Source organism: Vitis riparia, chromosome 15 (assembly GCF_004353265.1).
Source record: "Vitis riparia cultivar Riparia Gloire de Montpellier isolate 1030 chromosome 15, EGFV_Vit.rip_1.0, whole genome shotgun sequence".
Classification (NCBI taxonomy): Eukaryota; Viridiplantae; Streptophyta; class Magnoliopsida; order Vitales; family Vitaceae; genus Vitis; species Vitis riparia.
This window is the reverse complement of record NC_048445.1, coordinates 1,638,848-1,770,225: the sequence shown is the minus strand read 5'-3', so window position 1 is coordinate 1,770,225 and position 131,378 is coordinate 1,638,848. Positions and strand designations below refer to the sequence as shown.

At 33.2% G+C, this 131,378-nt stretch overlaps 10 protein-coding genes and 1 non-coding gene across 16 annotated transcripts; 5 read left to right on the top strand and 6 right to left on the bottom strand.

The window, feature by feature from the left end:
* Positions 1-4,824: 4,824 nt before the first annotated feature.
* On the top strand, positions 4,825-7,720 carry LOC117931832 (1-aminocyclopropane-1-carboxylate synthase). Its single transcript, XM_034852904.1, has 4 exons — positions 4,825-5,129; positions 5,224-5,355; positions 5,452-5,612; positions 6,301-7,720. Exons 1-4 carry the CDS (start codon positions 4,986-4,988, stop codon positions 7,301-7,303), a joined length of 1,440 nt encoding a protein of 479 aa, XP_034708795.1. The 5' UTR covers positions 4,825-4,985; the 3' UTR covers positions 7,304-7,720.
* A 2,517-nt stretch (positions 7,721-10,237) lies between these two features.
* Positions 10,238-11,797, bottom strand: LOC117932786 (heavy metal-associated isoprenylated plant protein 39). 2 transcript variants are annotated; one of them, XM_034854114.1, is made up of 3 exons: positions 11,442-11,797; positions 11,033-11,108; positions 10,238-10,871 (listed from the first exon to the last, which is right to left on the bottom strand). In XM_034854114.1, the coding sequence occupies exons 1-3, from the start codon at positions 11,445-11,447 to the stop codon at positions 10,459-10,461; spliced, it is 495 nt and encodes a 164-aa protein (XP_034710005.1). In that variant the 5' UTR covers positions 11,448-11,797; the 3' UTR covers positions 10,238-10,458. The 2 variants fall into 2 exon arrangements, with proteins under 2 accessions (XP_034710005.1, XP_034710006.1); XM_034854115.1 differs by having other exon boundaries at positions 11,360-11,796.
* Positions 11,798-18,735: 6,938 nt separating this feature from the next.
* LOC117932088 (C-terminal binding protein AN) lies at positions 18,736-37,451 on the top strand. Its single transcript, XM_034853126.1, has 9 exons — positions 18,736-19,795; positions 22,102-22,319; positions 23,903-24,485; positions 31,027-31,192; positions 31,286-31,416; positions 33,948-34,748; positions 34,884-34,931; positions 35,895-36,008; positions 37,140-37,451. Exons 1-9 carry the CDS (start codon positions 19,076-19,078, stop codon positions 37,209-37,211), a joined length of 2,853 nt encoding a protein of 950 aa, XP_034709017.1. The 5' UTR covers positions 18,736-19,075; the 3' UTR covers positions 37,212-37,451.
* A 4,531-nt stretch (positions 37,452-41,982) lies between these two features.
* Positions 41,983-46,506, top strand: LOC117932285 (protein REVEILLE 6-like). Its single transcript, XM_034853463.1, has 9 exons — positions 41,983-42,317; positions 42,992-43,049; positions 44,123-44,246; positions 44,354-44,530; positions 44,640-44,768; positions 45,224-45,333; positions 45,809-45,868; positions 45,959-46,077; positions 46,151-46,506. Exons 1-8 carry the CDS (start codon positions 42,097-42,099, stop codon positions 46,064-46,066), a joined length of 987 nt encoding a protein of 328 aa, XP_034709354.1. The 5' UTR covers positions 41,983-42,096; the 3' UTR covers positions 46,067-46,077; positions 46,151-46,506.
* A 535-nt stretch (positions 46,507-47,041) lies between these two features.
* Positions 47,042-60,585, bottom strand: LOC117932283. Of its 5 annotated transcripts, none has more exons than XM_034853462.1 (11): positions 59,634-60,585; positions 59,442-59,540; positions 59,084-59,295; positions 55,167-55,360; positions 54,825-54,933; positions 54,380-54,699; positions 52,156-52,563; positions 49,964-50,045; positions 49,050-49,859; positions 48,270-48,803; positions 47,042-47,394 (listed from the first exon to the last, which is right to left on the bottom strand). In XM_034853462.1, the coding sequence occupies exons 1-11, from the start codon at positions 59,699-59,701 to the stop codon at positions 47,222-47,224; spliced, it is 3,009 nt and encodes a 1,002-aa protein (XP_034709353.1). In that variant the 5' UTR covers positions 59,702-60,585; the 3' UTR covers positions 47,042-47,221. The 5 variants fall into 5 exon arrangements, with proteins under 5 accessions (XP_034709353.1, XP_034709350.1, XP_034709351.1 ...); XM_034853459.1 differs by having other exon boundaries at positions 48,270-49,859; positions 59,634-60,324; positions 60,476-60,585; XM_034853460.1 differs by having other exon boundaries at positions 48,270-49,859; positions 59,634-60,324; positions 60,551-60,566.
* A 13,515-nt stretch (positions 60,586-74,100) lies between these two features.
* On the top strand, positions 74,101-80,342 carry LOC117932097 (ubiquitin-conjugating enzyme E2-23 kDa). Its single transcript, XM_034853138.1, has 6 exons — positions 74,101-74,323; positions 74,438-74,517; positions 75,070-75,184; positions 75,300-75,352; positions 75,494-75,622; positions 79,963-80,342. Exons 1-6 carry the CDS (start codon positions 74,280-74,282, stop codon positions 80,094-80,096), a joined length of 555 nt encoding a protein of 184 aa, XP_034709029.1. The 5' UTR covers positions 74,101-74,279; the 3' UTR covers positions 80,097-80,342.
* Positions 80,343-80,892: 550 nt separating this feature from the next.
* LOC117932096 (ATP-dependent helicase BRM) lies at positions 80,893-94,327 on the bottom strand. Its single transcript, XM_034853137.1, has 14 exons — positions 93,769-94,327; positions 91,110-92,459; positions 89,645-90,976; positions 89,347-89,459; positions 88,923-89,010; positions 88,731-88,817; positions 88,535-88,627; positions 88,352-88,435; positions 88,062-88,265; positions 86,475-86,717; positions 84,830-86,401; positions 84,212-84,742; positions 83,033-83,284; positions 80,893-81,829 (listed from the first exon to the last, which is right to left on the bottom strand). Exons 1-14 carry the CDS (start codon positions 93,940-93,942, stop codon positions 81,164-81,166), a joined length of 6,789 nt encoding a protein of 2,262 aa, XP_034709028.1. The 5' UTR covers positions 93,943-94,327; the 3' UTR covers positions 80,893-81,163.
* A 6,037-nt stretch (positions 94,328-100,364) lies between these two features.
* On the bottom strand, positions 100,365-100,447 carry TRNAY-GUA. Its single transcript is given in 2 exon segments — positions 100,365-100,400; positions 100,411-100,447. It is a non-coding gene; the product is annotated as a tRNA-Tyr (tRNA).
* A 672-nt stretch (positions 100,448-101,119) lies between these two features.
* On the bottom strand, positions 101,120-104,072 carry LOC117931555 (bifunctional L-3-cyanoalanine synthase/cysteine synthase 1, mitochondrial). The gene is made up of 10 exons (XM_034852531.1): positions 103,836-104,072; positions 103,411-103,520; positions 103,270-103,327; positions 102,924-103,187; positions 102,586-102,723; positions 102,413-102,464; positions 102,032-102,111; positions 101,856-101,915; positions 101,544-101,624; positions 101,120-101,453 (listed from the first exon to the last, which is right to left on the bottom strand). Exons 1-10 carry the CDS (start codon positions 104,007-104,009, stop codon positions 101,355-101,357), a joined length of 1,116 nt encoding a protein of 371 aa, XP_034708422.1. The 5' UTR covers positions 104,010-104,072; the 3' UTR covers positions 101,120-101,354.
* Positions 104,073-114,584: 10,512 nt separating this feature from the next.
* On the top strand, positions 114,585-115,995 carry LOC117932723 (LRP chaperone MESD). The gene is made up of 3 exons (XM_034854017.1): positions 114,585-115,019; positions 115,203-115,331; positions 115,537-115,995. Exons 1-3 carry the CDS (start codon positions 114,702-114,704, stop codon positions 115,714-115,716), a joined length of 627 nt encoding a protein of 208 aa, XP_034709908.1. The 5' UTR covers positions 114,585-114,701; the 3' UTR covers positions 115,717-115,995.
* A 345-nt stretch (positions 115,996-116,340) lies between these two features.
* LOC117932722 lies at positions 116,341-120,050 on the bottom strand. Its single transcript, XM_034854016.1, has 9 exons — positions 119,909-120,050; positions 119,648-119,728; positions 119,146-119,235; positions 118,184-118,350; positions 117,441-117,510; positions 117,174-117,253; positions 116,996-117,058; positions 116,760-116,836; positions 116,341-116,654 (listed from the first exon to the last, which is right to left on the bottom strand). Exons 1-9 carry the CDS (start codon positions 119,984-119,986, stop codon positions 116,554-116,556), a joined length of 807 nt encoding a protein of 268 aa, XP_034709907.1. The 5' UTR covers positions 119,987-120,050; the 3' UTR covers positions 116,341-116,553.
* Between the last annotated feature and the right edge of the window lie 11,328 nt (positions 120,051-131,378).

Genomic DNA, 131,378 nt, shown 5'->3' with positions numbered 1-131,378 from the left:
GAAAAGAAAAAAAATTATTTCAAATAATTTTGTTGGTATTAAAGTAAAAAAAAAATATATTGATTTTATTTTTATATTTATATAAAAAATTATTTCATATGTAATCAAACTTTTACTTTTACCGGATCGATATTATACTTTAAAATTCATTACCTACTTTCAACTTTACGGACCAAAGTTAAAAATAAAAAATTTATTCAAAAGAAAAGTCTATTCAAACTTTTGATTTGAATAATTGATAAATATTTTTCATTTCCTTGAGGAACAATTAAACATTTTGATCAGTACATGTTGAATAATATTTTAAAAAATAATTTTTTGATCGGTACACGTTGAATAATATTAAGTGAGAGAGATTAGGTAGGGCTTAGGAGAGTTGGAAGATAAGGGTAGAAATTTCAATTCCAATTCTACACGTGTCAAAAGTCCCATAATTTGACTTTTGAAAAAGTGAAAATCTAATAAAAAAGTATGAAAATGGATGACACCCAATAACACCCAATAACACTCCAAAGACCACTTTTTAGATGGCCCCATCCCCACATAAAAAAAAAAAAAATTAAAAAAAAAATTAAAAATTAAAATTATTAAAAAAAAAAAAAAAAAAAAAAAAAAAAAAGATCTACACAAGAGAACATGGATTGATGGTTGACCCACACCTCATAAGCCACCATGTGAACCACAACCTCAATTTTTTTTAGGATCTACACTCATTTTTGGTAGAAACCCATACTTTGATTTTAATTAATTAATTAATTAAGCTTTCTCCTTTTATTTGACTTCAAAATTTTGTACTCATTATGGTAATGATATTATTATCATCAAATCTTTTTGTAATGATGGCCACCTTGCTGTGATCCTTATGAGTTGGTCCGTCATATGCTTTTGTAGTACTCCCCATTCCCATATTCAATGGCTTCATTTAGTATTCTGTCGGCAAAACATTTGCTTTTGACTAATAATTGCACTTTTATTTAATTCGGCGGTTCTTATTTTAGGTTATGCTTTCAAAGGTATTAAGAAAAAGGTAATAATTTTTTTTTCTTACCGACCGTCCAACCAATGCCAAGGGCCAGTCTAACTTTTTACGAAGACAATAAAAAAGTATAGTCCAAATATACTAAGAAAATGCTTTAAATAGAGTCAGAATAGAGAGTCGATGAAGACGGCTTTTTAATTCTTATTAACCAAGTGATAAGAGGGGATTAATGTGATACTTATGCTTACGAAATGCACAAATACTTAATAGTTCATTGATTAAAAAACAACGAGAAGAGTTATAATGGTGAAACTCTTAAAATACATATTTTCATTACAGTCATGCTCTTTAAAAAAACCCGTAAATATAAAATGATAAAATATATAATAGGGGCAAATTTATCAAGAAAGTCCTGCTCCCTTCAATTCCTACGAGCTAATCGAGCAATTAAGTCACAGACATCTTGAACGAAGTACAACAAAATTGATTCAAGTTTAACAATCCAATAATTCCTATATTATGTAATTTTAAAATATTTATTTTTTAAAAAAAAGTTTAATGAGTTTAACAAAACATGTAAAAATAATTTATCTTTTATTTTATTTTATCTTATTATTTTTTTTCCATATATTTTTCTTTAATTTTTCAAGAATAAAACATTAGGTTAATTATATTGATTAAAAGACTTTTTATTTATTATATTTCTAATTACAAAAAGTGTCATGTAGAATAAAAACCCACCCTACTAAAATATTATGAACAAAATAAAAATATAAAAAATGTTTTGAAAATTTTTATATTCCATGTAAATAGACACGAATAAATTGAAAACATTTTTTTGGAATTTGAGTTTCAAATAAAATTATGTTCCAAAAAATAATCGAGGGTGATTTTTAAAAACTATTTTTCAAAAACATTTTCCACAACATGCCCTAAAATTGCAAATTCAACTACTTCTAGAGCATTACAAATATAACATAAGGTACAAGAACTTTATAGAGTGATGCGATACATGGTAACAAGGATCACATTACTTGTTGCAAGAAATTAAAAACAAAATTAAATTATCATTAATTGATGTGTCTGCAAAATAATTGAGCCCCTAATTAACGTTCACAATCTGTGGTTGGCCCGCGGAATGAACGCTGAAGCAGACCATTCTGGATGGTCTGGATTTTTTTAAGATTATTTTCATTAAAATAAATAAATAAATAATATATTTTGTGGTGGAGACTGGAGACCATATCGATCAAAGGTCATTGACTTTTTGGAACTTAATTAGATTGAGAGCATATCACGTGTGATTGACTAGACCCAAAACGTTGTCGTATCAGCATCGTATATTAATTTTTTTTTTTTAAAAAAAAGAAAGACTTTTTCATTTGTATCGTACTACTTTGGACTTTAAATTTGAACATGGATCATGTAAAGTTCGAAGTTTATCACCAAACCACCACCTACAATACCTTGGATCGCAAGTAACTTAAAAGTAAAGCTACTTTTCATCCATTTTGCATTTGTCTTTTGGAATTTGTTGAATTTGAGATGGAATATTTGGATTTGATGTTGTTGGATGGAGATTTTGGTGGACTCCTTTTTACCAAACACGTGTAGTTATTTTAATTAATTTTGATGGAATTTTTTACCCAAGTCGAGTTGTTTTAGTTAAGGCTAAACTCTTGATTTTACGTGATCGATTCATTTTATATTTAGTAATCGGTTGCTTTAATTGTTACGTTGTTCGATAATTTGACTATGACGGTAAACTTTGATATCAATTTGTGAGTCTTTATTTATTTGGTACTCTTTTGAAAAGAATATAATGAAATAGCTATCGTGACGGTTGGCTCATCAAATAAGTCAATCCTTTGACAAGTTTAAAATCCTAGAATTGTCTTAATCATTTATTGAATTATTTCCTATTTTATACACGAAATAATTACAAAAAAAAAAAAAAAAAACCAACAAAAATGGTGCATACTAAGTTTCCATTTAAAATACGTACATGTAGTCCCGCTTGCTAAAAGAAAAACAAAACAAAGGTGTTATTGATGTAGATATCATTGATGTTTATTGAATCTTTTTGTTGAGGTTGAAATGTCAATTTTGCACGGTTTTTGTATCAAAAATTGACTACATTGATAAACATGTTGTCGAGTGTTTTGACTCTTAAATTTGATACCAATTTGTAAGTCTTTATTTCTTTCATATTCTTAAAAATTATTTGATAAAACAACAATCATGATAATCAGTCCATCAAATAAGTCAATCCTTCTACAAGTTTATAGTCGTAGAGTTGTCATAATCCTTTATCAACAATATTTGCAATTTTATATGCAAAAAGAATTGCACAAAAGAGAGAAAGAAAAAAGTGAGAGAACGGTCTGGACTAATTTTTCTTTCCATGTATAGAAATCTCTCACATCTTCATATGGTCTTGTTATTGAATCTTTTATTAACATTGAAGTGTTGGTTTTATATTCAAGAATCAAATTGAATGATTGGTTCTATACTTATAAATCGATCACCCTCATAGTCCTGTGGTTGGACATTTGACCCATAAGCATGACTGTGATACTAATTTGTAACTATTTTCATTCCTTTCATATTCTTTAAAATCATTTGATGGAATAACAATTGCGATAATCAGTTCTTTAAATCAAGTCAATCCTTTTACAAGTTTACACCCTTGGAATTGTACCCTCCATATAGTCTTGTTATCAAATCTTTTATTAACATTGAAGTGTTGGTTTTATATATATTCAAGAATTGAATGATTCATTCTATACACGAAGATCGATCACCCTTATAATCACATTGTTGGACAATTTGACTCATAAACATGACTTATACCAATTTGTAATTGTCTTCATTTATTTCATATTCTTTAAAATTATTTGGTGGAATAATGATCGTGATAATCAGTCCACCAAAATAAGTCAATCCTACTACAAGTCTACGACCTAGAATTGTCTCAATCCTCTACTAACATTTTGAACGGTCTCGATCCTCTACTAACATTTTTTCCAATTTACACTACCATAATTCCCAAAAAAATGGAAGGAAAAAAAAAAAAAAAAGAGAATTGGGTCCATATTAATTTTAGATTTAACAGATGGAAACCTCTAATACCCACTGCGTAGTCTACTTGAGAACTTATTATTGGCTTAAAGATGGCCATCATTATATATTGAAAATCAAATGTAGGTTGCGACATCTCACATCCGCCAACTAAAAGTGAAGTCGGTACCACGCACACTTATTTTTTTGATGATATAACCCACCCCACCATACTACCCCATTTGCTTTTGCCCCACCACAACCCTAACATTTTCCATAACCTGTCGGCCGATCTCCGTGTGCTGGCCTTGGCTAACCCTCCTCCGACGGGGGTCCTCCCGACAATGAATATTTGCCGTGAACATTATGTTATACTTTATCTTATTTCTTCGTATTTTGGTCTGATATTTGAACTTTGATGGATACGAGTTTATATTGTTGTCTCCGATTAAATTTGTGTCTAGTGTTTTGTGTGACTCTTACCCGGACCAAAAGACAAAGGCAAAAAAGTCAAAAGAGCCGCCCAATTTCAAACCTTGTGAATCTCCTGATTCTTCGTGGGAACTTCTTCCTCGTATTTTCCCACATTTTCTTTTCCACTAAAAAATTTTCCCTCTGCAAGAGCCTAACAAATTAGATTCAACCTGGAAAAAAAAAATAGAATTCAGTAGTCTTTTGGTTCTTACCCTCTCATGTCCTTGTGAACCTAACGTAAGGCATTACGATTTGTATCCCCACGTCATATGGTCACTTCCCATTTTTCTCATTTTCTGGGGGATTTGGCTTACCTTCTACTTTGAAAATTTTCCATTTTCCCATTTTTGGTCCGTGTTCAACTGTACAGAGGTCTATAAAATTGTCTCTTGATTCTCACATATTCCCCCACAGCTATCGGCATTTCCCACTCTCATTGCTTTGCTAGCTACATACAATACACTTAGAAACCATGAGCTTGTCTGAGATTGCCACCAATGATATGCATGGTGAGAACTCGCCATACTTTGATGGATGGAAAGCCTACGACGAAAATCCATTCCACCCTACGAAGAATCCCAACGGAGTAATCCAGATGGGATTGGCAGAAAATCAGGTTTCCATCTTCATATTATACATGTTCCTTTCAGTTACTCAGCATATTGCTTATAAACAAAATTCATTGTAGCTAACTAAATATTTTTGGGCAGCTTTCATTTAATTTGATGGAGGAATGGATCCTCAAGAACCCGAAAGCGTCTATATGCACGCCTGAAGGGATTAGCCAGTTCAAAGATGTCGCCATATTTCAAGACTACCATGGCTTGACCCAGTTCAGAAATGTATGAACACCGACATACACTTAGTAGTTATTGTGGTTGTAATGATGATGGGTTGAGCTGTAGGTGTAACATAAACTACATTACTTTCTTCTGCAGGCTGTGGCGAAGTTCATGGGGAAGGCGAGAGGCGGGCGGGTGAAGTTCGATCCAGACCGGATAGTCATGAGCGGAGGAGCGACCGGAGCTAATGAGATGATCATGTTCTGTTTGGCTGATCCGGGAGAGGCCTTCCTCGTCCCTTCTCCCTATTATCCAGCGTGAGTCTACTCTCAAAAAGTCTTTTTACATCGCAGTCTTTATTTATTTTGTTGGGGTTTGCTACCCCACATATTCAAATCCATATGCTGCCAGTTGGGGAAAAGGGTGAAAGGATGGGGATGATTGTGGGGGGCTACCATGAGCACGTGGATTTGAATATGAACTGTTTCTTTACCAACCTTGAGAGGGAGGGGTGGGGTGGGATCTACGGCTTGGAATTCAAATGGGGTTAGGTCAATAACATTTATACTTAAGGGTCAAAAAATGGAGGTGTAATTGCTGGCAATCTTATTAGGGAGAGAGTCCAAATTTTGGGTGGACTTGACAATTGAATATAAACACTAGACCATTCAAAAATGTAGACCTCTTGCTTGGGAGAAAATTCCAAGTTTCTAATCTTCAACACTGAACAGCTGTATATGCTTGGACCATCCACTTTTTCTTCTACTTCTGGTCTTTCCCAGTTTTGTTTTTCTTTTTATTCCAATTTGTCAAAAATTTTATCCTAACTTAGAAGCTTAAGAAAAGTCTCATTACTCAATAGTTTGATTAGTGGATCAGCCCCTCTAGCTTCTTAGTAAGATACACATTAGGACTGGAAAATTTTCGCAATTAGGTAAAGATTAGACCAAAAATCTCCCCTGTTTTTGCGGTTTTTCTAACTGGGTTTTGTCATTCTGGCCGCAGATTCGACCGGGACTTGAGATGGAGAACACGGGTGAAGATTCACCCAGTTGAGTGCACGAGCACGAACAATTTCCAGATTACCAGAGAGGCCTTGGAGGCAGCATACCAAAAGGCCCAAGAAGAAAACATCAAGGTCAAAGGGTTGATTATAACCAACCCTTCAAACCCTCTTGGCACCACCCTGAGTAGAGAGACTTTAACAAGCTTGGTGAGCTTCATCAATGAGAAGAACATACACTTGGTGGCAGATGAGATATATGCAGCGACTGTCTTCAGCTCCCCTCGGTTTGTAAGTGTATCAGAAATTATGGATGAAGTGGAATGTAACCCCAACCTCATTCACATCGTTTACAGTCTGTCAAAGGACTTGGGGCTTCCAGGCTTCAGGGTTGGCATAGTTTACTCATACAATGACGATGTCGTGAGCTGTGGGCGAAAGATGTCTAGTTTCGGCCTTGTTTCGTCTCAAACTCAGCATTTGCTTGCTTCAATGCTGTCTGATGATGAGTTTGTGGACAACTTCCTCATGGAGAGCTCAAGGAGGCTGGCCAAGAGGCATAAGACCTTCACAGAAGGGCTTGTTAACGTCAACATCAACTGCTTGAAAAGCAATGCAGGTCTATTTGTCTGGATGGACCTGCGCCACCTCCTGAAAGAGCCAACACTAGAGGGGGAAATCGCGCTGTGGCGCGTCATAATCAAGGATGTTAAGCTCAATGTCTCGCCTGGCTCTTCCTTCCAGTGCTCTGAGCCTGGATGGTTTCGGGTCTGCTTCGCTAATATGGATGAGGATACTGTTGAAGTCGCACTCAAAAGGATCAGAACATTTGTTGGCAAAGGCCAGGAGGAGGCAGAGGCACCAACCAAAGCCAAGCGCTGGAAAAACAGCACTCTTCGCCTGAGCTTCTCATCTCGGATATGCGATGAAGCTGTGATGACACCTCTGATGATGTCCCCTCATTCCCCTATGCCTCATTCCCCACTCGTCCGCGCCAGGACTTGATTGGTTGGCAGTTGCGGTGCGTTGGCAGTGATTTTGAGAGGTTTTTTTAGAATTTCTAATACTTAAAAAATAAAAAATAAAAAATTTTAAATATTAAAAAAATTAAAAACGCTTCTCAAAATCACTGCCAAAATGAACTCATAATCTGTCCTGCCAAAACTCATTGGTAGGCAGTTAGATATAGTTTGCATTCTATAACCCTTTGTATCTATAATTCGATAATCTGATAATTCTTTTCCATGTAACCTATATGCTAGATCTGCTGCATTAGAACCAAAACCATCTTAGAATAAGGGGCAATCATGTTTTTTTTTGCAGCATCAAGCACCTTGTATGTTTCTCTCCTTTATGTATCATTAAATCCTATTTTAGGTGGTGTTTGTTTTTTTACTTAATTCTAAATAGATTACTGCTTAATAGTGTTAAATATTTAGTTGTTTGTTTTTATAGTATTTTATTTATATTAAGTATTAAAAAGTAAAGAAAAACCAATATGTTATTTTTTTCTATTTAGAAAAAGTTACATATTTTGGCTTTTTCTATTTAGTAAAAAGTTTATAATAAGTCATGAAAAAGTAAAAAAACAAACAACTTAAATACTGAAAAGAATTTGCATTTAGTAAAAAGCCAAAAAAATAAACACCACCTTAGAGTTCTTGTTGGATCATTTCTGGACCCAAAGCCAAGCTATGGGCCGAACCGAGAAATGAGTTGAAAATGACATATCAACTGAGAATAAACCATCGGCAGCTTGCAAATTACTTTGATGTGGATATGATACAAGTCCTTTTTTAATGGTATTTTCAAAAATTAACATTCCAACGATGGACATGGGCACATAGAATATTGGTATTAGAGTTGATGGGCAGGCGTGGTTCGCACCTCACGACAACTGAAGCCGATAACATTCCATGCATAATGTCATCAATAGGCCAAACATTCTATGACGTTGAATCGACTCATCCGAAAAACCGACTCTTGATTTGAAATTATTAATCAGAATAATCTGCAAGGGTTGGTGTGAAGCTTGCTGCCATTTTGTTGAATGTGGTATATGACTAGTACAGCACTGCATGCTGTTTTTATTGTCAATTTGGGCCATGCAGATGACGATGTGATCATACATTTTCCTTATATGCTTGGTTTTGTTGCTTAGCAGAATTTTCTTTCCTTTTCCTCTGTCTTTCTCAGCAACCAAACTAACCGACCATCTATGCTTTAGACATATCCAGTATTATTATTAGCATGCAGGGGAGAATAGGCCAAAGCTTACTCATTCCCTCGCCAGGAAAGCATCAGACTCCATAGGTAGTTTTTCCACATTGAGGAGGCGAATCAGAGCATTGTAGTGTGTGGAAAGTGTGACCGAAACAGGGGATTTTTACTTAAAGCAGAGATCACATCAAAAGTTTGTGTGATGTGTTTTCTAAATTACAAAAAAAATTAATTAAGTGGTCATATTTGGCTTATACATCCAACTTTTTTTAATAAGTGGCTTAAGTGATTAAGCTTTTTCTTATTAATTGCAACTTGTTCTTGATTTTATTGAAAAAAAATCACATTAGTGGTCATGAAAAAAAGTGAAACCCAGATTTGGATTTTAAATTTTTTTATCCTTTTGCCTCATCCAATCTTTGTTTGCAAGGAATTAACTGGTGGGTTGGATATACATCCATCATTGGAGATAAGCATTTGCTCTCACAAAAATGACATCTTGGTAGTGCAGTTTCACTATCCATGATGCATATGGATTATGGTAGGGATTAACCTTTCTGTCCATTTCTAATTCCCTTCATCTAAATCACTTCTTTTTGAAGATGTCTTGATAAGATAATATAAGAAATTAGAAAGAAAAAAACTTTAAAAAAAAAAAAAATCATTATAATAATCCAAATGGTATTTAAAAAATGTTTGTTTTGCAAACAAAAAAAACTACACCAAAAAGGTATGATATTTATATATTCCGAAACATAAAGATCCGATTCTAATTGTATATGTATAATGTAGATAACGTATTTTAAAACTACGAAGATCTATTAAATAAAAAATAGACAACATTTATAGGAACGACTTATTACAAAATGGTATTAAAATATAGAATTTAAAAAGTACTTGTGACCAATTTCAAAACTATAAAAACCTTTAAACTTATAACTTTTTTCAGTATTTTATTATATGCTTTCCATTGTCATCACATTCTTCCTAATATAATCATGATTTTTTATTTTATAAATAAAAGAACATTTCATTATTCACCTCAATAACACTCAAATATTGAAGAAGCATACAAAAGTCACTCAAAGGCCAGAAATAGAAAAGAGAGGGAGGAGGAGAATGGAGGGAATTGTCAGGGCTTTTCACATGGAATAATCTCTGGTTGAAAGGGTAGAAAACTTTTTATTTATGCAGCAAGTTAATGATAGCCACATGCTCTGTATGGAGTATACAAACTAATTGAGAAGTAGGGGTCTCATGTGAATCCTGAACCAAAAGTTTGGTACACTCCTGTCCCATCACTGGATTGATTCAGACCTTCCACTCACCCACTTTATTTGAAAATAATATTTTAAAATTTTAAAAAGTATTAAAATAATTGAAAACTTCTTTAGGAGGTTTTGACATTTTGCAGATGAATAAATAAATAAATAGTTTTATTTTTGACAACTTTACCAATATTTTCCAACCACAAAACCTTTCTGCAGCCCTGCAGGAATGGCCCAAAAAAATAAAGCTTTTACCAGACCCACCAAACAGTGACTCCTCCCTATCGTTCAACACAAACCCACAAAATAGAACCAAAAAAAGAAAAAGAGTGAGAGATCCAAAAAGCAAAATTTCAGAGACCCACCAAAACCCCTTCATCACATGACTTATTCCTTTCTTTCCAGCTGCAATTCCCCCACACCTCAAGCTGCTTTTTTACAGACAGCAATATATAAAATCTATGGAATTATGAAAATTTAGAATCACCCAAAATATGATTTATAAGGAAGCATTAGAAACAAGTTCCAAAACTTATTTGTTATGTATCTCTACATATAACACTTACTCTTCAAGAGATGAATGAAACATGGGCGGGTATACACAAGAGCTGATGATGATGATGATCCTCCGTAGCCTTTGGACTCCTTTGCCAATTTCTTCTAACATTAGTTTCAGCAGATGACACAAGCATTTGGATTCTCTTCCATGCTTTGAACATAGTAGTGTGTGGTCATGTGTGGATTATATGCCCTGTATGCCTTGACAAGCTCCATCACTGGGTCTATTTTCTTCTCTTCTTCCTTCTTGGGTTCTTCCTTCTTGGGCTCTTCCTCCTTCTTGGCTGGTGGTGCTTCCTCTTTCTTTGGCTCCTCCTCCTTCTTGGGTTCCTCCTTTTTGGCCTCCTCCTTTTTGGGTTCTTCCTTCTTTGGTTCTTCTTTCTTCTCTGGCTCCTTTGCTGGCCCTACTGCCACCAAGTCTGCTGTTGGCCAATATTTCCTCAGTTTGCTCACTACATTCACTGGATCCACTGTTCCTATTATTGTTAATTTCTTCTCTTTCATGTCCATGGAAATGGAATCAATCCCTGCATCAGTCATTCATTTTGGACCACCAAGAAAAACAAAACTGATTAAACCTATGGCTTCAAGAATTTTGTTGGATGATTCAAGAAAAAAAATCTCAGAAGAAACTAGTTCCCATGGAGACAAACAGATTTGGAAAAGTTGGAATGGAATTTTGGAGTACCTGGAAGAGTAGAAACTGTCTTCAAAGCCTTCTGTTTGGCTTTGTCATCATGTAAATCCAGTTTCAGCACAAGCTTCTGCATCAACAAACACTTCAATTTAGAACCAATTAACAGATAAACAAATCAAGGAAAACCAAAAGATCCAATTCAGAATTCAGTCTCATGAATCAAAGAACATAAAAAAAAAAAAGGCCAAAAAGTTGAGAGAAAAGAAAAGGGCCCATGTAAATTGACACTCCTAGGAATCAACAAAAAGGAGAGGATGGTAAATCCAAGGACCCAAAAAGAACTCTCCCCCTTCAGATTCCTAGAAACCAAACACCCACCAAGACCCAGTCAAGAAAATCGAATCAGAATCCAGAAAATGATACACAGAGCGAATCAACAACAGCCCACCAACCAACCAACCTTCATATCTTTAGGAAACAAAGCAGAGGTGGAGGAAAGGAGAATACTGGGTAGAGAGAGACAGTACTAAGAAAAATGAGATGAATAGAGGGTGGTGTCTCAGGAAAAAAGTAGAGGAAGAGGAGAAAGGGAAATGGAATAATGGGTTTGTTGAAAGATGGAGAAGCGTTGCACGGAATCAGAAAAATGAAGAAGAAAACAACAAATGCAGAATAGGAAAGAGAAAGTTGGGGAGAGAAAGAGAATCAAATCACGTTGAGAAAGAAAGGGAAATATACGAAAATGTAGTACGTGAACTACAAGTGGAGAGAGATAAATAGAAGAGAGAATTAAAGGTATCATGCCATGGTGAAGCAGTGAAAGAAACATCCCTTTCTAGAGGAGGTGGTGGAGGAGGAGGTGGAGGTGGCGGAGATTTGAGAATAGTGATATAATATTTTTCGAAAATCCAAGCAATGGATGAATGTGGCCATGTGGGCGTGATAACCACGCTATCCCACTTGCATTATTTTATTTTATTTTTTTCTTTTTAGATTAACTTGCATTCCTCAAGCTCAACCACTCAAAGGACTCGTATTTTTGAGAATCACATCCAAGTTTCCATCATCACTAAATTTTAAAAATATTTGTATTTCCACTTCTATTATTTTATTTGTTTTTGGTTTTTTTTTTCCTATTAATCTTTCAGTTTTCAACCACAACCAACCAAGAACTCCTATTTTGACGATCATATTCAAGTTTCTCATCATGACTAAAAAATTTTAAAAAAATTTGGCTTCAACAATCAAGAATATGATTGGTGGGTTTTCATTACATTCTTCCAAATCATTGTGGAAGGATCTAGAGCATGGACCATAACAAATGTAAAAAAAAAAAAAAAAATATATATATATATATATATATATATATATATATATATATATATATATGAGAAAAATCATCAAATTCCAACAATATAAAGATAGAAAAATTTAGTAATTGTTTGGATATTTGTTGTTTTCCATTTTAAAATTAGAAAAATAAAATCTAGATAAATAAACATTTATAAATTAATAATTTTATTTAAATAATAAAATCTTTTAATGTCAACTCCCATTAATGTATTAAATTAATAACTTTTTTTAGAAAAAAATAACTAAACAACTTTTTATAATTTATACTTTCTAGAAAACCTCTTTATCTTTTATGGTATAAAGTTTGAAATCGCATTTATTTTAGGTGTTTTTCTATCTTTTATAATTAATAATCATCTTTTCCTTTTTAAAGTGTCTTATACTTCTAATTATATTATCTTAATGATTATCGATAAATATCTATTTACTGATAATTAATAATTACTTATTTAGTAATAAATTAATAACTCATTAAAATAATAATTTCTCTTCATTCCAAAAATTTTATTTTATGGGGTTTTATTATGACTTTCATTTAAAATATAGTAATTTGTATAGAAATAACATTTCAAAATTATTTTAAAAATTAAGCAAGTAAAAAATTTTAATACCTTAATTTTTTTTAAACCATTCTTAAATTTTTATATTTTTAAATATTTAATAAAAAGGGGTATTTTAAAATTTATCCTCAAAACAAATTTTTGTGAAAATAAATTTGAAGTGTTTTTTAATTATTTTATAATATTTTGACTAATAATTAAAAATATATAAAATATTTTATATTTTACATAAATATTTTATGCTTTTAGGAAGAAAAAATTAAGAAAACTCAGATAAAATTTTATTTCTTAAAATAAGTTATTTAAAATTATTTCGAAAAACTGTTTTTAAAATCTCAATATTAATTTTATATCATTTAAAAACTCCAATAACATAAAAAATTAAAAATAAACCCATGATTCAGGTACGGTTGTGGGCCCCACATTCTGTTGTTTTTTGAAATTTTTTCCCTCAGCCGTGTATCGATTTTTCCACACGCTTACAGGCGCGTGAAAATGAATTTGCGTAATCTTCTTGGCCGTCGGTGTGAGTCGTCATATCGGGCATACTGGACAAGCAGCGGGCCCCACCACTCAGCGTCGGCATGCAATCTTCGCCATGTTTTTATAATCCCGGCCGCTACACTTCGCCGCCGGAAGTGTAAAATAAGATTCAATGACTGTACGATCAGTCAAAAGTTAGATATGCATGCTATTGAGATTATTCTACGAGTAAAATCTAGAATGTCAAAGGTAATGTAATGAGTTAGCTGAATTTGGCTTAATTCATCCAGCCACTCCTCCCAGCAACAAACTTTTTGGACCATATTTTATAATATTTTTTCTGGGTTTTTTCAAGGTGGATGCAGAAAATTTTGGGCCATGTTTGGATCATAAGAAAAAATAGTTTTCTAAGTCAAAAAAATACGTTTGACAAACTTTTTAAATTTTTATCCCAAAATAAATTATTTTTTTAAATAAAGTTTATATGTTTTGAATTACTTTTTGTGATGTAAATATATAGTATCTTCACGAAAAATAAGCTAATAAAATTGTTTTTCACATTTAAGTTTTTTAAATTGAATTTTATTCCTAAAAATCCTTAAAAATTATTGATAATTGTTTTAAAAAACAAGGCCAAACAGAGCTTAGATGTTTTTCAAAAATATACTAATTAGGGCATTGTCAATATAATTAATAGTTATTGTAAAAATATTAAAACTTATTTGAAAATTATTCCAAAAAATAATTTTCAGACTCCAAAACACACAATCAACAAATTTTTCCTTGAAAGCAGTTCTTTTTTGTAATGCTTTGTGTTTGATTTCCATAAAATATGAAGAAAAATTCATTTTATTTATCTTAACTCATCAATATAAGGATTAAATAATTTTAAAATATATAAAATTTTAATTAATTTTAATTATATTTGATTTTCTTTGATACTTTCTATATGACAACCAAATATGAAAAAATAAATTTTTTTATATATATATATTTTCTTTTTTTTTAATATTTTTCGGGCCAAACATAACCTAAAAATCATTTTTTTATAATGATTTTTGAGGTATTTTTTTATTTTTTATTTTAAAGTATCACGGGAAATAATTAAAAATATGAAGAATGTTTTGAAAACTTTTATATTATATATAAATAAGATTGATTTTAGTGTGAATTTTACAACTCACCCTTTTTGGATAAGTTCGATGTCCTTGTAAGCCTATTGTTCACAACGTGTTCAATGCCCTTGTAGCCCCATGGTATACAATGTGCAATTAACTTTACAACGTGTCCAATGTCCCCTGATGTTAACTTGTTAATGAAACAAAATATTATTTGTTTTGCATCTACAACCTTTATGACCACACTCGTAATTTTAAAATACATTTAATTAATTTAGAGATGTTACTAATTGTCGGTGAGATTAGACATGTACTAAAGTTATGAGGGCCTTACACTCAAAATATATAGTATTAAAATGTCGTTTTATAGTGATTTTAGGAAGTGTTTTTAGTATTTTTAGTACTTTGAAAATTTTTATATTTTATATATTAAAGATGTTAAAAATATTTCGTAAAATTACTGTCAAACATACTTTTAATTCAATATCATGATAAAACTATTTAAGTTCGTAAATATTATTATATTATTATATTATTGAAAATAAATAAATAAAAAACTTTCTTTTTTTTTTCTCTTTTTTTTTCTTTGAATTTGTTGACTTACTATTTAAATATTAAGGGCCATAATTCTTCATTTGAATCTTGAAAATTTTACATGGAAAAAATTTATTTATTTTCTCCTTTTATATAAAATACATAGAATTTAATTTTTTTTTAAAATATAATATTTATTATTATTACTTAAAGGGTTTCTAAATATAAATTGTTTACATATTGAACAATATAATATTTTTTACTCGTGTATTTATGAAAATAGCACTTTGCGTGAAGGTGTGAAATTGAATTATAAAGTCTAAAATGTACAACCAATTGTGTGACAATTGAGTTATAAAGTCTAAAAGTAGGAATTAAATGCTTTTAAAATATTAATAAACTAATATTTAAAATATTTTCAATCATGTGAATTTAATAATAAAAATTAAATAGTTAGATGTTATCAATAGAATTAAGTACAATCCCAATCTATAATAGGAGATAAAAAATAATCATAATTTCAATTAATATGAATATTTATTTTTTATTTAGTGGGTTATCTTTAAAAATAAATTTTTTTTAAAAAAAATTAAAAAATATGAATATGAAAAAGAGAAAAAGAAAAATAAAAAAGTAATGTTTGACACGTCACGTTGAAAAGAAATCAGGTGAAACCGTGAAAGAACCCAAGGAAAAGTAGAAGTGAAAAAGGCTTCAGCTTTCATTAAACACCTGAAAAATAAAAAATAAAAAATAAAAAAGTTGAAAGAGACAAGTCCTATCTGTACACGTGGCACGCACTTTGGATAGGATGTACGCAATGGGCGGTTTACCAAATCATTGTCCTCCTTTACATCCTCTGCAGTCACTACCACTTTCGGTCCCTGCACCCGATTCATCAACCCAATTATATCATGCCACATCATAGAGTGGTATGACGTGGCTTTATATCGTTGGAAGTATCAGTGCAAGCAGTGAATTTTGGTACGAGGGGATATAGTTGAGAAGAACTCGAATTGAAACGTGGAGAGATCTGATTGGCTACAGTTGGTAATTGCATTATTTTATGACGCGTCAGCGATACTCAGTAGCTTTTATAGTGATTTACATTCTCTGCAGTCACTACCACTTTCGATCCCTACACCCGATTCATCAACCCAATTACATCGTGCCACATCATAAGGTGGTATGACGTGGCTTTATGTCGTTGGAAGTATCAGTGCAAGTAGTGAATTCTTGGTACGAGGGGATATAGTTGAGAAGAACTTGAATTGAAGCGTGGAGAGATCTGATTGGCTACAGTTGGTAATTGCATTATTTTATGACACGTTAGTGATACTCAGCAGCTTTTATAGTGATTTGGTGGGGGGCCCGGGGGCCAGGTGTAGGTCTTCGCTTAGCCGGCCTATTTGTAGATGACACGGCATGAGCCCACATCACGTGGTATAATTCTTTCCCACCTTTGTACGAAATATTCTTATGTTTTATTCTTTTGGCACTACTCACAAAATTACAGATTAAATTACAATTTTACATGTGTAAATATAATAATAATAATAATAATTGAATATCAACTTCTTTAAGTTCCCTACACAAGATTTGTGAAAAATAACTTTTTTTGACTTCAAGATTGGATTAATCTGATGTTTTTTCATAAAATATTTTTATTTAAAATAAATATAATTTAATATTCTAAAATTTTAATTAAATTAAAATACGTCCCATCATTATATTCCCATCTTAAAAAATTGGGTTACACACTTTACCTTTTAAACATTTAATGTATTTTATACTTTGATCTTTCACGTGCAAAACCTGATATTTTTTCCCTAAAACTTATTAAATATCAACACTTTATTTTAAATTATAAATCCATCATAAAAAGGGTAAAATCAACTTTAAATTGACAATGTTATAAAAAAATTTTCAAATACCTTCAAAATATGGTAATTATTAGTTTTAATTTTTTATTTTAGAAAGGTATTTGCATGATTGCAAAATGTTATGACTTTAAACTTTGATCATGGACCTCTTTTTTGGAATTTCGGTTATTTTTTCTTTACATTTTAGCATCGTTTCTCTGCTTATTAAATTATTTATAATTTTTTTTTAAATTAAGGGATAAAATGTTGCATTTTAACATTTTTGAATAGTCAAAATATTGAGTTTTAAATATGAAGGTGCAAAATATAAATCATGCAAAGGTTGACAGATTAAAATGTGTTGATTTGATAATAAATGAAGTAGAAAGAAATAACGAAAGTAGGATTTTAATGGGTTGGGATTTGGTTTATATTAAAAAAAAAAATTTAAATACTAAGATTGACATGAACTATTTGCATATCCAAAAAAAAAAAAAAAATCTCAAATCTTTTATTTAAATTTATTTCTTTAGATTATTAGCCATTTTTATGAACTATTAGGAATTCCAGTGCAACAATTATAACCCCTTGTGACATATTTTCAATCAATTATATTATTATTATGACTTGATCTAAAATGTGATATGTGATTTTTAATATTTATTTCAAAGAATTTAATCATTTTGAAAATTTTGTACTCCAGAGATTTTGAATCCTTAAAATTTTTTTAACATATCATTCATAAATTTGATACATAAACATGTTTTAACATGTTTGATAAATATTTCATTAAAAATAATTTTGAACAATTTATTCTAAAAATAAGTTATTTTTTTCACACAATTTTGAAGTATTTTTATGTGTTGCTTGTATAATATTTTGATAAATAATTAAAAATATTAAGAATACCTTGAAAACTTTTCATTACATGTAAATTTTTATACTTAAATTCTTTAAGTAGAACTTTATTTTAGAAAATAATTGAAAATTAAATTTTGAAAACTATCTATGAAAGATGTTTTTTTTTTGGAACTTATGGATGTATTTATATTGATGTAAATTTTTTCCTGAATCTCTAAAAAAGGAGATATGGTAATAAAATAATATTATACTTTTATTTGAATATTTCTATTTATTATCTTTTATTTTTTTTCACATGTTTTTATTTTATAACACATTATTAGCACAATACTATGATATATGTAAAAAAATGAGAAGAATGTTTGAGATAGAAAAAAATAAAAATTCATTTGTGAAATTTATTATAAGTATGTGATCTTATTTTCTTCACACGAAATATGAAAAATAATATGCATTGTGTTTTCTTAAAAATAGTTTTTTTTTTTTTAAAAAAACAAACATAATGATAATAAGATTTTTAATTTGTCAATAATTTTTTTTAGAATTTATTTTTAAAATTCAAAAAAATTTAAGGTTTTTTTTTCAAGTTTTTTATTTTTTTATTTTTTATAGTACGTTGACAAACCATTAGAAAAGTTGAGAATATTTTGGAAACTATTCATATATTTAGAATGTTTTCTTTCTTTTTATAATATTAGTGAAATTTAACAAATAAATTTTCCTCTCTAACAATTAGAAAGTCGATGAATTTTCATCTAAAAATTACTATTATTTTTATTTTTTAAAATAGAAATAGAAAATATATTTAAATTAAGGAAAGATCAAGAATTTTGACTAAAATTATATTTATCGAGAGTATTCGAAGTATGCTATTGTGAATATGTGCATGAGGTGCATGGCGATTAACTGAACAGGCCAATGGGAGAAAGACACGTAGCTAAGAATGGTAGTTCTGTCATTTGCGTATCCCTCTCGTTTCGCCATTCTTCGCTCTTTGACTCCTTCTCTCTTCTCAAATCGAGTCCCACTTCCCAAATCTGAACTAACCAAACCCTAAATTTTCTTTTCCATTTTTTCCAATTCAAAACCCTAACCAATCATACATAATTCTCTGACCCCGCCCCTGTTCTTAAACCCTAACCCTCCATTGTGGATCATATCTGTCTGCCAATTTCAGAGTCTCGTGAGCCCAGAGCCCCCGATTCTGGTTGCTATCGAATACCCTTGATTTTTGTTCTTTGTACGTTGTGGGTGTTTTTAATGGATTTAACCCTGACTTGAATTTGAAGATAATTTTCGATTGTCGAATTTAGGTCAGTTTTCATGGATTACGAAGAGGGTAATTCATCAACAGCGAGCGCCAAAAGCCCGAATTCGAGGTCGAATTTGTATCGAATCATTGATGGGCACTCATCGCCTCCCTCTGTATCCCTTGAGATTCGGCTTTTCTACGTCCGAATCGCTCCTTGCGTTATCGATAGCGTCCCTGATCACCTCACTTTGTGCCACATTCGCCGCGGAATTGGGGTTTCTCTCGAAATCAATGGCGCACGCATCCCTGCATCCGAAACGGCGTCGTTGACCCTTCGCCGTGATAGACTCGACAAGGAGTCGTCGGAGGTGATCTACGTGAGCACAGACAGTGTTAGGGTTGCGGGGGGTGTTGAATTTGAGGTGTATGAGAAGGAGGAGATGATCCTATGTGGGTCTTTGGAGAGGATGGAATCTTCGTGGGGGAATGGGAGTGGTGGGTTGGAGAATGGTTCGAGAACCGGGTGGGACATGGATTGCTACACGGCCGCCTCGGTTGTGGCTGGGTCATCAGCCTTTTTTCAGCCAAAGCTCGGGGTCTCTTCGCCTTCCATTGAGGTTTATATCGCGGGATGTTCGTCGAGCATGCCTGTGATTCTCACCAAGACAATTCAGATAAGTCCACGGCAAAAAGCGTCTAGGCATGGTATGCTGGATGCAATTCCGGAGGGTGAGGAGATTGGGAAGGCGCAGGAGAACAGTAATGGAACGGTTCGTCAGCGGAAAGTTATGGTAATGGAATTTTGCCGTTAGTTTGAGCTCAATATTATTTTGTTTTATTTCCAAGAATGCGTAGAGAGGAGATGATCCATATTATCATTCAAAAGTTGAGTTTCTGAGCAATGCTGATATGTATGCATTTATGGGAACAGTCACTAATGTTATGCAAGAAAAGATGTGATGGCCTTGGTGTAAATTGAGAGCAGTAGGAGAAGGGTTTAAATAGATGTCGGTTATGGATTTGAGAAAAGATGTGATGGCCTAATATAATATGACCCTAGATAGAATAGAATGGAGACAGATGATTAGTGTGATCAACTCCCTAATTTTTCAACAAGATTTATTGATTTATATTAAGTTGCTGACTTGGAAGATGAATGATCGGGGTTGTAGTTAAAGTACAATGTTCCGAGCCTTTTAGGAAAGTTATAAATTATCCAGCTAATTACGAAGATTGGGTCAAGATAAACCTAAAAGAATCAGAAGAATAAAAATCCTTAAGGTTTGACTAATAATCCCACCCAAAGTTGAACATAGAAAAAGTAGTGAGTCCACAATACCACCTTTATATATATCCAAGATTCATTGTTATTTTGTTATGTTTTAAGGTTATAAGCATAACTTTGTCCTGTGTACTTTGGTGGAGTGTTTTTATTTGGATTTCCTATCAAAAAAGAAAAAAAAAGGTTTATAAGCAGAGCTTTAGATTACACGTCAGTGAAAATTTAAGTCATAGTTTTTAATTTCTAAAGCCTTGTTTCCTGAGTTATTGACACTTTTTCCATGTAAGTAGGGTTTTAGATTGTTAACTTGTGTGTGCAAATCTAAATGGTTTGAATGGGATCAAAGAAACATCTCATCAGGGCCATTTGAAATTTATGCTTACAAACTGAGTCAAAAGATTGTCTACATTGCAGTGAATTAATGATGAAATTGCAATTTTTTTTACCTTCTATGAGAAGGTTCCCTTATCTTGTAATCCTATTATGTGTCTCAAGTTTGGTGATATTACTAAATATCTCAGTTGCTTGTCATGAAATTAGAGTTAATCCTCTTGCCAAGATGGGTCTTGTGATAAGCTACTATTGAATGTTCTATTTTCTTCTTGTTACTCTTGAATGTTCTACGTGCTTGTTGCTGATTAGTTTGAGCCATTGCTTCATTGATCATATCCAATGTTATTAGCTAGCTGCTAATATCATTGAGCCAGTGTTTCCCTGGCCATAACAGTGGTATTAACTGGTTGCTGATGTGTTTGAGAAATTGCTTCAGTGAGCATATCCGATTGTATTTGCTTGTTCCTGATGTGGTTGAACCATTGCTACAGTCACCATAGTCAATAGTAGTTGTTTCAATAACCATATTCGGTTGTTATTTTCCCTTATATCGTTGAAAATTTCACCTGGATAAATACATAATTCATTTGTAGTGCGATAATTCATTGGTAAACACACATGCGTGCATTCATAAAACTTTGATTTTTTGTTCTTGTTGCATTGTGTTTCTTTGTAGTAAGTTCCTCATTGTCATTGTGAACTAGAAGGTTCATTTCATCAGGAAAAATAATAATAAAAATAAAAATGAAAGAGGAGGTTATTGATCCTATTTGTGGTACTCAATTAAAAAAAAAAATCAATTATATACCTGGTTGATTTTTGGTTTCCATATGGTGTCTGAATTCTTTAGAAAGCAAATGTTGATGGCTTCAATATTTTTCTGTGCTCTACTGGTTGAAGAAAATAGTGATTAGGGCATCCTTTAATTCTAGATGGTGGTATGTGACATACTCATGCTCTTTACCTTATGTTATTTATTTATTTTTTTAATTTATCTAGATGGTTTACTGCAAATTTGATGGATGGATTTGGCACAATTAGAACAAGTTAAAATGAAAAAAAAAAAATCTACCTGTATTTATATATTGATTAAATAAGAATGATGTGACAACATGATAGAGTTCATTCTGAAGATCTTTTAAGTGGGGTGTTTTACCTCCTTTACCTACAGATGCACCCGAATGAAATGGATGCACCCACATTAAGTGGATACATCCTAGAATGAATTAATACTTTTAATTTGTATATATGTTGCAAACATGATTCTTACAGTGCAGTTTTGTAACTTTGAATTTCCCACTGTATCAAATAACCTTTTTGGCAACTGAATGATAGAGAAGCACAATTTCAATGTGGTCTAAGGTGTGCTTTAATTCATTTGGTTTCTAAAGCTTGCTCTGGTAAACAAAATCTGCCTGAATTTGTGTTCCATTTAGTTTCTCTACTGCTAACCAATTTATGATCCCATTTGCGCTTATGCAGATCACAGAGGCAGATGATGATTATGAGTCAGATGGGAAAATTGGACATGGCATCTATTCAGAAGACATGTACTCTGGTGAGGATGGCCAACTCACATGGTTTAACGCTGGTGTAAGAGTGGGTGTTGGCATTGGCCTTGGGATGTGCCTTGGGATTGGTATTGGTGTTGGACTGCTCATGCGTTCATATCAAGCAACTACCAGGACCTTCAGGAGGAGGTTTTTCTGAACCTAATCGTCTAACTTGAAAACTCAAGTGGTTCTTGCTCAATAGAAAAGGAACAGAAAAGAAACGAAAAAACTACCTGATCTCATCCTGTAAGTCTGAAAGATACCAAGGTTGTGGCTGAGTAAGAAACTTGTAAATCAATGGCTCCAGTCCTTTAGGCACGCGGTTAGTTACTTAGGGGTGGAAATCATAGAGTTTTCGTTTACTAGGACGACACATTTCTCTAACACAAAGATTCGCATCAAGCTGCCGTACTCTTCCATCTCAGCTGATAACTGAGTACTCGATCATAAATAAGTGGGTATATTTTATGCAAGGTTGGTTGAAACCATGGACAAGCAGAGCCTTAAGTTTTGATGGATGAGGCTGCAGGAGATGCAGAGTGACTTGTTCAGGAGCTTTGATATAGGCTTTTTGGTGTGGGCTCGGCTTGTTAGTATGGGGTTTCTGTGAGCTTCCAAAAAAAGTACATAGATATGTTTTCTATTATCTTGTGTAGAGGTTTTTCTATGTTTTATGGGAAGGCTGTGCTCTGGTTATTATTGTAGGAGATACAAACACATGATTTTGGATTTCTTTTTATTTATTTATTTTACATTGTTCTCATTTTTGAATTCATTTCCATAGTTGTAAACAGTGCTCAGTCAATCTGTGGAATAATTATAAATGGTTTTGCTGTACATACTTGGGTTGATTTTGACTCTCACTGTGTCTTTCTTTCTTGTATACTCTTTAATTATCAAAAAAATTACCATGATTATATTTCTATCACTTTAAATTTAAAGTTTTGGAGTTGTATTTCATTTTTATTAACATCTTTACTTATAATCCATTTTTTTTCCATATTTATATCTTGAAAGCTTTGTTTGATTTTCGAAAAATAAAAAATAGATTTAAAATTAATAAATTATTATTATTATATGTTATTTTCAACTATTTATTTGAACTTTTTGTTATAATAAAAAAATAATTTTTTTAGCATTTATTTTTCTTAGTCTTTCTGGAACTTAAAAAAAATAAAAAAAATCATAATTTAAAAGACACTTTTGTATTCATTGTCATTGCTTCTATACTTAAAAAAAAAAAAAAAAGTGGGCTTTAAATATAAGTGATAAAGAACTTGGGAAGTATTTTGGAATGTAAAAGGCAATATTTTTTTTATTTTTATACTTTTTTGGACAAATGTGGGATGAAAGAAAATATTAAGAACAACGTTGTTAAGAAAGAATTCAAATAAAGACGACCAAAAAGCAAGGGACGAATCGAGGCTTTGAATTTGTTGTTGACAAAAGAGGGGGGACATAACTGAAATTGAAGAAAATCGTAGGGGCATTTTGGGGAAAAGAAAAGATTGAGGGGACGCTTCACCCTTTCCTCGAGCCTCGAGCATGGGAGAAGAACTCGAAAAAAGACGCATCAGCAGCAGAAGAAGCAGAGGTGGGCATCTGCCATTCCAACTTTACCCCTAAGAACTCCACAAAATTACGACGACTGCCACAAACCCTCGCCACTTACTACTCAACCAGAAGCTCTGAGAATTCAAGAAGAAGAAGGTGATGACGACTATAGTGAGAGACTCAGGGAGATCCTCTGCTTCTGCGGCCCACCATCATAGGTCTGCGCCCCTCCCCCTTGTGGTCTCTCTTAACTGCATCGACGACCCTTCCCTCGAGCACGAGTCCCTCTCTGGCATAGCCTCCGTCGAGCACGTTTCCCTCGCCCGCCTCTCCGATGGAAAGATCGAGTCCGCCGCCGCAGTCCTCATCCACTCCCTCGCATACCTCCCCCGCGCCGCCCAGCGCCGCCTCCGCCCCTGGCAGCTCCTCCTCTGCCTCGGCTCCTCCGACCGCTCCGTCGACTCCGCCCTCGCCGCTGACCTAGGCCTCCGCCTCGTCCATGTCGATACGTCGCGTGCCGAGGAGGTTGCCGATACGGTCATGGCTCTCTTCCTCGGTTTGCTCCGCCGCACTCACCTCCTCTCTCGTCACACACTCTCTGCTTCCGGCTGGCTCGGCTCTGTTCAGCCGCTGTGCCGTGGGATGCGCAGGTGCCGTGGTCTTGTTTTGGGCATTGTGGGTAGATCTGCCTCTGCGCGGTCTTTGGCTACTCGGAGCTTGGCGTTTAAGATGAATGTGCTTTATTTTGATGTTCAAGAGGTAAATTTTTCATAAGATTCGTTGATTTACGTTTTATAACAGCTCAAATTATGGAAAATTTGTGCTTTGTGTTTCAATCGATGTTTTAGGAGCTGCAGAAGCCTGTGAATTCGATTAAGACCAGGATTTAGTTTTTAGTACCATTGGAGTCTTAGCACATCGTGTTAGTTCTGATTCCATTTGATGTGGTAGCTGAAAAGGTGTTATGTTTCCATATCTGGAAGTCGTTATTTTGATCAGATTTAAGTGATTTAGTTCTCATTGGGCTTTTTCTTGTTTTGATGAACAGAGCTCTGTTATGATCATTGTTATTATTTTGTGATAATAATGATATGTTGGCTGGAGTATGAATTGAATGGGATTGGGTGTTTTAATGTCATGACCAATCAAATTATAACATATTTGTCCGAAATGTGATTTTTTTTTTTTTTGGGTGAATTGAAAAGATCATTCATTCATCTTGAGGTTTTGTTGGATTTGATTATGAAGTATTACATTAATGTGGTCAGACTTGATTGATTGTTTCCCTTTATCTGTTTGAAGTGGCTAGGGTTTATAAGCTGATTTAAAATTAACTCATAGTGAATCAAAATGGAAATATTGGAAATATTGGAATCATTGTTTATTTGAATGTTAAGGTTGTGTTGGATGTGTGAGGTTGGTGCTAGTTAAATTATTGAATTGCTTTCATTTTAGTCAAGGTTTAAACTCACCATAAGCTTGGTTCCAACAATTGTAACTGAAGTATGTTATCAATTAATTGTAGATATCTTTCATTTTCCATTTGCTTCCTGAGACAAAGAAGGTTAGGAAAAGAGATGAAAATATCATGTTTTAGGTTTTTTGGATCTTTGAAAAATTTAACATTAACCCTACATATATGTTACATGGACTTAGGTACATGTTTTAGGTGCTGGGGTACATATGTTCTCCATTTAGATTAAAAAATATGTGGTTAAAGAAGGAGGGTTTCAAAGACCTTCTGAAAGGGTGGTGGATGGGGTACAATTTTAGAGGATCCTTCAGCTTCATTCTGACTTCAAAACTTAAGGCACTGAAATCTGATTTGAGAAGTTGGAATAAAGATGTGAAACGATTGTGTTTCCATTAGGAAGGAGATGGACCTTCAATGAAATAGGTTTCTAGGATTCAAAGGAGAGGGAAGGGGTCTTATCCCTTGAGGAGGTTGATGCAAAAAGGAGAGCTAGGGAGGATTATAGTGAGTGGGCTCTTTTTGAAGAAACCATGTGGAGATAGAAATCTAGGGAGATTTGGCTTAAAGAGGGTGACATAAGTACTAAGTGCTTCCATAAAATGGCTAATGCTTATAGGAGGTAGAATTGCTTGACTAGGATTAAAATTAATAAGGAGTGTTTCTCTAAGGAGAATGGGATGAAGGAAGGAGTGGTAGGGGCTTATAACACTCTATTATCTGAGCCAAAAGAGTAGAGACCTAGCATCAACACTCTGGATTTTAAAGTTTTAGAAGTGCTAGAGGTTGAAAGGTTGAAGGAACCGTTTTCAAAGAAGGAGGTTTTCAATGCTTTGTTAGGGTTCAATGGGGACAAGGCTTTAGGACCGGATGGGTTTTCCTTGCCTTTTTAGCAATTCAATTGGAATTTTGTGAAGGATGAGGTGATGGGGTTTTTCAAAGAATTTTATGACCATGGGAGGTTTGAGAAAAGTCTTAATGCTACATTCCTAGTGTTAATCGCAAAGAAAGGGGGTACAGAGGATTTGAAAGACTTTAATCCTATTAGCTTGGTAGGCAATATGTGTAAAGTCCTAACAAAAGTCTTAACTAAGAGACTCAAGAAAGTGGTGGGCAAGGTGATTTCCAAGTCACAAAATGTTTTTGTATAGGGTAGACAGATTCTTGATGCGGTACTTATAGCAAATGAGACTATAGACTCTGTGTTGAAGAGCCATGCTCAGTACTAGATTGATAACCGAGTTAAAATCGGTGGAGAAAATTAAAAACCACAAAAATGAAGAAATTAGGAAGGATAAACCTCCTAGATGATGTGAGAAGTTGTTGTTGAGAGGTGAAATGAATATTTTACATAGAAATGGCTATGTTGCAGAGAAATAGGCATTGTGGAGAGATGTGAGAAGCAAAGAAGATGAAAGGGGTATGTTGCAAAAATGGGTGTGTAGTAGAGGGAGATGTGAGAGAGTATTTTGTAGAGAAATGGATGTGTTGCTGAGATATGGGAGAGGGGTTTTTGACCAAAAATGGGGGAGAAATGGGTGCGTTGCAAGGAAGTGGGAGAGAAGATTCGAAAAGGGAGAGAGAGGCTTTTGATCGGATATTTGGGATTATATTTATGATAATGATTTTATAAATACTTAAATTGAATATAAATGTTAATATAAAAATTTATTTATTCAAATGAAAATAAAAAATCTTGTTTTTTTAGAATGGTTTTATTTAGAATATATTTGATAGGAAAAATGATATTTATATTTTTAAACGTGATTTATGGTTATTTTTTAATGGTTGAATATATTTAATTTAAACAAATTTATTATAAAAATATTTTTTTACTAGTTTTATTTAAAATTTAATATGAGGTGATAAATAAAGAGTTTTAGATCTATTCTGGAATGTTCTCTCTATATATTTATTAATTTTTTTTAGTCTATCTTATTGTATTTATTTTGTGATAATTTTAACAATTATCTTAAAAATTTTAGAGTTCTTAAATTAACATATTTTGCATATCATCTGATATTGATTTGAGATGCTGAAACCGATATACCTTAGGATCCTTTGAGTCAATAATCGATATTGCGACTTTGAACCATGTGTGTAAGTTAGACATTGAAAAGGCATACGACCATGTTAATTGGAATTTTTTGTTATCAATTCTTGAAAATATGAATTTTGGTCAAAAATCGGTAGGATATATTAAATGGTGCATATCCTCTACAAGGGTTTTAGTGATCGTTAATGACTCTCTTATAGGTTTCTTCCAAAGCTTTAGAGGTTTGAAGCAAGGGTACCATTCGTCTTCTTATTTATTTGTTGCGGCAATGGAAGCCCTTAGTTGTCTTCTTAAAAGGGTTAGGGGGGGTACTTATCTTACAGGAATAAAGGTGAGGGAAGAGGTGGTGAAGGGGAGGAGGTGTCTCATTTGTTGTTTGCAGGTGACACTCTTGCTTTTTGTGAGGCTTTCTAAGCTCAAATGGTTCATTTAAGTTGGTTGCTCAAGTGATTTGAAGCTTTAGGGGGGCTGAAAATTAACTTGGGTAAGAGTGAGTTGATTCCTATTGGTGGAGTAGATTTTGTGGAGGAGTTGATTTCAGAGTTGGGTTGTAAAGAAAGCAAACTTCCATCTATCTACCTAGGATTGCCTCTAGGTGCTACCTTTAGATTAGTGGCAATTTAGGATGGGGTGGAAGAGAGGTTTCGCGAAAGACTCTCATTGTGGAAAAGGTAATACATCTCTAAAGTGGGAAGACTTACTTTGATCAGGAGTACTTTATCTAGCCTTCCTAGTTATTTTTTTGTCTTTATTCAATATTCCAAGGAAAGTCAAATTATGGTTAGAGGAAATTCAAAGAAATTTTCTATGGGGAGGTGGCGGGGTGGAAAACGTTGCATCTTGTGAAATGGTTAATAGTGTGTTTGGAAAAGAGCAAAAAAGGGAGGGGGTTGTTTGGGGATTAGGCTCCTTTCTTTGTCGAATAAGGCGCTTTTATGCAAATGGAATTGATGGTATGCAATTGAAAGAGGAGCCTTTTTGAATCAAGTCAATAGTGGAAAATATGGAAGAGGGAGGATGGTGGTCCTCTGAAGTTAGAGATATGGCATTGGGCTTTGGAAATTTATTAGGAAGGAGTGGAATAACTTTGTATGTAGTTCTTCTTTTGTGGTGAGTGATGGGAGGAAGGTGAAATTTTGGAAGAATAATTGGTGCAAGGATGAACCGTTGTGTGTTTCCTTCCCTTATTTATATGCTTTAGCCATTACAAAATAGGCATGACTTGCAAATTTATGGGTTCAAATAGGGGAGAGAAGTTATTGGAACTCTTGTTTCTCTAGACCTTTAAATGATTGGAAAGTGAACAATGTAAAGGATTTATTTTCAAGGTTGCAAGGTGAGATGGTTGATAGTATGAGGGATGACAAGATGGTGTGGATAGAGATAGATTCTGTCTTTATTCGCTTTTGTAGAGTGGTTAGGTATTGGTTAAGAGAGGGTGTTTTATTTTGTGTTTTTTCTTATTCTTTTGTTTTTAGGAGTTATTTGTATGCCTGTGTGCTTTGGTGTCTCCTTTTGGAGCATTTTAATTTATATGCATTGTTTACTTATCAGAAAAAAATAAAAATCACTTAATTCTAATTCCTAAATGACGAGACACGGGACAAGGCTAAAAATACCTTTTTTGTTCTTGTTTTATCTCTTGGACTAAATCACTTATCAAAAAAAAAAAAAAAAAAATTCGTGGACCAAATGGAAGTGTATGACTAAGAATCTCCAACATGAGTCCAAGGCTGCTTACAATAAATCGTAAATTGTTTTTTTTTTTTTCCTTTATTGGACATATATGGTGGATACAAATTATAGCAATAGGTGCTTTGTACATGTATTCCACACCCAAATTCTTGGCATGTCATATTTGACATAGGTGTCTTGAAATGTCCATATAACATAGTCCTAAATTGAAGCAAAATAGTTGCATTGTGCTCAAGCATGTGTAAGTTTTCATGTTGTTGGGTCCTAGACGATGAAACATCAAAGAATGAATTTTTAGTGGTATGATGGTTTTTAATTTCACCTTTCAAGTTTATGTCATATGAATATCTAGCTGAGCAACACCCAATGTAGTTTTGACTTCATACATTCATTCAAATAATTTTCCTTGGATTGAAGTAATACAATTTACTTCTCATAAGGACTGCATTTAGGAGTTAAATTCCCACAGTTGTTTATCTATTTATCTATCTATATATGTGTGTGTGTGTGTGTTTAATAAGCAAAGGAAAAGAAATTAAAAATAAATAAATAAATAAAAGAGCACCAAAGTATACAAGTTGTATTCAACAAGCTCCAAAAGGCACAACTAGGAAAGGAGAAGACACAAAAAAACAACTCCCCTCCCTTAGCCAAACCTTAACCAACCTACAAAGTCGATTAAAAACATAGAACTTCCCTTTATAAACAACTTCACTGAGAAAAGATTACAAAGAAAAGATTTTTTCAGAGGATGATCTGATTGCTCCACATTATGAAAAGACCTTTAGTTTCGTGCTCTCCACATAGTCTAAAAGATGCATAAGAGTAAGAAAACTTAGTCTTTCTTGGGTCTAATCACACCACCTTGTCCTTTTTCATAGACATTCCTTGCAACCTAGCAAAGAAATCTTCTACAATGTCCACTTCTCAATGATTCAAGGATTTGAAAAACCAAAGGTTCCAGTGTTCCCTCCCCCGATTGGTCCCAAACATTTGTCACCCAAGAATCCTTTGAAATGATCAAGGCACACAAAGATGGGAGGATACACATAGAGGCTTGTCCCCACACCACCCATCTTTCCAAAACTTCATCCTCCTTCCATTGCCTAAGGAGAAGGATGCTCTACTTTAAAAAGTGTCCCTATTCTTTCTAATAGCTTCCCATAACCCAACCCTATTCCTATCTCTCACTTCACAAGACTGTCATCCTCCTTCCCTATATTTTCTTTCTATAACCTATTTTCATAAATCTCCCCTCTCATTTGCTTATCGCCAACTCCACTTGCGCAATGGAGCCATATTAAATGAAGAAAGGCATGTGATGCCTAATCCCCCTTTTGATTTTCTCTGTGCCCACAACTGACCACTTCACTAAATGCAAACTTATTCTCCAAAGCCTCACTACCCAAAGGAAATCATTTTGAATCTTCTCAAGCCTCAGCCTAACCTTTCTCAGGATACTGAACAAAGACACAAAACATAAGGGGAGACTCGATAAGGTGCTCCTGATCAACGTGAGTCTTCCCCCTTTGTGAATATATTGCTTTTTCCACATTGATTACCTTCTGTGGAACTGCTGCCCATAAAATACATGTCTCTTGATAGGACCATTTAATACATCATCGAATTAATGAAGTTCTTATTTCAAAGTATGAAAAATGCATTTTAAGATTTGAAGGGACTTATTTTATTATATAAATTTATATATGTGTGTGTGTGTGTGTGTGTGTATGGGTTTCTTCTTCCAACAAAAAAAGAGGAAAACAGCAACGAAGTATGAGATATATCAGTGTAACCTGTACTTAAATTGGAAATGACTTGTAACACTAAATTGAAGTGTTTAAATGTTAATTGAAAAATATCATGCTTGCCATCCTTCATATATGTCATTCATGCTTTGGTTTGCTTTTCGTTAGGTGGTGTTGATATATTTTTGTTTGCCTATATGTATATATTGAAAAATAAACTTGTGTACTTTTTTGCATCTAAATGTGTTTTGACCAGCATATATTAAGTATTTGTTCTTGAAAATCATGCAGAATTTGGATTGAATTTTGTCTAAACCAACCATTTAACAGGGAAAGGGAAAATTAAGCAGATCTATTACATTTCCTCCAGCTGCCCGAAGAATGGATACTCTTAATGATTTACTCGCTGCAAGTGACCTTGTTTCCCTTCATTGTACTCTAACAAATGAAACGGTTCAAATCATCAATGCAGAATGTTTACAGCACATAAAGCCTGGTATTTTTATTTTGACATATACTTTCTATAAACTTTTTACAAGTCCCCCTCCCCCCTATTTGCTTTAACTGTTAATCAGTTTCTTCTGTGCAGGGGCATTTCTTGTGAATACGGGGAGCAGTCAGCTGCTGGATGATTGTGCTCTGAAGCAGCTGTTGATTGACGGCACCATTGCTGGCTGTGCTCTGGATGGTGCTGAAGGGCCACAATGGATGGAAGCATGGGTATGATGACTAGTTTTAGGGTATGAATATTTAATAATAGGTATCATTATTATTATTATTTGGATAAGCATGGAGAACAAGGTATTAAAAAGTGCCAAAAGAAGGGCACTCAGTACACAAGATATATGCAAGAGTGCCATAGGGCAAACACGAGATGAGGGAAACAAAAAACGATCCCTCCCCTTACTTACAACCTAACCAATTTACAAAATTTATCGAAGACATGTGCACATCCTTTAAACCCGCTTTGACCCACTCCAAAAAATTACCCATAAAAAGGGATTTATGCTCTTGATCAGGTATATATTGTTATCTGTAAAGGTATCTATCTAAAGTTTTATGTAATTGCTTATGATTGTTTGGGACATGAAAACAGATGAACATAGATATAAGGTTCATTAAGGGTAAGTAAAGCAATACAGAAAATTATGAATGGAAATTCGAGCCATATGAAGGGAAACTCTCACATACAGTTTGTTCTTTTTCCTGCCCTAGGAGTAGAGTAGCAAAGAAAGAGGAATTAGCATTATCGACCCAATGATGCACTAACACCTTTCTTGTTGGGGCTCCAAAGTGTCTAAGCACAGTTTACTTGCATTGATCAATCAAAAGTTTTGCTGCCACTCCTTATGGTTACCTGTGATTGGTATGACCTCTCACTTGGATGTAAGACTCCCACTGTCTGATCATAGACCACCCATGCCACGCTTATGAAGCGGATTCCTCGGTGTCTGTGTATGCATGAATGATGTCTAAAAATCCTTACTCTTACAGTTCTTTGTGGGGGAGTGCATGCCTCTTTGAGTTTTGTGCTTTTGTTTTCTATTTCTCTATGCGTGCATTTTGGTTTTTTGCCTTGTATTCTTTAGTATTTTTCCTTTTAAGGACAACTCATCCTTATCGTACTTCTGATTTATTCAATAAATCATTGTTTTTCCAGGTAAAAAAAATTTAGTATACAGCAGAACTAAAGTTCTGTTCAGTGGAGAGGCTTGCTCATTTGACTTCCTTTATCATAGAAGGGTGATCATTTGGGGCACCTACACAGTTCTTTGTATTTTTGTTTTACATGCATGTGTATGTATATGCATATATTGTTTATGTGTGTGTGCATATATCTGCGGGTATGTATTTCTCCTAATATCAGAACTTGGCTAAGACTATCAGAATATATTCATGTGCCTTTTATAGTTTATGTTTCACTTCTGCCCAGAGTTTTACTTGATTATAGGCCAACCATAAACCATCCTTCTTACAGTACATAGCAGTTGGGTTGACTAATCTGTACTTTGTGGCTCTTTGCTGATTAGGCTGCTTCTTTTTCGTTCTTTAAGGATTAGAAACAAAATATCAAGGTTTTATTACTGTAGAATTAATCCTGAGCTTTAAATTTGTCATCATCTGGACAAGCCCTGACTTACTTAGAAGTGATAGCCTAGAATTAGGAATGCTGGTAGAAATATCTGCTTCAAATTTGGTGTGAAATTTGATGGTCTAATTCTCTCCTGACAAGTTATCTTATCTACCAAGTATCCCTGATGTGGCATGGCAATGCAATTAGTTGCACCTGTGACCCGTATCTTTGAACTTTCTGCTATGAAGCTTCATGTTAAGGATCATAAGATTCTGCTTTCCTTATCCTCTCCTGAACTAAAATTTATGCCTATGCCTGAGGTTCAAGACTCTTGGAAAAGTGCCAAAAAGGCAACTTTCTACTATGAAGCTTCATGTTAAGGATCGTAAGATCCAGCTTTTCTTATCCTCTCCTGAACTAAAATTCATGCCTATGCCTGAGGTTCAAGACTCTTGGAAAAGTGTAAAAAAGCGTGTGCTGATATCTTAAAAATAACCCCACTATTGGCACTCTTTTTTCTTAACCTTGAATCTATAACCTCATTTGCAATAAGACCAACATCCAATAGGTCTGCCTTCCACAAACGTGTGCTGATAAACTGAAATAACTTTTTCCACCCCTTTTTTGAGCCTATTAGCCAAGACTTTTTCTAGGAGCTTTATATAATCCCCCAACTAAGCTGATGGGATGTAAAGTCTTTCAGGTCCTCTGCTCCGTCTTTCTTTGGAATCAAAATCAGAGAGTGACATTTAAGCTTCCATAGAAAATCATAACTACATATTCAAAAAGTTTGTTATTGTGGATTTTGAGATGAACCTGTAAATTAAACTCATATTTTGTTACATTGAACTTTTTAAAACTCTACTATTCAATCTTTTTAAAACTTTAGTATTCAATGTTTTCATATGATATGATATCAGTTAACCTCTTTTATTCCTACTATCTTTCATGAACTGAATTCTATATTACTCTATATTTCATGCTTCTAATATGTATCTATATGCATATATATTTTTCTATTCATTTTTCACTATATAAAATAACTTAAGATACATGATACTATGCAATATATGATGCGGAAAAATAAAATAACCATACACAATATTTTTTATGAGTTAACAATTCTGCATTGTATATCAAGGTGATGTTAATTAGCCCCATCATGACTTTGCTTCAGGTAAAAGAAATGCCCAATGTATTGATTCTTCCACGCAGTGCAGATTATAGTGAAGAAGTTTGGATGGAGATAAGGGAGAAAACTATTTGTATATTACAGACATATTTCTTTGATGGTGTCATTCCAAAGAATACTGTATCTGATGAGGAGGATGAGGAAAGTGAAATAGTCTATGAAAACGAACAGTTTGATAAACAAGACAAGGAAATTGCTTTGCAAGGTTCTGTTGGTGAGCAGTTGACAGATGATGTTCTTGTAAGCCCAGAAAGCTCTCAGAAAAAGGGTACTAATCAATCAAATGAGTCTCCTAGCCAGCATCAGGGTTCAGGTTTATCTCAAAATACAACCACTCGATCTGAAGGAAAGCGCAGCAGATCAGGGAAGAAGGCCAAAAAAAGGCATGCCCGCCAGAGATCTCTACAAAAATCAGATGATCCCTCTGCTTTAGAAAAAGAAAGCACCTCACATCGAGAAGATGACACTGCTATGAGTGGTACTGATCAGGTGTTAAGTTCTAGCTCTCGTTTTGCTTCCCCTGAAGACTCAAGGAGTAGGAAAACACCTATAGAATCAGTACAAGAATCAACTTCAGAGCAGCTTCTAAAGTCTAGCATGAGGCTAAGCAAGCCTGGTGAAGTGCTGCTGAAAGATGGGTATGTTATAGCATTACATGCAAGAGATCGTGCTGCCCTCCATGTCTCCAGGCAAAGAGTTCAAGGTGGTGGTTGGTTCCTAGATACCATGTCAAATGTAACAAAAAGGGATCCTGCAGCACAGTTCCTCATTGTTTTCAGAAGCAAGGTTAGTTAACAGGAGTATATTTCTTTTCTGTTCAGCCTATGTTACTCTATTCAGATTTAAGGTGGCAAGTGGAAACTGGTGCATTCATTGTTGTGATGGTTAACTGATAAAATTGTATGGGTGTGCCTGCTTCAGGACACAATTGGTTTGCGATCTTTTGCTGCTGGAGGAAAGTTGTTGCAGGTAATTTATACTCCTTACAAGTTCTTATAAATCATTTGTCAAGTTCTTTAGCTTGCTAAAAAAACTTTGTGAGCTCCATTTGGATCTAGGAAAGGAAAAGTAAAGGAAAGAGAAATGCTGAAAATTACTTACAATGCATTCTTCTTTCAAACTATTTATCATTCTCCTCTCCTTTCCAAGATTCAAACATTTGCCTAAACAAGGTTGATTGGCTGTGGGATTGGATATGATTTGGAATTACATTTATGCAAAATGCAAAAATATTTCTTTATCATGCAATCATTTTTCTGGATTGAGTACGCGAAGATTTAGACTTTACGTGCATTATCTAGGTTCATTCCAAGAAGTCTAATTTGGAGCTAAAAAATATATTTATAATAGGTCATTGATGTTTGTTTCCTCCTGGAGGATGTGAATTATAAATTTTTTATTTTGCTTATTTACCCTCTCTCTCTTCCCCCCCCTCCCCCCTCTGGGGTCAGTAAGTGGAGGGGACCATTGACATTTTAGCATTAGCACTTCTGGTTGAAATCTGGGAGTTTATGCACAAAATGTGGATTCTAACTCATGATCCATGCAATAACAGTTGTTTGACAACTAGTTCTTGGTCCACATGATGGCAGTTGTTTGACAATGAGTTCTGGGCAGTATTTCTGGTAACAAATTAACAGTTTGCTTTTGCCAATTCTCTATTTGGTAAAAGAGGTCAAAGAAAAATGAAAGCAAAATACATTTGGATCCTTTTGAGTTTGAAAGTGTTTTATATTTTCACTCTCAAAGTTTATACTTCTATTTTGCCATTATGTACTTGGTTATTACCATAACAAAAGTGATCTAATGCATATGATGGGTTTTAATATTTGAACAATAATTTTCATAAGATGCTGCATGCAAATTATATGTAGTCATACTGATGTTTATATTCTTTAGGGAATATAGTGTAATTATATTTTGATGATGCAGATAAATAGAAGAATGGAATTTGTATTTGCCAGTCACAGCTTTGATGTTTGGGAGAGTTGGATGTTGGAAGGTTCTTTGGAGGAGTGTAGGTTGGTTAACTGTAGAAATCCATTGGTAAGCTCCTTGCTTGACTTAAAGATTCAATATTGCCTAATTGGGTTAAGTTATAAATCCTCCTAACAATAAACTTTTTATCATTTTGAACATAGACGACCAACTCCCAGAAATACTCTATTGGTCCATAGCACCTATATGCATATATGCACTTATTCATGTATAATATAATGTTTCAACTGTATGCATATGGATTCTCAAAATATCACAAGCCACCCAAATAGCTGTTTTGATTACTTCTATTGCCTTTTAAGATAGTTGATTGGACACACACAAAATATCTTGAACCACCCAAACAGCTGTTGTGATAGTGCTTCCCTCGAAAGGGAAGTTCATAAATCATAAGATGAATGCTCATGTCCCAATCCTGATGATCAAAATTTGTCTTGTACTCCAAGTTCAACTCCCAAAATTGAAAGGCCCTTTTTTTTTATTTTTTGACCTTTTTTCATGGAAGTAAGGAATGAAGGTTGGTCCCCACAAGGTCCATTGGAGGACACTGGTAGTGGACTGGGAACCACAATGTCCATTTGAGTACATGATAGTGGGACTAGGAGCCAAGAGGGCAAAGCTTCAGTTACCTTGCCCAATATATATGTATGCAACTGTGCCCTAGTAACGTGTAGATCCCTTTTTCCTTTTTAATGTATGAAACCTTTCTAGAACTACAGGTTTAAATCCCAATGAGGCCCTGCTGGATGTGTACGATCAACAGGAAACCTTGACCCTTTCACTTGAAAACCCCAAGTCTTTTTCAAGCCTGTAATAGGCCCTGTTCCCCCCTTAGTCAAACATTAGCAAGATAATAGATATTTATTGTCGGATGTCACAGCTCCCCTCATTACAATGTGGGGGATGATTCATCACCTTCATCACTTTACAGTGGGATTTAACAACCAAGGTACTGAAGTACCACGTTTTTCTGCTCCTCCATGTTGGGACTTGGCTCACTGTAACTGGTGAGTGGTGGCTTCAAGAACCCCGACATCGTTCAATTGGCAAGGAGCTGATAGGTTTCGAAATTTACGGACATTATGACCACTTACTCTTCACAATGAATAGATTGAATGCATCAACTAAAGGCTCCCATAAAATTATGATACATCACACCATTGTTTGATCAATCTGCAGGCTGTTTTGGATGTGCGAGTCGAGATTCTTGCAGCCGTTGGAGAAGATGGAGTGACTCGCTGGCTTGATTAGTTTTGCGGTCACACGCCCAACCTATGAGGTTTGCAACACTTTAAAACAGCTTTGTGGTTGTAAAGCATTCAATTTTTAATCATGTTTTATCTCTGATTTTGTATTGTGTTTCTTGATTTTGCTTCATTTGCTTCCCTAGTTGTTGTGAAATGTGTTTTTATAATTCTACGAGACATTTCTCATGGTTTCATTATGCACTGAGCTCCTTCTCCAATATATATATATATTCATTTTTGCCCATCATATTTATATATAATATATATATATATATATATTATTTATAAATTTAAAGTTCGACATGTCATATCTTTTAGAAGCGAACGGCACCACGCAACCTTAGGATAAAGGTAACGATGGTTGCGTGGCATGTAAACTTTGCTTGAGGCGCACTCTTCCGCCCTAGTTCAACTCTAATTTAATCTTATTCTTAGGATTATCTCCAGGATTTGTGTTCTACTTATCTGATCTGGTAGCCTAGCCCTAGCCCCAGCCCTCATGAAATAAAAGAATAAAAAAATAAAAAAAATCTCATAGTGTGTGCTCTGGAGTCGGGACCACCACACACGCCCCCCCAACAGAAGAAAGCCAAACACAAGTTGATTCATTCGGTGAATCCAAGGAGAGGCGGAGGGAATTTAGAACTACACGCCTGGCATGTTCCTTTTAACCCAACTTTGACTCCATTTACAATCAAGCTTAGTCCCTTTCTTTCTAACTCTTTACTTTTCTTCTTCTTCCTCCTGCTTTGGTATGAGGAACCCTCCCTCCCCCTCCTATGCCCTATGGGGTCCCTCCCTCCCTCCCTCCCTCCCATTCCCTATGGGGTCCCTCCCTCCCTCCCTCCTTTTATTCCAATGCATATTTCCAAAGGGGATCTTTCATGTCTTCCCTCCGCACCAAAAGTTGTACATCCCCCTTCCCACCCTCTTTCACATTCTTTGAATTCGTATTATCCCTTTTTTGGTAGGTTTTATGTTTTGTTTGGCCCTAGAGTAAAAAAGAAAGAAATATAGTATATGTAACGGCCTGCTCGTAACCATGTAAATATTGTCCGTTTTGAACCAAAAGGGCCCTCACTAACTGTGTAGATATTATTCGCTTAGGACTCAAAGGGGTCTTCATGGTTTTAAAATGCGTCTATAGGGTTACGAGGAGTCCATACTTATATAGCGTTAGGAACTTTACTCCCTATCCGATGTGGGATGTCGTAGTATAAGTGTGTTTATTATAGAGAGAAAATGCAACATAAAGAAGTGAACTAAAATAAATGAAAATGAAAATTTTAACATTGCTATGTTTGATAACTATTTTTAAAAATAGTTGTGAAAATAATTTTTGTAAAATAAATGTCTACTTAGGAATTTCAAATGTTTTTAATATATTTTTTTATGTTTTTAAATATATTTTAAAAATAAATTTTATATGTAGGGTTTTATGTTTTATATTTATATAATTATTTTTTAAAAGCATAGATAAAAAACAATTAAAAATAATTAATAGATGTTATTTGAAAACACTTTGTTTATAAAAAATTATTTAATCTTTATGTAAAATAAAGTATAAAAATAATTTATGTAATTTAAAATCTATTTTTTATCATTCTCTTTTACTTTTTTTTTTTCATGAATTCTTTGAAGACCAAACATTACCTTACAGGTTTTTAAAGCAATTTCACAGTTTTTTTTTTAATTTAGAAAACATGTTTTATGTAGTTTTAAGAATATGTTTTGAAAATGGGTTATTTAATTAGACATGTCTTTTATGGAGGAGTAGTATGATAAATGTCTAAAATTTTTCCATGACAAGTGCATAATATCTTTAAAAAAGAATAGATGAAAAAAATTAGTTTCGCTACTTGATTTTTGAAACAAAGTTTTGTTTCTTAAATATTTTTCAATTGTTTAACAAATCCTTTTAACTTCTATTTCCATGCATAAAGGATAATCTTAATATTTTAAATTTTGCAGTAAATTTGATTTACCTTACATTTTACAAGCATTTCTAAGTTACATTTAATTGATGGAATATGATAGGAATAATATATATATATATATATATATATATATATATATATATTGTTTAAAATGAAAATAATATTGCATTCCAATATTTACTATTAAAAAAATATGAAATTTCTCTTATGTTTAATCATAATTATGATTAAAATATTTAAAATTTATATATTAAATAATACATATATTATTATTATTTTATAATATATTTTATGTATTTTTTTCAGTTTTTTTAACTCGTGAATTTAATTTTTAATCAAAATATTTTATTTTGTAAAATAAGTAATATATAAAATAAAATTTGACATATATATATATATATATATATATGGGATATCTTAATTTATAATTAATATATTCTATGAATAAGACATATAAAAATAATAATAAATAATATATTTCATAATTCTAAGTGTATTATGCTATCAACCAAAATAGAATTATTCCCTCTACCACATCTTTCCTTTTCTAACACAACTTTTTCTTCCTCCACCCACACTTTCCTTCATTTGCAGCTAGGCTTAGCTAATTCTTTCCTTTTTTTTGTCTGAGGAATCCCTCAATCCAATCCATATGATATTATGGGGCCCTCCCTCCCTCCTTTCCCTATATTTGAACCTTCCTTTTCATATATTCCTATGGATACTTCCAAAGGGGATATTTCTTGCTATGTTTGCTTGTCGACAAATTCGAGGGAAAATACAATAGAAAGGAAATGGAGAGAAAAATTAAAAATAAATAAAAAATAAGTTTAAAGTTAATAAATTATTTTTATATAATACTTCAAACTCATTTAAATTAAATAATTTGAAAACATATAAATTTCTAATTAACTTGATATTTTTTAATAGGATAATCAAACATGAGAAAATCATTTTCGTTATGTTATGTTTGATTTCCTATAAAATTTGAGGAAAAATGCGAAGGAAAAAAAAATGAAAAATAAAAAATGGGCTTAAATTTAATATATTATTTTTATATATTTTTTAAAATTTTTTATATATATATTTTTTATTAAATAATTTAAATATATATAAATTTTAAACTATTTTTAATTATATTTGATTTTCTATAATAGAATAAAGTATAAAAAAATCATTTTTTTTTAATATTTTTTAATTTTTTTTCTTACCCTTATCTTTCCTGTATACAAAATATTGTACATCCCTTTTCCCACAAAATCTTGATGGCAAATTTGATTTTTCAAAATTTTGAGAAAAGAAAATAAACCACGCTTTTATATAAAAATTAAAATTAATTAAAAGAAATAACCGCTTCACTTATTTTAATTTTTATATAACAAATTATTTTTATTACAACTAAGTGCATAATATCTTTGTTGAAAAAATAATCTTTTTTATATTCGAATTTTGAAGTTGGGTTTTTTAACTTAACTGTTTTTAAAAACCTATTTCCCAGGAGTTGTAGAGTTGAACAAATCCTTCTTTTTGCCACACATAAAAATTTAATTTTAATAATTTAATTTTTTTCATTACCTTTTTATTATCGATATTAAGTTACTCCATAAATGTTTTTTTTTTAAATATTATAAATTTGGTAGTTATTCTAATAAGTGTTTTTAATCATTTTAATTCTTAAAAAATATAAATTTTCAAGTGTGAGGAACACAAGAAGCATTTCTTAAAACCACTATCAAATAAATTCTAAGTGATTTTTCAAACACTAAAAATGATTTTTTATATTTTTAAAAATATATCTTAAATTTTATCAAATATCTCATTTTTTTTTTCAAAAATATTTTTTATGTGAAAAATAATTTAGAGATCATTTGACAATGATTTTAGTAAACGCTTCTAATATTTCTAATACTTGAAAATTTTTATAATTTAAGTATTAAAAATGCTAAAAACGTTTTCTAAAATCACTCTCAAATAAGTTTTTATAGATGAACTTTTGTATGATTAACAATGATTTTAAAAAGTGTTTCTAAACTTTCTAATACCTAAATTTTTATCTTTCAAGTATTAGAAACATTAAAAACATTTCATAAAACCACTGTGAAATATAAATCAAATTCAAAAGCACTTAACACATGACAAATTATTATCTGTTTGCCCCTTAATAACTAATTTTAAATAATTTATAAACCAACTCATATAAATAAACCGAAAAAAATGATGAAAATCAAATACTAGAGTATACTAAATTAGTGTTCATGTTGAATAGAAAAAGTCAAAATATTTGATAGTTTTTATTAAAATAAAAGTAACTTACTAATATCAACTAATATAATTAAAATAAACCTAAAAATTATTAATAACAAATTTATTTTAGTTAATATTAATTGATATTAATAAATTATTTTTATTTAAATAAAAAAATTAAATATTTTGACTTTTTCTATTTAACATAAAACATTCATCACTTAGAGTCAAAAGAAAAAAAACAAGGGAAAAAAAAAGTTAAAAATTCTTATATTAACGGGTTTTAGTATCTAAAATATAGTTAGTTGTTGAAAATTATGAATATAATTTTTTTTTTTAAATATATTATTTGCTTGTACGGAATAATACTTTTCCCACGCTAAAAGTATACAGCAATTTACTTGGGAAGGTAAAGTCAAACACGCGCAAGTAGAGTAAAATCGTAGACTCGATCTGTTTCAGAATTGCGCAACGTGTAAGGTCAGTAAAGATACATGTGTCGGCATCGTAGCAGCGCCACCCCACCAGCACCACCAGCACCACCGCCACATCCCCCATCACTATACATAAACTCGAGTCACCAATTCAAACCTCACATTTTCTCTGCTTTCCACCTACGATTCTAACCATCCAAACACACCACAAAAAAAATTTTAATTTGAAAAAAACACGAATTTAAAAACCCTGCTTCGTTTCGTGCTCAATTCTATGGTTTCTGTAAACCCTAACCCACCACAAGGCTTCTACTTGGATCCGATGCAAATGGGACTTCCTGGTCTTGGGTCTCTGCAGCCTACTACTGCTTCTGCTGCTGCGTCGTCTTCGTCGGAGGATCCGAATAAGAAGATCCGGAAGCCCTACACCATCACCAAGTCCAGGGAGAGCTGGACCGAGCAAGAGCACGATAAGTTTCTCGAAGCTTTACAACTGTACGTCGCTCTCGATTACTTGATTTTGGGGTTCTGTTTAGTCGGTGAGAAGATTCAGGGGGGGAAATTGGAGAATTGTGTGTATGTTTTGTTTCTTGATTTCGGGGAAAGGCTGGGAAAAATGTTCAGTAGGGTCAAGTCAATTGGTCCGTTGAGTGGGGTGGGTTTATTGCTTTTTAGGGTTTGTTTCTCTTTTTTCTTACCTTTCTTTTTATTTTCTCGCACTTTCTCCGCAGCCAAATGAGGAATTGACGTTGGTGATTCCGTTAGATATCATCGAATTGAACATTTTCTTAATTGGTTAATCTTTTTATTTCCCTTTTTTTAATGAGGTTTTTGTTTTTGTCATTTCATTTTGGTTTCTAGAAGTGGGTTTTTGAAAGGAGCCTCCTTCTCTTGGCTGTTTTTCTTTTTCTTTCTTTTTTTAAGAGATGATTTTAGTCTCAGTTGCATTAGATTGTAGATTAATTTAATTTAACATCTGAGATTCTGAATTTAGTAATTTCCATGGATCCCAAGTCCAATCATAATTCCTCAAGAAATAACTGGTTGTTGGGGGATTTCGGGTGAGACTGAACTAAAATTTGAGGTTCTTTAGAGCTCTGTTATGAAATGGCTTTCATACGGTAGGAAAATCATGCATTCTGATATATATATGTTTTTTTTATCCATAGTTTTGATCGAGATTGGAAGAAGATCGAAGCATTTGTTGGGTCCAAAACAGTTATCCAGGTAATTTTTATGTAAAGATTGGCTTGTTGCAGGATAAATTTGGTATCTTCTTGAGATATTGTAAATTTGTTTAACTTGCTAAAAGAGCTACATTTGGACTTTTTAAAGCTAAATTTGGAAAGGAGTGAAAAGAAAGAGAAATGCTGATAATTAGTTACAAGGCATTCCTTTTCCAAGCTATTCATCATTTCCCTCTTCTTTCCAGATCCAAATCGTTGCCTAAGTAAGGTTGAACTGGATTTGATTTGGAATTACATTTATGTGAAATGCAAAAGTCTTGCAATGTTATGCAATCATTTTTTGGATTTGGAGTATACAAAAATTTTAGTTCCAAATATCTGTAATTCTTTTTCTTTTTTTTAACCAATTCCTGAAAATGGTCATTTAAGAGTGTTAAATATAGATAATTTTTTTTTTTGGGCAAGTACAAATAAAAACAATCCAAAAATGAACAAACTGACAAATCCTTAGTTTTTCATTAATGTTATTCAAAAATTCTTTATTGAAATTAATATGCGTTAATCACTGAAGGAACTGACTTTAATAACTCTATATCAAAATTAATATGGTTTAATCACTATGACTTGAGTTGTGTTCTGTTTGGTCAAACGCATCACAGTTATTATAGTTGATTTAGGTCAATGCTTGAGACTATAATTTTCTTGAAACTGATTCCAACAGTTCCTCATAAAGAATGCCTCCTGATGTCATACTATTAATGAAGTTATAAAATCTTCCCATATTATGAAATAACTGTTGTGAATATATTTTTTTCATGTGGTAAATTGTGTTTTATTATCTTTATTTTCTACAAAACAATTTATCTTATCCACTTCATTAGGGAGTTACCCATGAATGTTGATTTCTGTGAGATTTTTGCACTTAGTGTTTGATTACGTAAATTAACTTGTTATAAGTGGGTTACCTGGGAAACAGTAGCTCCATAGATATTTCTTGCATCTAGCTCTTAATTTCTAGACAACCATTCTGCAGCACGTGGTTATGCATGGTCCCCACTATGCTTGTATGTTTCCCTTTCATATCTTTTCACATACGAAAGGATATTTTTGCAGATACGTAGCCATGCGCAAAAGTACTTTTTGAAGGTTCAGAAAAATGGTACGAGTGAACATGTGCCTCCTCCTCGGCCAAAGAGGAAAGCAGCCCATCCATACCCACAAAAAGCCTCTAAAAATGGTTTGTGTCTGTCATGTTTGTTCTTCTTTTTAAACTGTTACTTTTATATTTTTATTTAGGGAGGGGGGGAAATTATATCCTAATGCCCATGCTTGTATGTCTGACAGCTCCAGTGTTTCCCCAAGATACCATGGCATTTCAAACTTCAGCTACTTTGCTTGAACCTGGATTTGTTCTGAGGCCAGATTCATCATCAGTGCTTAGAAATCCAATGAACAATGCAGCTTTGTCTTCCTGGACTTACAACTCTCAACCTCCAGTCAGTGTATCACATGTGACAAAAGGTTTTATACATTCCTGCTCTATTTTTAACAAGCTTTAACCTTAATTTTTGTCAAAGGCAATACCTTCAGTATGCTAAAATAGTTTATTTTATTACGACTTTGTTTTCAGATGAGGTAGGATTGGCTGGGCCAGCTATGCAACATAATAATTGTTGCAGTAGTAGCAATGAAAGCACTCCAAGGTCTTGGCCAATTTGTAAAACACATGATCAGGGAAATCACAGCTTGCCAATACGAGGTTAGCACTTTTTTTATAAGAATTGAATTATTAGAAATGCATATAGATGGAAACTGATGGTAAAATTTGAATCATCTAATTCTTAAAATGCATCTAAGTTCTAGTATGACATATATGTCGTAAACAAAAGGAGTATTAATGATATGGATCCTCCCCCTATCTATATGCATATATGATTTTGTTTTATATGATTCTGGTTTACTTAGGCACAGTAAAGAAGTTAGTAAATATGAGAAGTCTTCACTATCATTTTTGTGCTTTCCATCACTCAGTGTAACCCTTAACCATCAATTTAACAGCTGATATGTTGTACTTATTTAGTGTCATATCTTGTGTTTACATAAGATACTCAAGTAGGCTAGCAATCTCTCCTTTAATGCTTGGCACTGCTCTATATCATTTGGTAATTATTCTTTCATATTTTTTTATTGAGTAAAAGTTTTCATTTGCTGCAGTTATGCCAGATTTTGCTCAAGTGTACAGCTTCATCGGTAGTGTTTTTGACCCCAATGGAAGTGGTCACTTGCAGAAATTAAAGAACATGGACCCAATAAATGTGGAAACGGTACGTCATCTTTTAGTATTTTGCTTTTTCTGTGTTGGGGAAGTAGATTAGTTGTTTACATGGCAACACGTGGCTGATACTTGGTCAATTTGGGGGGAAAAGTACTAGAGACAGTATAAGATAAATTTTTACTTACCATATTAAGAACATCAGCTCAAGTTTCCTGGTTCATCTCATCTTTTGAAGAATCCCTTAAGAATTTATTTTTTTTATAGGCAGATAATAAGATTTTGTAAAAATATCAATGCTTGAACTAGTAAAAATAAAAATAGATGTAGAAGCAATATAAGAATGTTGGTTATTTTTATACCTCTTATCAGTTTTTGGAAATAATTCACTAAGCTTCTTGTGTGATCTGTGTATAGTGTGTACATGAGCTTATTCACATTTTACACTAGTGCTTTAGATTTACCTTTTTTGCTCAGATTGCTTAAAAAACTGATGTTTTACTTGGGGATTTTATGTGGCTGTCCAGGTATTGCTATTGATGAGAAACCTTACAATCAATTTAACAAGCCCTGAATTTGCGGATCATGTAAGTAATTTTTTCCACTTACATCTGATTCTTCTGAATGCTATTCTGAATGTCACTGGGGTGAAACGTTTTAAATTTTGATCAATGCAGAGGAAGTTGCTCTCATCTTATGATGCTGACTTTGAGAAGGCTAAATCCAGCAGCACTCGCAATATTCTCCATGTTGGTAAATCAGAGAGTGCTATTCTATCAGCATAAGAAGTAAGAAGGTAGAAAGAAAAAAAACCCGACTTTCATCTGTGTTTTTTGGCAAAATGATTGCTTCCTTTTACTTTTAAGCAGAGAAATGCCAGGGTGCAAAGGGGGAAACTGTCTATGAGTGATCTCTCTTGCTGTTTCTAATAGGAATAATGAGAAGTGTCCAGATTCTCTCCTCTAGTTTATGTATATACGTAGGTGTGATGGGGTGTATATGTGCCACCAGCATGGTTTGTTTGATGCCATTGCCTTTGCCTTTTTTGGGTTTTCCGTTTCGTGCTTGTTTATGTCAAGCGTTGCAGTATATATGTTATCTTGAAGGCCGCCAACACCCATTGTATAGTGTGTTTTTGGTGTACATATCTGCTGAGTTTTGACTGGCACTTGTGTGAGATGTGTTTTTGAGAGGCTTTGGTTATATAAATAATGTTATGGACGAACTGTGTTTCAATCAAAAGTGAAATAAAACTGTTAAACTGAACAAAATTACGGACTCTGGTAGACCTCAGAGTCTTGAGCAGTTTTGAGGAATTTTACTGCCGCCTCCTTGAAAGTCGATGCATGGAAGTTTGGGAAAACATTTTCATGTGTTCAGGCAAAGAAAGTGGGTTAATTCATTATCTATTACAAACTGCTTGATTTTTTTTATTTTTTTTTTCACAGACCTTTCAACCCTCTCAAAATATGGGGTTATGTAATGAAATTTTGAAGTTACAGGAAGTAGGTCCATTTAACAAAAACTAAGAGGTAAATAAGAGAATGAAATTGAAGTTTCTTTCTAAATTCAGTCGTGCGCACTTGTGGCAAAATCCAACTATTCTTTCCAGACAACTACAAAATCATTTTGAAATCCCAGCAAATATGGTTAGAATAAAGGGGAATGGCATGACGTGAACTTAACCCAGAATGAAAGTTGCAAAAAGGGCTTGTGAAACTATATATATTTTTTTTTTTTTTGGTCAACAAAAGAAAAAGAGCAGACCCAAAATCCCAACCATATAAAATGCATAAGATACACTCTCCGCAGTCCGATTCGCCTCTTGAATTCTGAAATAAAGCATTTTTCAAACTCAATTCTCCAATTGGAGGAGTTTGTGGACTAGGTGAAAGATGATGCATAGAGTTCAATATACACAACCACAATCCATCATCCCACTATCTGTACCTAAAACCACCCGACTCTAGCCCATGCCCATGCCCATGCCCTTGACTACCATGCCCCCCACCAGCAGCTAATGGATGGATCTGCTTCGAATTTGCCCTCAGCTCCATTTCTATCAGCCTCTGTATTGCATCAGGATGATTGCTTCCATCACTTACATCAGGACCTGAAAATAGCCACGAATAAGAATTTTTCCTTTTTCCTTTTTTTCAACAGTAATACCATCAACAAATAAGTTTATCAGCATCTAAAAATTCTGAAAACAATAAGAGAGATGACAACAACATTGCAATGGTGGTGATGACAGATGACATTGATAACAAGAGTTCAGCCACAGGGCTGTTTTTTACCCTAAATAAAAATTGGAAAGCCTCCATCATATACTAGGCAGGGATTAGATTAGGCCCCACTAAAGAGTACCCCACATTGATAGTTTACCTAAAATGGGCTATCCCCAGTACAATGTAAATGAACCTGAGTGGGAACAAGCAAAAGTAAAACATAAGCCCGCATTTTTTGACGTGTTATTTTGACTATACCACAACATGGAAAGCAATATCATAAGAAATCGTTCAGGTAAGAGCTCTAAGCTGTGAATATCTAACTGTATACTTGTGCACGGCCACTAAAATTAAAATAGTGTATAACTGGATGGAATTCAGTAATTCCATGCTTATGATTGTATAATGATATTGTGAAGTAAGGTTTCATATTCAGAAGCTGGATCTAGCTTTCAGCCACTCAAAAATGAGGAGAGAATTTGTGGATGTTTTTGAAAATGTCAGATAAGTTCAATCCACAGCACCAATTAGGGCTATAAAAGCTTTTGGGCCTCTATTCAGGGCATTGATGAAACCTTAGAACGGTTCAAGACCACAAATTGACTTCCCTAAGCTGCACAAAATATACATTTGCATTTTGGGGATGAAGCTAGATCCCTAACTATTCCAAAAAGAAAAGACAGAAGGAGCTTGCGTTTATAACTTGCCTAATGTAATGAAAAGAGCAGGGCAGACAGCAAGAAAAAAGCGAAAGCTTTACCTGGCACTGGCATTCCAAGACCACCAAAGTTAGGTTGTCGATGACCAAAAGGAAACCCTTGCAGAGGGTTCACTTCCTGCACGAAATTAGTCGCCTGATTGTTGGGACGAAGGGGCAGTGGTGCCCCCCTTGGAAATCCCCGTAGTGGGTGAGGCGGAGGGAAATTGCCAGGCATGTGCATCTGCTGTAACATAGGATGATGAACAGGATGATCAAACCCTGTCAGCCCAGTACTGGGATGATGGAAAGGAGGGCGAAACATATTTGCAGGAAATTGATGATTTGGTGGAGGGTCATGATGGATGATGTTCTCGGGAGCCATGAACTTCATTTGAGAATTAATTTGAGCAGTATGAGAATCTAATGGATGAAATAATGGCCTCCCATGATTCATCTGAGGGTGATGAAGCTGTGGAGAAGATGGTTGGGCATGAAGATTTTGATGGTCCATAACCTCATAAGGAGCATGAATAAAAGGTGGACCCTCTGAACCTCCTGCCATTGATCTTTCATCGTTGAGGCCAGTGTTCAAAGCTGCAAGTTTTTCAACAATGTCAATTGGTGTGTTTGAGGATAAAAATTCTGTTTTAGTTGAATTCCCTGCACGCATAAACAGGGAGTTTTGGGGGTTCAGTGGATCGCTGACAGAAATCAAGCTATCCTCTTCAGGCAGCCGAATTTCAGCCTCCCCATCAAAGCCACCAAGCTTAGACACTATTTCGGCTCGGAGCTGTGACGAATCCACATCAGATCTAGGATCATCAAGCTGTAGCCAATTACCTCCAATCTTATCTGATTTGGTTGGCTGTCTGCGGTTTGACGCCAAAACACTGCTTTCAGCACCAGTCCTGTTGAATCTAATTTCCCCAACCGCAGAAGGAAGGAGACCATCATCTATGACTGGAATGGACAACCCATGAGGCTCTGAAACATGGATTCTTGTAGACCCTACTGAGCTCCTTTGGACAGAAACCGGTGCTTCAACCGATTGCAGCTCCTTCATAAAAGCACTCCCAAAGAGTGTCTCAAGAGTCAGACTCGTTCCTGAACTGTGGACTTTTTCAGCATTTTCCTCTGTTGAAATAGACCCAATATTTTCTTTTTCGAAAACATTTAGTTTGTCTGAGGATCCCATGTCAAGATTCGAGGATGGTGCCCTATCTTTCATGTCCGTTCCCTTCTGTAACAATGAGAGAAGGTGCTGGGATGCATGGTTATCAATGTTGATTTTTGGCTGCTGAGTCTTCACATCAGAAGAACTCTGGCTTTGCACAGGTGGCTGCAAAGTTGCACTATTGTCACTAATTTCTGACAGAATTGAATGTTCAAGGTCTTCACATGTAAGGACCCCCGGAATGGCAAATGGTTTATTGCTATTATACAACTGCTCGGAGATCCCAACAGTAGCGGATGTTAAATTAGATGCCATAGGCTTATTCGCAAGTTCATTGTGTTCAGAAGTCACGTCTAGTGGAATTTGTTCAGAGGTTTTCAAATCAGAAACTTGGGATCCAGCTTTCTCACCACCAGTGATTAATGAAAGCAAGTCACTTGGTCTCCCTGATGAGAGACTATCTGTTGGTTTATTTTCTGCATAAGGAAAACAGAAAAATTAAAACTTCAATAAAATTCCAACTACTAGGCACAAGCAATTGATGGCAGATGTCAAGCAAACGTCTTGACACAAGACATACCATCTTCAAGAAACCAATGAGCAAACTTGGAAGATTGGACAGTGCTAGGGCTCCAAGCATCATCTGCTTTACTCCCATGCTGCTGATAAAGCAACAAAAAGTTAACAAGAGGTCTCAGATTCTTAACAATAAGAACTTCATAGAATACCAATGCTAGAAACCTACAATCAACTGAACTTAAAATTGCCACATTCATTTGATGGCACTAGCTAATGTACTGGGTGTAAACCTACACATTGCACAATTAAAAAAGGAAAAAAATAAAAGTGAAAAAAAATCAAATTGAAGGTTAAAACTCATCCAATCAAGCTGAACAGTATTCACTAGATCCACTCATTGGGAACCGGCGATGGATGAGTTGAATCCCTATTTGACTTTGACATAGCATGGCCTGGTTTGGTAATGCATCCTAATACCACCAACATGGTATGGGTACTTATTGACTAATGGATTGCTCTCATGTTTCTTACATGGCATGATTTTGTTGTCCATTCTCTTTTTTTTTCCATGTTGACATGGCACAAGTTTATCAATGCAGTGTCAACTTTGATAGGAATGGCTTACAAAAGAGTCTAATCAATGTGTGACATTGAGTGGGCCTTATTTATAACAATCACCTGGAGAGGCGCTCATTATCATATTAAAATGGAGTCACGGTTTCAACAGTCAGAATGATTCTTTATTAACTTGATCTACTAAAATGGGAGCCTTCAGAAATTGACGGGGTGAGAGGAGCACCAACAATAATTTGACAGCCTCATTCTGATGATTTCGAATAGGACTTACTGCATGTTTCAGGTACTGACATTGAACAATTTTTTGTTCCAACTGCTGGCTTGTTTTGGGTTTAATAATGTTTGCCTACAGAGGCCCTAAAAAAATCATCAAAAATCCATCTAATAGAGAGAAGCTGTACATCATAGAGAAGCTATACCTAATAAGAAATATGAAGAAGAAGAAAGGAGGTATAGGCAGGCTTATTTTGGGGTTTTCTGTTTGCCCATAGAGGCCCTTATAAAGTTTCTCATATACTTCAGAAAATAATATCAAGAAGAAGAAGAAGGCTAGTTTTGGGTTTTGATAATGTTTGCCTATACATCCCAGAACTTAATCATCATCTTAAAATAGAACTTCAAATATAATTTGAACTTAATCATCATTTTAAAATAGATTGCAACAATATAATTCAGCAGCTGTGACATGAAATCCAAAAATGGGCAAAACCTTGCATTTGACCTCATGATGATTGTTATCATTATCCACTCATCTCTCTCCTCTCTCACACACAACACATAATCACAACCTCAATAATCTGAAGCAGCAAGATGAAAGTGGAATTAGATTTTTTTTTTTTGATAGATGGAATTAGAAATTATATTATGGGCAAGCTTTCCCAAAACTGACAAATAGCATCAGTTGAGCTTCTTTTTCCCTCCCAATACAGTTGAAGATCAACCAACCAAAGAAAAACCTACTGAAGAAATTTCGCTAAACTCAAAGTGAGTGACTGAGAAATCCCAAAACCAGTCAACAATAAATTGAAAGGACTCCAATTTAATGATGTTCGGTACATGTAAAGGGGACATGAATCTCATTTTGCCCCCTCCTCTAAACAACATTAAATGGAATATAGCTAAAACTGGACTGAAGAAAGACGCAAATGCTCATGCTGGGTAAAGGTAGGATTTGGGGGAGTGGAGCTGATATACTCAAATACCCAAGAAGGAAGAGGGAAAAAATTTCAAAACCATTTAATAGCAGATAACATCTGAAGGAGAGAACTTACATACAAAACTTCATCATGCTTAAAACACATACACACACACACACACTTTTTAGATCAATCCTAAGAAGGAAAAAAATGATTGTTAATCAACAAATGGCAGGAAAAATTATATGTTTTACGAATAGTATAAATTCTTATCATGAAAAAAACAAATTGTTGTCATGGAAAAAATGAATTGTCAGTTTCAATGGGGAAATTTGAGACAGTCAATCATCAATCAACCTTCTTGCTACATTCAGGGTCATCAATCAATCACTATCATATTCTGATAGGATATGAGTAACATATGACGGCATAAAGTAACTCACTCCCAAACTAACAATGAGGATTGTGAGTATGCAGCACTTGGAATTAATACAGCTCATATCTCATAGGGCAGAAGCATAAGAAAATTAGTCATAATTACCTCAACGAAACTAGAGGAGCTGCCACTAGCCACTGTTAAAGAAGTGCCAAAAAGTTTATCTAGGATTGACGTTGAATTATCTTGACTGTATTCACCCACAATTTTTTCCTGACTCTTCTTCATATTGAGCTCTGTGCTTTCACCATTCTCCAGGGCTTCATGCATATTGGAAAGACTAGAAGGCATATATGACTGGCTATCCATGCCAATTGTCTTATGAGAAGATTCTAAATTCGATGATGAATTAACAATATTCCCATTCTTGTTGATAAATGGAACTTCAATAGTTACATTTTGATGATGATGCTCACTTAGACTCATTTCATGTGCTGATTGTTTCTCAGCCCCATTTACCACAGAGTTGCCATGGGAATGGGAAAGGCTATCCTCAAGTTCAGGATTCCCAACCTGTTGAAGCATTAGACAAATGTGTGTAATAAGAAGGAACCGAAAAGATTATTATGGCATCTACACAAACTAAATCTTGAGTTCAAAAAAACAAAGTCATAATTTTCCCAAAGTACATTAATGAAACATTAGGAGCACAGTCAGCAATTAAATGATAAATTTCAAAATCTCAACAAAGTTTTCACAGTTCTGCAAACATCTTAATAAAACACTTAAAGATGAGCAACACCTTGATAAACACTTAATATCAAATATCAGCAAAGATGACAAAATTTTCTGGGTGTTCTCTAATCCCAGGTCTGACTGAATGCAAGGGGAAAAAACGCAACATAAACAAACAAAGAATCATCAATGACTTTTCCCCACAATCTGCTCCAATGAAGCACCAAGTGATTCCAATTTACATTCTATATATTAGAGTTTTCTCTTTTGAGAATCTAGGATGCAGGAAAAACATATTCTACTTCCATAGACTAAATGATTTTCATAATATAAAGTTGAACAGCCTAGTATACCTAATTAAGAAAAGAGAACGCCTCGCAAGTTCTTGTATATTATCACATAATTTAAGTTTGAAGCTAAACTTGAAAATAAGCTCCATAATACGACCAACCAAAAAATGAATTTAATAAACAACCAAATTAAGTTAACAAAGAGAAGAATACATAATTGTTAACATAATGCCATGGTTTTAAAACACGCAAGATGATAAGGCATGAGCCTAAGCGAAGTGAAATTTGATCTACGATGCATATCAATTTTATAAAATATGACCTAGAATCCAATCCAAACAACAAAAAATTTTAAGATTCCATACATTTAGAATAAGTATTTAACAAAAAATACGAAATCTTATGAATTTCAAAATACGGTTAAAATTTCAAGAATAAAAATATTTAAAAAGTAAAAATGAAGTAGCTTAGACACGTCTATCCAACAAGGTGCATGCCTTGGCAAGTGAGCCACTATAACTAGGGAGTGGTTCTGCCTTGGGCCTAGGCATGCTTTAAGTGCACCTTTTACAACTATGCATAATGCGACAACAAAAGAAGGAAAAGCAACAAGAGGAAGCGACTTGAAGGCAAACTTAATAATGTCAATGATACAACTTAACACAGGCAGCGTTTAGTAGATATGAAAAGGACAACCTTGACATCAAACTATAAAGAAGCAATCACCTACCCAAGAGACCCAAACCCAAGTGCCATCAGTTGTGTATGATTGTGTGCCCACTTGCCATGGTTCAAGAATAGACCATCACTATCTGTTTCTATTAATTGTACTGTCATCTTCCATGCATAAGAACTGGAGTTCATCAGTATATTACCAATTGATTGACAAATCTATTAAACAGTTCAACTAAAAAGGGCCAAATGTAGTAATTTCGCAAGATGCTCTCAAAAACACAGCAAAGCATGATTTAGCAACCAGTATACAAGGGGAATAGTGGCAGCAGAGGTGAAATCCAATAAATGTGTTAAAAAAGGGGTGAAAGAGGACAAGAAAGGTGTTGAAGAAAACATGCATGGCCATCAACTGTTATTATCAGGGAATATGAGAGCTAGTAACCATTTATTTGCAATTAGTAGCTTATATAAAAATACAATCACCCCAAATTCAATCATGATGATAGGTACTATTAAGAACAAAGCAGGGTTGTGGATATAGAACTTCAAGAAAAAACCAATCAATGGAAACACACAAACTGATTGCCTAGGGGTAACTTAGCAACCAAATTTAGGAACAATATCAGAAGAAAAGCAGATATATAACCAGCCAACTTCTAGCGCACAAAAAATCAGAAGGAAATGATTACCTCTGCTGGATGAGGATGAATTATAGATTTGATTCCAAAATTCCTCTCAAGAATTGTGCTTGTAAAACCGGGGGGTACAAGAGGTCTAGATGCAGGAGTTTGTGAGGGTAATGAAGATTTTCCAGAATCATTATGGGAATCAGGTACTATCACAAGCTCAGCCACTTCACTGTTTCTATTCAAAAGTCCTTTCTCATCTTTGGGGTCCTCCAGCAATGCAGTAACATCCGGGACAGAATCACCTTTATGCTTGTCTGGATTCAAATTCTGCTTCTCCTGAAATGCTTTTTGTTGTTCCTTCCTCATCAACTCAAAGGATGCTGAGAGGAAAGTTATTAAATGTTAAAAGCAAGTTCAATCCAGTGCAAAATCATCACTGACCGAACTAGAGAAGCAAAGGAAGGCTTGCATTCTACCAGGAAATCTAGGAGACGACACACATTACCTCTTCTCTTTCTTTCCTCTTCTGCTCTGTCCTGACTTGTGTCCTCAGCAGAACCAAATGTTTCATCATTGTACGAATCATAGGTGTCTCTTCGTGAGTGAGGTACTGCCTGGAGTAAATAAAGGAAAAAGGGAATATTTATTTAGTAGGAAGGTTTAATTGAATAAAAATTCCAACTAAGTTCAATTCACTGTTTGTTATTTTTATCCTTCAATATCATAGAGATAAAATGGACAATTCTTAAAATGCTCACGATCATAAAACCAGAAACACAGACATTATGAAGTTGATATCTGCTAATGTAAGCATCAGTAGAAAATTAAAAATAAGTACAAAATTAACCTTATAAGGACGAGGAGGATGATAAGGCTCGTTACTCCTATTCAGCTGGTAGTGATCATTAGCTCGAACCTTTGGAGCTGATGCCCCTGCTGCATATCCAGAAGGTCTTGGAAAAGAACCACTCCCAAGAAGTCCGTCATGTTCAGGAGTTTGCCAAGACCTACGAGACTGGTTACCAAATCGCCTTCCAGAATCTGCATAATAACAGAAATCATAGAATGAGTAAAAAAACAAAATTTTGATATTGAATATATACATCATTTTTCTTTTCTTTTCCTTTTTTTTTTTTTTTTTTTCATTTTTTGATAGGCAAAGAAGAGTGTATAAAAAGCACCTAACAAAAAGGAGCCCAAATGTATACATCAGTAAGTGATAAAACCAAAATTTGGCATGATTTCAGCAAAACAGGATATAATATTTAATGGCAAAGTCACAGAACTGAGCAAACATGACAGAGCATCCAGAAATTACGAAGCAAAGCATGGATAGATTACTATTGGAAAATCACAAAACCACAGAAAGATGAATCAATTCTTCAATAGAAAGTAGTTAACTCAATAGCTTTTAAAGATGCATGATTGCTACCATGCTATGTGCATATTAGAGCAAATGATTTTTTTTGATAGGTTATATTAGAGCACATGATGGGTGAATCCACTACTCATTAAGGTTTCCCAAGTGGAAACAATGTTGTTGGCATTCACAATAGAATCCCATTCTTTTTTTCTTTTTTTTTGATAAATAAACATGAAGTATATTATCAAAAGGCAAACAGCCACAAAGCATACAAGATGTATACAAGGTAGCCTAAACCTCTAAGAGCAAGTTTTGAAACAAAAAACCTCACCAGCCCTTAAGTGGATGTCAACCACTCCAAAAAACCTATAAGTGAAGAGGACTCCTCTCCAATATACAATCTAGCCCAACTCCACAAGTTACATACAAAAGAATTTTTGAGTTTCTATACTGCTAAAGAACCCTCCCTAAAAGCTAATCTATTTGTTCTTTAGATGCTCCATGGTTGATGGCTTGGAGCAGCATATGGCATACTCACATTACATACTATTTGTTTTGCATTGAAAGGGTGGTGACTAGAAACCTTGATAACACTTCTGTTTCTTGTAGATTTTGCTTTTGTAATGTGAGTATGCCATATGCTGCTCCAAGCCATCAACCATGGAGCATCTAAAGAACAATTGCCTCTGTGCAACTGCAGCCTAATAGTTGAAAAAGCCTCTCTTGGAAATTTCTTTGGAGGGTCAGCTGCTTAAGTCACAGGTATTGGGAAACAAGTGCTGTGTGCCAGGGTACATCCAGGTATTAGATTTGTTAATCCACCAAATTTTAGGTTATGTAGATATGGCACATGTGTTGGTGTGTTAAAAAAACAGGTAAAGATATTTATTTGCCCCAAGTAAAGATCAATTTGTAAAACATTTATCCAGATTGAGTTTGATTAGAATAACACTAACAAAAGGTTCTAGACAATATGGTAAATAATTGATGTTTAAATTTCAGAAGATTAAGGACCTATATGCAAATTCCAGAAACCTCTGCCACTTTTTTTGGGAAGAGTAGATCCAATGTGTGTAACCATCCAGAACTGTTTGTAGGCTTGTTCCACTTTCAGCAAACCTTTAACAACTTCTTAAGCGATTTTTTTGCTGGATGCTTCTCTTAAATACTTGAAATCTTTTTTATTTTTTATTTTTTGTTGTTTGGATTGAATTTTGGATCATATTTTATTAAATTGACATACACCCTAAGTTACATCTCACTTTGCTAAGTCTTATGAGACTTTTGTGCCTTAGGTGTGCCAAGCGCTCAAAACCATGATACAAGTATACTAAAATACGTATCTTATATATACTAATATGGGTATGTTTATCTGCCATGTTTAAAATTCTAACTTCCCAAGTTTCCTGTCATCCCCACAAGTATATAATAATGTGTGCGTGCATGTTTCTGTAACATGATTAAAATTTTAACTTCCCAATTTCCCTATCATCCCCCTCCATATAAAAAAATTAAAAGAAAAAAAAAAGACTATATATGACGGAAAAACATCTATACTTTATTCATCAATCTGACAATCAAATCATTAAAATTCTAAAATACTGCTTTCTAGGCGAATTGTAATATACGTTTGTATGTAGGTATATGCAGGTAAAAATGCCTAACAAAAGGGAACATAGTCATAATACAAAATCTTTCTAGGAAGAAAAAGAGGGGTTGATACAAGGAACCTCTTATACTACTCTTTTAAGCAAGTGGATTTAGAGATATGCCTCAGAAAAAGAGTCTAGATAAAAGTGGGTTATTATTGGGAAGTTTGGGGAAGAATGGGAAAGTAGGTGTTCTAGGGGGAGAAGAAAAGGAAGGTCTCAAAGTAGGATTGAGGAAGATAATTAGGAGCAAAATGCAAATGGTAGGTTTTTAATAGAGTTTACTTTATTGTAAGGGATGAGAGAAGAGTAAAGTTTTGGATGAATAGATGGTGCAGTGACTCACACTTGAGAAGCTCTTTGCCTATTTGTCATAGCTAGTTCAAAAGATTTGTGAGTAGACGAAGCATGGGAGCAGGTTGGGGAGAGAGAACACCAAAACCCTTGCTTTTCAAAACAATTCCATAGTTGGTAGCTAGAGATGGTAGAGGCCTTTCTACAAAAACTTCAAAAGCAAGTAGAGAGAATCTAAAGAGCGCTGAGGAGAGAGGGGGTTTATTTGCACAGGAAGCAACATAGGGAAGAATATTGACCTTGGATCGGCAGAAAATGAGAGGTGTCTTGGGGAATAGATATTACATGTGTAAAAGAGAAGAATCAATGGGTGACATTCCTTACATAGCATCTCAGCAAGAATATTGTGGTAGTTAGTCTTCCATGTTTGGGATAGAATGGGTGATCCACTCTGCAACAAGACTGATGTTGTTAAGTTGGAATGGGTTCTACGATGAGAAGAGGAAAAAAGATAGCCAAGTTGGCTGCTCGTTTGTTTTGAACAATTTGCTGGGAGAGATTAGAGGGCATTAGAAAACATAGAAAAATTAGGAGCAAGTGTTCTAGTTTGTTTATGTGTAAGATAGCCAGGTTGGCTGCTCATTTGTTTAGAACAATTTGCTGGGAGAGATTGGAGGGCATTAGAAAACATAGAAAAATTCAGAGAAAGTGTTCAAGTTTGTTTTTATGTGTAAGTTATATATATACATGCATATATCTTATCAAAGAAACCTCATTCCCTTAATTTTTTTAAATTTTTTTCTCCAACAAGCCCAATTCTCCCTCTCTTTGTTAGGAAGCCACCTTCTCTCCTTTATTCAAATTTCCGATTCAAACAGCTTTTTCTTCCTTAATTGTTCTGACTTTGCTATCAAAAACCTTAGATATTGTAACTCCTCCCTTCATTTTCTAGTTTGTTGCTAGCAAGGGCCCTTGTCCTTTACTTTTTTCCCTAATCCATGTCAAATTTGTCTGGTGATGTGGTATCATCACCAAGGTCATTGCTCCAACTCCCAAGTTCAGACAGTTTTTATTCTCATTTTCACCTTATTATGAGGTACAGCAATGTGGCCAGAAGTGGTTTTTTTATAAGTATGGGGGCAAAGAGATTTGTTGAAAGATGTTGCATGTCCAGGTGTCTAGCTCTAATTGAGTCCATTTTCACCAGGGTGACCAGATACCATTAAAGCAAACCAAATTTCATAGTGTGTAAGTATCCATTTTGTGCATTGGATTAGTCAATCAGTTTGATGGCATTACATCTTCAAGTAAGTGGGTGATAAGTTATTTGCAGGATAAAAAAATAGTATATATAATCAACAACACTTGTAGCACCCATGAAGAGAAAAATGATTCATATGTCAAAATATCAGCACTTATATCTAAATTAGAACAGAAGTTGAGAAACTTAAGCCATACCTGAGTCCCAATCAGATTGAGAGTCACTATCTTTCTCACTCCGTCCAGAAGAACGACTTTCCCACCTTCCATGGATTCCTCGAGAAGAATTACTTGAATCTCCTCTGGTTGGTGGAGATGAGCCATACTCATTACGCCTGAAACTTTGCAATGACAAACTTCCAGAGATTTTTTGTCGATCTTGTGCATTATAGGAGGCATCCTCAAATTCACTGATACAAAACAAGCATCAGATTTTTTTCTCTTTTTTTTTTTTCTTTTCTTTGATAGATTCAAACCAAGCATCAGATTAAGAGCAATACACATCATGCTAGAAGATCGATAATAAAAATTTATACTATAAAAAGAGGTATCTTACCTTAGAATTGAATGGTCAAATCCAGTTGGTAGCTTTTTGCAAATATCCAGCTCACTTAATGACAATAAAAAATCTCTTGTATATGATATCTGCAAAGTCCTGAATCATTATGACAAATTTGTTACAACACATAACAAAAATAAAGGCAAAAAAAAAAAAAAGGAGAAACATGTTGAAAAGAAAGCTATTTACTTCTGATATTCGTGCTTTGCTTCAGCAGGTCGATCCACTAAGAGTTGCTCTTCATGTTCTAAGCTCATTTTGCTTGTGCTACAATTGGAGAAATAGGTATTTCTAAGCCGCCCAATGGAAGCTCACCCTCGAGTTTCAATCAAGAATCGCACCAACAATCTCATTCAAATTTGATTGATAAAAAACTGTGCCCACTACGCAATATTCAGAGCCATACCTCCATCAAATCACTTGAAACAGCGTATCTAAACAAGTTTCAATCCCTAAACCCTCTCAGTTGTATTCCTGCTGATATCACACAAGATACTAAACCGATAAAGAACGTTTAGCTTCATGCATCAAAAACACTAAACAGCATCTTCAAAGAATGGCCCACTGTTCCAACCACTATCAATCTATCATCCATCAAAGCATACCCAGAAAAATCTAAACCGCGTCTAATACAGATTAAAAGAAAAAAAAAAAGGTAAACAACAACCACCTCTACACCAACAGAAATCAAGTTCTTGTACCCTATGATCCAGCTCAATCTTCACAATTCTCTAACCATAAAATTGTCCAAATCCAAAGATTACCCCAAAATCCCACCAACCAATGACGATCTTGTTCACAAGAATTCAAGCTCAGAACACAAATACACCCGCATCTAATCACCCTTCCTCAAATCCGAACACGAATCTCGCTTCATATTCTAGGCAAGAAACAATAATATTATTATTATCAGGAGTTCCTCAAAATCAATTCAAATCGGTCCAAATTAGCATCAGATGAGACATTCTAGGGTTTATTTTTTTGAACTCCAAAAAACTAGGGTTTTGATATAGACAAAGAAGAAAAAGCACCTGGATCAGAGCAGTGGATAGAGAGAGAGCGTGAAGTGGAAATTAGGGTTTCGATCTCTCGAATTTTTTGCCTACCTTTTGGATCGATGGAGGAGAGAGAAAGACTGTTGATGAAATGACGTTGTTCGCCCTGGTAACGCGTAATAACGAAAGAAAGAAAGAATTGTTATTAAAAAAAAAAGCCGCCTAACGCCACGCGCCTTTTCTGTTTGTGTGTCGCACGCTCTTTGGTATTTGTTGAATTTCCCCTGGAACCACTTTCTTGCATTTAGGGCCTGCTATTTCGAGGCATATTAATGACACGGTTTTAAATTTTAATTATTGGATTGTTTTTTATTTCTTAAAATAAAAATAATCTTTTATTATTTATAGAAATAATTTATTTTCAAAAGAACTTCTTAAAATGTTTAGGAAGTGTTTTTAAAAATATTTTTTGTTATTAAAAATAAAAAGCTTTTTTTTAAATGGGAAAACATATTTAGTAATAATTTATTATTTCTATAAATAATAAAAAGCTTTTATTATTTATAGAAATAATTTATTTTCAAAAGAACTTCTTAAAATGTTTAGGAAGTGTTTTTAAAAATATTTTTTGTTATTAAAAATAAAAAGCTTTTTTTTAAATGGGAAAACATATTTAGTAATTTTTTTATAAAACATGGTTTGATAATTTGTTGTGAAATCGAGCACTTTTTTTAAGAATATATTTTAATTTTTTTAATTATATTCATTTATTTTCTATTACTATTTTAAAATTTAATTATATAAATATGAAAATTAATTAAAAATAAAAAACCATATATAAAATTTATTTTAAAACAAATTTGAAAATACAAAAAATAAACTAATAACATTTGAGATTCCTAAACCAATTTTTTTAAATCAAACAAAATATCATATAACATTTTTCAAAAACACTTTTCATGCAAGACTTCAACTTCCCCATAGATAACTAATGAAGTCAAGCTTAAGAACTTTAGAAAAAGCCAGAATCCACATTAATCCAATAAATTATTTGGCTTTTTTAGTTAAGTGAGTCGTTATAGATTTTAAGACAATTAAGTCTTAATGAAAGGGGTAAAATTTTATCCACTTTTATCTTATTAGAAAAAGGCCTTTTTTGTCCAAACTTAAACTCTATCGTACTTACATCCGATTTGTGCATGAAATAATACCTAAATTATATTTAAATTTTTCTATAATTAAAAAAAAAGTATTTTTCTTCGAAAAACATTATAATTGATTTTTAATACTATAAATAATTTTTCAAAATTTAAAAAAGGTTTCATAAATTTGGACAAACACTTTGTTTTCCTTTAAAAACACTTTTATATTAAAAATATTTTTCAAAAACACTAACGAAATGAAATCTTAATATTCAATAGCATTCATATATTAATAAAGGCAAATAATTGAATATTTAGAAACACTCAAATACTAATAAAAAAAATCAAATATAAGAATGAAATGGGGTCGTGTTTATTTCTTTTTGAAGGACGAAATTTTTGACCTTTTATTAGAAAGATTACGAGATTGAACCTCAGTGGTGGATAAGACCCAACAAAATAAAGGCATTCCTATTTAACAAGTATCAACTAGGACCCATGCATTCGTGCCTTGTGTTGTCACACCCATGCTTTAATATAAAGTTATGTAATAACTTGAGGTGGAGAAAATGGTAGCCCCTTTAAATAGAAGGTAGGACCACTAAGCTCGAATCGAAAACTACAAGTAAGGGGAGGAGAAATAATGATAAATAATTTCATAATTATTAGCATTTTTTATTGGGAATTGTTATTTAATTAGTTTTTTCACAAATGTTAAATTATTTTTATTTTCTATTGAAGCATTTTTTAAAATTAGTTTTCAAATGTAAAATTTAATTGCACTATTAATAAAAGGATTATTCATATATGGAAATTATATATAAAAAAAATTATCATATATGGAAACTAGTGGTCCCACTAACTTTCCCAGTATCTAGACAAAGAAATCATAAGAAAAAATGTCAAATTTATTTGAAAATATTTTTAGAAGCAGCTCTCATAGTAACATGAGTAGGATGGATTATGATGATCTCAAAATACTAGAACAAAATACTTCAAAATTTGAAAATCAATTGAATGTATTAATTGATACTATGGAACAATACTTAAAAAATTGGGAAATACCAAAACAAAATATCAAATATATCTATTAAATAGGAACTTTCAAATTTAAATCAACGTATAAAATTAAAGCGTCAGAAAACACACGTTCTATAAGATCAAAAACTGAAACTATAGAACTTCTTAACTCCAGAGACATCAAACAGTTAAGCGATCAAGCTCACAAAATCCTTTATATAGGATCCATCAAAGTAACGGTCAAACCCTTAACCCGAATTGGGCTAAATAAACCAATTTGTGTCTGCCTTAAAGATGCACGACACAATAACTTTGATGATTCCTTATTAGGGGTCATAGAATCAAACATGACACATGACCTTGTTTATTTTAATTGTTTCCCAAATCTAAAGTTAAGTTGTATAGATGATATAGGTATACATAAAACTTTTACTCTAAATGTTCAAACTAAATGTTATGATATGGACCCTATAGCAAATAACATTCTTATAATATAATATATATAAGATATTATAAGATCATTACTACTTCAGTAAATACCAAATGTTTAGTGAAATCTCCAAAAGGGAAAATCATTTTATTCCAAGCCAATGTGGAAAAGAAAAAGCAAAAAAAATTATCATATATGGAAACTATTTTGAGTAGAAGTTGATAAAGAGTTGAAGTATTTTTCTATGAATGATGCCGCTAACGTGGTCAAAGTATTTCAAAGAAGATGAATAGGTGATCCAAATTTCATGTATCTCAATTAAAATATTATATTATTTTTTTTTATGTGAATTAATTTACAATACGTGAAAAACTCTTATATGGTATATCAAAAACTTTAGAAATGTAAAAAATAGAGATCAAATGAGCAACTATGGGGGGATACTATGAAAGTGAGGGCTGTGATGGATGCAGGAACCTTATGGAAAAGCAGAAGTGAGCATTGGAGAAACAAGGGGGAACTGAAGGATTGAATTGAAGTGTCCCTGTCCCTGTCCCTGTCCCCCATCCCTGTCCCTGTTCCAGAAGTTAGCACTTCAGGGGTCACTTCTAAATTCCTCGTTTCAATAGAAGTGATATTTTAAGGAATTTAGGTTAATAGAAATATAGGTAATATCAAATTAGGATTTGGCAAAAGAATTTCAGATTTACATTTTTGACCACAAATATTTTCTCTTATATGGAGACGATATTAAATTAAAAATATAATTAAAACTAATTAAAAACTTATGTATTTTTAAAGTATTTAATCTCTATATTGATGAGTTAAAATAAATAAAATGAGTTTAAAATAAAAAAAATAATTTATCGACTTTTAATCTATTTTTTATTTTCTTATATTTTTCTTTTATATTTTCTTTCAAATTTTCTACGTGTTTAGTTGTTGTTGTTGTTTTTTTTTTTCATTATTCTTTTGACTTTGTTTCAAAGGAAAACAGAAATTTTATCGGGAAATTTTTTTCCGTCGAAACAAACAGGGTCTTTTCGGATTTTTTCTTTGCTTTTACAGATATGCAAATAATATCTTCTTGCTCATCTAGGAAACCCAAAAGTTTTTGGTTGTTGTTTGAAATAAAGCTTCCATTCCTGGAGTGCCACAATGGACACACACTCTGTTCAAGTTGTAAAGCAAGGGTACTCAACAAATGTCCCAGTTGTAGACAACAGCTCGGAGATAATTAGGTGTCTAGAGCACTGGAGAAGATGGTCGAATCACTTGAACTGCATTGTTGCAAGTATAAGATGTTTGGATGCCCTGAGATCATCTCTTCCTGCACCCAGCTCATACATGAAGACTCCTGAAACTTCGGGGCATACCGCCGCCCATGGTGTCAACAAAACATGGAAATAGAAGATGATGGGGCTTAACCAAAACATGGAAGCGGAAGATATCGGGCACGGGTTCCAAGGCGTATCTGTCATGGCCTCTTGATTCGGTATTGGGCCATACACAAATTAAAGTTCAAAATATTACAAAAATATTATGTAAATTATCAAAAAAATAAGTATAATTAAATAAGTTTTAAAAAATGATAAAACAGAATTGTCTTACATCTAATATTATTTGAATAGCTATAAAAACATCAATTTGAAAATTATTTATGATAATGCTGAAAATATAATAACATTTTTATTAAATAACATATAATACAATAATCAATTTCATAATGAAAGATGAAAGACTCAAAATCATCATCATCAGTCCTACGATGTATACAAATTGAGATGATAATTTCTATAGTGAGGATATGATTGAGATGACTAACTAGATGATCCATAGTCAATAAAATATGATTTTGAACGTTCTTAAAGTTTTTATAGTATCCAAAGCCTTGACAAGGTAATACTTAATATAAATAAAATTCTATAAAAACAAACAACTTAATATTCAACATTATTAAATATTAAAGTTTTATTTATAATTAAATAAAAAAACAAACACTACCTAAGAGTCATTAGCTTGTGTTTTAATATTTGAATATCCATGCATCTTCAAAAATTGATCAAAATCAATTCTACTAAAAGTACTAGAAAAACAATCACGATTTTTAAAGTTGCGATTTAAGTACTCATCGATACAATAATAATTGTATCTGCGATAGTCATGCTCATTGGAATAATCTGTAGGCAATTCATAATGCATATAGAATGTAACTTATGCCATACTTACCTCCAGCCATTGTTGGGTTGCAAGTCTTTGGTTTCCAAAGCTCTATCTCTCCTTATGGATGGTGTAATTTCTGAAGATTTTCAGCAGCATGAGAGAGGAGCTCGGGACCAAGACGGATATTTAAAATACAAAGAAACATGGCTTCCCATCAAAGCCACGTTTCTCTGATTTGCCACACGATGAGCAGTTGAGAGAAACGTGCTCCTTAACAGCAGCTGCATGATGAAGGACGTGGCCAAGTGTTGGACCACTTCAGCAGCGGAACGTGGGTGATTGGATAACATTCTCCCACTTGGTCCACACTTTTAACCTCATGTCCTATCTTAGATCATCATTTTTCCGCATTAAGTAACAAATATATGAATCATGGCGATAAGTCCTCTATATAACGAGTGTTATCTTCCATGTATTACAATGTATTCATTTCTTAACATTTTACTTTATGTGGCAATATTACTTAATGAATAAACCCTATGTTCATTCTTGGTCCAATGAAGTTGAATTTTCTCAAAATTAAATAAAGGTGCACATCAATATGAGAAAACATCATAATAAGAGTTTGTACAATAAAAACTACATAAGGGAACTAAGTCCCATGTTCATTACATGATCCTTGAATTTCAACGGTGGCATGCCCTTAGTCAAAGGATCAGCGATCATCAATTCAGTGCTAATGTGCTCAATAACCACTTTCTTTTTCTTTAACACGTTCTCTTATGGCTAGATACTTAATGTCGATGTGCTTGCTTCGACTTCCACTTTTATTATTCTTTGCCATAAAGACTGCAGCTGAATTGTCGCAATATATACTCAATGGCCTAGATATTGAATCCATAACTCTAAGCCCGGAAATGAAACTCTTAAGCCATACACCATGTGAAGTAGCCTCAAAACAAGATATGAACTCAGCTTCCATAGTAGAAGTAGCATTCATGGTTTGCTTAACGCTCCTCCAAGATATAGCTCCACCGGCCAATATAAAAATGTATCCAGATGTTGATTTACGTGAATCAACACAACCAGGGAAGTCTGAATCTGAGTAGCCAACTACCTCTAAATTGCTTGTTTGTCTGTACATAAGCTTGTAATCTTTGGTTCCTTGAAGATATCTCATCACTTTCTTTGCAGCTTTCCAGTGGTCTATACCTGGGTTACTTTGATATCGTCCTAACATTCCAACAGCAAATGCAATGTCAGGCCTTGTGCAGACCTGAGCATACATCAGACTTCCAACTGCAGAAGCGTATGGAATGTTCTTCATTTGTTCCCTTTCAAGATCGTTTTCGGGCATTGGTCTAGATTGAACCTATCACCCTTCACTATAGGAGAAACACTAGGTGAACAATTCTTCATCCGAAATCTCTCTAAAACTTTATTGATATAGGTTTCTTGAGACAAACCTAAGATACCTTTAAATCTGTCTCTATGGATCTTAATGCCAATGACATAAGATGTCTCACCCATATCCTTCATGTCGAAATTTTTAGAGAGGAATTGTTTCACCTCATGAAGTAAACCCTTATCATTGGTTGCAAGTAAGATGTCATCCACGTATAAAACAAGAAAACAAACTTTACTCCCACTGACCTTAAGGTATATGCATTGATCCATAACATTTTCAACAAAACCAAATGAAGAAATTATGTTATGGAATTTTAAATACCATTGGCGGGATGCTTGTTTCAAACCGTATATGGATTTCTTAAGCTTACAAACCAATTGCTCACCATCACTAGAGGGGAATCCTTCAGGTTGTTTCATGTAAACCTCCTCCTCTAGCTCTCCATTAAGAAATGCTGTTTCACATCCATTTGTTGCAATTCCAAATCAAAGTGGGCTACTAATGCCAATATAATGCGTAAGGAATCTTTCTTAGATACAGGAGAAAAGGTTTCCGTGTAATCGATTCCTTCTTTCTGAGTGAACCCCTTTGCAACAAGTCTAGCCTTGTATCTCTCAATGTTGCCTGATGAGTCTTTCTTTGTCTTAAAAACCCATTTACAACCAATGGTTTTTACACCATTAGGCAACTCAACAAGGTCCCAAACTTCGTTGCACCTCATGGAACTCATCTCATCCTTCATGGCATTGTACCACAATTCTGATTCTTTGCAACTCATGGCTTGTGAAAATGATTCGGGATCATTTTCGGCTCCTATATTATAGTCAGATTCTTGTAGATACACTACATAATCACTAGGAATTGCTGACCTCTTAGTTCGAGCAGACCTTCTTAAGGTTGCACCAATATCTTCCGAGGAAGTATGAGGTTCAACTTGTTGTTCAGAAGTGTTAGGCAACTCCTGATCAACTTGGTCTACTGGAATATTGTCAACAATTTGTGGAACTTCAATGACTGGTTGAACTTCATTGATTGTTCGTTCAACACCCGTTTGTACTTAAGGGGTGTTATGAACAATAAACAATCTATCGCTTGAAGTGGAAGGTTGAGACTCTGTATGATCAATATCAGAAACTATGTTTCTAAATTGATCACTCCCACTGACCAAGTCATATTCAAGAAATTTAGCATTTCTTGATTCCACAATCCTAGTGCTATGAGATGGACAGTAAAATCTGTACCCCTTAGACTTTTCAGCATATCCAATGAAATACCCACTAATAGTCCTTGGGTCCAGTTTCTTCTCCTGTGGATTATAAATTCTCACTTCAGACGAGCATCCCCAAACGCGCATATGTCGCAAACTCGGTTTCCAACATTTCAATAACGCAAATGGCGTCTTTGGGACAACCTTGGTTGGAACTCGGTTTAATATATACACAGCTGTCTTAAGTGCTTCAGTCCACAAGAATTTAGGAAGTTTTGAGCTGCTAAGCATACTCCTCACCATGTCCAATAAAGTTCGGTTTCTTCTTTCTGCTACACCATTTTGGTCTGGAGAACCAGACATGGTGTATTGGGCAACAATCCCATGCTCTTGAAGAAACTTCGCAAATGGCCCAGGTGATTGTCCATCTTCCAAGTATCTACCATAATATTCTCCACCTCTATCTGATCTCACGATCTTAATTTGTTTACCATATTGTTTCTCTACTTCTGCCTTGAAAACTTTAAAGGCATCTAAAACTTCATTTTTATTATGAAGTATGTAGAGATACATGTATCGTGAGAAATCATCTATGAAAGAGATGAAGTATTTCTGACCATGAGAGTCCATGTCAAGACTACATATATCAGTATGTATGATCTCTAGTATGGTGGAACTCCTAGTAGCACCTCTCTTTGACTTATTGGTCTGCTTACCCTTAATGCAGTCCACACAAGTCTCAAAGTCAGTAAAATCTAGAGTACTAAGTACCCCATCATTCACCAATCTTTTGATTCTATCTATGGAGATATGACCTAATCTCCGGTGCCACAATGTAGAGGAATCCTCTTTTACAACACATCTCTTAATGCCAGTTTGGACATGTAATGAATTATGAGCGGTATCATTTTGTAAGAATATACAATAAAGACCATCAGACAAGATACCATTCCCAACACATTCAGATTTATAAATCAAACTGAAAGATGTTTCTGAAAAATGAAAGGAATATCCAAACGGTACAAGTCTAGAAACTGAAATCAAGTTTCGTGAGAAACTTGGTACATAAAAGGTCCTTTGCAATTCCAAAATAAAACCACCATATAAAGTTAAATAACATGTCCCTATTGCTTCCACATGTGAGCCCATCTTGTTTCCGGATAAGATGAATTGCTCACTTGTCACTGGCTTCCTTAGGTTTGCATACCCTGCAAGGAATTTGAAATGTGGATTGTAGATCCAGAATCAATCCACCATGTGTTAGTGTTTACATTAACCATATTAGATTGATAACAAACAAATGAGGTAGGGTTACCTTTCTTCTCAAGCCAATTCTGAAATTTCAGACATTTCTTCTTCACGTGTCCTTTCTTTTTACAGAAAAAACACTTTTCGTCTTTCTTAATGTCAGATTTAGGAGGAATTTGTTACTTCCCTTTCTGACTAGCTTGAGATTTACCTTTCTTTCCTTTCCTTTGCGTCACCAGCATGGCACTTTCTCCCTGTTCCATCATTAACCTTCCTTCCTCTTGAACACACATGGTCATCAATTCATTGATAGACCACTTATCCTTATGTGTGTTGTAAGAGATTTTGAAAGGTCCATACTGAGGTGGAAGAGTGTTAAGGATAAAGTGCACCAAGAAAGATTCAGACATTTCTACCTCGAGTTTCTTCAATTGAGCCACAATGTCCTCATCTCCATGATATGTTCACGCACACCTCTTATAGCGGTGAGCTTCAAGGATGTGAACTTCATAATTAGAGTGCTTGCCAAGGCTTTATCTGAAGTGACGAATTGCTTGTCAATAGCCTTTAGCAATTCACGAACATTTTCATGTTGCTCGATTGAATCACATATACCAGCACTGATTTTTGTCTTAATGTACATCACGCTAAGGCGATTAGATTTTTCCCAGCGTTCGTACAACAAAATTTGTTCAGGTGTGCTGGTATCAGTGATCTTATGTGGTTCATCTTTCCTTATGGCATAGTCTATGTCCATGCACCCTAATTGAAGAAGAATTCTCTCCTTCCATATCTTAAAGTTATCTCCTCTAAGTTCGGGAACCTCACAACGAATATCAGATATGCTAGGTAAAACTGCACAAAAGGATTACAAGCTTATTAAAAATTTGAGGCTTTAAAATAAATTCATGCTTTACCAATGTAGAACATGCTTAAAATTGAATCTAATTTTATTAAAAATTGCCTATGGGCTAAATCTTTAATTCGATCATATTAATTATCTTTATGATAGACTTTATCAAACTATTGAATTATGAAATTTATTATGAATATAGTTTGATATTTTCTGTCTATAATCTTTATGATAAACCTATTAAATTAATTATTCCTAACTCCTGTGGGTAAATTAGGAAAAATTAATTTTAATATTTTATCCTAATTAATTATATAAACATAATGAAAACCCTGTGGGGTAAAATCATCATATTTATATAGTTAATTACAATTAATGTCCATAATGTGATCCAGATTTACTCTATATATAATTTTTATATAATTAAGGTCGCTGTGGCTATTCCTTAATTATTAAAAAATTATATGGTTCACTAGACATTAAGATTATATGATATATATATTTTAATATATCTTATACAATTTAGATAAAATTTGCATGCATCAATAGCTACAACTTTTAATTTATCTAACTCAAATTTAGGCTACATTTTTACACATACAAGCATATAAATTAAAATAAATAATTTAATTTGCATGTATAAAAATCACACATAATTTAGAATAATTTAAAAGGAATTCATATTATGAAAGGGTGCCTAAATCCATATAAAAAACAATTAATTCAAATCCAATAAAATAATTCAAACCGGGCCATTAGAACCTAAACTGACCCAAATACCATATTTAACCCATGACCCAATACACAAAGACCTTTAATAATTTTATTGGGTCACTGCACATGTAATAAGCCTAATGGGCCCAATTACATTTTAATTCCCATGGCCCAATTTCTTTAGTGGGCTTCATTGGAAACCCAATCTGACTCTAGGTTCTCCATCCACTTAATATCACAAACCATCTTCCTAATTTTCAGCCGTGGACTACTTCATCCCCAACAGCACCATGCATGCCGCGGCCAACGGGACGGGCTGCATCCTTTCCGATAGCGATGTGATCGTCACCACAATTGGGACGGGCTGCATCCACCGGAGTGCAGCCCGACTCCCTCTCTCGCTGGTGAAAAACACATCATCAGCATATAGATACTACACCTGCAGTGGCACTTGGATAGCGCCTGAATGGCGCTCGTAACAGGGGCTTGCAGCGGCAAAGATCAGCGCTTGAATGGCGCTGAAATGAGTGCCTGAATGATGCTGGAATGAGTGCCTGAATGGCGCTCAGAATGGGGCTGAATGATGCTCAGAATGGGCGCCTGAATGGCGTTCGGCAATGGCGCTTGCAGCCCCTTTGACCAGCACCAGCAGCGGTGCTTTAATGTCGCTTGAATGTGGGGCCTGTAGTGGCTGAAACTGCAGCCCCAACAGCACCGGAAATGCGCTTTTGGAATACCTTAAAATGACGCCTAAATGGCGGCAATGATCAGTGCCATGAAGGCCTGTGATCTGTAGTGGCAAGGCTGAAGCTATTTGTCTTTTTAATAGCATGATCAATTCATAGATTTATGGGTATTTCATTTTTAAAGCATTATCAACTTATGGATGTTTCTGTATAATTGTATCTTACAACCAAAAGAGAAACCATAAACTCCAGCAAAATAAATATCAAGGCAGAGATAAGAATTTTCAGTGCTCTGATACCAAATGTAGGCAATTCATAATGCATATAGAATGTAACTTATGCCATACTTACCTCCAGCCATTGTTGGGTTGCAAGTCTTTGGTTTCCAAAGCTCTATCTCTCCTTATGGATGGTGTAATTTCTGAAGATTTTCAGCAGCATGAGAGAGGAGCTCGGGACCAAGACAGATATTTAAAATACAAAGAAAACATGGCTTCCCATCAAAGCCACGTTTCTCTGATTTGCCACACGATGAGCAGTTGAGAGAAACGTGCTCCTTAACAGCAGCTGCATGATGAAGGACGTGGCTAAGTGTTGGACCACTTCAGCAGCGGAACGTGGGTGATTGGATAACATAATCATCATTATTAAAAAATGTAGCACCGATTGACATGGTATGTATGGAACACTACATCTAATAGTTTGCACTAATTCCCTTTTTTTAGAACCAATATTTTATAGGGAAGATCGAATTCACTTACTAGCACAAGGGAAATATTTCTTCGAAGTTTCTTTCATTTGAAGGATATAGTTCAAATGGGTACATGGGATGGATGTGTCCTATTCTTAGCATTCATAACGAGGATGTTGTACATGGTACGTAACCATTGTGGGAAATTTATTATTGGTTTGAGTGTTGTGCTTGTCTTTTAGTTACGATACTATCCATTTTCATTAAAAATATATGAAGTGTACCATTGGGAATAGGTTAGTTTACAAATGAATTTTTAATTGACGTCATTTTTCCCAAATTTGATTCCATCCGACCTCCATCCACCCAATATGCTAATATAAAATCAATGCGCCCTTCAATGCAACTTGTTTATAAATTAATATATATTATATAAAATGTTTTCTCAATAAAGGTTGAAAGGATTGTTTTCATAGTGCAATATTTTAGAAGGAAGTTTATTTTGTTTTTCTTTTATATTATGTAGAATAATTTACAACACTTTTAAATTATATAAATGAATAAAATTATGAAAATTGCTAGATTATGATGTTGACATTATCATAATTTGAGTGGTCCATTCTTATATTTAAGAGTTATATTGGTTGATTTTAATGATTTATCTCATGATTCAAATTAATGATTTTTATTTTGATATTAATTCTCTAATCAAGTTTTAATCACCTCATCTAAAAATCAATTAATGTCTAATAAGAAAAACTATATTATTTCATTCAAACGGTTTATTTTGTAATTCAAATAAATTATTCTTAACTACGATATTAATCGGGCTTTGATTATTTTATCTAAAAACCTATCCATATTCCATTGATTAAAATTTGGAAATGTTTTAGCCCTTAACGTATAAATTAATTTCAAAAATCATTATATTTAGGCATAAATTAATTCCAAATATCTTTGAACCATCTCCAATTTTAACTCAATAGAAGTCTCCCTCCAATAATTGGCAGGTGGATTTGATAATTGATTAGACCGACACTTGTCAAGATGCAAGCATGACACATGGGAAAAGTATAGATAATTGGAAGGGATTGTTTGGCTTGTTTGGTGGTGGGCATTATGTGTACAAATATATGCATAAATATTTTTGTGCTACATTCACAATGAGCCCAAAAAATATACCAAAGAGTAAGGTAAAGCAAACTTTTCTTTTGAGTGGTTGAAATTGCCTTTTGCTTTGATTGACAAGAGAGAAAAGGAAAGGTTGTGATTAGCTTTTTCTATGAAATCAAACTCCCACTTGTCTTTCATTTTTCTGAATTTGAATTATTTCTCTCATAGAAATAATGATAGAAGGATTTAAACCCTTTTCTAAGAATTCGACACCTAGATATTTTTAGAGAAAATATTTACAATAAAAGTAAGTAATTTTTTTCTAAATATTTTGAATATTTTAAATAAAAAAATATTAGTAATTAGTAAGATGTAAGAATTTTTAGAGACTTATATTGAAAAAATAATAATTTAAAAAAATTATTTAAGGAAATCGAGGAATAAACAATTTGTATAACGTCAAAAATTTAAATTTTATAAAAATAAATAAATAAATTTTTAAAGATATAAGATAAATTTATATATATATTTTTTATATTAGGAAGTTTTTCATTTTTAAAACTGAAAATTTAAAATATACCTAAAAGGTTTGGTTGAGTATGACTCTGTATGAGTAAGATACGTCCATCTTTCTCTTAATATTTTATTATACATGGACGAACTTTAAATAGGTGCTGATTAAACAATAGGTTGGAGGACAAAGCTCGATTATTAGAATCATTTCAAAAAGACTTTTTTGGGTGATTTAGAATCATAAATGGGCTAGGAGGGTCTAATATGAAAATGTCCATTATCCAATGGTTTGGATTGATTTCTTGTGATTAGGATTATGAAAATACAGGGTTGAGTGAGGTGGAAGAGGATATAGGGGAGGAATCTTGAAAGTGCAAGGCATGTATTGAAATAATAATTAATTGTGGGGCTTGAAAATTAAAAGGGAAAAAATTATTTGTCTTGTATATATCTGCTATTTTCACTCATAGATGTTTGAACCATTTTGCTTCTCTCACCTGCACAAGCAACTCATTGCTTCTCCCTCTGAAAAGTGGCTCCTGTCTCTCTCTTCTTTCTCTTCTCTGTCTGAGGGCCTTCTTTTTTTTTTCTCTCTCTACAATTTCTTTGTTTTGAACCTCAGGAGAAAAGGTGAAAAATAGAGGGGAAAATCATGTCTTCACCAAGCAAACGCAGAGAGATGGACTTGATGAAACTGTTGATTCTCCAATTGATCTTTTCAAAATTTTATTTTTTATTTTTGTTTTTAATTTTTATGTTAATTTTGAGCTAAAAGTTTGGTTTTCTTATTTTTGGTTTGGTCTCAAACAGGATGATGAGTGATTACAAGGTGGAGATGATCAATGATGGCATGCAAGAGTTCTATGTGCATTTCCATGGACCCAGTGACAGTAAATCTTCAATACCCACATATCCTTTTGTTTTTTGGTTTTTTTTTTTTCCTGGTTTTCCCAAATTGTTGGTCTCTGAATGAAAATTTGAGCTCATTAAGATGATTGCTTTTCTGGGTCTTTGCTATTTTGATTATTTTTTTCCTGATTTAGCTACTCTGATCATCTATACATGTCATATATGCTATTCTTTGGGGGCTTTTTGGTGGAGAATTGACTCTGGGTGTTTGGTATTTTAGTCATCTGATTAATTTTTCCTTTTGGGCAATAGGGGATTCTTGATATTGAGTACTTTTTGGTTCTGATGATAATTGATTTTTGTTTTCATGGACCATTTTGCTTCTATGTTTGTCTTAGCTCCATTCTAGAACCATTAGATTACCAAAAAGATTTGTTTCTTGGTTTGTTGTTTTCATTGGTTTCTATAATAGCTGCAGATTTGTGGTTTACTATTGATCTTAATGACTTTGGCCATTATACCTAGTAGATTTCAGATGGTTATGTCTAAGTTTGAAAAAGGAGAACTTTACCCCTGTTGATGGATCATGGCAGGTCCTTATCATGGAGGTGTTTGGAGGATTAGAGTTGAGCTTCCAGATGCTTATCCTTACAAATCTCCCTCAATTGGCTTTGTTAATAAGATCTACCACCCAAATGTTGATGAAATGTGAGAGTTTAAATGCTAAGTTGATGTAATTTATTATGTTGGGTTGTTCATTGCATTCATATACTTAATGTGGGATTTTGGAAATCTGACCATGACGGCATGTGTTAAATTTCAGGTCCGGATCAGTGTGTTTAGATGTTATCAACCAAACCTGGAGCCCTATGTTCGGTAATGATTAACGAACTCATTTGGCATTCTTGTTCCATAAATAGGACTTCCGCATCGTTTCTCTGGAGAAAAAACAAAGCTACTTTTTAGTTTTAATGGTTTGAGCTACTGTTATCATATGTTGACACCTGTGTTTTCCAGATCTGGTAAACGTGTTTGAGGTGTTCCTTCCGCAACTTCTTTTGTATCCCAACCCATCAGATCCATTAAATGGAGAGGCTGCAGCTCTAATGATGCGTGACCGAACTGCTTATGAACAAAGAGTTAAAGGTATTGATCATGTTCAACATTCTAAATTCCCAATCATGCATGCCTTGAAATGCCAATGCCTTTGGTTAAGGTCTACCAACTTCCTATGATTGCTTCAATATCTTACACCTGTTTTTTGTTTTCTGATTCATTTTCCTACTTTCTTAAGATGTAGCAATTTCAACTTCATAAAGTATGACTCCAAGTACGATTTTTCAAGCGTGGTGTTTTCTTTTGAGGGTAGAAGTGTTTGCCTTACTCCTTTACTCCACATCGAACAATTTCAATACTTTGGCAAATTTGTATTCAAGTGATTGCAAAGTGAATGAGACTTGCTTCTGAAATGACCTAGTTGTTGAGCTTATTTGCAGTGGCTGAACTATCGTAGATTTGTAGGCACCGTTTGACTGTCCTAGAAATATGTAAAATGAAAAAACTAGAAACTTTTTGTCTGCTACCAACTAGGTGTGCTAATGGTTACCTATTTCCTGTTCACCTAATGGACCCATTCTCACTTAATAGAGATTTGGTCCAACACTTTGGACCCGATCAATAATTTGCAGGATCCGGGTCCACAAAAATAATGCCCACCTAGGGTTCATTTTCCAGACCCTTCATATGTAATGCATACTTTTTATTATTTATGGATATAAATGGGAATTGTCTTTTTTTTTTTCTTTGTTTTCTCCTCGTATATCCATTGTATGTTTACCAAAAAAGAATTTTTTTTTTAAAGGTTAAAATATAAGTACCTAATTAGAGACCCAGTACTTAGATGGAACAGTAAAGGAAAGAGATCTGTGTCCATTATCTTATGCCCATAACTAGATTGCAGAATTGGTAATTGGAATTGAGGAGTTGGAAAGGATGATTCCAATTCGATGTTTGAATGCACACGGAATTAGAATTTTTAGTCATGGCCAAAATGTTTGTGAAGTGGCAAAATTTCTAGGAAGAATTTCTAGAGTTAAGGTCGCCGACCATGGCACATCTGTTGTGGGAAACATGCCTGCTGGACCTTCTATTTTGCTTAAGCTTTGATTCCCACAGCCTCAGACATGAGAAATACCATCCATGTGGGTAGGATTGAGATATTTATTACTTGGAGGAATTTGATTATAGGAGTGAGATTCTCATTCTAGATGATGCATCTTAATCTGTAGAATTAGTGATCTAATTATGTTTTATAAAAGAGGAAGAGTAAAGCCCAGAGAATGAGTGAAACTCGTAAGCAGTTCATGATCTTTTTGGCGCATTTAAGGTCTTGCATCCTTCTTATTTGCATTTTGTTACTTAAAAGTTAAGTAGTATTACATTGGATAAAATGTGTGGTTGTGAATGATATGTTTACCCAAGAACATGGCTCTTCCATTTCATGGAGGGTCTGTTAACTCTTAGTGATCCCTTTTTTTCTTTTGATGGGCAGTTCCTAGTGTTCTTGTCACCAGGCATGGTACACAAGGCATGTGACTTTTAAAGCTTTTTAAATATTGAGTTAGTCAACTGAGTCATAAATATTTTTCATTTGGCTAATATTATGTAAAGAATTAAGAATAATCACTAGCACATCACTGCCTTCTGTTTTGAGGATTTGGTGATCGGAGGCACAATTGGTGTGCGCATGAATAGGTCTTGGCTTTTGAAGATGCATTTATTAAATCTTTCGCAAAACATTGATGCCATGTTTAGGCCTTTAGGGGTGGCCTGTCGTCTCAGGTAAATGCCTTGCCAAGGTAAAAAAATCACGAAACTTAGTCAACCTGAATACTACCTGTCTAATAATCGTGTCTGATTTCTTTGACACTAACATGATCCATTTATTATATGGGTACCCATGTAATTCATTTAATAAATAGGTCAAATTAGGTTGTGTTGAAGTATATTAAATTAACACAAAAATTAAATGAATAATCCATTTATTCAGAGTACTTTTATGACTGACCTAACATGATTATGACTCGTTTAACTCATTCAAAACTTGAAATTTACATGAATTATAAATTAGCTTATTTTTAACAAATTTACTGTAACTTATTAATAAGAACATTATTTAAAAAAGAAAATTCCTTAAAATTTACAACTATGTGAATACATTGGTCGTATGTGGATTGATTCGTAATCGTGTCAATACAACAAGATACATTGAATCTGTCTAAATGGGTTGTGTTTAGATTGAAGGCTTTAATTTGAACATGACTTGTTTAATAAACAGGTTAAGTAGGTTGACACAAATACAACATAAAGACAATTAACCTCAATCTAAACCTGTTAATTTTGTGTCGTTTTCAAGTCGTGTCAGAAATTGCCGCCTCTGGTCATATCCCTAAGTCTCACTAGAAATTAGTATTTAACATTCGTATTTAAGTTTTGAAGTTGGCTCCACAAACCCTTCTTTTAGCCAGCTTTAAGGTCATGAATGCACTTAAATGATGTAAAAACATCGATCTTGGGTATATGGGATTGTTTTCATGCATGCCCATTGTTGTTTGGTTTCTAAAATTTTGAGATTAGAAAGGCTATTAATTAAATACTGTTTGGATGCCCCAAAACTCTACTGACGAACATTATTTTGTAATGAATGACCTGTTGATGTGATAGCATCCTCCTACAGGGGTGTGGTTCCTAAATCATTTGCATAAGAGACCTAGATATCTAGGCATCCCATGCCATGTTGGTAGAATTAGCCTCATTCAGGCCCCAGCTTTGTCATTTTGGTTATTCAGAGTTTCCCTAAGATCTAACTTCAAGCCCATTAATAGAAGTTCTGGCCCAGAGGAAGGACCCCAGGTGTAAAGCATTTTTTAATCTTTACAACAACATGAAGATATGGGGACTTAGATGATCTTAAAAATATTCGAGAAAAGCATAAACCAAAAAGCATTCTACTCTTTGGTGACCACAAAAAGGTGGACTTGCTTCTTGTGGTATGCCTGTCTCATAACATCATAGAAAGATGCAATATAAAATATCCATGCTTATTATGACCATTGTTGGTCTAGGAGAAATTCAAAGCAATTTTGAGATTTCCTAACATGATGGGTTTGGACGATATCTGTTTCTTGTTAAATTTGGTGTGGTAGTGATTGAGCCTTGTAGTTTCTTAGCCATGAAAGTGATTGGGTCGATTTTTTCAGTGTCTGGAATTTGATGTGGACTTGGGATGAAGTTCCTTAAGACTTGAGGATGGTCATTTTATGGGTTTCAAAACTAAGCTTAGTGGTGTATTGCTATAGGTTTTAAATGACATAACATGTCTATAATTCAGAAAAAAGCAGACTACTATAGTCTTGAAAATTTGAGGTCAGTTCATTTTTTATTACTGGCAGGCCAAGGAGGATTGGCTGTGTCATAATTCAAAGTGAACAAATAAATAAACAGACGCGCTGTTGCCTTTTTTTTCCCCCTAAAAAATGAAAACTTACTGAGCCTCTTTTCGACTCCTGAGATGTAAAATGACGAAACTTGTTTTTTTTGTCCCATCTTCTTCCATAATTGCAGTCAACTTCTTATCTCAAACCCCATTAGGAATAAATGAATTTCAACTCAGAATTAGTAGAACAACCTTTCTGGAAAGCTTAGGTTGCTGCACCATTGAGATAAATAGGGTGCACATATTTGCATTTGGTATTATTCCGGGTATTTGAAAGGGCATTGACAAAGAACATATCATCTGCTCAGATTTATGATCTGTTGCTTGTACCATTAAGCTTTAGAACTGCATACTATGCTGGATTCGGGAATTGTTTCTTTATTTACCTTGAAAAAAATATGATGTTCTAGTGTAGTTTTTGTGTTCATAGCTTTATCATTTTAATCACATTCTATCAAATTGAGCCTTGGGTGTTATATCATTTGGATGTGAATTGAAATTGAAGTCAGTCTTGTTTTTTATTTTCTTTTTCTTGCCACTTGTATGAAAATAGATGTCGAATTTTAAAAACAGTTATTTCAGACCTGTTTGGAACTGTTTTTGAAAACACATTTGGCAAACTTTTGACCTAAAATAGATTTTATGTCAAAATTGAAAATATGAAGACACAAATTGAGGGTGTTTTTATCTGTTTGTTTAAGTGCTCTTAGCCACAAATGAAAATATGAAGAATGTTCTGAGAACCAGTGTACCACACCTTCATGCAGAATAAGCCAAGAAATTATTACTGTTTTTCATATTTGAAAACATTTGACAATTGTTATTATTTTAAAAAACTGTTTTTAAAAACTATTTTTTCAATTGCTTTTGAACGTTACCACGAGATCTACACTGAATCTATTCGTTTTGGACATGCTTCTCAAATGCCCCAATAAGCTTCTCTCTTTCGCATTGTCATATTAACTGTTGCCTGTGCTGATCCATTGCCCAGAATACTGTGAAAAGTATGCTAAGCCAGAAGATGTGGGAGCTGCACCAGAAGAGAAATCAAGTGATGAGGAGGAGCTGAGTGAAGATGAGTATGACTCTAGTGATGAGGCAGTGGCAGGGCAGGCAGATCCATAGAGGTGCATGGCCTTCTCTGTTTTAAGACACTGTAATCTGTACATGATGTCTTAACTCTCTCTGTACCAAACCAAACTCACACAAAAAAGACATATTGGGGAGGAAAAAAAAAAAAATCATTCCGCATCTTTAATTAACTTCCTTCCTCCCCCCATGTAAATAAATCTACTTTCATGGCAATCTATCTTTTGTTGGTACTCCAACATGGGCATGGTTTCTGATATTCAAGGCAGGGCCATTCAGACATACATTCATCAGTGCTTTCCATAAAGTTTTCTTGGTAAACTCAGTTCTATATAGATGTCAATGGTGGGAGTGGAGTTGCAATATGGCAACGAGTTCCACCATTTTTCGTTTTTGCTTTTCAAGCAGCTTCTAGGGTGTTAGGGTATGTTTGGAATATAAAAGTATAAATGAAAAGAAAAATAAGAACAAAAATAAATCCTGAATGAATTTTTTATTTCTATTCTCATTTCTACACAAGGTTCGACTACAACTACAGTATATATGTATTTTATCACCATCCATAAAAAAGATGCTATATATACATTTTTAAGTCATATTATTTATATCTTAATCTTATTTGTTTATACCCTTATACCTTGGTGTTCTACGATTGTTCTGCGGGCACCACTATGGTACCTAAGCATTTTTCTTCTATCTAATAAGTAATTCAAATTTAGTAATGAATGAAAAAATGGAATAAAATTTTCATTCCCTAATGCTAACACAAAGTTAAGGTTAGCCTCACTTAAACATAGAGGAATATTGACCTGCAAAAAGTTCATTAAAAAAAAAAGGGCAAAGAAAGGAGACAAAAATTAAAGTGATCGAAAAGTTCATCATGGATGAATTTTATGCCTGCAAGGAGCAGCTATTAACTATGGGATTCCAAATCATGGAAATAGAGAAGATACATGGGAGGAAAGAAGAAGCTTACACTATTAACAGTATGGGGCATGGCACTTGTACAGGCCTTCAAAGGCCACCAGTAAACTAACCACCAGGAATCAATAGCAACAAATTTCTTTTTTCCATTACGTCATACACTAACCTTGGGGGCAGGGTCATAAATGGCTTGGTCTCCTTTTTCCAGCATCTGTCCTCATCCTCTTCACCGGATTTGCCCAACCAACCGTGCCACCGCCACTGCTGCCTCCATTGGCCTGTTGAGCAGGTTGGCTAGCCCACGCTTGTTGATGTGTAGCTTGTTGAGTTGATCTCCCATCCTTCTGCATTGAACCTGGACCCGGGCTTCTAATACTACGACCCATACTAGGGGGTGACACAGGCCCAGATGACCCTGATCGCGGCTTTGCTGCTGATTTCTCCCTATCTTTTCTCTTCTTCTTACTGATAACCAGATCTCCTGGATGGGTAAGCAGTGGAGAATCATCCTGATCCCGGCTACTGCTGCTTCCAAGCCTTGATTCTTTCTGGGAATTGTGGCTTTTAGCCCTCATGTCTTCGCTAGCAGCGGCAGCGGCAGCGGCAGCGGCCCCTCGCAACAGTTGCTTTGGGGGAGGGGAAGGGTCAGGTTCCACCTCATTGATTGGCTTGTGCCGTTTGCCTTGGCCAACAGCTGCCTGTCTTGGGGATGGAGCAGAAGCAGGGGTGGATACTGGTCCAGAGAAAGAGATTGCATTCCTGGCTTCTCGGAAATCTGTGTCTGGGAATGCTATCTTCAAGATATTGAAGAAGAGCTCATGTACTTTCCTGGCTTCAACTCTCACCTGTCCATTGTAGCATAGCATGAGATTCTCACTTTATTTTATTAAACTAAGAAAACAAAATACCCTAGAAAGTTTTCTTCATCAATAATTGGAAAATTATGGATGTCATTATTAGCAATAATTTTGAGATAATCTGCCAGATAGATTCTTTTAAGTTTTAATGCATTTTTTAGTTGCAAAAAGGGAATTAGAAAATGAAATAAGAATTTGAAATATGAAAAATGAAGTCCTTGGGACTAGCTTTTAGTCCAAAATAGCTGAAAATGACCAAACTTCGTTTCTTTCCCCAAATTTTTACCAGCAACTAAACAATGCAGAAAGGAAATTTCCAGAAACTTGAACTGCATAGAAATCCATTCTCCAAAGTACAGGATTTCACAGCACAACAGGAAAAATCCTGGTTCCATATTAGTGGGAGTCTTGAACAACAAGAAATTATATTAAAAAAAATTGTTGTTTAGGGCTAAAGATCCATAGGCATTTATCTTTGAACTTGTAGTCATGCACACAGGTCCCAGAAGCAGAATCTCGAGAAATTCTGACATAAGGACCGAGGTACTCATGTATGCATTTGTAATTTTTCAACACTGAAATGCATATTTAGTCTAAGCTACTCGATTGATGGAAAAATAAGGGTTTCAACAGAATATGTGATGAACATGCAGACTGTTTCATTAATAGCCCAAACTGTAGATGGAGAACAGTGAAAAGAGGGTAAAAGACAAATTTATTGATCTTTGACAAGAAAAATCCAGGACATCCAGAACAGGGCTTGGGAAATACATGCTTAGGCTAGAGTGCACTTTAAGCTTGTTAACTTTTGGCAACATTAACCATCTACCCAAATAGTTAAGATGGAAGCTCTGTTGAATTGATTTGACTTAAATAAACTTATCCTAAATTACTGTCCTGGACCTGTGTGAAAGAAATTCACAGTACAGAATATGTCTAGAAGTAGTACTTAAAGCGATTTCTAGATACCATCAGAATCTAAAAACCATCATTTCCTTGGAGTTGCTCCAGACAAGCTTATAAAGAAACCAAATAAGACAAAAACCTAATCCTCAGCCTAGACTATGGAGCAATCCTTAGAACAACATTTGCTACTTTATGCAGAAGCCCTAAGGTTGTCTGTTTTAAAACAGTTTATTGGTGCCGAAGGGTGTAATCAAGTAGTAACACAAATTGAATATGCAGGCATACCTCATGTGAGAGCCCATAATACTGCATAGAATTCTTTAACATCTGCTGCACATCAAACACAAGTTCCATCACTCCAATATATTCAAGCCTGTCAATGCGCTGATCAATCTTTCGTAAATCCAAAATATTATTCCCAGGTCCACTTATGTAACCAGAATTTTCAACCCTCTTCCACCAATCTGTTAACAGAGGTACAATTTGATGACCTTCCTTGTCTATTCTCCTTTGGAGCTTGCTAATTACATTCTTACACTGCAAATATGGATAAATCTCAGGTGATTTCAATTATATGCTCATATACAAAAAAAAAGAGAAAAAAGGAGACTTGTAACTATCCAAAAAGAATGACAAATGTTAGACAAGCAATTTTCGAGAGGTAAGTTACATATGCAAAGATCTTATGCATCATCTAGCCATATGATTTGCATGACAATATAATATTTATACCACCCAGTAAAATCAAGAGCTTTCATTTGTTGATGAGATATCTTTCTTCATAGAATAAATTCATGGCCATGACATAAAACAAGAAGTATTTAAAAAAGAGATCAACCTCTCACCGGCATTAGATAATCATTTTGTCAGAAAAAATCATCTTACGAGAGATATCATTCTCTATAGAAGAAATTCACGGCTCTATGAGTGGTACAACATAACATGGGATGCATTTAAAAAAGACAACAACTTCCCACCAACATTAGATCATCATACTTTCAGCAAAAATCATATTATAAGATATCATTCTTTGTAGAACACATTCCTGGCTAATTTCCTATGCATTGGACGACATAAAACTGGAGATAAGACATCAAACTCTCACCAACAGTGGATTGGATTGTCAGCAAAAACCATTTTAAGAAAATCTACTCACAAGATCGCCATAATGAGTGTGCTCGTGTGTTTGTGTGTGTGTGTGTGAGAGAGAGAGAGAGAGAGATGCGGAAGTATGTAAATCTCACTCAACAATCCATACCAAGCAACAAGTTTTAACATGGAAATTATGAAGAGGACAAATGAATAGGTAGATGAAAGGATTAGGCTTCATTAAAAAATAAACAATATTCAAGGAAAAGAATCTTGGTTTCTGAATAGACAAATTTTGACTATTAGCAGATTCCTTATCCACAGAACAGTACCATAGCATGCAATTTAATATAGTAAATTCAATTGTAGAGATACCTTTCTTTGCATAATGTCCGGCATCCTAGGGCCACCTGTGTTCATAACTTTACCATCCCAACCTTCTCTAGAGTGTTCAGCAACATCCTCTGCACGAGCAGACATACTGTTCAACTTGCCAGATTTTGGTGAAGCATGCAATTTTGATGTATTGCCAATTCTCCTTGATGGTAAATTTCGCCTACTTTTCAATGATGAATCACTTTGGTCATGCTTAAAAGCATTGGATTCTCCAAACAATTTGGCTTCAGGGTCAGATCTTAACTGTGCTTCGTATTTATGGTCCACTTGCATAGGCAACTGAGAAGAATCTCCACGCTGGAGAGACGACTTCTCATTGCTGGACTTCTCTTCTGTCCTTTCCACAGTGTGACGGGGCCGAATCCGAATACTACGCTTCCGTTTTATCTTGGGTTGCAAAACCTGTTCATCTTCACCTTCATCACGGTCATGAATCCAACTTCCAGACTGTTGGTGGTCCATGTGAGAATCTCCAGATACAGCAATTTCCCCTTCCTCTAGCTCATCTGGCTGGCAAAGACAGAATGAAAATGAAAAAATAGCACAAGGCAACCACTCCAATGGTAAAACGTGAACTTAGAAAGATAAGATCCATACCAGCCTTTTTGAAAGAGAACTTGGCCTGGCATCTAACGCAGACAGAGAACCAAATTTCCGGGAAGAAATAGAAGGAGACACCATTTGTGTCAATCTTCTACTATCAGATGAGGACCCAGAGGAACCAGCTTCATCAAGTATATGCTTGTTTCTAGTGCTTTCCAGAGCTCGCAGATACTCATATCCACCATCACAGATTCGACCATCTTCCTCTGATTGATCTTTATTGCTTGGTTGTGCACCAACAGCACCACTAAACTCTTCATCTTCAAATTCTCCGATTTCTCCCTCTTCTTCATGTGCTGAATACCCATTTCTCTCATCAGAACTAGCTTCGGAGAACTCTCCATTGTCATCATCCAATTCCCTGTAAACAGGTTTTCCCTTTGGCCGCCCCCTTTTTCTTTCAGTTTTGGGAGATAAATCAGAACCCTTTTCACTGGATTCCACTCCAATATTAGCAGCAAATAAAGTATTTTTTGATGGTTTTTTTGATAAATTTGCAACGGCAATATTTACATCTCTTGTACTGGCACGGAGCCACTTAGGTACATTGTCATACCTTGTCATGTCCTCAATCCAATTGAGCTCTTCATCCATTTGATCAAACAATTCAACCTCATCTTCACTCCTAGCAATCATGCGATTCACTTCCTGCAGTGAGGGAACATCATGAACAGTTTCTTGATACCTCTCTTCATCATGCAATAATGTTTCTAAAGTCAAGCGTCTCTCTTCATGTGTTGTTCTCTGGTCAAAACGCCCAGCATTGATGACCTCATCTGCCATGTCAATTTTATACTGTTGAATGTTATTCCGAATGAGGCTCTCAATGGATCCTATATATCGATCTTTGCCAGCAAGGTCATCCTCTGAATCAACAGTACCTCCACTTCTAAACTCATCCTCTTTTTGATGGCTAGAGATTTTATCAACTACAGCTTCCATGTAGATGACTTTAACTTCCCTGGTCTGTCCAATGCGATGGGCTCTAGCAACTGCCTGTTCTTCATTTTTAGGGTTTGGGTCGGGATCATATATGACAACAGTGTCAGCTGACTGAAGATTAAGACCCCGACCAGCTGCACGGATACTAAGCAAGAAGATAAAGCAGTCAGAACCAGCGCTATTGAAGTCCACAATAGCTGATTCACGGTCTTCTAAGCTAGTAGTTCCATCGATTCTTCTGTAGACAAGTCGTCGCCATTGCAAATATTCCTCCAGTATATCAAGGAGTTTTGTCATTGTACTGAAAAGTAATACTCGATGCCCAGTTCTCTGAAGTTTTATCAGGATCCTATCCAAGATCCACATTTTCCCACAAGATCTCACAAGGAAATCCTTTGAGAAATCATTGAAATATGGGTAATTAAGCAAAGGATGATTACAAGCTTTCCGGAGCTCCATGCATCTGTTATTTAGAGTTTTATATACCTTAGCCTGGTAAATTGGATTTTTTTGGACCCTGCGCTTCTCATCTTCAGGATCAACTCTAAGGGTTCCAGTCGACTTTATCCAATCATAAATAGCCCCCTGAATAGCTGACATTTTACATCTTAAAACAATCGAAACCTGCAATTCAATGTTTGTATTAGAGAATCAGCCTCATCAAAGGGCTTCACCACCAAAGACTAACAACACATACCTTAGGAGGAAGTGAACCTTCCACATCTTCAACACGGCGTCTGAGCATGAAAGGCTCCAGAATTTGATGAAGTCGGTGAATAATGATCACCTTCTTTTCAGTCTCAAGCCAATCATCCTCTGCATTATGAGTGGGGCCTTCCTTTTGAAAAGGTTTCGAAAACCAATCATGAAAAGCTTTTCGATTGTCAAAAACTTCAGGAAGAAGCAGATTTAGAAGCGACCAGAGTTCTTTCAGGTCATTCTGCAAAAGAAAAATCAGTCCATATTAACCTCAACTCAAAAAAAAAACTGAAATAGAGCACAAAAAATGAAAATTTCCAGTAGCCAGTTCTATTCCTATGCATGAATTACAAAGATTTGCCTTTTTCTAATTTGCATTACAGTTTTTAGGATCTCAGAATCAAATTATCTATTTCCTGTAAGTATAGTACAATCAACAGATGAATGAAACTTATTTAGTTCAACATGCAAAACATATCCAATCACAAGAGAACACAATATTGAAAATATCTTTGTCAGAATAATTCCACAATTTTTTTTCACATAAGATTGTATTTATCATAATAAGCCAAACTAAAAATGAATGATTAAGGACTTGTTTGAAAACTGTTCTTGAAAATAGTTTTCTAACTCAAAAAACATTTTTGACAAATTTTTGACTGGAAACAATGGATTGTTTTCCAAAAAAAAATTTAAGGTGTTTTCAAGTATTTTTTGTAGAGCATAATAAGAAATGATTGAATATATAGAGAATACATTGGGAACTTTTGTATCATACATAAGCGCACAATACCTTCACAGAGGATAAGCCAAGAAAACTATTTTATATATTCAATTTCCAAACTGAATTTTGTTCCCCAAAACAACAGAGAACTGTTTTTATAAATTGTTTAAAAACTGGTTTCTGAAAACTGTTTTAAAAAATATTGCTATAAAGGTCCATGTGCATATGATTTTTCTTTCCATGTCCTGAACATATGCCCTTGTATTAATTTGTTGGTAACAAATTTTACCATTCACAATGCTAGACTCTAGTTGTCAAAATCTTGGATGCAATTCAAATTGGCCTCAAAAAATTATAAGAAAAGTCGATAGATCTGATATTATTAAAACTGTAAATAGCCATAAACAAAGAGAAACAGAAAAGGCTACTTTAACAAAATGAGCACAGGTCTACATATGGGAGGCAGAAGGGCATGCAAAAATTTGGTTGCATGAGCAGCCTATACAACCACAAATACCCATGATTAGCTCATCTCAACTTGTGATCCTTTCTGAAACTCAGTGTCAGACTTGGCTTGAAAGCATAATGAGCAGCAGTAAGTATCATAAACTGAGTTTGAGATCGGGCTTGTCCTTGATCAAACAAGTTGTCCTAGAACTTGGTTTCATTTAAATGGTTAGCATTATTATGCATTTATTAGTTTGATGTAGATGCAGGAAAAATGTAATGGTCTCCTATGAAAAGACTGGAAATAAGACAATTTTGTTAGGCTTTCTGAAATCCATAAACATGAAGAGATATACACACATCTATACTTGCACAAAAATGTACTGACTATATTATAGAGCAGTCTAGCCAGACCTGCAATGGTGTTCCTGTGAGAAGTAGGCGCCTCTGGCAGCGATATCTATCAAGATCACGTGCCAAAACTGATTCCCTATCCTTCATCCGTTGTGCTTCATCAATGATGATATACTTCCAATCAACTTTTGAAAGTTTTGAACGATCATACATGATGAATTCATAAGTTGTCACAAGGACATTAAATTTCATGGCACACACCTCCTATAAAACACATGACAAAGAAAGGATTTTCAGCACTATAGCAGAAAATTGGACACTAATAAAATAAGCAAATTTGCACAGCTTACTTGAGAAAATAATTTCGATCTTTGATCCTTTCCACCAACATAATAAATACAGGACACAGATGGCAGCCAATTGTGTAATTCACTCTGGAAATGAAGTCGGTTATATAAGAAAGAGAAAGGAAGGAAAGACAAGCTAGGAGGATGTTTGTTGTTGCAGTAATAAATATCATGCAAACCACTAACCTTCCAGTTTACCAGAACAGCATTAGGAACAATAATAAGATGTGGACCATAGTTTCCTTTGAACTCCATCAAATAAGCAATCAACGCCATTACCTGTCCAATAAAGAAACAATCAAACACTGCACAAACCCTTAATTGTTAAACATAAAATTTGAAAGTAGTTGCAGTATGCCATAAGGAATATGCAGAAATTCACCTGTACAGTTTTCCCAAGACCCATCTCATCAGCCAAAATTCCATTCAGTTTGTTGTTGTACAAGGAGAGCATCCATTGCAACCCAACCTGCCAAATTGCATACCATTGTTAACACAGAACTCAACTCCAACAGGAACCAGTGGAACACAAGGCAAAATGACAGAATGACAAGTATCCAATATTGCAACCTACAAGCTGATAATCACGTAAGGTTCCAGCCCGTAACATTGACGGCTGCCTCATGACCCTTTCATTCACAGCATGCGCAAGAGTATAATACCTGGAAATGAGAGACAATAAATTATTGAAAAGAGGAAAAAGGTTTTGGAAATGGAACATCAATGTAAGAACATTGGGAGATAGCCCTGTCTTAAGAATAATGTAAATATAGATAGACATGTTGATGATATATCCAGTTGAGGATTTGCAAATAATAAATATGAAGAACATTACAGAATATGCTAGACAAGTTTTCCATAAACCCTTAGCATAAAAATTCCATCTCATGGAGCCAACTATCGGTTGAGACTTAATAATCAAACAACATGTTTAAACTTTTCTTAGTATCTCCTACACACAAGGAAAACAAATTCGATCATATAAATAATAAACTTACTTGTTAACAGAAGAGCTTTCCTTAGGGGCATTCATTTCAATGAACCGATTCCGTATCATTACTTCCTCTCCAGCACAAGTTGCTGCTGTCCTAACTTCTTCTTCTGATAGACCCTTTTATCAAAGAAGAAACAACCAAATTAGTAAAATATGGAAACCACCGATTCACACGGTTCCATTAAAAAAAAACGAAAAATATTTTGTTCACCAATACGAGGCAGGGATGTAGGATAAACACAAGACTAACAACCAGCTAATCACAAGAGGGGAAAAAGAATAGAGAGTTGAACAAAGCATGCCTGTGCTCGTGCAGCAGCTGCTGCAGCATTTGCTGCTTCCTCCACCTCCTGCTGATTCTTGGCAGCTGTTATTTTACTTCCCAGTTTATGAAGATACTCTTCTGTCTGCGTCAAGAATGAAGAGAGAACAACATATCTCTCTGCAGCATCACCGGGAATACTAGTTTGCTGCTCTAGCAACATCTCCCTGTACCTTTCAACATCATTATTCTTCAACGCTTCCATCCTTTTATTCCGATCATCATCCTTTCTCTTTGAAAACTCCCGCAACATCCTCTCATGATATTTGGCAACTCCCCTGTTACGGGCAGTCCGAGCATCGCGGATAGCCCAATGAGCCTCAAGAAGCTTCTTACGCCACTGAAAAATGGATTTCAGTTGCTTCTCTCTCATGGCTTTTTGAGAGACCTGTACTTGCCTCATGAGCTCCATTCGTTGACGCTCACATAGCCGAACAAACTTCCGGTATGGCCTGTCAGGCATTGCCATTATCTCCTGTTGCTGTTGATCAACTTCATCCCTCAAACGTGCCTGAAGATCTAAAAGTCGAAGCTTCCTTTCTTCGATTTGCAATCTTAAAACTAGATCCGGCCTTATCCTTTTCCTCTCTAAGTTCACTGCTAGTAAACCACTTATCTTCTTCAAGTTTTCTGTCCTTTTCTTGTTAAGAACTTCCATGCCTTCCTCAAAAAGAAGATCTTTAACATCATATGCCAATGTCAGATTGCTATTGTTATTAACCATCATTGCTGACCCAAATGAGTCATGTTTCCTAGTGAAAAAAGGGAAATCAAATAGTGGTCCATGATACTTTCTGGTAGAGCCAGCATCCTTTTGCTGGGGTGTGGAACTTGTTTGGACAGGTTTCTTAACTTGCAGAGAGTCAGATACACCCACCTGTGGTGCAACTGCCTTTCCCCTATCTGGTGCAAAATCACTTCTAATAGGAGTTTTCTGAATACCACGTTCAACTTCCTGGTCTGACTTAACAGAAAATGAAGTAGTTTGTGGCTCTTCTTTCCCAGCAGATAGAACTAGTATGGGTTCCTTCATCACAGTAGGGGCACCTGGCATATGAACTGTTGATGGAGTTGCTTTATCATCTCCTGCAAACGCTTCCTCTTTTGAAAAATTATGTCCATTAGTTGATGGCACAGCTTGTGAATCCTTCTCATTAGATTCCAATTGCCTTCCATGGTCTTCTACATTCTTCCCAGCAGATTTATCTTGATTAATTGCTGTGGCAGGAAGAAATGCCTGCTGCAACTGTGATTCCAGCGGTGGTGGAGCAATAGATCGAAGAAGCTCTTGAGGGAGAGTACCTTCTCCTTTCTGTTGAGTTGAAGTAAAATAAAATGAATAACGCCTCAAGACTTGTTAAGTAAATTAAAGAAGCCAATAAGCATCTAGAGCAAGCAAACAAAAAAGGTAAGGAAAAAAACGAAAGACAAGCATATTCTCAGACCTTTAAACGCCGAAATGCGAGTATCTGTGCCTTAAGAACATGTAGTTGCTGTTTGGTAAACCCAAAACGCTGTTGGGGCACCTGAGGAAGCGGTCCACCCTGAGATTGGTAATGGTTTCCCAAGCCCCCATCATTAGGAGGAACGGCAGATTGCGGGGAAGATCGATTCAACTGCCTGAGGTACTGCATTTGTAAGGATTCTTGGCCACTTAATGTATTTTTCGCATGCAATGGATGGTCCACCCCCTGGCTCATGTTCACAGATGGTTGTGGGGGATGCATGGGGGACATTCCGTTTCCAATCACAACTGACTGTCTAGGAGGCACCTGACTCTCTCGGCCTTGAACTGAAAACTGCTGCACTGGAATGTTGTTAGTGTTGTTAACTATAGCAGCATTTGGATTTGAGCCAAAAGGGCTTGGTGGAACTGTCTGCCTGGCTTTTGCAGAGCCAGACTGCCCAGAAACATCACTTGAAGAATTACCATGGGGAGAATTCTCACTTGCAACTGGTGGAGAAGTCACCTGCTGCTTTGGGCCTTGGACTGGTGATGGCTGTGCACCCATATTGCTTTCGTTTGGTTTTGGCTGTGTAACCATCCTAGTTTGCATCAGAGGAATAAGCTGCGCCATTAAATTTGCATTTGCAGGTAGTGACAGATCAATATTGCGCTCAAGTGCCCAAGCCTGCATTGCTTGCAGCTGCGCAGCCACTGCAAGCTGGTTGTTTGCCATGTTTTGGATGCTTTGTTGATTCTGCACAGACTGCATAGGCCTTGTAACATTTCCAGGCATTAACTGTCCAACTGCTGTCGGCATTGTGGGTGGTTTTGACTCACTCCTCTGGTCCGAAATGGGAGCCTGTACTGGCTCCATCTGCTTCTCACCACGAGCGAAGTGTTCAGCTGGCTTCTTGGATGATGATGCCTGAGCCTGGTTTGCTGCCTGAATGGAAATGAGATCCTGCATTTTCAGATTTCCCATCCGGGCATCCTGATCCTTCCAAGATGGAGGACCAACCATTCCCATTTTAGCATGCTGTTGGGGTTGCATTCCCAAAGCCGACTTCTGGTGGGCAGCCTGGAAAGCATATTGCAGATAAGCTTGATGTACAGGATTTAAAACTGGTTGCTCCACACCTTGACTCTTGTTCTGGTTGTCCTCTCTAATGTGGGGGGCACCATGTTGTTGAGCCAAATCAATGAACTTCCTGGGCTGCTGTGGTAGTTGCATGGAGCCGGAAGATGATGCAAAATTGCCCCCTCCCATGACTCCCTGTAGACCACCACCTGGATATGCTAGAAGGGCTTCATTTCCTTCAGGTTTTCGTAGTAGTTGCTGTTGTAATGACTGAATGAATAACATCAAATAAAAAGTAAACATATTATTTCATATAAAACCCAAACACATTAATGAACAAGTGTCAGAGTCTAAACAAGAATTAAAAGGAAAGACTTGCATGAACGATACAAAGTAATGTAATGGAATGTAAGATATAAATATTTATTCATATCCAAAAGTAGCTGAGAAGTTGGAACACCATTGCTCAGAATCAGCTTCCATAATAATGGAAATGTAAGAAATAGATATATTTAAGAAGATAAGTATCCAAATCAATCAGTTGAAAAGGATAAAAGTAACAATTACTTAAAAGTTCAAACTCATTTAGGATAAAAGAGAGAAGAATTGGGGATAGGAATAAATTCTTTATTCAAATTTACACCTCAAAACAAAAACAAACAGGAACAAAAAGCAACAAAAGAAGACTACCATGGTGCAAAGACGAGGAATCTACTGTAAACATGTAGGTCCAAAAAATATTGATATCATTCTAAGCAAAGTCCAACATATTTGGGCAGTATAAAGTCCCAGTATTTCTAAGACTTAAATGATCTTCCGAGTGTAGTTTGCTGCATAATGCCCAACCAGAATCTAACTTTTCCATCCTTCAATAAATGAACCTAAAATTCATATTGACTGTTACTTAAATAGCCCATACAAGGTATACCCGCATTTTAAAAATGATCCAACTCGTATTTAAAGACTATCAGTAAATTCACCACCAAAACTATAGATGAACAACATAATGAAGAATGACCTAATATTAATACTTGACTCTATACAAAGAAGGATGACAAAAGAGAATTTTGGAACTGACACCAATGTAGTCAGAATCATGGCTTCTTTTTGGTTGGGGTCACATCGGGTTCTAGTTGGGGCTAAGGAGCTCACAGTTCAATGCAACAACCAGTAGCCATTTTCTACGAAATTAAGAAATCAACTGACTCTTTTAATAGCTGATATTAATCGACTGAATATTGAAAATTAGAGCAAACTAAACTGCTATCTAACTACCGTTTCGGTTTACATTTCTTGCTTCTTAAGACTCAAACCAACACAATTTTGGTTTCCAAAAGCAAGAAATATACTCCAAAAATGCTACATAAACAATGCCCAAACCACTGATCAAACATTTTAGGTTAATCAACTAGTCTAATCACACATTTCAGACAGACCCAGTTCCACAACATTCCCAATTTCCAAAACCCACAAACCATTTCAAACAATTTTTTTTTAAAAAAAAAAACACACACACACACACACTCACACACACACACACAATTACCCCAAAAATTCAAAGAACTTAAAAAACCCTAACCTGCCTAGACTGTTGCTGTTGCTGCTGCTGCTGCTGCTGTTGTATGGAATCAAACCCTAGGTGAGGCGTCGACACCGCAGACGAAGAAGAGGACGGCGACGCAGACGACGTCGACGTGGCCCTTCCCGGCGGCCCCACCGCCGGATTCCGGCCGGGCCCACCACCAGATTGCATGCAAAAAAATCCAAATTCCGACAATCACAGAAAACTGGAAAATCCACCCAAATCAAACCCTCCCAATTCCCTCAAAAATTACCCCTTTTGCCCTCCGATCCCAACGTTCGAAAAACACCCCGCCCACTCTTTCTCTCTCTCTACCCTACTTTCTCTCTCCAAAACCGCTATTTCCGCTGTCAATACAAGTGGTTTTGGCGAGGTTCCAATGCGAATTTGGCGCCAAATTGTCGACCATTGAAGGATCGGTGTCCGAGCTGGCGCCGGCGGCAACCGAACTCGCCGGAATCGGTAACTCGGCTCTGGATTTCACGCGATTTGCATGTTTCAGTCAAACCCTAGGTTAGGTATTTTAGGATTTGGCTTTATTTTCTTTTCATTTTTCTTTTTTTATTTTCTTATTTTAGTTTTTGTCAGGTTAATAGAGACCTTTATTCTAACTCTGGGGTTGGGTTTGTTTAACCATGGTTGGGTAACCCATCCCCTCTTTTGGGTAGACGCAATTCACTTTTTGCCCCTCAAAAGCTCTCTTATTACAAAAGCCATTCCCATACAAAAAATTAGAGATTTAAAATTTAAAAATTATTTTAATGTGATTAAAAAATAATTTTATTTAATATTACAACGAATCAAATATATGACCAATAAAACTATTAAAGAAAATATTGCATTTTTTTAATAAAAATGGAAACCCTCAATTAAATGCCCCAATGTTTTCAGTATATGAAAAAATAAATAAAAAATAAATTAATTTTAAAATAAAAAATTATAAATTCTTTTTATAGAAAAAAAAAACGTAAAAATTTAAGGGAATTAACTAATAGCATTGATTCCTTGTTCGTAACGCAACGCTGACGTGGCCAAAAATGATTGGATGACAAGACTGGGAAAAAGCCAAATCCACGGGGAAAGCTTGCTGGCGGAGTGCACGAAAGAGCAGGTAAGTCATTTGCCACTGAACTTTCTTATAATTACAAGAAAGTCACCGAAAGTCACCGCCTATGAAATCTGGAGAGAATCGAAGGAGATCATGGTTTTGCCAAGTAAGCTAAAAGCCAATTGAGGACATCAATTGAATTTAATAATATTTTAATTTATTTTTGTTTTTTTCTAAATAAATAAATATTAATTTCTTTACTTGTTTATATACTTGATATTGCTTCTATTTTGAAATTTTTTTTTTTGGAATTTTTTAAGCAATAAATCACTCGGTGCTCAAGGAAGGAGCATTCTTCCAATTTAGTCTAATTTTTTTAATAAAATTTACTTACATTAGCTTTTATTCTTATTTATATATATAATAGATTTTTTCTTTTTATTGATTTGATATTTTTGTAAAGATAAAATAATTTTTATTTATATATAATAGATTTTTTTTAATAAATAATGAATTCTTTTAATTTTGTTATTAGAATAAACTTATTTGAGTCACTCATATAGTGATTCAAATAAAAATAATATTTTTATATGATTTTTTTTTTAATGTAGTATAAAAAAATTTCAATTTTAAATATACAATAAAGTTGAATTTAAGATAATTTATATGGGTGATTTATTATTTTAATCTTTTAGAGAGATTTCAAATAATTAATGATCATTGATTTAATTTTTAAGTGAATGTTATTCTTAATTGTTTTTGACATAATAGATTGATTTCTTTTTTTATAATTAAATTATTTATTAATTTGATTTTATAAAAATAATTATTATTAAAATTAAATTAAAATAATAAAACCATTTTTTTCATCTCTTATGGCAAATAGGACAAAGGTATAAAAAAAATCAAAATGATTTAATTTTAAATTCTTTCAATTAAATTATTTTTGTTTGGAATTTTATTCAAAAAACAACACAATTTTTTGGAGAAAAAATAAAATAAATTAAAAATTAACTACTGCTCCTTTTCTCCCTCAATTCAACTTTCTTGGGTGGTTTGTTCAATGGGTCACTTTCTATTGGTTGTATGGATGCAAAATTCAAATCACATTTTGATAATAAAGGACCTTTCCTTCAAAATCATACACTAATAATTTGTTGAATCCAATAATTAGAAAGTCCCACAATGTACAAAAGTTGTTTTCAATTTCCACAATCTGCTTTTCTAGTAGTATTAGGGTTTGTTTAATCAATAATTTCATACGAGTTGTTGGGCATACTAAGCATGGTTTTGAAAAATGATTCTAAAAAACAATTTTTGAGAGATTTATTAAATAAAATATATTTGAACACTTCAAATGTTTTAAAGTTATTTTCATGTTTCTTAAAATGTGTTTTAAAAATAATTTAATTTGTAATTTTTTATTTTTGATTGTTATTCATATTTGTATAATTAATTTTTAAATAACCATAGGAGAACAAGTAGAAACAATCTAAAATAGATAAATAAATAATTTATTTAAAAACTATTTTATGTTTTTTAGTTACTAAACATATTAAAACGGTTTTAAAAACCGTTATCAAGACAGATAAAATGATTAAAATCTAATTTAAGAATAGATATTATAGTTGTCATGGAATTTGAAAAATTGATAACAAGTACAATGACTAAAATCCAATTTAATAATATATATTATAGGTATTGTAAATAACGGAAAAATGTTTTAAAAAACAGATACTACACATATAAGACTACTAAAATCTAATTTAAGAATAAATATTGTAGTCGGCATAGATAACGAAAATTTGTTTTAAAAACTATTAATAAGTTGATAGGATGACTAAAATCTAATTTAAGAATAAATATCGTAATTAATATATATAACGAAAACTATTTTAAAAAATAAATAATAAACTGATAGGATGACTAAAATTCAATATAAGAATAAATGTTATAGTTGGTATAGATAACGAAAAACTGTTTTAAAAAACAGTTAATACACGGATAGGATAGGACGACTAAAATCTAATTCAATAATAAATGTTGTAGTTGGTATAGATAATGAAAACTGTTTAAAAAAACAGTTAATTAACACATAGGATGACTAAAATCCAATTTAAGAATAGATATTGTAGTTGGTATAAATAACAGAAAAAAAAAACGGTTAATTAACGAATAGGATGACTAAAATCAAAGTTAAGAATAGATATAGATAACGGATAACTGTTTAAAAAAACGGTTAATTAACTGATATGATAAATAAAATCCAATTTAAGAATAGATATTGTAGTTGGTATAGATAACGGAAAACTGTTTTAAAAAGTTGCTAATTAACGGATGACTAAAATTCAATTTAAGAATAGATATTGTAGTTGGTATAGATAACGGAAAACTGTTTTAAAAAGTTGTTAATTAAGGGATAACTAAAATTCAATTTAAGAATAGATATTGTAGTTGGTATAGATAACGGGAAATTGTTTTAAAAAGTTGTTAATTAACGGATGTCTAAAATTTAATTTAAGAATAGATATTGTAGTTAGTATAGGTAACTTTAAAAATTAGTTAATTAACGGATAAGATAACTAAAATTCAATTTAAGAATAAATATTTTAGAACTTTGTGCTTGTATTGCTAGTCGTATATATTCAATCCGTGCCAACCTAATGGGAGGTGGCTTTCAAAAATACCCACTCACATCAACCTTGTACACAGGATTCTTATGAATTATTAAGTAAAATAATTATTTTAAAGTATATATCCAATAAATCATATTATAAAATAAAAGGTTAAATCTTAAATGTGAACTTACTATTCAAATTTCATCATAAAATATTTTTACAAATAAATAAAAATGATAAACTTATTAGTTTAAGGTAATTAAAAAACAATAAATCACTTAAAAATAATTAAAAAGTGAGAAATGTGAAAGTTTATTTTTTATATTTTTATATGATAAATAAAATAATAGATAATAAAATTTAATAATAATGATGATAATAATAATAATAATTAACATAATAATATATACATTTATATAAACTTTTTTGCTATACTATCAGGGTGTTTAATTTGTGTTGGTGTTTGTGCTACATGAGTTTTTTTTTTTCTTTTTTTATGTATAGAAAATTTTAATAAAATGATTTGTTTGATATTTAGGTGGTGTTTGTTTTTTTACTGAATAGAAAAAGTTAAAATATTTTGTTTTTTCTATTAAACTAAAAGTACTTTGTTGATATTAACCAATATAATTAAAATGAACTTGTTATTAATAAGTTTAGTTTAATTATGTTTGATTGATGTCAATTAGTTATTTTTAGCTGAAAAGAAAAAATAAAATATTTTAATTTTTTTTATTCAGTCAAAAAATAAACATCACCTTAAACATAAAATAAAACAATTTTGCTTATATATTTTTTTTAAATAGAGATTAAATTAAGACATGAGTTAATAATTTTATTTATTTAATTTAATTTAATTTACTATTCCAAGATCTAGAACAGCATGCCTTGTGCCTGTAAATTCTGAACAAGGGAGGGGCCAATTGCTATTTGAACAAGGGCATAATATCTTAAGGTCTATTGGTAAATATGAGCAAAAATGGGGTTAATTTCTTTTTTTATTTATTTTCTCCTTCTTCTTCCTCTCACCTACTACTTTTGTTGAGCATGACTTTACCAAATTTGGGCAAGGTGATGTCTCAATAAACAAAACAAAAATAGTTATAAGTATTTTATTCACAAAATTCAAAATAAATTGTATTTATTTATTTTTAAAATTAATTTAAAACCATATTTTAAAAAACATTACTTGTAAAAAAATAATTTAAAACCTAAAAGATAGATTACACAATAATAATTAAAAAAAATTATTTAAAAAATAACCCACACACTAAACTCTTCCATATGAAAAAAAACTCTTAATTAAAAAAAAAAATCTAAAAGTCTATAATTTTTTTAAAAATTACTTATAGTTTGAAAGATATTTTTTTAAAATAATAAAATTTAAAATATACTTTAAAAAATTTTTAAAAATCATTTATAATATTTTTTTAAAAAAAAATAGTCATAAATTTTTGTCACCTGGCCAAGTGGGAAGCCATCTTCACTAGCGCAGCCGCCTCCACAAAAGGCCAATCTTAGGTTTGTCAGTTAGCCAATTACACTTTCCTCAGGCAGTCATCATCAATTTGAATTAAAAATGGGGTTTCTCCAATAAGGAGGAGCAGCAAAGCAATGGAGATACTCAATTCTCCAATGAATGCCCCCTAACTTTCTCCACAAAAAGTCACCCTCCTTTATGCTTCACCTCAAGATCAAAATCCTTTTTTTTTTCTTTCTTTTTCTCTTGATTTTTTCTTTTCTTTTCTTTTCCACCAAACACATGTAGGCCACCTGAGCTTCCATGTGTTTCACCAAATTTGAAGCTCTAGATGGTGGGGTTCAACCTCCTTTTTCTCACCCTAACTATGGGTGTTTGTACTGCTAGAAAAAGACTTGTAAAAGTTCATTGGAAGGAAGCTGAACAGGAAAGCAAAGTATTAGGAGGATTTTCATAAAGACTCATACATTCAAACTATGAAATGTGTTAGGCAACAACCTTTCATGGAGATTAAAACTCTTGCTTAATAACTTTTGTCCATCTACGGATGGATCGAGAGCTAGGAATGTTCGAGGAATCTCTATTCGATGGTCGAGTTCCTATTTTGATCATAGGAAAAAATGAAGAGAAAAAAATAAAATAAATAATTTTATAATATGCTTGAAAAAACAATTGAGAGAAATAAAAACGCTTTCAAGTATTATGAAGCATTTCTTTTGTAAAAATAACATGATTTGTAAAAAAATTTAAATCACTTTTAAAATTCACCTTAGAAAACTATGACAAATTAAAAATATTTCAATCAAAATCACATGCATTTTTTAATCATTAGTAATTATGAAGTTATTTGTAATACAAAATTTTTAATTTATTTTTCATATTTATAATTATTTCTCATAATATTTTATAATAATAAAAAAAATATGTCTAATTTATTTTTAAAAATCAACTTGATTTTAAAATAATATCTTAAAAAAAAAAAACTATTTTGAATCCCAAATTTAGGCAGATTCCATTGAGACTTTTAGAAAATGGGTAGATCCGTAGATATCATGCCTCTTTAACCAAATAGCATTGAGAAAAAGGTACATGATTATTCCCCAATTCAAAGCACTTTTATTTTTTATTAATTTATTTTTTTTGGTGTTTGATTCCATGAATTTCAGTGGATTCAAACCTGCATCTAAACCCAAATCCACAAAATAATTACATCCTAAAAGCAAAAAGTAAGGTGGGTTTTGTCTTTAATTTTTTATTTTTTTAAAATAATAACTAACGAAGTTAAGTATTAAATTATTTTTTTAGTGGCTTTATGATTTAAATTATTTTTATTTTTAGTTTATCACTTTTTATAAATAATTTTGTCAGTAAAATATATATATTATAAAAAAGAAATAGTAAAACGACGCCGTTTTTATAGGGTAAAAACTAAAAAGGAGAAAAAGGATCCGGCTTGCCGGATTCGAACCAGCGACCTAAGGATCACAGCCATACTACAGTCCTCCGCTCTACCAACTGAGCTAAAGCCGGTGTTGTTTTGTGTTTCATCAGAAGATATATAAATAAGAGTCTGTTTGGCATGATGAAGTAATTCTCATCAAAATATTTTGAATAAAAATATTATCAAACACACTCTTTATGCGTTTAATAATAATTTTAGAAAGTATTTTTAATTTTTTTTAAAAAAATGAGATCACAGACAAAATTTAGGAATTACTTAAAAAAAAACACTTAATATTAAAAATTTACTTTTAAAGTTTTACTGAGAAACACTTAATAGATAATTTTCCTAAAAACATTATGAAAGAAAACACTTTCTCTTGGTAACGATTTTTTAAAGTGTTTATAATATTTTTAATATTAAAAAATAAAAAATTTCAAATATTAAAAAAATTAAAAAAACTTTCCAAAAACACTATCAAACACATTTTAAAAACACTTCGAATAAAAACACAGTTTTAAAAACACTTTGAATAAAAACACAGCCAAACGATTGTTAAAGAAATCAACTTCAATAAAAAATTCATGTAAACTCCATCCAATGTCAATCATAAATTTTTTGCAGGTGACTCCTAATTAAATATTTCCTTAATTACCCATGTTTCAAGGGTCCCTTTTTCTTTTTCCTTACAAAAAATATTGAAAATTTGCTGGTTTTCAGTGTTAGGAATGGAGGTCAAGAACAAGGGTGTCACAACAAAATATTCAGAATATCATTTCATCAAATCTTTTTGATTCCATGAGAGTTGAGTACGTTGATACAAACAATATACAGATCTGCAGGACAGGATTGGTATACCAATAGTAAATCACCAATGAAAGAAACAGGAAAATGAGGAAAAGAAGTAGAATGATTCACTGATAGAACTGATTTCACGTGGCAAAATCACTGGTAATAATACTCCATAAGCAGTAGGAAGGAGGGTATATAGAAGCATCAATCAACAGAAACAGGTTGCATGTTTTCGGCTTCTTTCCTCAGTTCTTGAAACAGGACAGATGACAAGTACCGCTCCCCGAAACTTGGATGAATAGTCTGAAAATTCAAGCCAACAACAGCTTTCAGCAATGAATAATACTTTGGATGATGGTGCTTGTAGAAGAAAATTATACAAGGTGTTCATACCACTATTAGTTTGCCTTTGTTCTCTGGCCTTCTTGCTAGCCTTAGTGCTGCAACTGTGTTAGCTCCTGATGATATCCCCACCTGCATGAACCAGAAGTTAGATAAATGATCAATGTAAACCGATCTTTGAGTCATTTTCTTTTAAGCCCAATTGCAAATCCCTACATGGAGTCCAAAATTAGAGTGTTTCATTAGAATCATAGCTTATTGTAAAGAAGAGCTCTATATGAGTTGGGAATTCAGACCAGAGTCCAAGGATATGAATTAAAGACTGAAAAATTAGAGACTTTGTAGCGACATTTGAGTTATTACCATAAGGCCTTCCTTCAGTGCCAACTGCCTGGCCATGTTGACTGCATCTTCGCTAGAAACCTGGATCGTGAAGTTTGAAACTCGGTCAAGTGAAATTGGGAATGACTGTTGGAGCTATAAAATTACCAAAAATGAATTCATACTGTCATACCAATCATACAGTTAACATTGCTTACCATGAGAACTTCTTCCATTACATCCATGTCCAGGATATCTGGTTTGAATCCAACCCCATTGCCTGTAATATGATGAGGACCTGTTCCAATTGACAGCATTAGGGACTGTAACTCAAGCCATAAACGAGCTTTCAATAACACAGGATTAACACCATAGTGATTTATGATCATAACAACACTAATGTTCCGTTTGGTAGAGCAGAGGACATAGGAAAAGAGGAGAACAGTTGGAATCTTACAACTCTTCCAACCCCAGACATGTTTAGCCTCCTCTCCTTATTTTCTTTTATTCTGTACTATTCTTAGCAACCAAACAGAGGGTACACAGAAAATCTCCCTGAGAAGAATACAACAAGATAGATTATAGAATTGAGACATTACCTGGCTTGCCACCATTCAGTACGTTGCTTTCAGTTGGCTCAAGTCCATATATCTACCATAATAGATTACAAAAAAAAAAAAAAATTTAAAAAAGGAAAAATCAACAAAAACAAAGAAGAGCTACAATTCAATTCAAGCTAACAATATAGATGAAATAGGTAGAAGATTATTACCTTAACATTAGGATTCTGGGATTTGAGATAACGTCCAACCCCAGAGACAGTGCCACCGCTACCAATTCCCATTATAAATATGTCAACTTGTCCACGAGTATCCTCCCATATCTCTGGACCTGTAGTTTCAAAATGCACCTGTTTTTCGATTTTTGAGGTCAATCATATACATACCATCCACAAAGCAATCTACCTTGAATATCTCATATCATGTTTAGCAAAATCAGGAACCAGGTAAACAAGGAAAATTCAGAACATTTGGGACAAACACAGCTCTGAAAAATCTATAAAAAGTGGTTATAAAGGGAAAAAAAATCATGGGGATGGTGAATAGGTACCTGGGTATTGGCAGGATTTGAAAATTGTTGAAGCATGAAAGCATCTGGGGTGGATTCCAAAAGCTCATAAGCCTTTTTAACTGTTCCTCCCATCCCCTTGGTGGGATCAGTGAGAATCAAATCAGCCCCAAATGCTCTCATGGTCACTCTCCTCTCCAAGCTTGTGTAGGAAGGCATGGTCAGAACCATCTTGTACCCTTTCATGGCCGCCATAAACGCCATGCTAATCCCCATATTTCCCGATGTGGGCTCAATCAGCACAGTCTAACAAACACACATCAGGAATCAGACAAATCCCAAAAACTCTAGCCAATATGGTACCAAAAAAATAAAATAGTAATCTAACCTTCCCAGGAGTGATCAACCGTTTGTCTTCTGCATCTGTGATCATGGCTAGTGCTGGCCTAAAGAGTAGAAACAAACAAATACAAATCAAATATATAAGCGCTATCTGTAAAAGCACTATCTGCAGTGAATTTCAGGGTACCTGTCTTTGATGCTAGCAGTGGGTTGCATCATCTCTTGCTTGACAGCTACATAACCTCCACACCCTTCTGTGACTTTATTCAGAAAAACCAGAGGAGTCTTCCCAATAAGCTGAACCATGAAACAAAAGTGAATTCCAACAGCCAAAACGAAGGATTTGAATGAACTAAACAGCTCAAATTCATAAAATAATAATAAAAAAAATCTCTCCCAACCCAAAAAAACCATGAACACCCCAAACGGAGAAAATCCGAAACGAGGCCGTTCAGAGAAACGGAGAAATTTAAAACGACGTCGTTTCCAGAGCGGATTGCTGAAATTAAACTGTTTAACTGTTGCTTTCCGCAGTTTCCTCGCCCACCAAACACATTTGATAGAAAAATAATCAACGAATGGGAAGAAGAGAGAGGAAGAAAAAAGAAATACCTGAGAAACTTCTTTTTTGATGTTGGTCCCTGGAAGATCCTTGGGCAGATCTCTGATTCTCTGGGAAAAAGACGGAGAATCGAGGATAGGTTGAGTGGAGAACCATCTGCGTATAGCGAAACTGGTAAAGGGTATCGATGATTTTCTCTTGAAGAAGCTCGAGAAAGCCGCCATTGACGAAGAGCTTCTTCACTGTAACTCAAAACTCTCGACTTCAGCTCTTTCGAGACAACAAGCGTGAGGTGTGAGTAAGGTTATATAATAAATAAATTTGGAGAAGAAGAAATGAAGAGTACGTAAATCGCATTTTCCACCCCTGAAATTTTTAAATAATTGCGAGTATTCCTTCTCTTTTTTGAGAAATTGCATTAATGGCTCGCTTTTTAATTTTAATTTAAAAAAATGGGGCTGCCATCTGCCATCGTGTGGAGCAGCGAATGTGACCATTTTTGAGGAAGGTTTGGTCAAAAAGGAAGTACATGATCTTATATTTGCAGCCGCCATGTATGATGGATGGAAAATAATGTCATGTTTGGCGAGAAAATTCCTTTTTGTTAAAGAAAATTCAATGCTGCCTTTTGAAAATCACCCATTTTTGAAAAGGAATTAAAAAGAATGGCTTAAAGTTGATAATTTTCTAAAAATAGAAGAGTTTTGAAACAAGATAGACAGACATATCTATGAATGTCTTCAAAAGATAACTTCAAGTTGGTCAATTTAATGTTGACTTTTTATTTGGGGTTGATAGGTATAAATAAATTTATTTTAAATTATTTTACTTTCTTTCTTATAACATACCAAGAAATTCTTCGATATAAAGAAAAAATAAAAGAGATTAATACTATTTTTGGTTTCTAGAAAAATTGAAAGAAAATAGAAGGGAAAGAAAATAGAGAGATTAAATTATTTTTATTTGCTACTTCAAATTCATTTTATTTATTTTTTAACTTATCAATATAAAGATTAAATAATTTAAAATACATAAATTCCTAACTAATTCTAATTATATTTAATTTTCTTTGAGATTTTTTAGATGACAACCAAATATGAGAAAAAAAATTTTAATATTTTTTTTTTCTTTAATATTTTTTGAGAACCAAACATAGTAAAAATATTTATAGAAAAATCACTTATAAGGTTTTTTTTTTAAAAAAAAAAAACTGCAAATAAAATTTTAATGTTAAAAATGATTTTTTTTCAAAAATTTAAAAATATTTTTAAAGTTTTATAAAATATTTAATTTTTTTTCAAAAACACTTATTAGACTAAAAAAGTTTTTTTGAATTATTGTCAAATGAATTCTAAGGATGAAAAACTTATTATTTTATTTATTTATTTTTATTTTAAAAAAATAATTAATAAATTCAAAAACTACTTTTGAAAACTTGTCAAAGCACAACATATGCCTCTCCAATCCAGAGTCTGCTGGATTGGGATGAAGATGAGGACATTGAGGAGAATGGATGAGAGGTGTGGAATAACTTGGAAACTTTACCAATAAAATCTTTCCAAATTCCATGAATCAATGTCACCTTTTAATAGGAAAAAGACAGGGCAACCTTGCTGCCTTTTGATAAGGGGAAGAAGAGAGGTCCCTCCATATCTTCACCTACCATTCATTCCAAAGCAAATGGAGGCCTACACGTATTTAATTATGAAAAAATAAACTATATAATAAAATAACAAAATGGGTGCTCCAAATTTCAATCATAAATTATGGTGACACCCTGACGTATGGATGATGAATTGTATGTGAATAGGGGTACAAACTATTTTAAAATTTTTTTAATACGGTTTGACCGTTGTTTTTTAAAAATAATTCAAAAAAATTAAAATAAAAAATAATTTTTAGAGAATAAGTAGAAATTACTTTTTTCATTTTTTTTTTTAAATTATGAAACAAAAACAGTTTTTTTAATTTTTTTTCTAAAAACACGTCCAAATATAGCGTTAATATCCCACCTTTAGGAAAAGATAAATTATGCAAATGGTTGAAATTAAGATTTGGTGGTTGCGTGGTTCAATTTGATAAATAATTCATGTACCAATTTTAAATATAAATAAATCTCATTGGGTAAGACCGTGTAATAAAGAATTCGCATATATATATACAATTTGGTAAAACCATATAATAAAATATGTTAGGGTCAAAATCATGTATTTTTGTTTACTTCTTTTGGCCTATCCTTACCTTCTTTGGCTCTTTTTCAAAATAACGAATCTAGAGCTTAGAAATATTTGAAGGCAACTAGAATCAAAGACTTTAATAAATTTTGTAGTATCCAAATGGTCGATATTTTGAATAAAAAAAAAAAAGGAAATTGAGAAAAAAAAGTACAAGACCATTATGATGATAAAATTAAGAAAAATGAATATTAAAAAATATAAATTAAAAATAAGAAATACTTTATTAGCCTTATATTTCTTCATATATTCATTTATTTTAATAGTTATTATTTGGGAGCATATATTAAAAATATTTATATTAAAATTTGAGATGATTTTAATATTTAGTTTTTTTTTATAATTTAATATAATCTACTTTTCTATAAATAATAATTTTTTAAAAAATTTATATTTGATTTTGGAAATATATTTTCTAATATTTAAAAAAAAATTCTAAATAGAAATGGCTCGTAAACATTGAGACATCTACTAAAAGAAAAAATATACATAAAAAAAAAAAAACTAATTTCATAATTCATAGAAGATTCGTTCCCCTAAACCAAACATTATATTGGGTTGAATATTTGGAATTATATCTAAATTATTGTTACTTGTCGAGTAAATATAATATGATGTCAAGGTCATCATTAATTATAATAAAAAAGATTCCATGTGCCTGTCGTTGAAAAAGATGAATAATTTGATTCTAATGTTTGATTTATTGGAGGACCCAATATTAATTTTTGGGTCCAAAACACAATTCTCCCTATTTTTAACGCATGATAAGATATTTAAGAAAATTTCAAAATATAATTTATTTTTAAAAAATAAGAAGTACTCTACAAAGAGGATTCTTTAATATATAGATATAGATATAAATTAAACTAAAATATTTATTATAAGATTAAATTTTATTATTAAATTCTATAAATCTAGAGAGTTACATTGGATTGAAATTAGGTTTCTAAACCTAATTGGATCGTCATTCCTATATGTATATACACATGCACCGCCCTTTATTTTTTCTTATACGTTAAACCATAGTTTTGTTAAACCCTAATTTTTCCTCTTCTCGATCACAATCAGAATAATGGCTTTGCCAAGTTCAGATTGGGCATCCCTTCCTATAAATCTTATCGATTTGATCTTAGATTATTTAGTGCCCATGGAGGACTACCTCACATTCAGTGAGGTTTGCATTGAATGGCAATATGCAGTTCGTGAAAAACTTCAACATTTGCGCTCTAACCATAAACGCCATTGTCGTCTGCACCAAAAAGTCCCATACCAGAGAAAGGTGCTGTTTATATGACGTCATGACAGGAAAAAGCCTTTGGGAGTTTCAGTTGAGGCTTGGGCGATCGATGTGTGAAGGATCTTCTCATGGCTGGTTGATTCTAGTTGAAGATGATTCTTATAAGGTAACCCTCTACAACCCATGCTCCTCGAAGCTCATTCATCTTCCTCCCCTCGAAAAACTAATGTCTTTTGAATATTCGGGTCGTATATATGAGGAAAGTTTCCCTTCTTCCCGGAGGAGGAGTGTATTGTCTATTGAATATTCGGGTTTTTTTAATGGTGTGTTTGGTAGAGAAGAAGTCCATATATTTTTTATTTTTATATATAATTTTATTTTATTTTTAAAAAAATAATTCATAAATTCAAAAACTATTTTGTGGAAGACAAGATATACGTTGGAATGAAAATGAGAATGGATGAGAGGTATGGGATAATTTAGAAACTTTACCAATTAAATCCTTTCCAAATACCTCTTTTTCTAAAGCATAAATAATTATTTTTGGAATTTCAAAAGGGATTCTTAAAATTCAAATGGAAAAAAGAAAAAAAAAAAATCTCTTTTTAATAAATTTATCTAAAATAAAATGATTTTTTTGTTTTGTTTTGGCACTTTTTTTTTTTTTTTTTTCTATTTAAGGTTTGAACTTTTATAAAGAAGTCACATCCTAAATTCAAATATAAACACATATTATTTGATAAATCTATTTAATGGAAAATAAAAATAATTACTATTTGGGATTTTAAAAAAATTTATATTAAAATTTGAGATAACTTTGACATTATTTTTTTGTGTGTTTAAATTCAATACAATCTACTTTAAAATTTATATCTTGTACCTTTAAAATTTTATTTCACATTTCATTTTGAAATACATTTTCTAATATTTTAAAAACTTTTCTAAATAGAAAAAAAAAGTGATCCGACGATAGGGAATGAACTCAATAGTCTATCATCATATTTCAACATTTAATATTTAACACTATCTAATAAAAATAAGCCCTCTCGAAAGGCCATGCAATAAAGTTTCACCTTCATAGATACCTACTCATTGAGTTTTTAATCGATTTTGGAGTAATTTAGTAAATAAAAAATTAAATTTTTATAAATATAATATGTAGCAATAATAAAGAAATAAATACAATAATAAATAAATATAAAAAATTAAGTAAATAAAGGTTTATTACAATAGAAAAATACTATAGGTAGCAAAAACAAGCCCTAACCCCCAACCCCTCGAAATAAAGCTCTACCTACTAATTAGCTATGAAAGATAGGATTTATGCCTTGAATAACAATATTAATATAATATAGATAGGAATAAATACATAAATGGATAATTTGGTAAATATATAATTCCAATTTCTTTATATATATAAAAAAATAAAATAAGGTTTTGAAAACCTTCCCAAATGTGAGAAGTAAAAACCACGGGACCTTAGGCCACTTAAACCCTCCATTAATATAATCAATGGGTTACACAATTCTCTCTAGATGAAACTAGAGGTTTACATCAGCCATATCTCAAGACAATTAGTCTTGGCAAATACAAAACAACTTGCATAAAACAATGGAAAGATCTCACCAAAACAGAGTCACTGTTCCCGGACACAAATCACCACTGTTCCGAACTCCAAATCCAATCTCCACCATTCAAAATGAAGATCAATGAGTTAAGAACGTGCTAACCAAAAATCATCTCGATCAGACCACGGATTAATCTCGATCAAAGCTGAAGATCAGAACTACCCGGGTGAGAAGAAATTCAACAACAAAGACGCACTGTTCACGGACTGAAACAACAACCTTCCGGAACTCCAAATCCGATCTCCACTATTCAGATTAGAGATCAATGAGTTGAAAATCTCTCCTTCGAATTTCAAGTCGATCGAACCACACACGAAGCAGGATCGGCCGTTTGATGAAATCTGGACAGTGAAGAGAAGAAAAGAAATCAACGTTTTTCTTCTCTCTAACTTCAAAAATTCAGTGGCTCTTTTTCTTTTTCTCTCTAACTTTCTCTTCCTTTTTTTTTCCTTCTCTCCTCCTAGGGCTGCAAAGATGAAGAAGAAGAAGAGAAAACGGTTTCTTCTTCCCTTTTATACATTAAGGCCTAAGAAGCCTTAAATGTTTGGGCTTTGGGTTTTCCTCCACAAGAAGGAAATAACCCAACCCAACAGATAGAATATAAATAATAAGCTTTTTTCATGTCTCCAATGATGATAGTTTTAGTTTGAAAGAAAATAATAAGCCCATACTCTGATATTGTTTGGATTTAGTTTGACTCTGTTATGTTTGATTCATGTTTTGTTCATATAATTCTGTATGTGTGTCACTCATTGAGAGTTTTAGTTTGAAAGAAAATAAAAAGCCCATACTCTGTTTGATATTGTTTGGACTTAGTTTGACTCTGTTATGTTTGATTCATGTTTTGTTCATATAATTTATTTTCATTCATGGCTTTGTTGCTTACTTTTTATGTAGAATTTAAAAATTATTAATATTTTGTTAGGAGCTAAATATAATTAAAAATTATAATTGCTACCTAATTATCAATTTTATAATTAATTACATAATTAATTATTATAAACTTGTTACTGTAATAAGTTTTGGTATTGTGAACATTTAGAAATGTATTAAATTAATCATTTAGAAAAATTTATTCTTAATTTATTATCTTAATTATATAAAATAAAAAGAAATAAATAATATTAATTTTATTATTAGAATTTTAAAACATGTAAAAATAAACGAATTTAATACCATTTAAATATTAAATAAAATAAATAATTTAATTCTTAACCATTTGGTATATCTGTCGTGGAAACTTTTATTGATCAAAGGAAGCTTTACAAGTACTCTGGAACTCACTTACTTGGTTAGGAAGTAATTCGGGTGGTGTCTTGGCTAAATGAGAGCCTCACTTATTTATAGGCACCTTAGGAAGTTTTTGGAACCTTTTAACTCAAGAATAATCTAAAACATTCTTCAAAATTCTATGTATAAGAATATATAAGAGATCCCTAAAATTTTCTAAAAAGCCTTAGACTTCTCTCATGCTTTCCATCATAGTGTAGAGATGTGTGGATATCTCTAAAACCTTTCACACTCTTCCTACCAATGGCTCCAAGAGTTTCCATAAGCTTCATACCCTCTATATAACCCTATGAGGAGGGTCATTTGAAGCATCTTTGGACTATTAATGAAACAGTCTACATGTTCCGTTAAAACACTTACTTTTCCATTAATTGAGCGGCTTAAACTAAATATGCATTTCAGTGTTGAAAAATTACAAATAGGTCTCATATGTAAGATTCAAGTAACTTCAAACAACATTACAGTTTAAGACAATAATATTAAATAATATTCCCATTCACACGTTTTTCATATCAAATTGCATATGAAGTGAGATAGATATCCATAATCGAACCAAACTTAATGCGAAGGTTTGAAATCTTGTGAAATACTTACTCTAGCAAAATCCTTGGCACGTAGTGCCGTTTCAAGTCCACGTAGTTGTGCTCTTCGATATCCTCCGTCGTGGTTTCGTCCGTATTGTCCATCTACTTATCCTTGTTGCTCTTATTCTGCTTGTTCTCGTTCTTCATTTCGTCCGTATCCTCCATTATTTCGTTAGTATCCTCCCTATGCTCTGACTCGGTATCAATATTCTCTTTTCTCTGATCATCATCCTCCGTCATTTCCTTCGTGTCATCCCATTGCTCTGTCGTTTTCTTGTTTTCTAGCTCCGTCGTTTTCTTGTTTTTTCGTGCCATGTTACTCGATATCCTTAGGCTCTGACTCTATATTTCAATCTGAATCGAAGTTCATACTTCACTTTTTTATACTTCCATGCCTCAAGGTAATGAGGCAATGCGCCGTAATGAGAAAATATAAACAGGAAAAACTAACTCTTAACTTATTGAAGATTTGTTCCCAAAACCAAACAATATATTGGGTCGCATCTTTGGAATTATTTTTAAATTATTGTCACTTGTCAAATTAATATAAGTGTCAAAGTCATCATTAATTATAATAAAATTACAATATAATGGGAGCTACTCATTATTTTTCAAAATAGATAGCCTTGTAAAATATAGAATTTTTAAAAACTTTTAAAAAGTAATCCAATAAACATATAATCAAATAGTAATTTCATTAAAAAGTCTAAAATTGCTCTTTAATTTTTTCTACTTGGATTAACCCATTTGTTTTTTATATTTTTTTTATTTTTAAGATAAGTCAAAAGATATTGACTAATCAATATGCCACTGTAGACCCCATGTGGGGCTTGTTTTGCTGCAGCATATTTGGCCACGTGTCACTCTCGGGTTGGCTATTAGTGGAATCAAATAGTGGACTTGGAAGACGAATAGGAGACCGACACCTGTAAAGATAAGGAAGATTCTAGAAGAAGGAGCATGCTTTCTGTTATGGAAGGATGGCCTGCTGCATGCAGAAAAATAAAGGGATACCTGTTTTTTCTGCCAGCTGCAGGGTAGTAGAGGCAGAGGGTGCCGTTGGAAGATATTTTTTTGGGAGAGCAGAGAGCCGAGAGGGGGAGATTTTTCTGGGGAGTATTCCTTGAGCTTAGGCTACGACGGAGGAAGGCTGCAGTGAGAGAGGGAGAGGAGATTTAGAGAACAGAGGATATTTTTTTAATGGGGAGGACGGAGGGTGAGAGAGAAAGCTGAGAAAAACAGAGCAGGTTTGCTAGAGAGGGAAGAGGAGAGCATGGTGGGTAGTAGCGGGAGAGTTTTGGAAAAGAGGATTGCTAGAGAGTGAGGTTTTCTTTTTGGAGGATTTTTGGAGTTTTTAGGAGCAGCCGGCTGTAGAGGAGAGTTTTGAGAAAGGTTTGGCGAGTTAGGAAGGAATTTGGGTTCTTCTCCTATAGGAGTTACAGAGGAAAAAAGGGGCGTTCATAGAGGAAGTTTAAAACAGAGGAGAGGGGTTGCAGCTGGCTTGAAACCAAGCAACCTTTTGATACAAAGGAGTCATCCAGGGTTAGTTATCTGAAACTTTAAGTTTTCTACTGTGTTTTGTTTCTTTCTCTTCTTTCCCTTCATGTATTATTATTGAGATGCGTCTCTGTTGATCTTGGGAAGATTTATGTTTTGTTCTCCATGGCTGATGGTTCCCATTTTTGCCCTATTTTGTGTTCGAAAATGATTCTACCTCCTTCATGACATTTAAAAAAATAAAATAAAATCCTATGATCCACCTGTTTTCAAGCCCATTAACGAGGAAATGAAGTGTGGCTTTTTAATACTTCAGATTCTTTTCTTCCTTTACGCTCTGCAATCACTAACCTACCCCACCTAAATACCTATAAACCCATTCATTCCTCTTACATCCGAGAACCATTGTGGTTTTCTTTTATTATTATTTTCTTGCTTTGGAATCATCACATGGCAATGAAGTCAACGGAAGATTTTTTTTGTGGGCCATCCTGGAATGTACATGCCCATTTTTATTTTGGTCTTACACGTTTTCATTCTAACCTCCAAGTTTTACTTTAGTTTATCTCATTATTATTATTATTATTATTATTTTCTAAATTTCATCTTCATATAAATTTTTCAAAAAGTCTAGTTACTAAATTTAATTTTTAAAATATCATCTAAAAATAAATCTTCAAAAAATAATAACAATAATTATAAATTCCGGTTTTTAAATTCTAATCCCCAATTCCCATAATTCTAATTTTTCACACATATTTATTTAATCATTATTATTTTCGTTATTATTATCATTATTTTATTTATTTATTTATTTATTTCCTTTAAAAATTCCAATCATTAAAGTTTAATTTTTCAAAATTTCAATTTCTTTCAAATTTAATTCCTAAAGATCCAAATTCCAAACAAACTCTAAAACTTCAAATTTCTAGTGATCTTCGATATTTCAATTTTTCAATTAAATTTCAAAAATCTAATTTTCTCCCGAATAGTTTTAATTCCGCTCTGGCTTTCAAACAATCTTCTGCTCCTCTTGACTTTAATAAGCATGAACGAATTTTCCGTAATTCCGAATAATGGAATTTATGGGATTAATTCATGCAATATAAATCGGGCTTTGGTGGGGGCCCCACATATGTGATTTATGATTGATTGATTGATTGACTGATTTGATTATGATACATGATTGATTTATCCTGCTCTCTGACATGCATGCTATTGTTCTTTAATTGTGCACTAACCCCCTCTCTTGATTGCGCATGATGGTTCGTTGCCCAGGTATACACTCATTCTCACTCTGGTTAGTCTATATGTATTTTTTGACTCTCATATGTGCATGATCGCTCAAGTATTCATTGATTTTTCTCATTAATTGTCATGTAAGCTTCATTTTATTAGTAGAAACCCGACTTTAGGGACTTAGAGGGGTGCTATGGTCTTTACTGTACCTTCCCGATAAGTAACCTGACCCCCGAACCCGATCCGGTTTTTCACAGACCACCTTTTCCAAAACAAGGAGTCACACTTAGGGTTTTTCTTTTTTATTTTGTTTACCCTTTAAAAATAAAACAAAAATAAGTGGCGACTTCAAATCATTTTCTTAAATCAATAAAAATCGAGCTCGTCATCGAGTGGGAAACGCATGAGCACGAAATGCGTGGTCCATAGCCACATTATTTTTCTTTTTTCTTCATTTTACCTAAAAAATATCAAACTTTTTTTTTAAATTTAATTTTTTTCACTCTTTCATCTTTTCATAGTTATTGATTTTAATCTAAAAACACTTTAAACATATAATAATAATAATAATAATAATAATAATAATAATAATAATATATGATAAATAATTAATAAGAAAAAATTAATGTACAAAGATGTTTAGAATATAAAATTTTATATATCATATTAAATAAAATATTTATTTATTTGATAAATCTTATTATAGATTAAATAAAATTACATTTATCATTTTCTATTTTTTTTAAAATTTTAAATTTTCATGTGAAAATCAAAATCAATTATCATGATTTTTTTTTTATTTTTAATTTTAACTTACAATTGTTAATTGAATATAGTTTTAACTTTTTTTTTTGGTTAAAATATTTAATATTTTATTTAAAAAAGATAAAAACTTAGTTGTGGTTATAACATTTTTCTATATTAAAATTTAAAAATTTTTATTCATATAAAATAAAATAAATTTTTTTTTTAAATAGAGACAGGTTTAATCTCGATAATGAATTTAATGCCAATTTCTTATGATTTCAAACTGTTCACCTTTTCGGGCTGGCGCTCTCACCATGAACATCAAAATCCACAATGCGCTCACATTACACTTGCCTCTTCTCTAACATGTTCCACTGGTGCGCAGTTAGAACCTTGTGCACACTGCAAAAGCTATATAAAATTCCACTACTACCCCTCCCTCTGCATTTTCCACGTTACAATGGCGAACCACGCCAACTATTCGTCTTCTCTCCTTCGCCTTCTTCTCCTAACCCTAATCGTCGCTGGAATCGAACTCGCCGCCGGCGGAAAGCGCTCGGTACAGATCCCCGATGAGCTCGACGACGTGGTCGACGACGAGGAGGACGAGGCTTGGAAGGAATGGGGCAAAAGATCTGCTCCACCCACAAAATTCGACCCTCCCCCAACCGATTTTTCGGGGATGGACTTGTCCGAGATCCAGGCCGAAATGTTAAAGCGGCATTCCGGGCCGGCCTTCGGGTTCGTTAAGCTTCGATTGGGAGTTCGTCGGTCTCCGGTAATTGAACCTTGTTCTTGGTTCTTGAATTTTAGGGTTTGATAGGTCTGGATCCTTGAATTTCAGTCTTTTGTCTATGATGGTTCCTCGATCCTCTGAATGATAGAAGCTAATAAAGGTTTCTATGCGGCAAAAGATCATCTCGGTTGTTGACATTATAACAGGATTTTGCTTTATTTTCAGGATATGGTAGCTGAGATTGCTATGAAATGGACAAAGGTTCTCAGGACCGGAGCGATCGAGGCTAATTTCATGGGCGTAGATATAAGCACAGTCATGTTCACTATGGAAAAAGGCCAAGACATAACAGAGGTAAGCTTCAGTCATCTCTAAGTGAGAACCTCAAGATCTAATCCAATCAATCTTTCGCTATCAATGCATTGCGATCAATCGTGTTCTTTGATATAAGGATTAGATTTAGTTCTGCATACAGTTGTCTTGGTTTACAATGATGATCTGTTTGTTTTAGAATTCTTAGTTCTTAATATCAGAGTGTTTAATCCATTTTGGCTCTCAGTTGAAAGAGTTCATATTGAATGAACCAGAAGCTTATGAGGTGAAGATAGGGGATCAAGTTTTTCGAAGACCTGGAGACCCTCCTCTAGAGGAAGTTGTTGAGATGCTCCACAAAGAGAAAAACAAGGAGAAAAGTGACAGTCCTAGGAAGGAAAATGGGCACCCGAAAGAGGAGTTATAGTTGACTGGAAATCCTACTTAGATACCCCTATGGAGCATTGTTTTTACTCTATTCGCTTTTGTCTGATCCATGGTCGAGATGCTTCAAATTTAGTAAAACAAGGAAGAAATTATAGTGTCCGAGAGAATTGAAACCTGAAAGAAGGGTTGTAGTTGACCAGAAATTGCCCTTAGATAACACGATTGAGCATTGTATACCCTTTGGTAGAATCCATTGTTGATATCTTTGCATTAATAGACTTATCATTTGGAAGATTGTTCTTCCACCTTTGTCTGATTCCTCTTTTGCAAATCCATGATCTAATTTTTCCAACTTAAACTCCTGCCTTAGCATGCAAAGCTTGCTTACTTCATATAGCATATCAATGTATGAACAGTTATGTATAAGGCCATAGGCTATAACCATGTGCAGTTGTGCATAATGTGTGTATGTATAGTACATACAGTAGATGATATTTCCTTCTGGTGATGGGTTTTTTGGGGTGTTTAGGGTTTTAGGGTTTATACATCAGATTTCCTTTTGCAACAGCTCAAAGTTTTCAGGTGTTTTCTGTTTCAATTGTTAGAGACTTCACATGGACCATGACGATGTTACCAGGAATTAAGCATGCAAAACATTAAGATATAGGATATCACATGCAACTCCAGTGATCCTGGCACCCTTTATTCTGAGACCAAAGAAATCTTTTCAACAGTTTGGGAAGGAAAAAGAAAAAATGTTGGGTTTAATCAGTCTAATTCAGACTACACCATAAGTAATAATGTAGATCAAGTGTCATTTGCATTCGTAAATGGAATTGGTACCCAATAAATAAATAGGGATCTAGTGGAGAAATGACTATTTCAATTTCTTACTAAAGTCAGAGAGCTCAAGAAGTTGGATCCTGCTAATGCCAGCTGCTTCCTCTCTTTCTTTCTGGGTGTTGTATCCCCATTTCCCTGCCCCAACAAGGCACCCCATTGAACGAAAAGAGACAAGGAAGTTGAGGAAGATAACATACATGTAATTTTAACAAAGGAAGAAGCAAAGTGAGGAAAAATTACCAAGATACAAATTCCACCCATCTAATTCAGGCTCTTTGATGACATTCTTGAGGGTTGCAAGTCTATCTTCAACAAAACTGGACAAAATTGGGTAAGTTCATATTAGTTTTCAATTTAACTTCACATTAGGATTACTGATGGGCAGAAAGATTATGAAAATGAAAAAACAGTCTGATTAAGGAGGCATTAAGATGACGATTCTGTTGCTGATATACTAAGCACCAAAAAAATCTTACTGTAGTGTCAGGCCCTGGTGTTCTGATTGCTTCTGAAGCTGCTTGAGCACTTCAACCTTAGGACTGTAGCAATTTTCAAAATAAGAAAACGAAAAATTAAACAACAGTAGATTGTTGAAGTACCAGATGCAATGGTTAGTGCTATTTCTCGACATCAACAGGTAGAAAACATACGAACCCTGTTCCCAGACCATAGATTCTTTCAGATGGTATTGTCACTCCTGCAAGCTCTCGTAGTAATGCTTCTGCAAATCTGCCCTGAAATGGAGAGGAGGAAAGGGGGGAGAGAGAGTAGATGACAAAGAAAAACAGTAAGAGATCTAAGAAGAAGAGAAACTGCACCTTTAGCAAATAAAGAATTTACTTATAGGAGATTTGATTTCAAAATCCCAATTAGAATGCTGTATTCAGTGTCTAGTTATATATACTTTGACAATAAACACACCTGTTTTGTGGTAACGATGTAGACCTTTGAGCTTGCAAACTTCAAAGCATCAGCAACACCTGGGTAAAATCTGCAATAGAAGCAACTTTTTGATCAATTGTTAAACCATCAAAACCGAATTAAGCAAAAGAAACCAAATTTTTACTCGAGCAATAACCCATTTACAATATTACAATATTTGGAGGAGCTTCAATGATCTCCTTCAAATGTGCAAAGAATTTTGACTACATTTTGACTTGTTTTTCAGCAGATTGAGGTGGTGTTTGTTTTTTTGGCTTTTTGCTAAAAACAATTTAGTTTTAGAATTTAGGTTGTTTGTTTTTCTATTTTTTCATGACTTATTATAAACTTTTTACTAAATAGAAAAAGCCAAAATATGTAGCTTTTTCTAAATAGAAAAAATAACATATTGATTTTTTTTACTTTTTAATACTTAATAGAAATAAAATACTATAAAAACAAACAACCTAATATTTAACACTATTAAGCATTAAGGTTTTATTTAGAATTAAGTAAAAAAACAAACACCACCTGAGTCTTATTACATGTAGGAAACAAATATGGTGTCTATGAAATTGCTAATAGCCAAGCAAAGGAATGCAGGGATGTCTCTAAACTGGAAATATACTAGCCCATATAAGAGAAACCACAGCAAATCCTATATTATGTACTCTATTCACTGGCTTTTCAGTAATATACATTATCTTTGCATGTTTGATCCCACCTTATCAAAGGAATTTTACCTATTTGCATCAATCCAAGTGGCCAAGTCATCCTCCATCCATTCATCCCTGACCTTTCCAAAAAGATCTACCAGAGGTTCCCTTTTCTCGTCCCATTCTTCCATTATGACAGGTTTGAGCTTTGACCAGTTCTCCAATATCCCCTCGATTGTAAGCCCCTCTACAACCTAGGACGTTAAGCCATGACTATCAGGTGAAAACCAAACAATGGATAATGTTTGCAAACTGTCTAACTTAGAAAACATGTTGAATGAAAAACATTTTTTGTGAGAATTTATTCTAAAAGTATGTTATTTTTTTAGAAAAAAATTGAGATGATTTTCAGTTAGAAGTGGTAAAATTTGATACAATTCATCCATATGATTTGAACTCTAATTCACTTTTCATGGATTTGTGTTGAATATAATTTTGGGTTTGGTCAAATTTAATTCGATTTACATAACTTGTTTTTGGTTCAATTTGTATAGTAAGAATTTGACCCAAATTAATTCATTTTAAATTTAGTTTTAAATAAATAGGTGAATTGAATAGTAAGTATGTTTGATTAAGAAATTAATCATATAAATTTATAAAAGATTTAGCTCAACATGTTTACTGAATAGGAGGATCTTAAATATAGTAAAATGCCTGAACTCTATTAATATGAAGTGTCACCTTTATTTTCAGTTGTCTTTTATAAAGTATTTTGAGTAGCAATTGAAATTACAGAGAATATTTTAGAAATTCTTACATTTCATACAAGTGTATCGCAGAAGTTAAGAACACTTTCTCCTTTACAAACAAAATTTTAGTTCTGAAAATAATTAAAAGATTGTTTTTAAAAAAGACCCAAACAAAGCCTAAGATTTCCACTACAGTGTCATTCATATCAAAGTAGAAACTCGAATTGACAACAAAATAACCCATATTTTGCATCCAACTGATAATAAAAGCCAGAGTTGCATGGATATCCACTCTACAACCGAGGACTTCCTGATGGATGGCAGTCTCATCTCCAGCAGCAACCTCACAAGCAGTAGATTTTCATACCCAGTTTCTACCACCGGTCGTATCTGCCATTTTTATAAATTCAAATATAAAATTTGCCTTTTTCTTTATGAATGAACTAAATTTAACTATGTATTCATATTTTCAATATTTTTTTTTTATATTTTAATAGTTTAATAACACTGAAAACAAATTTGAAAAAAATTGTTCTTGATCAAAAATTTATCAAACACATGTTTTTGAAAAGCATAAAATTGTTTTTAAGAAAATTCGCTAGTTATGTCAAATTCCAGAAGATGTATGAAACCGGGAAAGAAATTTTCCAATAAACGGATCCAGATTTCCAATTTTTTCCAACTTCAATTCTTTATTTTCAATATCACATCCAGCCATCATTCACATAAAAAGGCTTTAGAAAAAACGATAAAGAATAGTATTCGATGACTTGAAGAACAGGGAGGAAGAAGAATAGCTTACTATGAACATCTGATCAACAATCCAATCCTCCAACTTCGAATCCACACCGTCAAACAAACCAGGCCATCTCACCTTAGCAGCCTACAAAGGAGAACAACATCAAAAACGTAATTTACTCCGTTAAGCCCTAAAACCTCTGTTTGGTTGCCAAGAAAATGAAGTAAACAGCTTCGGCAATTTTGCACAATGGCTAATTTTATCTTGCTTTTACTTTATTTTCTCGGAACCAAACATGGTGACGAAAACGGAGAAGAGCGAAACCTTGACAGCGGAGAGAGAGCTCTCTCCACAGCTATCGCAGAGAATTCCATCGAAATCCAACGCGTAAAGATCGCCCATTTCCTCTGAGATTACTCGCCGCCCAATTGCGATCTTCTCCTCTTAGTCCACCCGCCCGAAGAGACGACAATGGGTTGTCCCAGTGGAACTGTGCCACGTGTTGTCGTACTCACATTTTTTGACGGCATGGATCTATGATCGTTGGGTGACTGTAGGCCACCAGTGAACGGACGGTTGAGATACGTGGGGTTTGGGAACGGTATTTCAGTAATTTTGTATAATATCAGCATTTCTCTTTAAAGAAATAAAGAGAGAAAAAAATGGGGAGAATTGTGTTTTGGGCCAACTGGGCCCAAAAGTTAATATTTGGTCCTCCAACCACCTATATTTAAGCCCAAAACCCAAACAAAGTATGAAAATTAAGATGAAGGATATTGTCTTTCATTAATTCCTAAAATACCCTTATCCCTTATATGCCTACAAGTGAGTGTGAATTTTAATTTTTTTTTTTGTATTTTTTTTCCTTTTCTATTCCCTATTAAATATTACTCATTTCTAACTTTTTTTTTTCCTTTTTATTCCAATATATATTTCTATTTTATGTCAAATAAAAAACAATAATATTTTTTTATTTTTCATTTTTAAAGATATTGAATCTTTTTGCTCTTATTAAAAGCAATGATAAAAATTTTGGGATTTTTCATTCAAATATTTTTTATCTTTTTGTATTTATCTTTTAGTTTAATTTTAATTTTTAATTTTAAATTTATATTACCCTTTCATCTATATTTTTCTCTTATTTTTAATTTATATTTTCTACATTAACCATATTTTACAAAATTTTAAAATTAACTATCACTTCACTTTATTATATATATATATATATATATATATATATATATATATATATATATATATATATATATATATATATATATATATATATATTATATATAGCTTTTTAATTTTTAATGTTTTTATTTTGAAATTTTTTAAAAGATAAATTTGTTGAAAAAAAATAACTAAGATATGAAGTTCTAATATTATATTAATAATTTTTCTTATCTGGATAGACTAATGCAAAATATTTTGACCCACAACAAGAAAATTGTCAATACAATGTTTTAATTAAACTTTAAAAATTAAGTTTCAAATAAAATATATTATATAAAATTTTATCTAAAAATTATTGAAAGTGGTATTTAATTTTTTTATTTATTGACTTTCAAACTTATCTAATTTTTTACTTGAAAGGTAATAGAACATGTTTACAAAAAAAAAAAAAATTAGTTTTTCATTTTTTAAATAAATGAGTATAAATATATTAAAAGAATTAAAGATAATCTAAGTAAAAATTTTGAATATAGATTCATCTGGATAAAATTTCACAAAAAAAAAAAAAAAAATAGTGAAAAGAAAGAACATTGCTAAAACTACAAAAACAAAATATGCAATTACAAAATTTTGATGATGAAATTTAAAAATAAAATTCAAAACAATTATTGAGTGAGAGAATTTGAGTGGGAGAAAAATCTTTGAGTGGAAAAAAATAGGAAAGTTTTTCAAAATCACTTGAAATCCATAACAAAAAGTAATCTTGTACACTCTTGTATAATTAATAAATTTGTCTTGTACAGTTAGTGTAATACCCTTGTACAATAATTCAAATAACTCAAAATTTTATTTCTTATGTGTTAATTTTTATAGGGAATGTCTTAATGAAATAGTTTGGTAAAAAAAAGAAAAAAAAATTATCAAAAATCGTCTTAATATCAAATTCAAGTTGTTTAAAAATCGTACAAAACCTATTAGGAGCCTTATACACCCTTGTACACTTAGCACATTTCCCTTGTACAATTAGTGTAATACCCTTGTACAATAACATAAATTTCATATTTGTCATAACTTAAAAGTATTTTAAAAAACAGACAATATAGAAAATAAAAATAAATAAAAATAAAAACTAGAAAAATATTTTAAAACCAAACTTAAATATAATTTATATAATTTTTAGTTATTTATTTTCATCTAAGACAAGTAAATATACCTTTCAACCATTTTTTATATAAAAATAAATAAATAAATCTCTACTATGTATTGATATAATTCACTTCTAAAAAATTAGGTCATATGAAAACATTTTAATTGAGTACTTAAAATAAAAACTCTTCATCCATCATCATTTTAATCGAGTACTTAAAATAAAAACTCTCAATCCATCCACTTTCTTTATTTTTCTTTTTCTTATTTTAATAAATTTTCAATTAATTCAAATCATTAAAAAAAAATCATTAATAAACATATTTGTAGCATTTCATATAACTTATTACTAAAAGTCATGTTAAAAAAGTTATTAAAATAAGGAAGGAAGAAGAATAAAAAAAAAAATTGAACTTTTTATTTTATAATAGCAAAAAAAAAACTTTAAAATACTTTTTAGTATAAAAAAATTAAAATAGTGAATATATTTATTTTAATTGGTATTTTAATCATTAAATTACTTACTTCTAAAATGTAAACTATAAAAATAAATGTAAAAGATAATTTTTATTTATTTAAATTAATATTTTTTTAGAAAATATTTTCCAAAATAGTCTTTGAATCGTTAATATAATTTTTGTTTATTTATAATTTAAAAATAAAAAAGTACATTATTAATAAGTTACTTTCGTCTAAATCCATTTTCTTTTACTTTTTTCAGTTTCTTGGATTGATTTTTTCTTGATAACAAAACACCTGAATTTTTTCTCGATGTTGCATTCGATGTCGAACTTTATTTACATTGTTTACGTTAATTCTTAATGCGATCTTAGAAATATCCTTGTTTTTTTTTTTTTTTTTTTTTTTTTTATGATCAGAAGTCGTATTGGTGGAGTTCATTTTCTCTTAAAATTGAAAGCACCTTGGAGGATGTGCTTTACGAATGTCATTCTTACTCGAAAACCTTTACACATCAGGCAACGCATGTCGAAGATATTGAGGTATGTTGGGGATATTGAGGTACATTTTATTTTCTGTTAAATAATTTGCATAAAGCCAAAACAATTTCAAAAAGAGCACAGGAGAGAAACTCACGCGCCAGTGAACGCGCCAGTGAATCTCTAACCTTTAATTTCCTTATGTTATATATAAGCAAGCCAACACTCTGATTTCTCATTTTTCTCATTTTTCTCATTTTTCTTTACCTCGTTTTCTCGATTCTCTCTGACTTTCGTCGGTCCAGGCACTTTTCCGATCTATTTCTCTTTTTTCTTCTTTTCTTTCCAGTCCATGTCTCATTGTGATTTCTTATTTTGCATTTTCTTGTTTGCATTTTTTGCACGCTCACTTTTCATTACCTCGCTTTCTCGATTATCTCTGACTTTCAGTTTCATGTCTCATCGTGTTCGTCAGTCCAGCAGGTACTTTTCCGATCTCTTTCTCACTTTTCCGATCTCTTTCTCTCTATTTTTCTTTTCTTTCAGTCCATGTCTCATTGTGATTTCTTATTTTGCATTTTCTTGTTTGCATTTCTTTCACTTTCTAGGATCGATTTTTTCTTAACTTTCTTGGTAACCAAACAGCAGTCATTTTTCACTGTTTGTTTGCATTGGGATCTGATGTGTCCCGATCTCTCTTTTCTTCTTTTCTTTAAAATATTAATAAGTTACTTTCGTTTAAATCCATTTTCTTTTACTTTTTTTAGTTTCTTGGATTCATTTTTTTTTTATAACCAAACACCTGAATTTTTTCTTTATGTTGCATTCGATGTCGAACTTTATTTACATTGTTTACGTTAATTCTTTATGCGATCATAGAAATATCCTTGTTTTTTTATTTTTTAATGATCAGAAGTCGTATTGGTGGAGTTCATTTTCTCTGAAAATGGAAAACACCTTGGAGGATGTGCTTTACGAATGTCATTCTTGCTCGAAAACCTTTGCACATCAGGCAGCGCATGTCGGGGATATTGAGGTACATTTTATTTTCTGTTAAATAACTTGCATAAAGCCAAAACAATTTCAAAAAGAGCACAGGAGAGGAACTCACGCGCCAGTGAATCTCTAAACTTTAATTTCCTTATGTTATATATAAGCAAACCAACACTCTGATTTCTCATTTTTTTCATTTTTCTTATTTTTCTTTACCTCGTTTTCTCGATTCTCTCTGACTTTCGTCGGTCCAGGCACTTTTCCGATCTCTTTCTCTCTTTTCTTCTTTTCTTTCCAGTCCATGTCTCATTGTGATTTCTTATTTCGCATTTTCTTGTTTGAATTTTTTGCACGCTCACTTTTCATTCCCTCGCTTTCCCGATTCTCTCTGACTTTCAGTTTCATGTCTCATTGTGTTCGTTGGTCCAGCAGGTACTTTTCCGGTCTCTTTCTCTCTTTCCCGATCTCTTTCTCTCTTTTCTTCTTTTCTTTTCAGTCCATGTCTCATTGCGATTTCTTATTTTGCATTTTCTTGTTTGCATTTCTTTCACTTTCCTGGATCGATTATTTCTTAACTTTCTTGGTAACCAAACATCAGTCATTTTTCACTATTTGTTTGCATTGGGATCTGAGGTGTCTCGATCTCTCTTTTATTCTTTTCTTTAAAATATTAATAAGTTACTTTCGTCTAAATCCATTTTCTTTTACTTTTTTCAGTTTCTTGGATTGATTTTTTCTTGATAACCAAACACCTGAACTTTTTCTCTATGTTGCATTCGATGTCGAACTTTATTTGCATTGTTTACATTAATTGTTTATGCAATCTTAGAAATATCCTTGTTTTTTTTTTTTTTTTTTTTTTTTTTTTATGATCAGAAGTCGTATTGGTGGAGTTCATTTTATCTGAAAAAGGAAAGCACCTTGGAGGATGTGCTTTACAAATGTCATTCTTGCTCGAAAACCTTTGCACATCAGGCACACAGTGTCGGGGATATTGAGTTACATTTTATTTTCTGTTCAATAACTTGCATAAAGCCAGAACAATTTAAAAAAGAGCATAGGAGAGGAACTCATGCGCCAGTGAACGCGCCAGTGAATCTCTAAGTTTTAATTTCCTTATGTTATATATAAGCAAACCAACACTCTGATTTCTCATTTTTCTCATTTTTCTTTACCTCGTTTTCTCGATTCTCTCCGATCTATTTCTCTATTTTCTTATTTTCTTTCCAGTCCATGTCTCATTGTGATTTCTTATTTTGCATTTTCTTGGTTGCATTTTTTGCACGCTCACTTTTCATTACCTCGCTTTCTCGATTCTCTCTGACTTTCAGTTTCATGTCTCATTGTGTTCGTCGGTCCAGCAGGTACTTTTCCAATCTCTTTCTCTCTTTTATTCTTTTCTTTTCAGTCCACGTCTCGTTGCGATTTCTTATTTTGCATTTTCTTGTTTGCATTTCTTTCACTTTCTTGGATCGATTTTTTCTTAACTTTCTTGGTAACCAAACAGCAGTCATTTTTCACTGTTTGTTTGCATTGGGATCTGAGGTGTCCCGATCTCTCTTTTCTTCTTTTCTTTATAATATTAATAAGTTACTTTCGTCTAAATCCATTTTCTTTTACTTTTTTCAGTTTCTTGGATTGATTTTTTCTTGATGACCAAACACCTGAATTTTTTCTCTATGTCGCATTCGATGTCGAACTTTATTTACATTGTTTACGTTAATTCTTGATGCTATCTTAGAAATATCCTTGTTTTTTTTTTTTTTTTATGATCAGAAGTCGTATCGGTGGAGTTCATTTTCTCTAGAAATGGAAAGCACCTTGGAGGATGTGCTTTATGAATGTCATTCTTGCTCGAAAACCTTTGCACATTAGGCAGCGCATGTCGGGGATATTGAGGTATGTTGGGGATATTGAGGTACATTTTATTTTCTGTTAAATAACTTGTATAAAGCCAAAACAATTTCAAAAAGAGCACAGGAGAGGAACTCACGCCCCAGTGAACGTGGCAGTGAATCTCTAACCTTTAATTTCCTTATGTTATATATAAGCAAAGCAACACTCTGATTTCTCATTTTTCTCATTTTTCTTTACCTCGTTTTCTCGATTCTCTCTGACTTTCGTCGGTCGAAGTACTTTTCCGATCTATTTCTCTCTTTTCTTCTCTTCTTTCCAGTCCATGTCTCATTGTGATTTCTTATTTTGCATTTTCTTGTTTGCATTTTTTGCACTCTCACTTTTCATTACCTCGCTTTCTCGATTCTCTCTGACTTTTAGTTTCATGTCTCATTGTGTTCGTCGGTCCAGCGGGTACTTTTTCGATCTCTTGCTCTCTTTTCTTCTTTTCTTTTCAGTCCATGTCTCGTTGCGATTTCTTATTTTGCATTTTCTTTTTTGCATTTCTTTCATTTTCTTGGATTGATTTTTTCTTCACTTTCTTGGTAACCAAACAACAGTCATTTTTCACTGTTTGTTTGCATTGGGATCTGAGGTGTCCCGATCTCTTTTTTTTTTTTTTTCTTTAAAATATTAATAAGTTATTTTCGTCTAAATCCATTTTCTTTTACTTTTTTCAGTTTCTTGGATTGATTTTTTCTTGATAACCAAACACCTGAATTTTTTCTCTATGTTGCATTCGATGTCAAACTTTATTTACATTGTTTACGTTAATTCTTTATGCGATCTTAGAAATATCCTTGTTTTTTTTTTTTTTTTATGATCAAAAGTTATATTGGTGGAGTTCATTTTCTCTGAAAATGGAAAGCACCTTGGAGGATGTGCTTTATGTTGAGGCCTCGTATTCTCAATGATCCACGTAGTTGCCAAATGGATGGACGTACGATCTCAACTGTGATTCCTGATTCAGTTGCTCCTGCAAAAGGCGTCCGGACACACCCTCCGATGGTTTTGTCAGCCATGGAAAGAGAGATAAAAGCAATTGGCACAGTTGGCCTTTTACTAGGTATTGAAAGGCTTACCTTCTTCTTTGCGCGAAGGTTTGTATATATAGTTCTTTGGAAATTCTCTCTCCTCCATAAATGATGGAAGGCTTTTTGGTTTACCATGATGCCACTAGGTGGTGGCAGGGACATCCTCATCCTACGAACGGCTGTCAGAGATCGTGGGAAGTGACTTGCTGTCACTTCTGTCTTTTCACTCTGCAGGTACTGGGATATGATTTGTGACAGGATGTCAGAATGACGTAGTGAGGCATGCTTGGCTTGGCCAGTGATCCGGATGAACATATCCAGGTAGAATATGAAAGGTCGCCGGATGAGTAATGGCGGTGGTCCGGATAGGATGTTTTGCGAGTCCCGTGTGCTCTTTATTTCAGGGGTCCGGATAGGAAAGCGCGCCACGTGTACTTTTGGGGAAATCCGGATGTGGATATTCCGGATAGGATCACGTGCCACGTATCGTCAGGGGACGCGTGCCACGTGTCATCAGAGATGGGTCCCTACACTTTACAAATGTCATTCTTGCTCGAAAACCTTTGCACATTAAACACATCATGTCGGGGATACTGAGGTATGTTGGGGATATTGAGGTACATTTTATTTTCTTTTTTTTTTTCAATCTTTTAATCTTATATAATGAGTTCGCTGTAATCTTAAATTTATCATTTTTATTTGCAGCGGTTCCATGAAAATACAACACGTAAACGTCCGATCGTGAACTCAGCGTAATAATAATCTACTTGCTCTTAATTAGATTTTTTTTTTGTCTCAAACTTAAAATCACAATTAGATGGCAGTTCGAACGTACACGGATACGTAGTGCATCGTGGTGTGATTCCAAATGACAATATTAAGGTGACATCGACTATTGTTTCATGTGACCAATGTCAAGAAGAATGTGGCTATAGAGTGGTAAGATAATATTTTTCCTTTTTTCTAAATTTTTTTTTCTCATTTTTTTAATCAATATGCTAAAACCTATTCAGGATGCAGTTCCCGAACACCCTATTATTCAAAAGGGTTACTACATTTTATTGGCAAAGTAGGTATAAAATCTCTTTTTAATTTTATATAAAAAAAAAAATTGTTTTTATATTTTTAACATAAAATTTTTTTTATATAGGACTCACCAGTTCTTAGATCGGTCAACACTGAGATGGGTGAATCATCACGGGCAGATTCAGAACCTGCACCCTATATAATGCTAGAGGAGTTGAAAACCAAACATTTAAAGAATGTAATTGTGGAATTTCTCTGCACTTGCGATGTCTTGCATAGCTTTGTTATTCTTGAGGACCGGCGCTGCTTCAAGATAGAATATAAATAATAAGCTTTTTTCATCTGCAATGATGATAGTTTTAGTTTGAAAGAAAATAATAAGTCCATACTCGATATTTTCGGACTTAGTTTGATTCTGTTATGTTTGATTCATGTTTTGCATGTGTGTGAAAGAAAATAAATAAGCTCGTACTTTATTTGATATTGTTTGAACTTAATTTGACTCTGTCATGTTTGATTTATATTTTGTTCATATAATTTACTTTCATTCATGGCTTTGTTGCTTACCTTTTATATAGAATTTAAAAATTATTAATATTTTGTTAGCAGCTAAATATAATTAAAAATTATAATTGCTACCTAATTATCAATTTTATAATTAATTGCATAATTAATTATTATAAACTTGTTATTGTAATAAGTTTTGGTATTGTGAACATTTAGAAATGTATTAAATTAATCATTTAGAAAAATTTATCCTTAATTTCTTATCGGAATTATATAAAATAAATATATATATATATATTAATTTTATTATTAGAATTTTAAAACATGTAAAAATAAACAAATTTAATACCATTCAAATATTAAACAAAATAAATAATTTAATTCTTAACCATATTTACATTCTAATAAAAAAAATTCTTTAACTCTGTTCATATTGCACTAAAACAAATCTTTTTACATCTACGAGAAAACACATCCATTTTATTTTTATTTTTTGAAATATAATATTAGTAATAAATAAATAAACAAATAAGATTATATCTTGTTAGAGGAAAATAATTTGAAGAGGAAAAAAAAAAGACCAACATTTAGAAAAAAAAAAAATCCCTTCTTATAAATTTTCTGTAATAAAACATACCAAACATAACCTTATAACCAAACAAAACAAAATAAATTTTATCCTCAACTTTTCTATGTATAACCAAACAAAATAAAATGCTTTACATGAACAAAATGTGTTACATGAATAAAATGAGCATGAAATAAATTATTTAAAATATTATCAAATTTTAAATTTTTATAGCACACAAGTTGTACCTTTTCTAATTTTAAAATTTGAAATAAAAATACATTTCAAATATTTTCAAATATACATTTATATATTTAAAATATTATCAACGCGAATTTAGTATTTTCAAATTTTTTATTTTTATTCATTTACAAAAACGTATGCCAAAAGTTATTAACTCAATCCTTTGCGCGTTCACGCTACAAAACTGAGCCGCGTAACACCGTAACACCACAATAACTCACCCGTCTCGCACGCAAACCCATGAAAAGGGGCATAATATGTGCTGAACTTTTTTGTGATTAAATGGGTCCAAGCCTTTGATTTAGGACAAAGTAGAGGTTGCGTGGAAGATGGAAACATAAGAGGCTTACTAGACAGGCTCATAGGACATCAGAGTGTAGTTGTCAACCTCTCTGATCTCTGTAATTTCATTTCCCCCTATGGGTGTGTATATCAGGCAAAAAATATAATGAATTCATGCTTTCATGGTTCGGGCCATAGGTTGGCACCAGCACATTTAGTTCTTGTGTTTGAAGACTTAACCCAAGGCGGCAGGCAGATTTTGTTGATTGAGATCATTTAATCCTGCCATAGTTATCTGCCCTTCTCAAGGATCATTTGAGTCTCTGGCAGTTTGGATTATTGTCAATGTTGCATTAGTTTTGATCTGCTGGATATTGCAGATTAGGATTTCTGTCATGGAGATATATATATATTTTTTATAAGTAATGTCATGGAGTATTTGTTGTTGGGAGAGATCCATTTTTGTTCCCAGTCAATAAAAGATCTGTGGATAATGATGTCATGTTTGGGAACATTTCCAAAAACAGTTCCAAAAATAGTTCTCATGAAATAATTCTTGAGAATAGTTTTCAAAAATAGTTATTAAAAAAACAGTTATTGAGAACATTTTTCAAAAATAATTTTCTAATAGTTTCTATAGCACAAGTCTATTTGAAGATTTGGAATATTTTCAACAAGTTTTTTGTGTTTCCAAATATTTCTTAAAAATTACTTTTATTTGTAATGTTTTATTTTCAATAATTCTTCGTATTTGTATAATTATTTTTTTAAAAAAAAAACTCTAGAAAACAAGTGAAAACAATTTAAAACAATTAAATATGTTATTAGAAAACACCTTGTTTTTAGAACAAATTTTCAAAAAGTTGTTTTTGTCAAAAAAATTGTCAAACGCATTTTTGAGTTTGTAAAACAATTCCCAAATAGGCTCAGTTATAAATTTTGTTGTCATTTTTTAGTCAATAAAAATTTTGATTTGAAACATGTTTGTTATCCAATTTTACTTTCTATTTTCAAATTTTAACAACATAATTTAAAAAAAAATAAAGGTATTGCAATTTTTTATTTCAAATTTTAACAACATAATTTGCTTTTATACATTTTAAAAGCAACTTGCTTTTTTACTAAATGAAAAAACACCAAAATTGGCTCCTCTTAATACTAAAATTAATTTGTTGGTTTTGTTTTACTTCTTAATACTTAATAAAAATAAAATATTTTAAAAAAATAACTTAATATTTAACACTATTAAACAATGTTCTGCATTAAGTTTTATTTAGAATGAAAAAAAAGGCATTACTTTAGTGGGTGTTTGATAAACCAACTTAATAATTTAAAATGACTTAATAACTTAATTTAAGTCATAAAATAAATAAAATATTTTTGATTAAATAACTTAATAGTATAACTTAAAATTTAAATAAAAAAACTTTAAGTAATAAATAAAAATAATTAAATTGTTTTTAAGTTCATATTTTCATTTTAATTTTTTCACGCATATTTGTCATAATTACCTTCATGGTGTCTTTTATTATTTCACAACCTTCGTTATTAGTCAATCTTTTTTACTACTCCGTGACCTTCATGGTTACTCAAGATCTTTTATCCATTTTATAATTTATAAGGATAAATATATCAATTTGATAATTTAAATTTATCTAACAACCTTAATACTTAATTTGATGATTTAGATTTATCTAACAACATTAATACTTAAAATAAAATTTAAATAATTTTCACAAACTGCATATTACCATTCTTCTATTTTCATGTATGAATGAGGATAAAACTCCACCTATACTCCAATCTATTTCCATATATATATATATATATATATATATTTCTCTATGTTCAAAAGTACTATCATGTATAATTATTATTTTTTTATTTTTTTTATTTTTTATGTAAAAGTAAAACATTTTATACCAAAAATATATATTTATACTTTAAAAAAATTTAAAATTTAAGATAGTAAAAATCTTTTAAAA

Bases quoted from the DNA above. Each gene is read 5' to 3' on its own strand.
- LOC117931832 (XM_034852904.1), top strand. From the start codon at position 4,986: ATGAGCTTGTCTGAGATTGCCACCAATGATATGCATGGTGAGAACTCG. The intron at 5,130-5,223 runs GTTTCCATCTTC...ATTTTTGGGCAG, and splicing joins TGGGATTGGCAGAAAATCAG to CTTTCATTTAATTTGATGGA. The intron at 5,613-6,300 runs GTGAGTCTACTC...TTCTGGCCGCAG, and splicing joins CCTTCTCCCTATTATCCAGC to ATTCGACCGGGACTTGAGAT.
- LOC117932786 (XM_034854114.1), bottom strand. The intron at 10,872-11,032 runs GTACTCCAAAAT...TGACTGATGCAG, and splicing joins GACAGTTTCTACTCTTCCAG to GGATTGATTCCATTTCCATG.
- LOC117932088 (XM_034853126.1), top strand. From the start codon at position 19,076: ATGGATTACGAAGAGGGTAATTCATCAACAGCGAGCGCCAAAAGCCCG. The intron at 31,417-33,947 runs GTATGATGACTA...ACTTTGCTTCAG, and splicing joins CACAATGGATGGAAGCATGG to GTAAAAGAAATGCCCAATGT. The intron at 34,932-35,894 runs GTAATTTATACT...TTGATGATGCAG, and splicing joins CTGGAGGAAAGTTGTTGCAG to ATAAATAGAAGAATGGAATT.
- LOC117932285 (XM_034853463.1), top strand. From the start codon at position 42,097: ATGGTTTCTGTAAACCCTAACCCACCACAAGGCTTCTACTTGGATCCG. The intron at 44,247-44,353 runs GTTTGTGTCTGT...TATGTCTGACAG, and splicing joins ACAAAAAGCCTCTAAAAATG to CTCCAGTGTTTCCCCAAGAT. The intron at 44,531-44,639 runs GTTTTATACATT...CTTTGTTTTCAG, and splicing joins TGTATCACATGTGACAAAAG to ATGAGGTAGGATTGGCTGGG.
- LOC117932283 (XM_034853458.1), bottom strand. From the start codon at position 59,701: ATGAGCTTAGAACATGAAGAGCAACTCTTAGTGGATCGACCTGCTGAA. The intron at 59,296-59,441 runs GTAAGATACCTC...GTTTTGTATCAG, and splicing joins TTTGACCATTCAATTCTAAG to TGAATTTGAGGATGCCTCCT. The intron at 52,564-54,379 runs GTAATCATTTCC...ATGCTTCAACAG, and splicing joins TTCATCCTCATCCAGCAGAG to GTTGGGAATCCTGAACTTGA.
- LOC117932097 (XM_034853138.1), top strand. From the start codon at position 74,280: ATGTCTTCACCAAGCAAACGCAGAGAGATGGACTTGATGAAACT. The intron at 74,324-74,437 runs GTTGATTCTCCA...GGTCTCAAACAG, and splicing joins GAGATGGACTTGATGAAACT to GATGATGAGTGATTACAAGG. The intron at 75,623-79,962 runs GTATTGATCATG...TCCATTGCCCAG, and splicing joins TTATGAACAAAGAGTTAAAG to AATACTGTGAAAAGTATGCT.
- LOC117932096 (XM_034853137.1), bottom strand. From the start codon at position 93,942: ATGCAATCTGGTGGTGGGCCCGGCCGGAATCCGGCGGTGGGGCCGCCG. The intron at 86,402-86,474 runs GTATGTGTTGTT...ATTGAATTGCAG, and splicing joins AAGGTTCACTTCCTCCTAAG to GTTTCGATTGTTTTAAGATG. The intron at 81,830-83,032 runs GTATGCCTGCAT...TACAATGGACAG, and splicing joins ATTATGGGCTCTCACATGAG to GTGAGAGTTGAAGCCAGGAA.
- LOC117931555 (XM_034852531.1), bottom strand. From the start codon at position 104,009: ATGGCGGCTTTCTCGAGCTTCTTCAAGAGAAAATCATCGATACCCTTT. The intron at 102,724-102,923 runs GTACCTATTCAC...ATCGAAAAACAG, and splicing joins CAAATCCTGCCAATACCCAG to GTGCATTTTGAAACTACAGG. The intron at 102,465-102,585 runs GTAATAATCTTC...CTATTATGGTAG, and splicing joins CCCAGAATCCTAATGTTAAG to ATATATGGACTTGAGCCAAC.
- LOC117932723 (XM_034854017.1), top strand. From the start codon at position 114,702: ATGGCGAACCACGCCAACTATTCGTCTTCTCTCCTTCGCCTTCTTCTC. The intron at 115,020-115,202 runs GTAATTGAACCT...CTTTATTTTCAG, and splicing joins TGGGAGTTCGTCGGTCTCCG to GATATGGTAGCTGAGATTGC. The intron at 115,332-115,536 runs GTAAGCTTCAGT...TTTGGCTCTCAG, and splicing joins AAGGCCAAGACATAACAGAG to TTGAAAGAGTTCATATTGAA.
- LOC117932722 (XM_034854016.1), bottom strand. From the start codon at position 119,986: ATGGGCGATCTTTACGCGTTGGATTTCGATGGAATTCTCTGCGATAGC. The intron at 119,236-119,647 runs GTAAGCTATTCT...TAAAAATGGCAG, and splicing joins TTGTTGATCAGATGTTCATA to ATACGACCGGTGGTAGAAAC. The intron at 118,351-119,145 runs GTTGTAGAGTGG...TTAACGTCCTAG, and splicing joins CATCCATCAGGAAGTCCTCG to GTTGTAGAGGGGCTTACAAT.